Below are 144,179 nucleotides of genomic sequence, written 5' to 3' on the forward strand. Positions count from 1 at the left end.
TAGTACCGTGTCTTCCAGGAAGAAGAATCCTCAACCCCGACATGTTCCTGTTCCTCCTCGGTACCGGAATCACAGGAGAACTCCATCTCCTCCATACCGAAGAGGTGTCGGGTTCGCCATGTACGGAGCATTGAAGACTCCGTTCTCGGACGATATCACCCGAACTTCCTTGCCACAGAACTACCGAACTCCGTCAATGACTTATGACGGGTTGGTGGATCCTCATGACTTCCTGGGACGCTATCAGTATAATATGGCGAACCAGGGTCTCAATGAGGTCCATATGTGCAAGCTGTTCCCCGAGCTGCTCATCGGGAACGCCAGAAGGTGGTTCGACAGCCTTCCTCAAGGCAGCATTAGATCCTACCGAGATCTAATGGATGCTTTCCACAGGAGGTTCTTTCAGAAAGCGGAAGCCCGGATTACTTCGGCTCAGCTGCTTTCTATACGTCAAGGTCGCGACGAAAAGATCAGCGACTTCCTGACGAGATTCCATAAGGAATGCCTACAAGTAGATAATCTCAATGATCTACTTGTCATTTCGGCATTCCAAAATGGAATCCTGCCCGGGGCTCTCTACAGAAAGCTCGTGGAATGCAGTCCGCAAACAGCTCAAGAGATGTGGGACATTGCGGACCAGTTCTCCCGAGCCGATGAGGCAGACCGTCGAAAACGGTCTTTAGACAGCTCATCTAGAGGAGACGAAAAGAAGCCCGATCATAGCGATCAGAGGCATCCTCGCCGAACACCTTCCCCCCTAAAGGAGGGATAGCGGTCATCCGAGGTGATCAAAAAAGAGCAAGAGTTTGCAGATTGCGCTTAAAAGTGCCGAGCAATCAGCTCGGCACCATCAAGCATAGCAATCACAGCAGCCGGAGTCAGAGGCAGGCGAAATGACCGAAGTCACACCGGAGCCGAACTCGATGGTGTACGGCACTGAAGCCGTGATTCCGGTTTAGATCGGCATACCCAGTCCCCGAACTCAATTTCTCCTCAGAAATGAATGGTGACGGACTGAGAGCCGAACTAGATCTTGCCGAAGAAAGAAGAGAATTGGCCTGCATAAAAGCAGCCAAGTACAAGGAGCAAGTAGCCCGGTATTGTAACCAAAGGGTGAAAAAGCTGCAATTTCAAGTGGGAGATCTCGTCTTGAGAAACAACGAAGTAAGCCGAGCAGAAAAGCTGGGCGAACTCGAACCCACATGGGAAGGTCCATATCGGGTGTCAGAAGTCCTCGGCAAAGGGTCTTACAAATTGACTAACGTGTCAGGAGCACAAGTACCCCGAACATGGTACGTTTCCAACCTCAAAAAGTTTCATTTGTAAGAGACAGTCCGGTCAGTCAGTCTTGAGTTCTGTTCGGTCAATGTGTTTTCTTTGGTTTGCTTGGTCTTTGTTTGTCTCTGTGCGTTTTATCTGTGCGTTTTGTCTGTCTATGTGCGTGTCGTCTCTTACAAATGTTACTGAGGTATCTTGTTCTTCGAAGGCTGATCCCCTTCTTAGAACATATATAAGCCCACGATTGTGAGTCAAAGCTTCTAAAGAGGATACAAGACCACAATTCAGCTTAACAAGCAGTCCGTCTGAAACGGACTGCAACAAGCCAACGACTGTGGGTCCAAGCTTCCAAGGAGGATACAAGACCACAATTCAGCTTAATAAGCACTTCGTCTGAAACGAACTGCAATAAGGGAAAGTCCGATCCACGCGATAAACCTCGCCGAATTAGGACGACCAAGTTCGGTCAAAGAAGTTTACCTCATAAGACCGAGGACGACCATGTCTAGTCAAAGAGGCTTACTGCATAAGACCACTTCGGTTAACTGGGAAAGTCCGATCCATGCGATAAAACTCGCCGAATTAGGACAAGGGAAAGTTCGATCCCGGCGACAAAAATCGCCAAATTAGAACACAAAGACGAGTCCGGTCAAAGATGTTTATTTCATCAGACCAAAGACGAGTCCGGTCAAAGATGTTTATTTCATCAGACCAAAGACGAGTCCGGTCAAAGATGTTTATTTCATCAGACCAAAGACGAGTCCGGTCAAAGATGTTTATTTCATCAGACCAAAGACGAGTCCGGTCAAAGATGTTTATTTCATCAGACCAAAGACGAGTCCGGTCAAAGATGTTTATTTCATCAGACCAAAGACGAGTCCGGTCAAAGATGTTTATTTCATCAGACCAAAGACGAGTCCGGTCAAAGATATTTATTTCATCAGACCAAAGACGAGTCCGGTCAAAGATGTTTATTTCATCAGACCAAAGACGAGTCCGGTCAAAGATGTTTATTTCATCAGACCAAAGACAAGTCCGGTCAAAGAAGTTTACTTCATAAGACCGAGGACAAGTACGATGAAATTTTTTCGCTAAGCTGTAAATACACAGTGTCAGAAGCGAAAACAAAATTTCATTTTCAAATCTTGTTCAGCACACAACTCCGCTACCCTACAAGATGGCGTTACGCTATTACAAAGGACTATTCTACTGTCCAGGGTTGCTAAAGTTGAGCCATCTATTCACAAAATCCTCGTGAAGCTGAGTTCGGGCGTTCCAGGCAGCTGCAGAATAAGCAGGTCGACGAGATGCTCTAATCGACCTGCCACCTCTTCTCTGAACCCGGGAAGCCCTAGCACCTCGGCGGCGAAGAGTCTCTTCACGAAGCATTTGTTGATCTTGCTCACTCATAATCACAGCTCCTCTACGAACTTCAGCCTGTTCTCGTCTTGACGTTTCCGGCTGTTCCAGAGTTCGTTGCTGACTTGGAGTACGGTTTTGAGCAAGAGAATCAAGGGTTTGAGCTGGAGTATGAACATCTGTTGGCGGGAAATGCCTAAGGAATCTCTCGATTGGAGGACGCCGGGAAAGAACGATGTCGTACCGAGAAGCCCAGCGCCGCAATGATTTCACAACTTGTTGGCAAGCCGAGCTCTCCAGCGCATTGTTCCTCCGGAGTACATGATATTCCTCCCACAGTTCGTCAACTCGTTCCTGAACTTCTGAGATGGTCATTCCTCCACGCCTGCTGATGAAATCCTCATACGCAGTCCTCTCAGCCACGGCGGTATTCAGCTCGGCCTCCAGATCCTTCTTTTCGGACTCTAAGTCCCTATTATCGGCCTCCAGCTTCATTGAACGAGCCAAGAGTTCGTCATTCTTCATCTGGTCAGCTATAGCTCTTTTCTCAGCTTCGTCTAAAGCCGAAGAGTACAGCCGCTTCCAGTGAAGTACCTCCAGCTCCTTGAGAGTTAAGAATACAAAGCAGCTATGTCAGTTCGGCATTTCAGCTTACCGAGCAGGTAGTAAACCACAACAGGAGTAAGAGAGTACGAAAGGCTATACGAAGACACAAGAGCAGAAAGAAGAATTTTTTTCATTCATAAGAAAAAATTCTTTCTATACAAGGAGGGCTTCAAGGCCATTTTACATAAAGGAAGAAACTAAACTAAGAGAAGGGGGGCGAAATCATACTTCGCTAGCTTCGTCTCCGCCTTCTCGGTGAGGTTCAGCTTCCTTCTCCTTATCTGCTTCAGCTTCAGCCTCTGCCTCCTTGCTCTCCCCAGCCTGCTCGGCGCCACCGTAGCCGATCTGCTGCGTCTCCTGATCGGCCTGCTTATCGCCGACCTCCTGCTCCAGCGGCTCGGCCTCACCCTCTCCGTTGTAAGTCGAAGCGGGTGAAACGGGTCCCACGGAGGCAAAGATAGCCTCCAGGTTCTCGTCCCGATCAGCTCGACAACTCCGGACTCGGTCTGCAGAAAGCAGGACCGAGGATGAAGCGAGCTCCTCAAGGAGCGGCAGATTCTGAAGCCGAGCTGCTATCTCTCGGCTGTACAGAGGCAGCACGACGTCGGCCCCCTGCTCGCCCTTATCGGTAATTAGCCTTACCAGACTACCGACAAAGGCCGAGAATTGGTGGCTCAGAAAGAGTTTCTCCACGAAAGCACGGAGACCCTCTCCTTGGGCAACCACGGCGGCAGCATCACTCCGTTTCGTCTGCTCTCGCTGGATGACGAGCTGGTTTTTGGCAAACTGAGCTTCATCCTGGGCCGAAATCCTAGCAGCTCTGGCTTTCTCAAAGTTTGCCTCAGCCTGCTCGGCCCGGTGACAAGCAGCCGCCAATTTCCTCTGCATCTCAGCATAGTCGTTGGACGCTTTGGAGAGCTCGACGGCGACGAGCTTGGAGAGCATATCGTTCCTCTGAAAATGGATAAGGAAAAAAGTCAACAGAGGGCACCAAAAATACAGGACAGAAGCCAAGCCAAAGAATCAAGAAGACAATTCACCTCGGCAAAGTCCGTGGGCCATAAAAATGGCTCACAGATATGCTCCGAAGGAGGCGCCAAGACCACGTCTTTCTCTGGCGCTCTCGGGGGCTTCTGGGTCTTCCCCTTCCTACTTGCCGAAGTCGACTCCGGCTTCTTTGGACCCGAAGAGGTCTTTTGCCTCTTCGGGTTCTTCTCGGCATCAGGCGCCGAGCTGGTAGCCTTCTCTTTCTCCGGCTCCTTAAGCTCGGAGGATTTGCGGCTAACCTTATTCAGCATGAACACTGCCAAAAAGCAAGAAAACAAGGTTAGTTTTCTTCGTTAAAGCAGTAGAGCATAAAGATAAAGAGAAATCCTCACCCTCGGCCTCCTCGTCCGAAGACGAGATGTTGAACACGACGTCGCCCGTGACGAGCTCAGACTCCGTGTATTGTTTCCTAACTATGGGAATCTTGTTGAGCTCGCCATCGAGCTCGTCCAACGGTTCAGGCCGAGGATGACGGATAACGGACTTCGGCCCTCTCCAGGGAAAACTAGGAGCCGCGGTCCTATTATAAAAAAGAAGCGATTTTGCCATTTCGGCCATTTGGTTTTACAAAAGGCCCTAAAAGGCTGTAAAGGGACCAAGTAAAACCAAGATCCCTTCCTCTTAAACTGGAAAAAATTAAGGATTGCCCGCAGAGACAGATCCTTATCTAGCCTACGGAGTTCGGCAGCAAAAGCCGACAAGTGCCTCCAAGAATTCGGAGTCACCTGACCTAAAGGGAGTTGAAAAAAATCAAGAAGCTCTACAAAAGGTGGGGGAAGAGGGAAACGAAGCCCGCATTCTAAGCAGGCTTCGTAAACGGTGGCATAACCCTCCGGCGGGTCGTTAGCCCTATGATCATCGTCGGGAACCACCGCCTTCCCCCCGGGAAGAAGATATTTTTCGTGTAGAGATACCACGGTGTCCTTACTCAAGACGCTGTGAAAGTATTCTACAGTCTTCTCTCCGGACTCTTTCCGGCTAAAAGACCCCTTGCCCCCTTTCCTACCGCTACCTAACTCGGAAGAAGAAGAAGAAGACATGGTTCTTACTCTTTGCAAAATCTGAAGAAATTCTGAAGATATTCTGGAAAGCGGAAGGAAATTTTTACGCAAAGGAGATAGAGTGCAGAAGAAGCAGTCGCAAAAGTGCTTCAATGATGAAGAAGGGAGGTATTTATCAGATTCGGCGAAGATTTCAAAATCGTCGCACCGTTTCGAATCCCACCTTTTCGGGATTCAACGGCCGGATTTTACTGTCGCATTTAATGCAGTCACGTGCAAGGCACGTCCCCTGACGACAGCCTCCCCCGTACCTTTATCCAGAATGCCGAAGTGACTCGCTTCGCCGAAGTGATTCACTTCGTCTTTCGGGGGGGGTAGTGATGGGGAACGGACTAAACAAGCCCAACAGCACCAACGGCCCATCAGCCCAAAGCCCAAGGAAGAGTATGAGTTCGGCATTACCAAAGAGTTCGGCCTCAGCCTACAGCTCGGTAAAAGCCAACCAATCAAGCTCTGCTCTCTTTTCTTCCCGTGGACGTAGATTTACTTCAGTAAATCGAACCACGTAAATTCTTTGTGTCGTGATCTGTATTTTCCTGCATTCTTCAACATCAGAAATTCGCGGACTCATCACTGGCGCCTCAAGTCGGCATCAAGCTCCCAGATCGGCAACCAAAGCAGTTCGGTCTCAGTAAGAGTTCGGCCTCAGCCTACAGCTCGGCAAAAGCCAACCAATCAAGCTCTGCTCTCAGGTCGGCATCAAGCTCTACTCTCAGATCGGCAACCAAAGCAGTTCGGTCTCAGTATTCGACCGAACAAGGAGTTAGTGGACCCATGCAGGATTTCCACAACTTCCAACACACCCACTACCACGTGGTGTCAACTCAGGCCACGATCGTAGGCCGTCACCTACGCTACATCCACGATCTTAGGCCACGATCTCCACGACATCCACTACCTAATAAATGGTGCTGCATGCCACGATCTTGGTCTTATATATAAATAGAACTTAGATCTGGTAGAAGAGGGTTAAGCTCTCTAGAGATAAAACACCATATAGCAAGTTTGTATTTGTAAGCTGTAGAAAACAGATCAAGCAATACAACTCTGCCCTCTTTTCTTCCCGTGGACGTAGATTTACTTCAGTAAATCGAACCACGTAAATTCTTTGTGTCGTGATCTGTATTTTCCTGCATTCTTCAACATCAGAAATTCGCGGACTCATCACCAATATAATTATAAAAGACAACTGAATTTATTAAAATATTATAGAACGAGTAATATGCATTTAAATACTTTTGATATTGATATAGTCGTCGTTGTATTTGAAACACATTTTAAGATTTATGTATAAAAAATACTGAATATTATTGTGCTCCGGGTAGAGGTTACATAAATATTAATTGTACAAATAATGTCCTTTTTCGAGACTGTTTTACCGTATTCTAACAATGTTATGCAATTTTTAGTGTACAAATTTCTGTAAATGATATATTTAAAGCATAATATATTTTAATTGCAAAACATATACCCCATATGTTCCATTATAGTGGAGTCTTGTCATTTTGGTACGTTCAATACTAGTTGTATACTAGAAATCACTTTTCGAGTGATTGAATACTGTAAAACTCTAATTATTATTTTCCAAGTAAATGCAACAGATTATTTTTGTCATAATGTTGATATGTTTTACATTTAATGGATGTTTATTGCATATTTAAATGTATAAGCGAACGTAACAAAGTGTAAGTCTTTATTTTAGTAGACCGGTTGTGGACCGCGTCCAATTTAAGGTAACACGGTCAGTTCTGAACAAAGAAAAATAAGAATTTCACAACCTAGATAGGCCTAGACTACCTATCGTGAAAGGTGGCAATGTCAATCCGATTATTTCTAAGCCTTATTGAAATAAGATGACGTTGGTGTGGTATAGCACTGAATTGGATCTAAACGTCAAGACGAGTCTTTATGCTATCTACTGAAAGACGAGGTCTTGATAATTAATTTCTTAATCAATGTACGTTAGCATTGAGCATACGATATTGAGTATCTACTACTTTGACTTACCAAAGGTGCGAGTTTTTCGTCACCCAACGATCCAGGTATATTGGGTAGTGGTGATCATTATCTAGCGGTGCTAGGATTGCTATTATGTTGAATCGTGCGCGAGGAGAGTCTCGTTTGATAACATCCACAAGAGGAGTTCGAAATAGGGTTTTATTATTCGGAACCTAGCTAGTTGGAGTTTGATTACTCTATGAATAATAAATAAGAGTTTCTTGCTAAGTCCACTCTTGGAGATTAAAATATGTTAATTAATTAAGTCAATAGCAGACATTGATTAATTAATAGATGTTTCTATCTTAAGCGCGGGAAATGAATGTAACACACTAAAAGAAAACCCGGAATACTTGTAATTTCAGATTTGGAAAGGCAGTGCAATATTACTTCTGTAGTGGCTGCTTGTAATATTCCAATATAAGCTTGTATTAAATTGTGGGTTCAATTTAATTAGTGAAAAGCTAATTGGGTGAGGCCATGTCCAAATTCTTCCTTAGATCCCTGACTGGGCCCAATATGTGACTTAATATAAATAGGAGAATAAAGGAGACATAATTAACACTTTTTCCACATCATAATTTTCATCCCCCTCATCTTTGAGAAAGGATCGAAAATTGTTCTCCTTCCGTGAGCAGATTTCTGTCTTCATTATTTAAGTCCTAGTACACTGGTGAGATTTGCCCACACAAATACCAGTCTACAGTCCGGGATACCAGTCAGAAGATCTGAGGTCGAGTTCCCAAGATCTTCACGTGGAGAAGACGCAAGCCATCTTCGATTCTTAAGTGAATCAACGAGGTAAATTGGCTAACTCCGTAGTACCCATGTTTTAGGGATTATTTGTACTAAAACGTGTTTAGAATTCAAGTTATGAGCATGATACATGTAATAATTGCGTGAATAGAATTTATCTAAATAATCTGCTAAATAGATCAGAATTATGTGATCCGTTAGAATGCACGCTTTCGCTGCCAACCCCTTCATAAAGACTAGACGTCATAATAGCCTCAAATTATGGAAAAGATAGATTAAGATGAATTAACTTAATCAAATCAAACAAGTCTTATTAGTGCACTTTCATTACTAACTCGTGGAATATCTTGAAATCATGCACTCACATGTGGCAAACTTCCAAAGATGGGAAGTGATTTATCTCACTCTCAAAGTATATAAGGTTAATGTGTATAAGCACTCAAATCATGCGTCATGCAAAGTTTACCATTGGCTTGCTCAAAGTCTAATCCCTCCTCTACTAGATGTGATTAAGCATCAAAAGTTCGAAAGATGTTTATCTTTGGTTGTAATGTAGGCTCTTTGGTAGGTGGGGAATATTTGGCTAAAAAGTGACTCAGAATTATGTGATCCGTTAGAACGCACGCTTCCGCTGCCAATCCATTCTAGTAGATTCGTTTTCCTTTTTAGTAAAAGTCAACACATTTATGCTCACTTACTTTACTCGTTTTTAATTTATTATCTCTTTATCTCTCTACCTTTTTCATTTCCTATTTTATTCTTTCTTTACTTAACTTATTTAACTCATTTTATTTAAATCGTGCCAAAAAGAAACGTCTCTAGGAATGGAGGGAGTAGGAAATATTAAGTTATTGGATTTGAAGATTTAATGAATTCTATTTTTAAATGTAGCTATCTACTATTATTAAATTTAATAGATAATGGTAAAAACACCATTTTCCATAATTTGGAGTTATTAGTATATATGAAACTTGTCTATTACTCCTTCGTCCTAAAAAATAGACATTTTTTTTAATTGGGATCCGTCCTATAAAACTAGTTCACTTTTATTTTTGAGGTACTTTTTTATTCTAATGAGGAGTCTTCGTTCTTCACTAACAATATTTTAATCGCTTTTTCTTTCTATTTTTTTATCACTTTACCAACTATGCATTAAAACATGTGTTATCAAAAAAAGTGTCCATTTCGATGGGACGAATGGAGTATATTTGTTATTTTAATTCTTTGGTTTCCATAACTCATGCCAATTTTGTGGGTTGCTTGTATCAAAATAATGATAACATTGTCAATCTTTAACAAGAAAACTCTAATATTGTGAAGAGTAAGTTAGTAGCTTTAGACCAATCAATCTTATGCCTATAAGTATGTGTGTTCTTAAATGGTTGATCGTTTAATGGTTAACCTAGAATTGAACCGAATAAAATCAATTATGGGTTATCCGAAAATAGATTTTATCGGGTACTGATAAGGCTCATTTCATGCATCTGTTTTGGGGTTAAATTATGTGGTTTCCATGAACTAACACACGTTTTTAAGTTTAAGTGTGTAGAGAATCTGCCAGGCCAAGGAATCGGATGAAAAGTCTACCAGGCAGAGGAAACTGAAGGAATTGAAGTGAAGAATGCCAGTTCGCAACCTGACCTAGGAGATGACAGGAGCGATGGCAGAAGTGGCTACGAAGCAAAACTGTCTTTTAAAGGATTTTCTAGGAGGGCAAAATTGACAAATCAGCAAGGAAGAGTGCCCTAGAAATCCGAGCCTCAACTATAAATAGAGACACAATCGCAAGAAGAGGCGGTTCCATCCTAGCTCTATCTTAGTTTTTGCACTTAGCTCACTTCACACATATTTCTCTGCGCACTTGATATCAATGGGGTAATTTTGGGCGTTTGCGGTGGTTCAGTTTAGTTTCAGTGGTGTAACATCGTCGTTACGAAGGACGAAGATACAATTGCTTTATTTTTCGTTGTTTTGCTCGTCGTGAACTTCTCTGTTGGAAGCTCGGCGTCTGATATTTCTGTGTTGACTCTTAATCTAGTAGCTATGAAACTTTTTGTTTTCTGTTTAGCTGTTTCTGATGTTTGATTGTTGGTATTTACTGATTTGAATGCTTTTCGCAATTGACGTTTGATTTGGAGATGAGATCGGGTTGATCGGAGCTGATCTATTGTTAAATCAGTTGAATCTGAATTGAGGAGTTATGGATCTGAATGTAGCAGTGTTGATTTTGGTTGATCGGAGTTGAGTTGTAGTTTGGAGTTGTGGATCTGAGACGTGATGTTTTGATTCTGCATGGTTATGAATATTTACTGTTGCTTTCTTATTTTGCTCGGCCTAGTAGTTTAGATCTAGTAGTTTTATGAGTAATCGTAATGTTTGAGGTCAGATCTGAGATTATTCTGTTTTTCTATGTTTGATGCTCTGTTTCGTTTGAGTGTATTTAGCTTACTGAAGAAGATGAAGTCGGAAGTTAGTTAGCATCTGCTCTGTTTTTTGCCGTTGTTTACTTTTTGTAGCTTTTATGTCATTGTAGCTAAATCGGGAAAATGGTCCCCACTGGATGTTCGCATATTGTTTAGCTATTTTCGGAAAACCGTTTACCTGACCTAGTAGTTAGTTATTTTAATTTCTCTAGTTAAATTTTATTTCCAAGAGTCATGCATGCGTACGTACCTTTACATGTTTCCTAGGTCCAGTAGATAGATTAATTATCTTTCAATTCCTCTGAGTCTAGTATTTAAACAAACTTAACCCATGAGTTGTGTGGCAGCAGTCAATCCCTTCCAAATCCTCTGAACACTTGCTAGCACCTCCATCTCTGTGGGATTGATCCTTACTACACTATGCTAGCCAATAATAGAATGGGTTAAGGTTTTGATAGTGATTGAGAGTGTCCCAACGACACATTCAGGTAGTTTTAAGATTTGCTAGGCCTAGCGGTTGAGTGAATCCTCTGGACCTGTTTGATCTGCACCTGGACACACGCATCTCTCTTTCAGTCACTTCATGTACACTTCGATTATGATTGTTGAATTTTATCATTGATCAGCTTGGATTTTGTACGTGTTTAGAGAAAGGAACTGATTATTTTTGCACACATTTGGCCATTAAAAGGGCATTAATCTATATTGTTCTCTATAATTTGGTATTTTAACCACTTTGTGAAGTTGTGTAGAAAAAGAGTATACGTGAAAACGGAGTAAAAACGAGCTCACGGAACGAATCGGAGCCCAAATGAGTTTCGACAACTCGCTGGGACGACGCGAGATTCCGACTGGGCCAGTGACTCACCGAGTTGCAACCCAGCGATTCGCGGCGAACAAGTTTGAATCATTTTTGGATTTCTGCATATAAAAGGGCTTCAAATACGACTCAAAACACATCCATCCACACCCTAAGCTTCATATCTTCGTCCCAGAGTAAGGGGAAGGCATCCGAAAGGCTTTGATCACCAAGTTGAAGACTTCCATCCGCACAGCTCTTCTACGTGACATTCATTCTTCTCGTTGTTCATGTTTTTACTGTTTTCTACGAATGATTTTGCTTAAGTAAAGTTTATGTTTTGATTTATGCAATTGAACCTTTTTACGTAGCTCTTGTGGTTGTTTTGATTGTTTTTGTGCTTTTACTATTTTTTTACCTGATCAACATGAGAAATATGTTTGTTTAGCTAAATTTACCGAGATAGTTAGCTTTACATGGTAAAGGAAAAGATCATAACTTAAATTATCTGCGCATGAAAGAGAGGATCCTTTGTGAGGGCTTGGGTCTGAGGAGCTAAAGGAAAGTCTAAGTATTGGAAGGAGACTTCGATAGTTAGAATCTAATGTACTGGGTAAGTACACTAGAGAGATGGCTTATCCTAGGGTTGTGGCTTTCCTAACAATTTTGGAGACACAAAATAGGTAATAGGTTTAGTTAAAATTTAATCAAGGTTGAGAGTTTGTAGTTGGATCCGGAAGCTCTGGTTTTCTCCATATTTTATGATAAGGATCTACGTGATTTAGATCCATAATAATTATTTCTCCATATTTTATGATAAGGATCTATGTGATTTAGATCCATAATAATTCTCAAGATATGCTAATCGATGTTTGGTCTTGAATTAATCAACAAATAAACAAAGATGAGTTGGATCTAGCCACAAAAACTAAATCCAAAATAAATGGATGGGAGATTAGAGAAGGAAAGAAGTGCATGTGATGAAAAGGCTAAGTACCTCAAGATCTCAACCAAAAAGATAATGGCAATCTTAGGCAACTTTTACTAAGCTTAATCGCCCTAGTGCTCCATTACTTAATGGATACACTTATCATTGATGAATATACTTAATCTAATCAAAAGATGAGAAATAAGCAACCTACAACGTAGGATTTAGATAAACGTCACAAAGGAGGAACTCACAAGGGAGATACAATCAATATTCATGAACAAAGTTGAGTTTGAAAATGCATCAAAGTACTCCCTCCGTCCCCAAAGAATATGTACTTTGGGTTCGGCACGGGTTTTAATGTAAAATTGGTAAAGTAATAGAGAGGTAGAGAGAAAAAGTAATTAAAGTATTGTTAGTGTAGAATGGGTCCCACCTCATTAGAGACAAAAGACTTTCCATATTTAGAAAGTGCATATTCTTGTGGGACGGACTAAAAATGAAATAGTGCATATTCTTGTGGGACGGAGGGAGTAGTATTTATAGGTAGGCTTGATTCCCAAGAAAAGAGCCCCGTATTATCTCAATTCAAGTAAAACGTAAATAACTGTTAGGGTTAGTATACTGAAAAGCATGTTTCGAGCGACTTCGCACGAATAGAATCTTGCTTGTGTACGGAAAAACTCTACAATCCACTTTTGACCCGATTCAGCATCATTCGAGCATTTCGCACGAATAGAATCAGTATATTATTACATTGTGTTTGCTTGTGCGTTTATAAGATTTTTTATAAACATTTAAATGCATAAGAAGTAAACGAAGCCTAAGTCTTTTGCTTAGTAGACTGGTTGTGGGCATCGTCCACTTTAAGGTTACTACAGTCGGTTCTATGCAATGCTTTGCAAAAGAAAAAGAAGAATCTCACAACCTAGATAGGCTTTGGCTACCTATCGTGAAAGGTTGCAATGTCAGTCCGATTATTTCTAAGCCTTATTGAAATAAGATGACGTTCGTGTGGTATAGCACTGAATGGATCTAACAGCAAGACGTGTCTTTATGCTATCTACTGAAAGACGAGGTCTTGATAAATATCTATTTCTTAATCAATGTACGTTAGCATTGAGCATACGATATTGAGTATCTACTACTTTGACTTACCAAAGGTGCGGGTTTTTCTTCACCCAACGAACCATGTATATTGGGTAGTGGTGATCATTATCTAGCGGTGCTAGGATTGCTATTATGTTGAATCGTGTGCGAGGAGAGTCTCGTTTGATAATGTCCTCAAGAGGAGCTTGATCAAGGTTTTATTATTCGGAAAATGGCCAGTTGGAGTTTTATTACTCTATGAATAATAAATAAGTGTTTCTTGCTAAGTCTACTCTTGGAATTAATAAAATGTTAATTAATTAAGTCCATAGCAGACTTTAATTAATTAATGGACATTTATATCTTAAGCACGAAAAATAAATAATAAACAAAATGAAAACCCGGATTACTTGTAATTTCGGATTTGGATGGGGGGTTAAATATTACTTCTGTAGTGGCTGCTCGTAATATTCCAATATAAGCTTGTATTAAATTGTGGGTTCAATTTAATTAGTAAAAACCTAATTGGGGGAACCCATATCCAAAATCTTCCATAGATCCCTGACTAGGCCCAATATGAACTATTATAAATAGGAGAATAAAAGAGACAGAAAAGACAATTTTTGATATGATGAAAATTTCGTCCCTCACATATACAGTGTAGGGGACGAAAATTTCTCAGCTCTCCTCCGTGAGTTTTTCAGCTCCTCCTCCGTGAGAAAGTTCTGTCTTCTTTATTCGAGTCCTAGTGTTTCGATAAGATCAGCCCACCCTGATGTCAGAATACAGTTCGGGACACCAGTCAGAAGATCTGTGGTCTAGTATTGAAGATCATCGTGGAGAAGGCGCGAGCAATCGATGATTCTTTGGAGAATCAAATCGGTAAATTGGCTAACTCCGTAGCAAGCATGTTTTAGGGATTTTTTGTGCTAAAGTATGTTTGAAATTCAAGTTATGAGCATGATACATGTGATAATTACGCGAATAGAATTTGTCTAAATAATATGCAAAATAGATCCGTATATGTGATCCGTTAGAACGCATGCTTCCGCTGCCAACCCCTTCAATAACGTCGGTCAGGCGTTTCTAACGTGGTCAATCGCCCGACCCAGGCGGATGAAAATCAATTCATTGTCTTGTTGGTTATTTTGGAGAAGAAGAGGAGATAAAATAGGAGTTAATTTCTTGTAGTTGTTTTGTCAAATTTGAATATGCTTTTGTTTTTTCTTACCTGGATGCACTTTCGAGAAAAGCGGGTTTATAGGGTACTTTACGTTTATAATAACGTAAATGTACCCATTTTGTTATCTCTTCCATAAATGGGAAAAACGCCACCCACATTGGCATGTTTATTTAAGAAGACGCCACCCGCATTGGCGGCTTACAATTTAGAACCGCATGTCGTCGTATTGTATTGAAATACGGTGTTTGTTAAAACACGCCAAGTTGGTTGGCGTGTTTGTTTCTCGAAAGTACCCTATAGTTGTTCGTTGCCTTTGTCAGACTGTCCACTTTTGGGATAGTTGGTGTATAAACTCTTCGTTTTGATGATATATAGGGGACAAAGGACCTACTCAACCCTCCACCGTGAAAGTGTTTAAAAAAAAAAAAGTACCCTATAAACCGATTTTCTCTGCACTTTCTACCTTTTCAGCTTTAGTTTAGTTATTTAGGGAAAGTGGTCCAAGTTTCATTTTCGCCTTTTGCATCCCTTTCAAATGTTATTATTGTTGAATAAAGTCACAGTTATTTTCCTAGGTTTCCTTGTTTGTCTCGTGTTTTGTTAGTCTGCCTGTATTTGGCCAGTTTGGGTTGCAAAAATTAGTTTAGTTATTAAAGCACCGTTTTGAAACAGTCATTCTTTCTGGACTATAGTGGTATAAGCAGTGGCGGATGCATGATTTTTATGATGAGTTTCCAAATCAGTGTTCCTTACTATGATATTTTTTAGTGCCGATGAATAAGAGAATCAATTATAAAAGTTAGAGGTATGTGTAAGGTGATTGTTAATATATGCGACGTCGACGTAAAAAAGCCAACTTAATTTGTTGTAAAAAGAGTTTTAAAAAAATAAAATAAAATAAAACATAAATCATTGAAGAAAAGAAGAGTTAAACTGAATTCTTAATATTAACAATGTAACATGTAGAATAAAAAGTGATATAAATAGGAACACATAAAATATAAAACAAAAAAAATCAATGAAAAATGAAAGAAAATATTATAATTGTTCTTATAGTGAGCATCAAACTCTCAAATGTATATAATAAAAAATATAATTTTTGTGTAAGAATCAAACTCAAAGTCAAATGTAAATAAGAAAAATAATGACATTTATAGATGTAAGGAGAATCTTACATCACTCGGACCATTTGGGCCATACTCCACGCTGAAGGCAGAGAAAGATGACATCTGCGCTACTTACATATTTGTTATGAATGTCAATATACATATACTATACACAAAATGTATGGGGTTCCGTGGGATCCCATGGCTATGAGTAGGTCTGCCACCGGGTATAAGTTGTAAATAAACTAAAGTATAAGGATAATGAGTTGAGGATAATTTTCCATAATTGAAAATGTTCATATTTTTTTGGAACGGATGAAAATTAAAAATGCACATATTTTTTTGACACAAATGAATATAAAAATATGACTTTGAAATTAAAAAAATAAATCTATTAAATCCTAGACAGAAAAATGTCTAAATTAATGAGTTTGAGTTAAACATACGAGCCCATTATAGTTTCAAGATTAATTTTTTTATCTTTTTGGTATCCAATTTTAATTATGTGAATTAATTCGATGCAAAATTCAAAATAAAATACTATATGAATTAGTTAAATTTATTCGATGAATATATAAAATATTCAACCAAACTTTTTCAGAATTTATTTTAAACATTTAACTTTCGCTCTTTATTTAGTTATCATATCTTCTATCTGATTCAATGTACTACTAAACAGCTCCTAAAATTTGCGTCATCTATGAAATTGAAATATGTCATCGATACGGAGAGAATTTTAACATAACATTTTGATATGTTAAAAGAAAAGGGAAAGAGCAAAGAAAATTTTAAAAATCCAGATTCGTAGAACCAGAAAATTGAGCTTACCAACCCCAGAAATAAATAAAGTAATAAATCGATATTTAACCCACTTCATTTTCTGTTTTTTTTTCAATTTTTGGGTAAGCCAAACCACAGAGAAAAGGTCAAACTGTCGATGCGATGTACTCAAAGACTTCGCCATTTATTAATTTCAAAACCTAATTTAATGACAACATCTAATTATTAAGTTATTAAAAAAATAATATAGTGAGTGCTTTAGAAATCAGCAATAATATATGCTTAATATAAATATCTATCCATTGAAGTCTCCAAATGCTGCCATTGTTGTCCACTACTTTTATTCGTTGCAAAGGTTTGTGAGATATGTGTGTGAGAGAGAAAGGGGAGAAGGTAGAGATGGAGAACTGGAAGAACTTGATGCATGCATGTTGGAAAATGAGATACAAACTTGTTGGGCGAAAATTACACGGAAAATAAAACAACGAAGATTACACGGAAACAACTGAAAATTACACGAAAAAAAAACCGTGGAAAGCGGTAAGCCGAGTCGAGGAGTCCTCTTTCCGCAAGACGAGATACGCCCCGGAAGTGCTATCGGTTTGGCGTGTCGTCCCCAAAGATAAAACGGCTTCGTCTCTGAAGTAGCAGCACCGCTAGCAGCAGAGCTCCGGCGAACGGGAGTAAGGTGGGGGTAGAGCTTCGACGGGAAGATTATGCAGAGAGGGAGAGAGCGTGTATGCAAGAATGTTTGTGTATGTTTTGTATATAATGCAATGCATGCATGCCTATTTATAGGCCAAGTCCACCCGCAGGGGCATTGATGGAGTCAACAGCCATTATGTGTGTCATGATGGCTTGACTGTAACCGCCGGGGGTTATTGACTGGTGCACTAGCCATTGGGAGCTGAAGAGACACGACGCACCTGGACATGCTACACGGCAGGATACACCATGGACTGTCGGGGTCCATCGGGGACCTTTTGTGTCTCGTTATGCGTCGGGGTCCAGCGGGAACATGACGTGGACCAGACCCGTCGGGGATAGCGTGGAGTCGGGGGTGGTCTAAAAAGAATAAGCGGGTCTTGAACCACGCTCAACGACCAGCTCCAAAGAACAGCTCAAAGACCACCCAAAGACCAATTGCCAAGATCCAAGATCCAAGGCACCCGACACCCGGCGCACGGGTCACGGTGCGCAGTGCGCGGCTCGCGGGCAGGCGACGGCGGCACGCGCGTGTGGGCTCTGTCACCCGTCTTGTTCCACGATAATTATTATACATAATAATTTATCTTATTAAATACTTCATCAAAGAAGTTTATCATCTCCGATGTGGGATAACTAACACTTAGTTAATTAATTCCTTAGTTTTTCCCATAGCTCATTTTTAGCTTTAATGTGACCAACTTTAATATATTATTTCTCACTCACCGGGAATCGGCTTTGAGAAAATGAATATACTACGGTCATCTACTCGGAACGTAGATCGTCGCTATTGCATTTAATTTCACAAAATCAAATGCCTTGTAACATTTATTATTAGACAAAGTCGTTTGACCAAGCAAGATTCCAACAATGTATTTGTGACGATATTTCTGTCAAATTTCGCATCGTTGCTAGTAAATCCGACTATTGCAGACGTTACCATGGAAGTTGTGTGCCTTGGAAAAGATGAATGTTCACTCTCCATTTATCTCTCCGGCTTCCAACAGGCTGTATGTCTCTCTCTTTTTCTTTTTTTTTATTATCAAATGAATAGAAATTTAAAAGCTTACGATACGATAGATTCGAACCTGAAACCCATAGTTTTACATTAATCACTTTATCACTAGGTCAACACAAGCACACATGTATCTCTCTCTACGAATGTATGTGTCACGCCCGCATTTCCTATTATAGAATACACGGTTGATAGCGACTAGGGGAGGATTAAAGAAGCGGGGAAGAAAGGGGAAAACAGCACAACTCGACCATAGCTCGAAACAAATGGGAATAGCTCGAATAAAATCAGAGTATCTCAACAATCAACAACTCAAAAATGAACGATACAAGAACTCAAAAGAATGACAACTACTCAGTGGAAGCATTTGAGAGAAGGAATATGACACATGTGAAGGCATGGCACATTCTAGACACTTAAATTTATTCAACGGTCTTGCTCAACACCGATCGCGCCCGTCACGCTCAACCTGCACATTTTTAAAAAGAAATGCAGGGTTGAGTACTTGTTGTACTCAGTGAACACATGCCAAAATAATTTTCATAAAATATTGTGTCAGCATTTAAAAGTGAACTCGGGGTTTTATTAAAGGCCAAGTCACCAAAACATTTTTCTCGCTCAAAAGTATGGCTGCAGCCCATTTTTCTCTCTCCTCGTACCATATCTGAACCTCATATGTGAAACGAGAACATGGCCACATTCTCGATCACTGGACCGGCCAACTCGAAAGATAGCGCACGATCCCCTCTGTGTACACTAGCTTGAATAGGGACTCACTCCCTAGACAAACCCGGATTCGATTAAACTCATAACTTCTAGTAGGGACTCACTTCCCACTAGGGCGATCGGATAGGCATATCCTCAAAAACAAAATACGGCATGACACAATATATTTGGAATTTAAGCTCATAACTCATACTTGAAAGATATTGCGTAAATTTAAAAGTAAGCCTACACAATAATGTAGGATAGAAAGCCCACAAAATATTTAGTTAGAAAGCCCACCTCGTTCGTTTAATTTTCTGAATTTAAATTCCTTACTTCGACTTCAATTTTGTCAGTGGAGAAAATCCGTTCTTAAGTCCACGCTTCCCTACTTTCAATTATCCCCTTTGGCCCAACAAATATAATTACTCCAGGCCCAAAACATATCCGGCTTGACCCAAGACAACTAGCTCCCTTCTTCATTTTATTTTTCGTATCAGCCAACTAATCCTAATACTCCAACTGTAGGCTCTATCCAGCCCAATTATACTTTAGGCCCAAAACAACTCTCCTGCTCTTACGTCAACTCCATTCTTCCACAATTTCATATTCCTAAGTTGACTTCAATTTGAAGCTCTTGTACCACCGCATGTTGCTTCTTTTTCCTCCATATCGGCACTCCTTCCATCGCTCTCCTTCTCCACTCTAATTCACTCTCAAAAGCTCCTTCTCTCCGGCAAAACTCGGCACCGCCGCTGCCACCGTTCTTCGCCAACGCAAGCTGTTGTCCACCGACGCGAGGTGCTGCATCAAGCACCGCCGTCACCACCCTATCTTTCCCTCATCTCCTTCAACCTCACTGCAGCACCGCCCCTCCATCGCCGCCGCCTCTGCCTCCTCCGTCGCTCAGTCTGTCGAAACTGCATCGCCGTTAGTTTTTTGCGGTCTTACCCACAGCCGTTCAGATCTGAATCGTGGCGAGTCTCTGTCAATGCCTTCCTCGCGCTGCTGCTGTCCCTCCTTCGTGACGCCGCTGCTGTCTACTGCTCATGTAGTGGCATCCACCGCCGTCTCCTCTTCTCTCTCTTTCGTTGACTGTCGGCGGTGCCATCACCAACTTCAGAAACACCGTTGCTGCCATTCGAAGCCGCCCGGAACTACCGAACAGTTGCTGCTGCTCCCCGTCGGGTCGTCGTCGTTCGCCTTCTCCCTCCTACCTCAGCGGCAATCGGCGCCGCCGCTTCTCTCCTTTCTAACTCTCTCGGTTTTCTTCTCTAACTCTCTAACTCTTTGTTTAGTTGTTACTGAATTTATGTGTAGAAGATCGTGGGATTAATTGGATATATATATAGGCAAAACTGATAGATATTGATGGACTTGGTGGTTGGAGAGATTTGAGATAACTACCATAGATTTGATATTGAATAGTGATAGATATCCTTATATTAGAATTAAGAGTATTAATTTTGGGCTCAAAGAAGGAAGAATTAAAAAGTTCTGAGCTCATGATAATTGGATTTCAAATTGGGCTAGGAAAGAATAATTGTTTGGCTCAAAAAGTGAAATACTTCTCTCGACAAATAAATAAAGGCAAAAAAAAATTTCAGATGCGTAACGACGCCCTTTGGAGAATAAACAAAAAGTCGGGGTGTTACAATCTACCCAACTTAACAAAAATTTCATCCCGAAATTTGCTTTAGTCATTCGAATATAGAATTTCTCCATCATCATGTCTTTCACCCACTTTCGTGTTCAAAACTTCATTTCGTCTTCGTTATCTTCCTCTTCTTGAAATTTTCTTCGTATTCTTTCTGATCTTATCATTTAGGGAAAACTATAGGAAATAGTAACTATCATACTATAGATAAAATGGTTTGCACCAAGCTTGCTCCAAAGTTTCACGCAATTCCAAGAAAAAGTTTCATGGTCCACCGACCTCCATTCGCACTCTCGATCTCCTTGCCTCGTCGTGCCTTGACAAATTAGGGATTCACACCAAACTTTCAGATTCTCGTTCGTTTTCATCACTCGGGAAAGTGATAGATTATCTCAACTTAAAACTACGGTTCATGCGTATTCAATCTAGCCTATAACATAAGCACTCTATGTTCGCAACACTCTTCATCATCTCACATCTCAACATTCATCACATTTAAAGTCTTTCATACTTCAAATAACAAGTATAATACACAACACATCGCTTCCCAAAATACAACGCTATCACATTTCACATCTACTTTCAAAACAAACATTTTCTTCAAAACTCACACTTTTTCTTCAAAAGTCAAAAGTCTTTACTTTCAAACTTTAAAAGGTTTTAATGCTAAACAAAGCATCTTCATAAAACTCACTTATCTTAAAAAATTTGAACTATCTTTCTCACTTTAAAACTCAAACTCGAAATCAAACTCATAATTTCACTTCAAAACTTGTTCTTTTCTTAAACATCAGAAAATAATATTCTCAATTTGAAACCAATCCCTCGCGGAAAGATTTTACTCCCTCGTTCTTAAAAAAAATTTCTTCTCTTTCATTCTAAAAAATTCTCTCATTTTCCTTTCTCCAAAACTTTCTCATAAAAACATTCTAAAAAAACAAGTTACCTTTTTCTCGGTTGAGTGTGGCGAGTCGGGATGTTGAGCCTTCAATGCATAATTATTATCATTATTATTATTATCATTATTATTTTAGTCTAGCGAAACAAGTCTAGACTAAGTCAGAAAAAGACTCTCGGGTCTAGAGCGGAAAGAAAAATTGCTCTGATACCACTTTGTCACGCCCGCATTTCCTAAGGATAAAATACACGGTTGATCGCGACTAGGGAGGATTAAAGAAGCGGGGAAGAAAGGGGAAAACAGCACAACTCGACCATAGCTCGAAACAAATGGGAATAGCTTGAATAAAATCAGAGTATCTCAACAATCAACAACTAAAAAATGAACGTTATCTCAGCGATACAAGAACTCAAAAGAATGACAACTACTCAGCGGAAGCATTTGAGAGAAGGAATATGCCAAGACATGACACATTCTAGACACTTAAATTTCTTCAACGGTCTTGCTGAACACCGACCGCGCCCGTCACGCTTAACCTGCACATTTAAAGAGAAATGCAGGGCTGAGTACTTGATGTACTCAGTGAACAAATGACAAAATAATTTTCATAAAATATTGTGTCAGCATTTAAAAGTGACCTCGGAGTTTTATAAAAGGCCAAGTCACCAAAACATTTTTCTCGCTCAAAAGTATGGCTGCAGCCCATTTTTCTCTCTCCTCGTACCATATCTGAACCTCATATGTGAAACGAGAACATGGCCACATTCTCGATCACTGGACCGGCCAACTCGAAAGATAGCGCACGATCCCCTCTGTGTACACTAGCTTGAATAGGGACTCACTCCCTAGACAAACCAGATTCGATTAAACTCGTAACTTCTAGTAGGGACTCACTTCCCACTAGTGCGATCGGATAGGCAAATCCTCAAAAACAAAATACGGCATGACACAATATATTTGGAATTTAAGCTCATAACTCATACTTGAAAGATATTGCGTAAATTTAAAAGTAAGCCTACACAATAATGTAGGATAGAGAGCCCACAAAATACTTAGTTAGAAAGCCCACCTCGTTCGTTTAATTTTCTAAATTTGAATTCCTTACTTCGACTTCAATTTTGTCAGTGGAGAAAATCTGTTCTTAAGTCCACGCTTCCCTACTTTCAATTATCCCCTTTGGCCTAACAAATATAATTACTCCAGGCCCAAAACATATTCGGCTTGACCCAAGACAACTAGCTCCCTTATTCATTTTATTTTTCGTATCAGCCAACTAATCCTAATACTCCAACTGTAGGCTCAACCTAAATTAGAATTAACATATATATCCAGCCCAATTATACTTTAGGCCCAAAACAACTCTCCTACTCTTACGTCAACTCCATTCTTCCACAATTTCATATTCCTAAGTTGACTTCAATTTGAAGCTCCTATACCACCGCTTGCTGCTTCTTTTTCCTCCATCTCGGCACTCCTTCTATCGCTCTCCCTCTCCACTCTAATTCTCTCTCAAAAGCTCCTTCTCTCCGGCAAAACTCGGCACCGCTGCTGCCACCGTTCTTCGCCGACGCAAGCTGTTGTCCACCGACGCGAGGTGCTGCATCAAGCACCGCCGTCACCACCCTATCTTTCCCTCATCTCCTTCTACCTCACTGCAGCACCGCCCCTCCGTCGCCGCCGCCTCTGCTTCCTCCGTCGCTCAGTCTGCCGAAACTGCATCGCCGTTAGTTTATTGCGGTCTTACCCACAGCCGTTCAGATCTGAATCGTGGCGAGTCTCCGTCAATGCCTTCCTCGCGCTGCTGCTGTCCCTCCTTCGTGACGCCGCTGCTGTCTGCTGCTCGTGTAGTGGCATCCACCGCCGTCTCCTCTTCTCTCTCTTTCGTTGACTGCCGGTGGTGCCATCACCAACTTCAGAAAACATTATTGCTGCCATTCGAAGCCGCCCGGAACTAACGAACAGTTGTTGCTGCTCCCCGTCGGGTCGTCGTGGTTCGCCTTCTCCCTCCTACCTCAGCGGCAATCGGCGCCGCCGCTTCTCTCCTTTCTAACTCTCTCGGTTTTCTTCTCTAACTCTCTAACTCTTTGTTTTGTTGTTACTGAATTTATGTATAGAAAGATCGTGGGATTAATTGGATATATATATAGGCAAAACTGATAGATATTGATGGATTTGGTGGTTGGAGAGATTTGAGATAACTACCGTAGATTTGATATTGAATAGTGATAGATATCCTTATATTAGAATTAAGAGTATTAATTTTGGGCTCAAAGAAGGAAGAATTAAAAAGTTTTGAGCTCATGATAATTGGATTTCAAATTGGGCTAGGAAAGTATAATTGTTTGGCTCAAAAAGTGAAATACTTCTCTCGACAAATAAATAAAGGCAAAAAAAATTTTCAGATGCGTAACGACGTCCTTTGGAGAATAAACAAAAAGTCGGGGTGTTACAATCTACCCAACTTAACAAAAATTTCATCCCGAAATTTGCTTACGTCATTCGAATATAGAATTTCTCCATCATCATGTCTTTCACCCACTTTCGTGTTCAAAACTTCATTTCGTCTTCGTTATCTTCCTCTTCTTGAAATTTTCTTCGTATTCTTTCTGATCTTATCATTTAGGGAAAACTATAGGAAATAGTAACTATCATACTATAGATAAAATGGTTCGCACCTAGCTTGCTCCAAAGTTTCACGCAATTCCAAGAAAAAGTTTCATGGTCCACCGACCTCCATTCGCACTCTCGATCTCCTTGCCTCGTCGTGCCTTGACAAATTAGGGGTTCACACCAAACTTTCAGATTCTCGTTCGTTTTCATCACTCGGGAAAGTGATAGATTATCTTAACTTAAAACTACGGTTCACGCGTATTCAATCTAGCCTATAACATAAGCACTCTATGTTCGCAACACTCTTCATCATCTCACATCTCAACATTCATCACATTTAAAGTCTTTCATACTTCAAATAACAAGTATAATACACAACACATCGCTTTCCAAAATACAACGCTATCACATTTCACATCTACTTTCAAAACAAACATTTTCTTCAAAACTCACACTTTTTCTTCAAAAGTCAAAAGTCTATACTTTCAAACTTTAAAAGGTTTTGACGCTAAACAAAGCATCTTCATAAAACTCACTTATCTTAAAAAAAATTGAACTATCTTTCTCACTTTAAAACTCAAACTCGAAATCAAACTCATAATTTCTCTTCAAAACTTGCTCTTTTCTTAAACATCAGAAACTACTATTCTCAATTTGAAACCAATCCCTCGCGGAAAGATTTTACTTCCTCATTCTTAAAAAAAATTTCTTCTCTTTCATTCTAAAAAATTCTCTCATTTTACTTTCTCCAAAACTTTCTCATAAAAACATTCTAAAAAAAACATGTTACCTTTTTCTCGGTTGAGTGTGGCGAGTCGGGATGTTGAGCCTTCAATGCATAATTATTATCATTATTATTATTATCATTATTATTTTAGTCTAGCGAAAAAAATCTAGACTAAGTCAGAAAAAGACTCTCGGGTCTAGAGCAGAAAGGAAAATTGCTCTGATACCACTTTGTCACGCCCGCATTTCCTAATGATAGAATACACGGTTGATCGCGACTAGGGAGGATTAAAGAAGCGGGGAAGAAAGGGGAAAACAACACAACTCGACCATAGCTCGAAACAAATGGGAATAGCTTGAATAAAATCAGAGTATCTCAACAATCAACAACTCAAAAATGAACGATACAAGAACTCAAAAGAATGACAACTACTCAGCGGAAGCATTTGAGAGAAGGAATATGCCACGTGTGAAGACATGACACATTCTAGACACTTAAATTTCTTCAACGGTCTTGTTCAACACCGACCGCGCCCGTCACGCTCAACCTGCACATTTAAAAAGAAATGCAGGGCTGGGTACTTGATGTACTCAGTGAACACATGCCAAAATAATTTTCATAAAATATTGTGTCAGCATTTAAAAGTGACCTCGGAGTTTTATAAAAGGCCAAGTCACCAAAACATTTTTCTCGCTTAAAAGTATGGCTGCAGCCCATTTTTCTCTCTCCTCGTACCATATCTGAACCTCATATGTGTAACAAGAACATGGCCACATTCTCGATCACTGGACCGGCCAACTCGAAAGATAGCGCACGATCCCCTCTGTGTACACTAGCTTGAATAGGGACTCACTCCCTAGACAAACCTGGATTCGATTAAACTCATAACTTCTAGTAGGGACTCACTTCCCACTAGGGCGATCGGATAGGCATATCCTCAAAAACAAAATACGGCATGACACAATATATTTGGAATTTAAGCTCATAACTCATACTTGAAAGATATTGCGTAAATTTAAAAGTAAGCCTTCACAATAATGTAGGATAGAGAGCCCACAAAATACTTAGTTAGAAAGCCCACCTCGTTCGTTTAATTTTCTAAATTTGAATTCCTTACTTCGACTTCAATTTTGTCAGTGGAGAAAATCTGTTCTTAAGTCCACGCTTCCCTACTTTCAATTATCCCCTTTGGCCCAACAAATATAATTACTCCATGCCCAAAACATATTAGGCTTGACCCAAGACAACTAGCTCCCTTCTTCATTTTATTTTTCGTATCAGCCAACTAATCCTAATACTCCAACTGTAGGCTCAACCTAAATTAGAATTAACATATCTATCCAGCCCAATTATACTTTAGGCCCAAAACAACTCCCCTACTCTTACGTCAACTCCATTCTTCCACAATTTCATATTCCTAAGTTGACTTCAATTTGAAGCTCCTATACCACCGCTTGCTGCTTCTTTTTCCTCCATCTCGGCACTCCTTCCATCTCTCTCCCTCTCCACTCTAATTCTCTCTTAAAAGCTCCTTCTCTCCGGCAAAACTCGGCACCGCCGCTGCCACCGTTCTTCGCTGACGCAAGCTGTTGTCCACCGACGCGAGGTGCTGCATCAAGCACCGCCGTCACCACCCTATCTTTCCTTCATCTCCTTCTACCTCACTGCAGCACCGCCCCTCCGTCGCCGCCGCCTCTGCTTCCTCCGTCGCTCAGTCTGCCGAAACTGCATCGCCGTTAGTTTTTTGCGGTCTTACCCACAGCCGTTCAGATCTGAATCGTGGCGAGTCTCCGTCAATGCCTTCCTCGCGCTGCTGCTGTCCCTCCTTCGTGACGCCGCTGCTGTCTGCTGCTCGTGTAGTGGCATCCACCGCCGTCTCCTCTTCTCTCTCTTTCGTTGACTGCCTGCGGTGCCATCACCAAATTCAGAAACATCGTTGCTGCCATTCGAAGCCGCCCGGAACTACCGAACAGTTGCTGCTGCTCCCCGTCGGGTCGTCGTCGTTCGCCTTCTCCCTCCTACCTCAGCGGCAATCGGCGCCGCCGCTTCTCTCCTTTCTAACTCTCTCGGTTTTCTTCTCTAACTCTCTAACTCTTTGTTTTGTTGTTACTGAATTTATGTATAGAAAGATCGTGGGATTAATTGGATATATATATATATATATGCAAAACTGATAGATATTGATGGATTTGGTGGTTGGAGAGATTTGAGATAACTACCGTAGATTTGATATTGAATAGTGATAGATATCCTTATATTAGAATTAAGAGTATTAATTTTGGGCTCAAAGATGGAAGAATTAAAAAGTTTTGAGCTCATGATAATTGGATTTCAAATTGGGCTAGGAAAGAATATTTGTTTGGCTCAAAAAGTGAAATACTTCTCTCGACAAATAAATAAAGGCAAAAAAAAATTTCAGATGCGTAACGACATCCTTTGGAGAATAAACAAAAAGTCGGGGTGTTACAATCTACCCAACTTAACAAAAATTTCATCCCGAAATTTGCTTACGTCCTTCGAATATAGAATTTCTCCATCATCATGTCTTTCACCCACTTTCGTGTTCAAAACTTCATTTCGTCTTCGTTATCTTCCTCTTCTTAAAATTTTCTTCGTATTCTTTCTGATCTTATCGTTTAGGGAAAACTATAGGAAATAGTAACTATCATACTATAGATAAAATGGTTCGCACCTAGCTTGCTCCAAAGTTTCACGCAATTCCAAGAAAAAGTTTCATGGTCCACCGACCTCCATTCGCACTCTCGATCTCCTTGCCTCGTCGTGCCTTGACAAATTAGGGGTTCACACCAAACTTTCAGATTCTCATTCGTTTTCATCACTCGGGAAAGTGATAGATTATCTCAACTTAAAACTATGGTTCACGCGTATTCAATCTAGCCTATAACATAAGCACTCTATGTTCGCAACACTCTTCATCATCTCACATCTCAACATTCATCACATTTAAAGTCTTTCGTACTTCAAATAACAAGTATAATACACAACACATCGCTTTCCAAAATACAACGCTATCACATTTCACATCTACTTTCAAAACAAACATTTTCTTCAAAACTCACACTTTTTCTTATATTAGAATTAAGAGTATTAATTTTGGGCTCAAAGATGGAAGAATTAAAAAGTTTTGAGCTCATGATAATTGGATTTCAAATTGGGCTAGGAAAGAATATTTGTTTGGCTTAAAAAGTTAAATACTTCTCTCGACAAATAAATAAAGGCAAAAAAAAATTTCAGATGCGTAACGACATCCTTTGGAGAATAAACAAAAAGTCGGGGTGTTACAATCTACCCAACTTAACAAAAATTTCATCCCGAAATTTGCTTACGTCCTTCGAATATAGAATTTCTCCATCATCATGTCTTTCACCCACTTTCGTGTTCAAAACTTCATTTCGTCTTCGTTATCTTCCTCTTCTTAAAATTTTCTTCGTATTCTTTCTGATCTTATCGTTTAGGGAAAACTATAGGAAATAGTAACTATCATACTATAGATAAAATGGTTCGCACCTAGCTTGCTCCAAAGTTTCACGCAATTCCAAGAAAAAGTTTCATGGTCCACCGACCTGCATTCGCACTCTCGATCTCCTTGCCTCGTCGTGCCTTGACAAATTAGGGGTTCACACCAAACTTTCAGATTCTCATTCGTTTTCATCACTCGGGAAAGTGATAGATTATCTCAACTTAAAACTACGGTTCACGCGTATTCAATCTAGCCTATAACATAAGCACTCTATGTTCGCAACACTCTTCATCATCTCACATCTCAACATTCATCACATTTAAAGTCTTTCTTACTTCAAATAACAAGTATAATACACAACACATCGCTTTCCAAAATACAACGCTATCACATTTCACATCTACTTTCAAAACAAACATTTTCTTCAAAACTCACACTTTTTCTTCAAAAGTCAAAAGTCTATACTTTCAAACTTTAAAAGGTTTTGACACTAAACAAAGCATCTTCATAAAACTCACTTATCTTAAAAAAATTTGAACTATCTTTCTCACTTTAAAACTCAAACTCGAAATCAAACTCATAATTTCTCTTCAAAACTTGCTCTTTTCTTAAACATCAGAAAATACTATTCTCAATTTGAAACCAATCCCTCGCGGAAAGATTTTACTTCCTCGTTCTTAAAAAAAATTTCTTCTCTTTCATTCTAAAAAATTCTCTCATTTTCCTTTCTCCAAAACTTTCTCATAAAAACATTCTAAAAAAACATGTTACCTTTTTCTCGGTTGAGTGTGGCGAGTCGGGATGTTGAGCCTTCAATGCATAATTATTATCATTATTATTATTATCATTATTATTTTAGTCTAGCGAAAAAAGTCTAGACTAAGTCAGAAAAAGACTCTCGGGTCTAGAGCAGAAAGAAAAATTGCTCTGATACCACTTTGTCACGCCCGCATTTCCTAATGATAGAATACACGGTTGATCGCGACTAGGGAGGATTAAAGAAGCGGGGAAGAAAGGGGAAAACAGCACAACTCGACCATAGCTCGAAACAAATGGGAATAGCTTGAATAAAATCAGAGTATCTCAACAATCAACAACTCAAAAATGAACGATACAAGAACTCAAAAGAATGACAACTACTCAGCGGAAGCATTTGAGAGAAGGAATATGCCACGTGTGAAGACATGACACATTCTAGACACTTAAATTTCTTCAACGGTCTTGTTCAACACCGACCGCGCCCGTCACGCTCAACCTGCACATTTAAAAAGAAATGCAGGGCTGGGTACTTGATGTACTCAGTGAACACATGCCAAAATAATTTTCATAAAATATTGTGTCAGCATTTAAAAGTGACCTCGGAGTTTTATAAGAGGCAAAGTCACCAAAACATTTTTCTCGCTTAAAAGTATGGCTGCAGCCCATTTTTCTCTCTCCTCGTACCATATCTGAACCTCATATGTGAAACGAGAACATGGCCACATTCTCGATCACTGGACCGGCCAACTCGAAAGATAGCGCACGATCCCCTCTGTGTACACTAGCTTGAATAGGGACTCACTCCCTAGACAAACCTGGATTCGATTAAACTCATAACTTCTAGTAGGGACTCACTTCCCACTAGGGCGATCGGATAGGCATATCCTCAAAAACAAAATACGGCATGACACAATATATTTGGAATTTAAGCTCATAACTCATACTTGAAAGATATTGCGTAAATTTAAAGTAAGCCTTCACAATAATGTAGGATAGAGAGCCCACAAAATACTTAGTTAGAAAGCCCACCTCGTTCGTTTAATTTTCTAAATTTGAATTCCTTACTTCGACTTCAATTTTGTCAGTGGAGAAAATCTGTTCTTAAGTCCACGCTTCCCTACTTTCAATTATCCCCTTTGGCCCAACAAATATAATTACTCCATGCCCAAAACATATTAGGCTTGACCCAAGACAACTAGCTCCCTTCTTCATTTTATTTTTCGTATCAGCCAACTAATCCTAATACTCCAACTGTAGGCTCAACCTAAATTAGAATTAACATATCTATCCAACCCAATTATACTTTAGGCCCAAAACAACTCTCCTACTCTTACATCAACTCCATTCTTCCACAATTTCATATTCCTAAGTTGACTTCAATTTGAAGCTCCTATACCACCGCTTGCTGCTTCTTTTTCCTCCATCTCGGCACTCCTTCCATCTCTCTCCCTCTCCACTCTAATTCTCTCTTAAAAGCTCCTTCTCTCCGGCAAAACTCGGCACCGCCGCTGCCACCGTTCTTCGCTGACGCAAGCTGTTGTCCACCGACGCGAGGTGCTGCATCAAGCACCGCCGTCACCACCCTATCTTTCCTTCATCTCCTTCTACCTCACTGCAGCACCGCCCCTCCGTCGCCGCCGCCTCTGCTTCCTCCGTCGCTCAGTCTGCCGAAACTGCATCGCCGTTAGTTTTTTGCGGTCTTACCCACAGCCGTTCAGATCTGAATCGTGGCGAGTCTCCGTCAATGCCTTCCTCGCGCTGCTGCTGTCCCTCCTTCGTGACGCCGCTGCTGTCTGCTGCTCGTGTAGTGGCATCCACCGCCGTCTCCTCTTCTCTCTCTTTCGTTGACTGCCTGCGGTGCCATCACCAAATTCAGAAACATCGTTGCTGCCATTCGAAGCCGCCCGGAACTACCGAACAGTTGCTGCTGCTCCCCGTCGGGTCGTCGTCGTTCGCCTTCTCCCTCCTACCTCAGCGGCAATCGGCGCCGCCGCTTCTCTCCTTTCTAACTCTCTCGGTTTTCTTCTCTAACTCTCTAACTCTTTGTTTTGTTGTTACTGAATTTATGTATAGAAAGATCGTGGGATTAATTGGATATATATATATATATATGCAAAACTGATAGATATTGATGGATTTGGTGGTTGGAGAGATTTGAGATAACTACCGTAGATTTGATATTGAATAGTGATAGATATCCTTATATTAGAATTAAGAGTATTAATTTTGGGCTCAAAGATGGAAGAATTAAAAAGTTTTGAGCTCATGATAATTGGATTTCAAATTGGGCTAGGAAAGAATATTTGTTTGGCTCAAAAAGTGAAATACTTCTCTCGACAAATAAATAAAGGCAAAAAAAAATTTCAGATGCGTAACGACATCCTTTGGAGAATAAACAAAAAGTCGGGGTGTTACAATCTACCCAACTTAACAAAAATTTCATCCCGAAATTTGCTTACGTCCTTCGAATATAGAATTTCTCCATCATCATGTCTTTCACCCACTTTCGTGTTCAAAACTTCATTTCGTCTTCGTTATCTTCCTCTTCTTAAAATTTTCTTCGTATTCTTTCTGATCTTATCGTTTAGGGAAAACTATAGGAAATAGTAACTATCATACTATAGATAAAATGGTTCGCACCTAGCTTGCTCCAAAGTTTCACGCAATTCCAAGAAAAAGTTTCATGGTCCACCGACCTCCATTCGCACTCTCGATCTCCTTGCCTCGTCGTGCCTTGACAAATTAGGGGTTCACACCAAACTTTCAGATTCTCATTCGTTTTCATCACTCGGGAAAGTGATAGATTATCTCAACTTAAAACTATGGTTCACGCGTATTCAATCTAGCCTATAACATAAGCACTCTATGTTCGCAACACTCTTCATCATCTCACATCTCAACATTCATCACATTTAAAGTCTTTCGTACTTCAAATAACAAGTATAATACACAACACATCGCTTTCCAAAATACAACGCTATCACATTTCACATCTACTTTCAAAACAAACATTTTCTTCAAAACTCACACTTTTTCTTCAAAAGTCAAAAGTCTATACTTTCAAACTTTAAAAGGTTTTGACGCTAAACAAAGCATCTTCATAAAACTCACTTATCTTAAAAAAATTTGAACTATCTTTCTCACTTTAAAACTCAAACTCGAAATCAAACTCATAATTTCTCTTCAAAACTTGCTCTTTTCTTAAACATCAGAAAATACTATTCTCAATTTGAAACCAATCCCTCGCGGAAAGATTTTACTTCCTCGTTCTTAAAAAAAATTTCTTCTCTTTCATTCTAAAAAATTCTCTCATTTTCCTTTCTCCAAAACTTTCTCATAAAAACATTCTAAAAAACATGTTACCTTTTTCTCGGTTGAGTGTGGCGAGTCGGGATGTTGAGCCTTCAATGCATAATTATTATCATTATTATTATTATCATTATTATTTTAGTCTAGCGAAAAAAGTCTAGACTAAGTCAGAAAAAGACTCTCGGGTCTAGAGCAGAAAGAAAAATTGCTCTGATACCACTTTGTCACGCCCGCATTTCCTAATGATAGAATACACGGTTGATCGCGACTAGGGAGGATTAAAGAAGCGGGGAAGAAAGGGGAAAACAGCACAACTCGACCATAGCTCGAAACAAATGGGAATAGCTTGAATAAAATCAGAGTATCTCAACAATCAACAACTCAAAAATGAACGATACAAGAACTCAAAAGAATGACAACTACTCAGCGGAAGCATTTGAGAGAAGGAATATGCCACGTGTGAAGACATGACACATTCTAGACACTTAAATTTCTTCAACGGTCTTGTTCAACACCGACCGCGCCCGTCACGCTCAACCTGCACATTTAAAAAGAAATGCAGGGTTGGGTACTTGATGTACTCAGTGAACACATGCCAAAATAATTTTCATAAAATATTGTGTCAGCATTTAAAAGTGACCTCGGAGTTTTATAAAAGGCCAAGTCACCAAAACATTTTTCTCGCTTAAAAGTATGGCTGCAGCCCATTTTTCTCTCTCCTCGTACCATATCTGAACCTCATATGTGAAACGAGAACATGGCCACATTCTCGATCACTGGACCGGCCAACTCGAAAGATAGCGCACGATCCCCTCTGTGTACACTAGCTTGAATAGGGACTCACTCCCTAGACAAACCTGGATTCGATTAAACTCATAACTTCTAGTAGGGACTCACTTCCCACTAGGGCGATCGGATAGGCATATCCTCAAAAACAAAATACGGCATGACACAATATATATGGAATTTAAGCTCATAACTCATACTTGAAAGATATTGCGTAAATTTAAAAGTAAGCCTTCACAATAATGTAGGATAGAGAGCCCACAAAATACTTAGTTAGAAAGCCCACCTCGTTCGTTTAATTTTCTAAATTTGAATTCCTTACTTCGACTTCAATTTTGTCAGTGGAGAAAATCTGTTCTTAAGTCCACGCTTCCCTACTTTCAATTATCCCCTTTGGCCCAACAAATATAATTACTCCATGCCCAAAACATATTAGGCTTGACCCAAGACAACTAGCTCCCTTCTTCATTTTATTTTTCGTATCAACCAACTAATCCTAATACTCCAACTGTAGGCTCAACCTAAATTAGAATTAACATATCTATCCAGCCCAATTATACTTTAGGCCCAAAACAACTCTCCTACTCTTACGTCAACTCCATTCTTCCACAATTTCATATTCCTAAGTTGACTTCAATTTGAAGCTCCTATACCACCGCCTGCTGCTTCTTTTTCCTCCATCTCGGCACTCCTTCCATCGCTCTCCCTCTCCACTCTAATTCTCTCTCAAAAGCTCATTCTCTCCGGCAAAACTCGGCACCGCCGCTGCCACCGTTCTTCGCCGACGCAAGCTGCTGTCCGCCGATGCGAGGTCCTGCATCAAGCACCGCCGTCACCACCCTATCTTTCCCTCATCTCCTTCTACCTCTCGGCAGCACCTCCCCTCTGTCGCCGCCACCTCTGCCTCCGCCGTCACTCAGTCTACCGAAACTGCATTGCCGTTAGTTTTTTGCGGTCTTACCCACCGTAGTTCGGATATGAATCGCGGCGAGTCTCCGGCAATGCCTTCCTCGCGCTGCTGCTGTCCCTCCTTCGTGACGCCGCTGCAGTCTGCTGCTCGTGTAGTGGCATCCACCGCCGTCTCCTCTTCTCTCTCTTTCGTTGACTGCCGGCGGTGCTATCACCAACGTCAGAAACACCGTTGCTGCCATTTGAAGCCGCCCGGAACTACCGAACAGTTGCTGCTGCTCCCCGCCGGCTCGTCGTCGTTCGCCTTCTCCCTCCTACCTCAGCGGCAATCGGCGCCGCCGCTTCTCTCCTTTCTAACTCTCTCGGTTTTCTTCTCTAACTCTCTAACTCTTTGTTTTGTTGTTATTGAATTTATGTGTAGAAAGATCGCGGGATTAATTGGATATATATATATAGGCAAAACTGATAGATATTGATGGATTTGGTGGTTGGAGAGATTTGAGATAACTACCGTAGATTTGATATTGAATAGTGATAGATATCCTTATATTAGAATTAAGAGTATTAATTTTGGGCTCAAAGAATGAAGAATTAAAAAGTTTTGAGCTCATGACAATTGGATTTCAAATTGGGCTAGAAAATAATAATTGTTTGGCTCAAAAAGTGAAATACTTCTCTCGACAAATAAATAAAGGCAAAAAAATTTTCAGATGCATAACGACGTCCTTTGGAGAATAAACAAAAAGTCGGGGTATTACAGTATGTTTGTGTAAGTTAATAAGATAGGAAGATTATGAGAAAGAAAATATTATCACTTTATCGGTAATGTCCATTTATAGTTTGTTAAGAAAATTATGGCATGCATTGAAGAACACATACAAGGAATTGATTTATATAATTTTCAGTCATAAACATGTTTCATTGGGGTAATTTATCATGTTAAACGTAACCTGAATGTTTTTAATGGTAGAGCCCTTTTTTTCTTGTTAGTTCCTCTCCAAATAATTACTCCCCCGTATCGGAGAAGATGACTCTTTCCTAGGATATATGTAGAGATGTCAATCGGGCCAGCCCATTGGGTTTCGGTCCAACCCGCTCGGGTTGCGGGTCAATCGGGTGCGGGCTAATCGAATTGTGATTTCTTTCGAGTTATAAAAGTACAACCCTAACCCTAAAAGCTCGGTTTTCAGGCTAGCCCAACGGATTAATCGAGTTGCTACCGATAATATTAACATGCGATCAATCCAATAAATAATGATGAAAAATAGTTATATTTATAAAATGTAAAATATATAATTATGATAAATTTGAGATATATGCTTAAACACAATCATAAACATGGTCAAATACTATTTAAGATATTTTTTGAAATTTTAATGCATGTTTTTAGAAATTTAAATATTTTTTAGTGAATTTAAAGTTTTTAATTTATTTATCAATTTTTATATTAATAAAAATTTAATATAATATTTGTATATTTAATATAAAATTGAAAGTTATTTTTTTAGATATCTATATTATAAAATTAATCAACGAAGTGTTTAATTATGAGTAAAAATATTGAATAATATAAATTTTATCGGGTTTTCGGACCAGCCAAACGGATTTTGGGGTCTGGCCCTAACGGGTTGCGGGTTAATCGGGTGCGGGCTAATCGAGTTTTAATTTTTTCGAATTAGAAATTTCCGGCTCTAACCCTATGAATTTTGCGGGCTATTCGAGCCAGCCAACAAGTTGCGGGCTACACTGACATCCCTAGATATATGAGATGTTAGACAGTCTTATTTTAAAGAGTTTAAATAAAAAGAGAAACTGTTAATAATATTTTAATATAAAAACATAAATCAAAGTAAACTATAAAAAGGTTATTGGATATTTTAAATTAAAAAGATAAATCAAATAAACTATAAAAAGGTTATTGAATATTTAAAAGTAGAAGAGATAACTAAAATAATATAGATATAAAAGTGGTTGAATATTTTAACTATTTTAATTTCTAAATAAATAATGGATCTTTATTGGGACAAGAATAAAATAAATCGTGTTTAGTGGGAGGAAGGAATAATATTAAGATGTTTTAATAGAAAAAAAGTTAATGATTCCAGTATTTATATAGGATTATAATCAAAACTGAACGATATCTTAGTGCAAAACACATTTATGTCATTCTTAGAGTCCTCTTCTAATGCTTATAACACCATAATCCAAAAATAAGATTAAATCTACATCTTTAAATTTTAAAATGAGTGGATGAGATTAAAGCTCACAAATTTCAATAAATAGTAGACAAAATATCAACAAAAGAGTAATATCGTCATTATGTTTTCATATGATAATTTTTGTGAGTGTTTTTTTATATCAACATATTGTATTACAAATATCAACTATATGACATAAGAATATCAACACAAGTACAAGAAAATATTAACACAATTTTATTGATATTTTACCTACATTATATTGAGATTTTGCATACACTATATTGAGATTTTTTTTGCATTTGTTGATAAAATCTACTTATCAACATGTAAAAAATTGAAATATAGTTAATCAAATTTCATCACCCGAACATCGTCGGAACTTATGCAATTGAGATCTCGTTGGAATCCTTATAAAATTATCTTTAATTTGATATATTTTCTGCGAGAGAATTTTAAGATGATTTTGGTGAGAGAGAATTGACATTAATAATTTGGAATTGCTAATTAGTTAGCAATTGATAACTCCCCTAACAATGTTATATTTACTTTGACTTTAGTTTAATTTATAAATTTTGAATTGAAAATTTTACTTTGACTTTAGTTTATTTTATAAATTTTGAATTGAAAATTATGGAAGTCAATTTTAAATCATTTTAAATAATTCTTTCTTAAACGACATATAAACTAACTAACAATAACCTATGTGTTTTAAAAACTAACTAACAATAACCTCCGTGTTTTAAAAAAATCCTCCGTGTTTTGATTCTTTATTCGACAGATTGAGTTTTGTATTTATAATCACCCTATATACACCTATGTATATATTAATAAAATAAAATATTAGATTAGTTACATGATAATTGTTATGATATCTAAATAGAAATGATTGGCGTAATTAGTATAGTTTGCTTAATAATTAAAGTCCAATTGCCGACAAATATGTATCTTATATTCCACTAAGAGCATCCGCAATGGAGCGGACGATGACGCGCCCGAGCAATTGCGACTTATAATAATTTATTGGAGAAAAAAAAGAAGTTTTTTGTAAAACATTTTTTCCTTTTCCTTTTCCTCGGGCGCGCCATCGTCCGTCACTGTGGGTGTGCGGACGATGCCCGATGCATCGTCTGCGCCATATAGATCGTCTGCGGATGATGCACCGCGTTTTTCATTTTTTTCGAATTTTTTGTCTATCGTTTCTCATTCTATTTTTCATACGAACATTTCTCTCATCTCTCACTTTCCATACGAATATTTCGGTAATCTCTCACAAACAAAAATGAACCACGACGACGACTGGAGTACCTCGGAGGGCGTTAGTCGGACCTTGACGCGAACCTTATTTGATGCCGTTAATGACGCAATGACGGATTGCTTAGCCGAAATGCAGCGCGAGAAGGAGGAGGCGGCGGCGGAGCAGATCCCCAGGCCTATTCGACGTTGGACATTTGTCCGCCGTTACCACGTCGTAGCTCAGGAACGTCTATTTGCAGACTATTTTGCCTAGCAACCACGCTAGGGCCCGACTGTTTTTCACCGACGGTTTAGAATGCATCGTTATCTTTTTCTCAGCATTGTCCAGACGTTGGAGTCACGTGATGAATACTTCCAGTATCGGGAAGATGGCATCGGTAGACCCGGACTTACGTCATTGCAGAAGTGCACGGTTGCACTCCGGCAGTTGGCCTACGGCACCACGACAGACATGTTCGACTAGTACCTTCACGTTGGGGAGACAACTGGCCGCGAGTGCCTGAAGAGATTTTGTAGGGGAGTTGTGGAGGCTTACAGCGACACATATTTGCTAAAGCCGACTGCTGTGGATTGTCAGGGCATGATGAAGATGCACGAGACGGCGCACGGCTTTCCTGGGATGCTAGGGAGCATCGACTGTATGCACTGGGAGTGGAAGAATTGTCCGAGGGCGTGGAGAGGCCAATTTACTAGTGGATACAAGGGCAGTCACTCGACGATGATCCTCGAAGCCGTCGACTATCGGCTCTGGATCTGGCATGCTTACTTCGGTGTAGCGGGGTCGAACAACGACATCAACGTCCTCAACTCATTCACCCTCTTCACTGAGTAACGCAATGGCAACGGCCCGGCCATCGAGTTCACTGCCAACAGGCGCCAATATCACATGGGGTACTACTTGGCCGATGGCATATACCCAAGGTGGCCTGTTTTTCTGAAGACGATCAGTTGCCAAATGGGTGAGAAGAGAGTTTTATTTACGCTAAAGCAGGAGGCGGCGCGGAAGGATGTGGAGCGGGCATTTGGTGTGCTCCAATCACGATGGGCAATAGTGAAAGGGCCGGCGCGTCTCTGGTTCAAGGAAGTCCTCGCCAATGTCATGTATGCGTGCATAATCTTGCACAACATGATAGTCGAACACGAAGTTGGAAGCGTCACCGATTGGGCCGATGATGAAGGTGGATCTAGCTCCAGCAAGACGACCACGCCCCACGCTCGAGGATTACAAACGAACTTCAATGAGGTTCTGTCTAGACAGGCCTCAATACGCAACCAACAAGACCATGCTCAGCTCATGAACGACATGGTTGAAGAAGTTTGGGCTCGTAACCGCCATCATTGAGAATGCGTATTTTTTTAATTCGCATTGTAATGTATTAATTTTAAATGAAATGAAGGTTTTTTTTCTAATTTTTATAGTTATTTAAATATTCAAATAAAGAAAATGTTTGGGGCGGCCTTTAGAGCGGCTTATAGGGCGACTCACTGCAAGTGGAAGGGTAGGAGGATAAAATGATGATGTGGCGGTGCATAGGGCGCCCTATAGGGCGCCCCATTGCTAAGGGCATCCACAGTGGGGCGCCCTAAGGGGCGCCCTAAAGCCCGCCCTATGCACCGCCACTTCAACATTTTATCCTCATGCCTTTCCACCTGCAGTGGAACGCCCTAAGGGCCGCCCTATAGGTTTTACCCGGCCATACTGGGTACGAATCCGTACTGAAGTAGGGGTCGTACTGCTTGTTGTCGTCGAACGACCGATATTCGCCAGGTTGTGTACCCGGCCACCGTGCGCCATCTCTAAAAATCGGGCTACCAGGACTTGAGTATCCACCGGAATCCATTTTATAGCGTAATTTGAGAGTTGAAAAGTGAATCGTAAGTTACAAATGAAATCCGATGATGGGGTATTTATATAAACAAAATTTTCGAATTAAAAAAAAAACGCGTTGCATCGTCCGCACCATCGTCCGCGTCGCCCACTGTGGGCGGATGATGGCGCGGACGATGCCCTATTGTCCGCACTTCGTCCGTGGACTAAGCTTAGGGCACGGACGACGCATCGTCCGTCGTCCGCGCACCCGCAGTGGCGGACGATAGCGCGCCCGATGCATCGGGCGCGCTATCGTCCGCCCCATTGTGGATGCTGTAATGCTCTAAGTCTCGAACATGAATTTAAATTCAGGGTTGGCTGAAGTGGGAATCAAAATTTTGTAACCCCAAAGTGTATTTTATATTCCACTTACATCAAACTCGATTTATAACACCACAATTGGTTATTATAGATTTTAATTACACTGTACTATGGCTCCACTTGCTTGGTTTTCTATTTTGGATTTAGCTCCAAGCAAATTTGGTTTAAAGCTAGAACTTTTTATTCAATTTGCTAGTTAGCGTAACTCTGAAATGGACATGGTTTTCAAGTTGGGACGAAGTGGGATTCAAAATTTCGCAATTAATACCATAATTAATTACGAATTATATTTTACTAGGCTCGACTATTTCGGTTTTCTAGTTTGGATCAAGTTCCAAGTCAAAATTGATTATACATATGTTGTTTTCGTTCATTTAAGAAACTATGCAAAAAATTTAATTGATCTAAAGAAAATCCACTATGATGCTAAATATGGAGTAAAACACAAATAAATGCAGATTGCAGGATTGGCGTCTGTGTTTATGATGCCATTGATTGGGAATTTATCCGACACATATGATCGAAAACTGTTGCTCACAATCCCTTTAACCCTCGCAATCATCCCTTTTGGTACATATACTTTTCTATTCCGACCATTAAAATAAGAATTGAGAACCATATTAGTTCGTTGATTCATTAATATCAGTTTACTGATTGGTGATACTGAAAGCCGGCAGCTAATATGTTTTGTGATTTTAACTAATACTATTAGTGAATCAACGAACTTGATTGGTTCTCAACTTAATATGGTTCTTATTTGATCACAACTCGATGAACATATTTGTGCGTGTAGTAATATTGGGTACGAAGAGGACAACAGAGTTTTTCTACGTGTACTATGTTGTGAAGACTCTAACATCCACGCTAACGGATGGTGGCACCATCTGCCTCGCGCTTAGTTATATGGTACCTCCTCGTCCATTCTATGTCTAAACTCGTCAAATTTTTTCTTGTGTAATAAATCATGTATTTGGTTTTATTAGGCCGATAATGTATCCGAGGGGAAGCGTGTGTCCGCATTTGGGATATTCTCCAGTGTGGTCTCAGCAGCAATGGTTTGTGGAACATTAACTGCTCGAATTCTCCCCACAGATCGTATATATCAGGTAGCGGCCGTTGTAGCCATTGTGGCAGCAGTTTACATGAGAATCTTTCTTGAGGACGATCGAAGGATGGCCCACCTTCCCAACGACGGTGTTGAGCAGCCAATGTTGAAGTCCACAACTGAAGAAGAAAGAAACGAGTCGTTGAAGACCACAGATTTGATGAAGTTGCCAAAGGACATGTATCGTTTGTTCAAGACTAGGTGTGAAATTTGACGAATATTCGATAATTGATTGAGGGTGCTGAAGCCCCCCTTAACATCGTTTTTACGTATTTGCAGCAATACTGTCTCATTGGCCTCGTTCGTTGCCTTCTTTAACAGCCTTGCTGAGGCAGGGATTGCTGCTTTCTTGATGGTTCCCTCTCTTACCCTTTCTCTTTTTCGTTCTCTCTCTCCCTCTCGTGGTTAGTTCTAATTCACGAGCTCTTCGCTGCGCAGTATTTCTTAAAGGCGCGGTTCCATTTCCAGAAAGATCAATTCGCTGATATATGGCTTATCACATATGCTGCAGCGACCTTCTCAACCGTATGAGCTCTTCGTTTCTCCAAAAAAGCCTCGTTCCCGGCCTATCTAGTAGCAACATGCTACTGGAATTAGGTTGTTTGGATAACAAGATTCTCCCTTGTTTACAGCATATTTTAAAAGTTAACACCAAGTGTGGGCTCTTTATTACAGATGCTGCTTGACAGCATAGCTTGGGCACCTTGGGTAAGCTATTGATTACATTTGCTAATCTAGATAAAATTTTTATGGGATGAAATAAATAGAAAGGCTTCTTTTTAACTTGTATATGCAGGTCCCTTATGCTTCTGCCTTCTTTGGAATCTTCCTCTTCCTACCAAGTCCAAGTGTAAGTCAAGATTATAGTCCATCTGTCCCTAATAATTTGTCACCATTTGATCTGGTACTAGTTTTAAGAAATGTAATAGAAAATGGGTTGAAAAAGTTTGTGAAATGTGGATACTATTTTTATATAGTACTCCTTCCGTCCCACTTTAAGAGTCTCATTTGAGTTCGGCAAGGATTTTAAGAAATGTAAAGGAAAGTTGGTAAAAAAAGATAATGGAATGTGGTTCCTACTTTTATATTTTAATTTTTTATAATAAAATGTGAGTGAAATGTGGGGCCTATTATATTTATGAAATATTAATTTTTGGGGAGGGACAAATCTTGCACTTACTGAATTCATTCAAATCTTGCAGATAAGATGCATCATTTCAAGAAAAGTGAGGGCTCATGACCAGGTGAGCCTACATAGTAATGGAGTAGGGTTGCACTTATATTTTAGCTTACACATTTTCTAATTCACCAATGTGGGATGGTTCGAACACCAACAATAACCTTGCACATGCTATATCATTGATGAGAAATTGTTCATCAGGGATGTCTTCATTAGCTAATGTCGTCTCTCCATTAATCTTTAGCCCTCTCTCTGGTAATTACTTCAACTACTTTTCTTCCCCAAATAACTACTACATGTGTAACGTGTTTCAGCTTTGTTCCTTTCCGGCGACGCCCCATTCACTTTCCCCGGTTTTAGTATCTTGAGTGTTGGCCTCGCCTACGTAAGATTTCTCCGTTTTAGTTCATGAAATGCTATACTCATCGTATCTAATCGAATAATCTTTTCGTATGTGCAGCTTATTATCAGTATAGTCATCAAGATTCAACCGCATTGCTCAACAAACAACGCATGTAACCACCCATGTTCCTTGGCCTAGTCATTCAAATCAAACATACATACACTCAAGCTTTGTTTTCCTTAAACAATCTACTAAGGAAATACACGCCTTTGTTGTGTCCCTATACTTTTGTTATTTTGGTAAATGTAAATAGAATACGAGTTACACTTTACATTCATTACACTTGGTTTTATTATCAACAATCTCAATCTTTGTCAAATTCTAACATTTCTTTCGTAATTGGTACTATTACTATATAATACTATAAACTAGTAGTATAAGATTAATGTCTTCAGTCTTCACTACATAAATGTATATTCCGGGCCTTATATTCGCTATAAATTCAAATCTGAACTCGTGTAAATAAACATGCTACAATTACGAAATGATCCAAACCAATAAAGCGGAAAAAATGGAAAAGGGTTCACCCATAAAAAAGTGAAGCCCCCAAAGTTTAGATGGAGTTGAAGAAATGAAAGAAATAATTTATGGATAGAACACCACTTTGCATACCAAAGACCTCAACCCAAACTAGGGATGCAACCTTAGGTTACTTTTAGTCAAAGCAACCACCTCATGGTTTTACGTTCTAGCAGAGAGGAACTAGGACACATATATCAAAAATTGGAGAAAAAACTCTCAACGAGGCATCAAAATGAACAAAGCATACTCCATCCGTTCCATAAAACAGGTTATGTTTCCTTTTTCATTGATCCCGTATAAATAGTCCATATTTATTTATGAAAATAATTTTTTTTCTCTCTTACTTTATCAATTATGCATCACATCATCCATTAACACTAATTCAACTATTTTTTCCTCTTATATCTTACTTTATCATTTATGAGTTCCACCATCCATTAACATTATTTCAACAACCTTTTTATTGTCTCTTTTACTTTACCAATCACATTGAAATCCATGTCATCCCCAATTACACATCAAGAATTTTAAGTAAAAAACTAATCTAAGTAGAGTCAAAATCAAGCTTGTAAGAGATTTGTGCAATAATAAGCTGTCATAGTTTATAGACTTGATAATCGTGCAAAAAAACTCTAAAAAGGAAAAACTACAAAGCATTGCTGAGTAAAATCCGCAAAAGGCCTAACATGCTAAGGAGTAAGCCTTAATTTTCAAGATGAAAATGCAGTACAACCTTAAAATAAAGGGATACTGTACAATGCATATAGAATAATTGGACCTTTGGGGGGGGGGGGGGGCACAATCAACCCTAAAACTGGAGAAGATCCCTAACTTAAAAAGAAATTTTCCTTCTTTTATTGAATAATCTGTGGTTATTCACTGATGGCCGCGTTTCAATGCGGAAAAGAACCCTCCAGATTTCTCCTTCCGTTTGTCGTCCCCATCATCTCCAACCTATTTTCAACTTGCATCATATTAGCATTGAATTTTGAACGCGTTTGTTCTTCAAGAAAAAGATGCTAAGATTCTCACGGATAGTTAAATAACAGTATAGCTCGTAAAGCACACGTCATTATGATGTAAACGAGCTAAAAACCATATTCGGCTATACTGTCTCTACCACTGAGTAAGTGTCCTATCCGGAAATAAAACTTGTTGAGAATAAGTATTCATAGGTCAGTGAGTGAGAGATGATGCATACATGTGTAACTAGAAGGTATGAGGTGATCATTAAACAGAAAAGAACAATACCTCCTTAGCAATTTTCTGCGAGATCTCCATTACTTCAGAAAAGTCAGGTCTCGATGCTGGATCTTGCAGCCAGCATCTCTCAAGCAGCTCGGCAAGCTTTGGGTGAGTGTTTTTTGGAATAGTTGGTCTGAGACCCTAAAACGCCAAACAAATGGAACTGGTTTGAAGTTTATTGCAACATTTTCAGAGGGTATGTACAGAGATTACATCTCTGGTAAACCAAATGCGTATTAAACAGTCTTCACGAATAAAAGACCCAACTGCAAAACAGACTAGAAGCCTTACCTTTTGGACCACTCCAACAGCAGCTTGTAAAGGAGTTAAGTACTCATAGGGGATCTGACGAACCAAAAAAAACATAGAGCTAATTGTTGTCTACAAGAATCAGGAGTGAACAATTGAGAGAACAGAAGTACCTTTCCGGTCAGCAGCTCCCATAAAACCACCCCAAAGCTGAACACGTCTGCCTTATGATCATAGGGTTTATGTTCAATCACCTGTAAGAGAACAGCTTTTGTGAGCAAATTAAGATTAATCTCATACTGAGACAGGAACAGGAAAGAATATATAGCATTTTGAATATGGTGGACTGGACGAGGAAATGCAAGGAGTCTACTGATGCTTAATTTGAACTACTATATTCAGCTCCAGACGACCTCTTTTCAACCCCGAATAAAAGTGCATAAATTCTTTAGTTTAAAGTGACTTCAAATATAAGAAAACCAAGCATGGGAACCTTCAGAACTGGTAAGATAATGATAGTCATAGTTATAGCTCAAAGAACATAATTTGCATATGCCTCATTACATCTCCTAATTTCAGATTTGGTTCAAAGACAAAGACATACCTCAGGAGCCATCCACCTATATGTCCCAGTTTCAGCTGTCATAACCCCTGATTGTGATATCACCCTGGCTACCCCAAAATCAGCCACCTTAACAACCTGTAGATAAAGACATTTGAGATCTCTTCCAAACTAACAAATCTACAATAGTTGGTGGGGAAAGTTGGTAAAGGCAGATAAGTTGGCGTATAAGATAAAGTTATTGTACCTTCAGTCATACCCAGAATATCAAAAACCTTTATTCAAAAATTTATCAAACTTACATAGTACCGAAGTAAAAACCCAAATATTTTCTACACATGAATAATTCTATCATTTGACAGATTTTTTTATGTTTGGTATGTGAGGGGAGCGATTAAAGCAGACTCAATTTATAAGTGCTTACTTCATTTTCATCCATCAAAAGATTAGCAGCCTTCAAGTCCCTGTGAATGATATTGTTCTGATGCAAATAGCTCATGCCCTTTGATACATCAATAGCTACTTTGAGTAAAGCTGGGAGCTTAAAAGTACCCCTTTGCTTGTGTAAATAATCATAAACACTCCCTCCAGACATGTATTCTGCAATCAAACAAACAAACTTACCCTGATAGCCATTTTATATCATTAGGAAAAAGACAGAGTCCTCTTAGTAGCTCAAACAAGAACTTAACATTTTTTAGGCCACGGGTACTATGCCTAACATATACCTGTCACTATGCACAATTTAGGAGGTCTTGTGCATGCTCCTATGAACTGCACAACATTTTTGTGTCGTACTTTTCTGCGAGTAGCATAAAGTAATCAATAAAAAGAGAATAATAAGATAAATAGATAATAATTCGGTTAAGAAATCTACCCACAATAATAAGCTAACTTTAAGATGGATGCCGGTGTCAAGTTTAAAAGGTCAAAATAATAGCAATACTGATGAACTGAGCAAAATAGATTTGCATGGACATTAGATAACATAAGTGAGACAACTGTGTCACAAATGACCATTTAAAAACCAAAAATTACCGGCTGTCGATAAAAAATTGTTGTTTAAAGGATGTACAAGCATAGCTGGTCACCTGTGTATCCACAAATGTACAACAACGAACCTCATTATATATACTTCCTGGGCAAACTCCTTTTGTAGTTCCATATTCAATCGCTCTGTCTTGATAATTTTGATTGCTACTTCCTGACTGCAGAATGTACCTTTATATCTGAAAAAAGAAAAAGGTATTTTTTCATATTTACTAAATAGAACAACCCAACTGCATCCATATGTTAAATGTAACAGTCTGAAACTTACAGATCACCATAAGATCCTGATGCTATCTTGGACTCAAATTTCAAGAGTTGAGGATCAATTTCCCAGACATCAGTACCATCATTGGGAATTGTCAGATGATCAGCTTCACTTTTAATGCATAGTGGATCAATTTCACGGAGAGGATGCAGGTTCTGTGTATTTGGCCACGAATTTTTCTGCATCAAACATGAATCAATAATGGAAAAGCATATCTGTTTCCGTTGATTATAAGATTCTATCAGGTAGTGTCACTGTCATCACATAACAATAAACCAGGCATATATGAGACAAATACGAACTGACTCAAAGAAAAAGAGGAAGGATCCTGATACGGTTTGGAGGGTCTACAAATGGGGGAACCGCCAAGTCACATGGCCAGCGAATTCGGAGGAAACAGAGGAGGAGTAGGCGCGGTCAAAAGGGAAGCGCAGATATCTCGGCTAGTAGTTAGTTTGTTGCAGCTTCTTTAGTTATAATTTGAATTTGAATTTAGTTTGTTAGTTGTTGCTGAATTCTCTCATTGTAAGTCTATATATTGAATCTCCACAATGATGAAAATCATCTTGGGAAATCAGTATTTTGGGCGCTTAGTCGCAGGCCTCCTTGGTGAGGATTGTTCTCTCAATTCATCTCAATTCCAGTATTTAATCAATAAAGCCAAGTTCTTATTTCCCTTACTCATTAGTTCTATCTGTGTTCAACATTTAGTGTGTCTCTTAAACCGATAATCTTGAGCACTCCTTGTGCTCGCGTACTCTGGTTGCCTTAACTCTATCAATTGGTGCGGTGACGATGGTGAATACACGCAATACGGACACGCGGTTGGAAGGATTAGAGAAGGTGACTGGAGATCTGGAAAAACAGATGTCGGCAATTGATGCAAAACTTGGCGCCTTTATGCTTGAGGTCCGAGCGACCCTTGCAGCAGGGTTCGCGAACAGGTCCACCGACCCGGTGACTAACAACGATCCACAAACAACCGAAGCAGCTTCGGGGAGCAGTCCCCCACTCACAATTCCGACATTCGACGGAACTGATGCGATCGCATGGCTTGCGCGTGCGGAGCAGTATTTCTTGGTGTCAAATATTCCATTGGAGAAACGTTTGGGTGTAGCGATGGTGGCATTGGCAGGTCCAGCCTTGCCGTGGTACCAGCTTTTACAGCGCCGCCTTCCGGCCTTGACATGGGACCGTTTTCAGCAAGAACTCATGAAACGCTTCGGCGACAAAATGGCGTTGGATAGTTATGAAGCCTTTGCTTCCACGCGCCACGACGGTTCTCTCGTCGAATTTGTAGCGGCTTTCGAAGCTCGGCTCGCCCAAATAGGTGACCTCTCAGATCACCAATATCTGGGATTTTTCTTGGCAGCCTTACGCCCGGAGGTACGAATGCATATGAAGGCAGCAAATATTACCTCTTACTCCGATGCAGTGCAGATGGCTCTCCAGCTTGACCAGTTGGCCGGAACTCAACCAACCGGTGCTGCCACAGTCAGCCCTGCCCCACAGATGCACCAGTCGAGCCAGAGACCAACCTCGTACACCCCTACTTCCCTCTCGGCGACTGGCTCAAACCGCCCACCCTCTCGTCGTTTTCGGAACATGTCCTCCGAAGAATACAGGAAGCATATTGCGGCAGGCACGTGTTTTCGGTGTGGCCTGAAGTTTGGCCCTGCCCACCGCTGCCCGCCAAAAACGCTTAACGTATTCATCATCGACAAGGACGACCCACTGACTGACTCTAGTGAGGACGACACGCTCAACATGGAGGATGTAGGATTGGAGCTGAAACTATCGGAGTTATCATTCAACGGTCTTGATACTTCCCATACTATGAAGCTTTTCGGGAATATCGACCAAGAAAAAGTCCTCATTATGGTGGATAGCGGAGCTAGCCATTGTTTTATTTCAGATCAGCTGGCCACTCGTCTCCAACTGCCTATCACCCCGACCGCTTCTTATGCAGTCACGCTGGGGGACGGATCCAGGGTCCGCACCTCCGGAATCTGTCACGCGGTGCCCCTCCAGCTCGCTTCGGAGTTATTCTCCATATCTTGCTGTGTTTCCCCTACGAAACATAGACATCATTTTGGGAGTCACATGGCTAGCCTCCCTCGGCGATGTTACAGCCAACTGGCAGCGATCCTCCATGATATTTTCGGTCCAAGATCGCTTGGTGACTATTGAGGGCGATCCTACTCTTACTCGCAGGGCTTGTTCCTCCCACGACATCAACACACTTGACGACGGCGATTCTTGTTGGGTGCTGCATTTGATGATGGGTGGCGACACGCCCACGGAATTCGGGTTTGATCCCTCCTTGCCACCAGCCGCACGGTCCCAGCTACAGGCGTTGGTGGAGGGATTTCCCTCGGTCATCCAGCAGTCGACGACGCTGCCCCCTGCTCACCACACTGACCACCGGATCACACTTAAACCCAACTCCCAACCAGTATCGGTCCGGCCATACCGATGTAATCATATGCAGAAGGACGAGATGGAGCGTTTAGTGGAGGAAATGCTCGCTTCTGGGGTCATACAGCCAAGTACTAGTCCCTACTCCAGCCCGGAGCTCCTGGTCCGCAAGAAAGACGGCTCATGGCGATTTTGCGTGGATTATCGTGAGCTGAATAAGCGCACCGTGCCGGACAAATACCCAATTCCGGTAATTCAGGAGCTGCTCGATGAGCTCCATGGCTCTATTTGGTTCAGCAAGTTGGATCTCAAAGCCGGGTACCATCAGATCAGAGTGGCAGCCCCGGATGTGCACAAAACAACTTTTCGCACACATTCTGGCCATTACGAGTTCCTCGTTATGCCTTTCGGGTTGACCAATGCACCCGCCACATTTCAAAGCCTCATGAACGACATGCCGACCCTCCCTTCGCAAGTTTGTCCTGGTTTTCTTCAACGACATATTAGTCTACAGTGCCTCTTGGGATGCACATTTGGAGCATCTTCGGCAGGTTTTCAGGGCCCTAGAAGCTCACTCGCTCGTCGTGAACCCGAAGAAGTGTCTCCTTGCTCGTCGCCAGGTCGAGTACCTGGGGCACGTGGTGTCCAGCGCAGGAGTAAGCATGGACCCCTCCAAGGTCTCGGCCGTGCTGCGTTGGCCAACGCCGACGTCTCTCAAAACTGTCCGTGGTTTCCTTGGCTTAACGGGTTACTACCGTCGGTTCATTCGCGACTATGGCAAGATCGCGGCACCCCTCACTCAGTTGCTTAAAAAACCAGCAGACGACAGCAAGAAGCAGAGATGGGCGTGGCCGGCCGAAGCGGAGCAGGCATTCACGGCTTTGAAGGAGGCCCTCACTTCGGCTCCCTTGTTAAGGATGCCTGATTTCTCCAGGGAGTTTGTCATCGAATGCGATGCGTCAGGGCGCGGTCTGGGGGCTGTCCTCATGCAAGATAGGCAGCCTGTGGCCTATTTTAGCAAAACCTTGTCCTCCCGGTGGCTAGCCAAATCAGCATATGAGAAGGAGTTAATGGCGTTGGTTCTCGCCATCCACCAGTGGCGACCGTATCTGGTTGGGCGTCGGTTTGTGGTGCATACCGATCAGCGGAGCTTGAGGCAACTCTTGGCCCAACCTCTTTCCACGCCTGCACAGCAAAATTGGGCGGCAAAATTGCTCGGTTATGATTTCTCTATCATTTACAAAGATGGCAAGCTAAACAAAGCAGCCGATGCTTTATCCCGGAGGGACGAAGAGTGCGTCGAGTTGTCGGCTCTGTCCCGACCTACCTGGCCTGTCCAGGCTGCTCTGTCTGACGACCCCAACCTCGGCGCGATCAAGGCTGATCTGGAGGAAGGGCTGCAGTCCAAACCTCACTTTCAGTTAGTTCACGACATTCTTTTCTACAAAGGTCGCATTGTAATACCTGCAAATTCACCCTGGATTCAAAAGCTCATGGCGGAATATCACATTACCCCCTCGGGCGGTCACACTGGGGCATACCGCACTTATAGGCGATTGACGCCGAATGTCTATTGGCCCGGGATGATGAAACATGTCACCAAATTTGTTGCTGCCTGTGCAACATGTCAGAGAAGCAAAGCCGATACTAAGGCGCCGGCGGGTCTGCTTGTGCCGTTACCCATCCCGGAGCGGGTTTGGGAGGATCTAAGTATGGATTTTCTCTCGGGGTTGCCCAAATCCGGGGGCGTTGATTGTGTGCTTGTGGTGGTGGATCGACAATCAAAATATGCTCATTTCATTGCCCTCCGCCACCCCTTCTCCGTCAAGCAAGTCGCCGAACTTTTTAACAAGGAAGTGGTTCGGTTGCACGGAATTCCGAGCTCCATCGTTTCTGATCGGGACCCGATTTTCCTGAGCTCCTTTTGGCGAGAACTATTCCGTGCCACGGGCACAAAACTCCGCATGAGCTCCGCCTACCATCCGGAAACAGACGGCCAAACAGAGGTGCTCAACCGTTGCCTCCAAACATACTTGCGCTGCTTCTCTTCCGAGCGCCCCAAGCAATGGCACAAATGGCTCGCGTGGGCAGAACACTGTTACAATACGAGTACACATTCTGCCTCGGGGACCACCCCCTTCGAGATAGTGTATGGTCGCCCACCGCCAACAATTCACAGTTACTTGCCGGGTGAGGTTCGAGCCCAGGCTGTCGTAGAGTCCCTTCAGTCTCGCGATGCAACGCTGGGCCTCCTCCGCCAACATCTGCTTCGCGCCCAGCAAAGGATGGTTTGTGCGGCCAATAAGCATCGCAGGGATGTGGAATATGCCGTCGGCGACTTAGTTTATCTCAAGTTCCGGCCATACCGACAGTCGACGTTATTCACAGCAGCAAATAGGAAGCTTGCTCCCCGATTCTTTAGGCCGTTCCGGGTCGAGGAACGCATTGGTACAACGGCATACCGATTGAAGCTTCCAGTCGGCTCCCGTATTCACCCGGTATTCCACGTTTCTCTGCTGAAACGGGCAATTGGCGAAACCACCCCGGAGACAGATCTGCCTGAGGCTCTGTTCGGGGCAGTTGAGGACAAGGCTGTTTCGTCCGACGGGGCAGTTGATACGGTTTGGAGGGTCTACAAACGGGGGAACCGCCAAGTCACATGGCCAGCGAATTCGGAGGAAACAGAGGAGTAGGCACGGTCAAAAGGGAGGCGCAGATATCTCGGCTAGTAGTTAGTTTGTTGCAGCTTCTTTAGCTATAATCTGAATTTGAATTTAGTTTGTTAGTTGTTGCTGAATTCTCTCATTGTAAGTCTATATATTGAATCTCCACAATGATGAAAATCATCTTGGGAAATCAGTATTTTGGGCGCTTAGTCGCAGGCCTCCTTGGTGAGGATTGTTCTCTCAATTCATCTCAATTCCAGTATTTAATCAATAAAGCCGAGTTCTTATTTCCCTTACTCATTAGTTCTATCTGTGTTCAACATTTAGTGTGTCTCTTAAACCGATAATCTTGAGCACTCCTTGTGCTCGCGTACTCCGGTGGCCTTAACTCTATCAGATCCCAAGAAAACCATTGTAGACCTAGTACACAGGTGCTGTGATAGAGTAAACTAGTAAAGTACATAAGCATTAGCAACAGCAGCTTCACACTGGCTTCATAACAGCGAATATAATGTGAAGTACCTCAATCTTGAAAAGTTCTTTATCTATAGCAGTCCGGAGTTGCTCAATCTCCTGAAATATGAAGGAAGTCAGGGACGACCCAAAATGCATGGAAACAGTAAAATTACTACAAATGAAAAGCAATTTAAAGGACATTCTCAAGATGAAACATATCTGACATGAAAGAGGGAAGATAGCCTAAGAAAATGAAACAATCCATACAACAAAAATGACAAAATTACGCTGTAGATACCTCAAAGTGGCACCCATCAACAACAAACACATCCAATGAATAGCCATCCATTGTGGAAAAGGCATGAGCTTCTTGGATGTTCAGTCCAATTTCAGCTAATAAAGAAGTCAACTGTAAAAGCCATCATTAGAGAGTGTACTTGATGTTGAATATGTGTCAAGTGACCCCAAGTGAAATGGATAGGTGCACTAATTACCTGACTGAGAAGCTTTGGCTTGTCATCTGCTGAAAAGGTAATCTCATGCATGGCCCTGTATTAACGTTGAAGAATAAACTTAATGACATGCCTTTCTAGTATGAACTTATTTTCATCAACCATTACAACTTCTCAAACAAAACAGTTGAGTGGTAATGACACAGCGAAAATTCCAAAAAGAACATTTTCAACATTAAAGCTGTGTATAAATCAAGACTGGGATTGCAGAATATTAATCACAATGTGCATATAATATACCCATAATGGACATACATTATATAGTACTACTTTGGTTTATCGGCATGATGAGAGTGGGACATCCAATCTATCTTAATTAAATATGTTTGATTCAGTTGTGTCATCTCTTTACAACAAGCTTTGACACTTGTAACCCACTTCAAAAGCTTATTTTTAAAGTCAAATCCAACTTAATCAGTCATAGGTCGGCAATGCGTTTCACTAAAATTTTCCATTATAAAATTCCCTAAAGTCGCCCTTTTCTTGACCGGATAATCAAGAAAACTCCATCTATCCCAAGTACCGGTGGCTAAAAGCCTAAGAAAAGTGGAACGTCTAGCTTATTATTCTGGATTTGAACAAGAAGATTGTTCCCACAAGGAATAAAATTTAGCTCCAAAAAGAATGTAATGGAGCAAGACAAAGTAACAAAGGATCGAAAGTAAGAGAACCCCAACTAAAAAATGGGTGGGACATGGAACAAAATCAATTGGATCCAACCAATAACAGACTCAAGATTGAAAGCAAACAAGTCATGTGTGATGTCAACTAAGTATAAAAATAATGATAGAGATCAGATCAATTATATTGTATACCTGGGAAGCGTGGTGCCAGCCTCTATGACACTATCCCCATCTTGAACTTCAGATTTATTTGCTTCGAATGCAAGAGTTTCAAGATTAGGAGAAGAACCAAAGGCAGGTGGGGGATGGATGCTGAATGAAAAATGGGATAGTAAATACTAAATATTCACAGAGTCATTAAAGCCTCGCAAAAACTACATAGATCTGAACCAAGAGAGAGGTACTGAATAAAATATTATAATGATGAAAGATAATGACAAACTGAAACTGTTAATACAGGAGCAAACATGAGTACATGACAGCTAACTTTAATTTCAAAGAGTCGCTGGCTACACCTTCCCCTTCTTGGTGAATGTGAATGTACTGAATCCCCAGAATTCCCATCAAAGAGAGGTACAACCTGTGCAGGATTAAATTATTATACATATAGATGACATAAAGCAAGCATAACTATCATGCGAACAGTGATAAAAGACAGAGACATGGGTTGTTAGACTGTGACGCACATTGGCTGGCTGGTTTATTTGAACTTTAGCGAAGCAAAAAGTGGACAACCATTATAGAACACAAGAAGCATCTGCTTTTATCTAGAGGCAAAAAATGCGACATATTACCAGTGTTGTTAGGGTCGCGGGGCGCACCATGTCGATGAGGTGAAAATTTGGGTCGCGGGTCGACGAGTCGACGGGGTCGAGAGACCCACAAATCTAGGCTAATTTTTTTGCCTTTTAATATTAAATAAAATAAATATATTGCTCTAATGTTTATAATATATCAAATAATATAAATGTAGACGCAATTCATGTGAATAGAGATAAAGTGAAAAATAGAAATGATCAAAATATCAAAACAGTTCATAAGTCATAACACAATAAATAATTGAAACCATTGTCTGAAAATATCAAAACAAAGGAATATATGAAGGGTGGCAGCAAAAGATCTTTGAATTTTTTATTTATTTAGGAGTGAAGAGGCCGAATTCTAAAGTGTAGAAAGTAGGTTTGAAAAGTTTGATGTGGTGCATGCATATATATAGAGAATCATGATTGAGATAGTCAGAAAACATGTGAGAGATTTGAGAAAATCAGAGATAGCATGTGTTTAGGGCGACCCAGGCGTCCCACTCGACCCAGGCGACCCAACGGCGACCCTGTATCTCGATCAACCCACCCATGTTGGGGCGGTGATGGTCTCGACCCAGGCGACCCGGGCGACCCGAGCGACCCGAACGACATTTTGACAACACTGCATATTACATTACTATGCGGTCTAAGTAAGTAGCGACTCATTTGCTAAAATGTCAGATTCTACCTAGATAGTAGCTGGGATACATTCATGAAACAACCATCTTTCACTTTCCAAACCTCACAATATACCATTTGCTAAAATTAAAATTAAAGTCATTGAATAATAAATCTAGCTAGAACCTCTGGCACTTGAGATCATTATAAGGGTAAAACCTTAAGCGTTTTAGAAGTAGGATGTAAATTTTAAGGTATAAAGCATGGGGCTTCTGGTGAAATCAGTTAGCATTCACTATTTTAATTACTCTGTACATCCTATTTGTAGTCTTCACTCTCCACCAATCAGCCAAGTTGACTATTCTACCTTCTCAAAGAAACAGATCCTATCCTGCTTTCAAGCCTAACGATCACCAGAAGCCACATGAATGGGTACCAAACATTAAACAGTAAGATATCAGGATTCCAGAGGGGAGCAGAACAGTAATAGGTCACCTGTACAAGCCGAACTTCGAAAACTGGCCTGTTAGCAGGATCACGAGCTAGATGCAGTAAACGCTTGTGCGTGAGAAGATCTTCTGCCCTCTCAACGTTGACATCCATTGCATACCTTCGATGAAGAGACGTAAACCTCAGTTACAGACTAACTAACGAATCGATGCAGAACGATACAATTGTAGAGAAATAATAACAACAACAACAACAAAAATCATGACATCACAGCTTATTTTAATGGTAATCTAATTCGATTGCAGCAATATGCCTACAGTCGTAGTACACCGTAACAGCAAGTTCCGCCAATCAAAAACAGAAGACATGTTTGAAAATGGTAAATCAGCTGAAATTAGTGAATCCAAACAATAATGGAAATGATAGCGATAGAGAGTGAAGGCAACCTGGCGGGGAGGCGATTGAAATGCGCCCAAAGCTGGTCATCGAAAGCAGGCTCCTGCGCCTCGGGATGATGAGATTCCTTGAGCCGCCGCAAAACCTCATTGTAAACCTCCACTTTCTTTCGCTGGTGGTGGCTCTTGGCAGCCGAAGATTCGACCACCCAACTTCCACAACTCTCGTTATCTTCCATCACCATTTGAGATTGCGATTGATTTTGCAAAAATCACAACCACAAAGGCGTTGATTTCTCTTCAAATTTCGATGCAATGGGTTTTACGGTTCATGTAAAGTGAGATTTCCATCACGCACGTAGCTAGTGTGAATTTGAGATGGCGAAATCCCTGAGAAAATGAGAGAGGTGATGGGATGAATGTGGATTTTAGATTTTTATTTTGTGTTTCTGAATTGGAAACGCACTCCCATCAATATCCTCTGTTGATTATGAAATGAAACACAGTAAAAAAGAAGTCTGGTTAGTGGATTTGATTTGGGTTTCTTTGTTTTCAATTGTGTTGCGAAAATTATTTAGAACTATATGAAATTATGAATTGAATTAAAACGGTCTAGGTCTAGGTCTAGGTCTAGGTCTAGGTCTAATTCTTGGTTGGTGGCTGCAACTAGGGATGTCAATCGGGCCGGCCCACCGGGTTTCGGGCCAACCCTACTCAGGTTGCGGGCTAATCGGGTTGAGATTTTTTCGAGTTATAAAAGTTCAACCCTAACCCTAAACGCTCGGGTTTCGGGCTGTCCCAGCGGGTTAATCGGGTTGCTACCGATAAAATTAACATGCGATCAATCCAATAAATAATGACGAAAATTAGTTATATTTATAAAATATAAATATTTAATTATGATAAATTTGAGATATATACTTAAACTCAAACACAAACATGATCAAATACTAATATTTGAGATTTGTGTAAAATAAAACATAAATTTAAATATTTTAAAGCATGTTTTAAAACATGTTTTACAAATTTAAATATTTATTAATGAATTAGAAGTTTCTAATTTATTTATTTATTATTATATTAATAAAAATTTAATATATAATTTATATGTTTAATATAAAATTGAATGTTATTTTTTTAGTTATTTATATTATAAAAATAATCAATGAAATTGTCCAATTAGGAGTCAAACAAATAGAACAATAGAAATTTTATCGGGTTTTCGGGCCAGCCCATCGGGTTTTCGGGTCTGACCCTAACGGGTTGCGGGTTAATCGGGTGCGGGCTAATCGGGTTGTAATTTTATCGGGCTAGAAATTTTAAACCCTAACCCTATAAATTTGGCGGGTTATTCGGGTCAGCCCACGGGTTGCGGGCTGCATTGACATCCCTAGCTGCAACATTTATTTTCAATAAAACACTAAGGCCACCCGCAACGCTCACGCAGGTTGCCCGTATTCCGTCACGAAGGGACGAGAAGGGACGAGACGGCGGCGTGACGCGTTGCAGCGCCGCGTCTCGTCCCCGGCCCGTCCCCATCCCGTTCCGCGTTCCATTCCGCCTTGACGAATGGCGAGACGTCTCGCCTCGCGCCGAGGCGACGTGGCGCGCTCCGGCGCCATGCGTGACGCCCACTCGCCGGCCCGCGAGTGGACATCGTCACGCTGACGCAATAATTCATTTTTTTTTAAATTTGAATTAAATAAAAAAAATTAAAATGAAAAACGGTAATATTACCGTTATATTACCGTTTTTTCAAAAAAAAAAATTATTTTTATTTTTTTTACTCTCCAAATCATCTGAACTTTGGCGGTGGCGGCTCCGGCGAGTTCGACATCAACGCGTTCGGCGACTGGGGGCATGTACAATGTCCTCGGTGGTGGTTCCGGTTCGTCGACGCCGGGCACCCAGGGTTCGTCGACGCCGGGCACCCAGGGTTCGTCGACGCCGGGGGTACCAACCAACTCATTTTGATGTGGATGCATACGCCCGTCCCTCCGTCCCGAGGTATTCGCAGGGATTAATCCCATATTTGGGAGGATTATTCCGTTGATCCCACTCCGGAAGAAGGCCGAGGCGGTGGAAGCTCCAGGTCGGAGGCGGATGAGGAGGATCTAGGTCGGCATTCGTACGACCCCTAAGAAACACTGGCGGTGTACAACGCCTGGATTAGCGTCTCGTACGATCCCATCGTCGGGAATCAACAACCCCGGATGTGCTTCTGGGAAAAGATCACTAGGCCTACCACGAGATTAAGCCGAAGGGGTCCCGCCGCCGCACATATAAGATGCTCCGCGCTCACTTTGACCTAGTCGACAAAGAGATCAAAAGATTTTGCGCCATCCACAAGAATGAAGCGACTCATTACCAAAGCGGAGCCACGGGAGCCGACATTCTGAGGTCGGCTTTGCGAGTTTACTTCGACGACACCGGCAAACAATTCAAATATGTCGATGTTTGGGAGGTCGTCAAAGACGAGGAAAGGTGGGCCGGCGGTGTCCAGTCCAGCTCGGGCTCGACCTCGAAGCGCACGAAGCACACGGCGGATGGTCAATACTCGTCTAGTGAGGGAGGTTCGGGCAGCGCCCCACAAGAGTTTGCCTCGCAAGAGGTTGAGGCCCCGACAGACTATGCCAGGGGGTCCTCCCGTGGGCGCCGTGGGCCGCAAGGGAGAAATACGGCGAAGGTGGTTAGAGGGAGGAGTGGCCGAGCCGAATCAAGCCAAGCGGGCTCGGGCTCAGGGGGGCCCTCGAACTCCCTTATGTCTATGTACATGACCGCCACAATGGCGGACACTTCCCGCATGACACCTCCCCAATACCAAGCCTATCTTAACGGAATTGCGTTTATGGCAGCACAACTTGGCATTCCGCCTCCTCACGGCTTTAGTGCACCTCCACGGCCTTCGGGGGATGATTCGCCGGCGGAGTAGTTTTTTTTATTTTCTTTAAAATTGTATTTTAAATTATGTCATTTTTATTTTTTAGGATTTTAATTAAGTGTTTTTTTATTTTTTTGAATTTTAAGTTGTATTTTTATTTTATGTTGTAATTTTATTTTATTTTTAATGAAGTGTGTTTTTTTTAATTGAATTTTGGTTGGAAATAAAATTAAAAAATGAAATTGAATGAATAGTAATTTAAGGGACAGAGGGTTGCAGGTTCCGTCCCTTAGTTAAGAGATGGAGTAAAAAAGTACAGTGGGGCCTATAAATAGTAATTTAAGAGACGGTTAAGGGACGGATAAGTGACAGCGTTGCGGATGACCTAATTGTACTGGTAAAACACAAATTGTATCGAAGTGTGATTTATGTGAACTTACCATTTTTTGTCAAGGCACCTAGATTAATTTCGCATATTGATTTAGAGATACAACCGTTATAATTTGATTTTTAACAAACTATTAGTCTATTACTCCATCGGTCTCATTATATATGTCACGTTTATCTTCAACATAGCTTTTTAGATAGAGGTATTTAGTGATTAATAAAAAGAGAATAAAGTGAAAAAAAATAAGAGAGATAAAATATTGTCTTTTTACCATAAAAGGAATTGTGTCACTTATAATAGAACAGTCCAAAAAGATATACGTCTCACTTATAAATTATAATGAGACGGAGAGAGTACAAAGTACTAATAAAACAAGTAAAGTATAATCTGTACACATATCGTTCAGTGTACCTCTATCTAATTAAATTAATCTACAAACCAGAAAAATAAAATTAAAATTTTATTAAAATAACTAGAGAGTATTATTCCCTCCTCCGTCCACAAAAAATAGATCAGTTTTATCATTTTGGATAGTCCACTAAAATTAGACCAATTTATAGATATAGAAAATTTTAAATATTTAAATATTACTAATAATATAGATCCACAATCCACTAATACTACTTCTCTCTTACTTTTTTCTGTCTCGTATTTCATCAATTGCACATTAAAATTCGTATCATATTTATTTTTTTTAAGACAAAGATAGTAGTATAATTTTGTTTAAAGAGCTGTATCTAAAGAATCAATTATTTTGTGGCCGGCAAGTGCCATGAAGTTAGGACATTATTCTCCTTTTTTTCAGAGTCCATTCCTTTCAAATTCAGATTCTGTGTGTTATATTAAAAAAAATCAATATCCATGATTTAATATGTTTCATATGTATCTATATTATGAGTTGCAAACTAATTGGTTCTATGGATCCCTCTCTTTAATCTTCAAGGAGGTATTATAGAGAATTACAAAACTACTCAACATAAAATGAATATATATAAAAATCTACTAAAGAAAAACATAAAGGAAAAAAAGCTAAATATAAAAAACCTATCCTAAATATAAGAATGGAAAATTATCTTAGGAAAATAGCGGTAAACCTGAAATCGACTCCACTTCCACGACTGCCGGAATGGGGAAAAGCCCCATGTCTCGAACACGGCTTTAAAGCCAAAACTGAACTATGCGTACGCATTCGTGAAATTAGTGACTAAAGACACATTCTTGAATGTTGGGGCTAAAGCCACGCTCTTCAAACTCGGTTTTAAATTTGAGTTTCAGCTTCACAGGACTACCGAATCCAGAAATTTATAAAAGGCTCCCATTTTAGGAGCCTAAATCTATATTCTCCTAAAGGAAAGGAAAAATCTGTATATACACATTATCTTACAAATACGAAATCATCACCTAAATAAATACACTACACACATATCTTACAAATACTAAATGTCAACAAATCGACTCATGTGATGATTGTTGAAAGGAAAACTAAAATGTCAACAATCTTCACGTTATAATGCTAACTTTTTTTAAATTGCTAACTTCCTAACTCATCAACGTAGTAGTGTATTAAAAATGTCAACACGATCACATTAAAATGTCAACACATATTTGTGTTGACATTTTAACAAAGAGTGTTGACATACAACGTAAGTTTATGTTGACATTTCAATATCATCGTGTTGACATTTTTAATACACTACGTTGATGAGTTAGCAAGTTAGCAATTTAAGAAAAGTTAGCAACGGATCACAACCCTACATGCATATCTTACAAATACGAAATCAGTCTAAGTTGGAGTAGTTTATATGAGGAATAGATTTCTCACCAAATCATTTAAACAGATCCTTCACGACTCATGTCCAACAGCATCTTCCATCTCAGCATCACTCATATCTTCTTCTTCATCTTCGTAGTCATCATCATCTTCTTCTCCTCCCCCTCCTCCTAAAAGCCACTCCTCAAACTCGTCCACATCGTCGTAGTCTTGCAAATGAGCATCCTCCCACTGTTCTGTCCCTAGTTCCTCACCCTGCGTAGTAACGTGCATATACGGCCTGCTTCTTGCCAGAGCCTCAACTACATCCCTGTTCATGGATCCCGTCACCCCCAACCATCTCAATCTAGGGAAATACGGCTTCTTCAACCACCGGAATGCAAGTTGAGTGATGCCCCCACAGTTATAGATATCCAACAACCTCAAGCTACTTCCACACCAAGTGTTCTCATCAACCTGCATCGAGGCTAGTGCCATGATAGAAGTGTCACCAATGAGGGGGCATTGTCTCATCCGCAGCTCGGATATTAGGATGCGGCTTCTTGCTAGTAACAGGACAGCAGCGTCAGATATATTTGGAAGATTTGATAGATCCAATTCTCTTAATTCTGGGTTAGAATTCCCATCAAAAAGAGAAGAGATGCATCTGTCAGTGAGTCTCCTGCATCCTCTCACAGACAACGAAACCAGGTGATTCATCACACCTTTGCTTAAGTAGGATAAACCTGCATCAGTTAAATCACAGCCGTCAAGAAGTAGAGTCTTCAACTTGGGAAGCATACTAAGCAGTTCCGTCATCATTACTGAAGAAATATACTCGATCTCAAGAGAAATGAGTTTTGGTGAGGCCAGAGCCCACACACGAGCAAAACTATGGCGCAGAAATACGGAGACATCAAACATCAGGATCAATGTCTACAAAAGCAATATATCAGGGTCAGAATATCAGCATACCCAACGAACAGATATGTACAGAAACAACCACACAAAAAACAGCAAGCCAGTTGAGCCTGGATGCATAATTCACGTTAATGAGGGTTTCCAGTCACTTTATCATCATATTCGACAGCTGCTTCGGAAATCTAGAAGTTTACCAAGGGTAACTACGGATTACAAATAAATGAACCATAGATCACCTACAAGATTAGCTCTACATAACAGCTCGGGAAGCAATATAAGTTCCCCAGCCAAGGATAGAAAGAAACCATTAAGAGTGCATTAAACATCATGCTATGTTTTGCATATACACATCAAGGAGACAGAAGCTACTTCTGATGATTCACATAAACATCTAAAACATAATCTAATGAAGCTACAGTGAATCTATTTGCAGTAACAAAATAAAAAAATTAACTTAACCAACAACACCACAAATTTTATCAAAACCAAAACAATATATTGCCATGCCATTTTCCCACAATTATCACGATCAAATCAATAACAATATATACCCTTACTTCCAATTGAGTGCAACCACTAAGCATTTCCTCTAGATGCAATACATCAACTGATCTTCCCCTCTTCTCTGCCACTGAACTTAAATACAGAAACCTGAAATTTACATTAATTCAGACACAATGCAGCTTCCAATCCAACAAATATGAAAAAATCCCAAAAAAGAATTTCAAATAAATTTCAAAATGAAGCAAATTTCGTCCAAACTATGGTCGAAAATTACAAACCTAAGATCCTTGCAAGTGCGGGGTTTTTTCTATTTTTGTTATAAAATAGAACTTAGATTCCTCGTTTGTTCTAGCGTTTTTTTTGTTCCGGATTTGGGAGAGACGCATGACCCTCATGCGTCTCTTTTTAATGAGACGCATGACAATTATGCGTCTTTCATAGAGACGCATGATGGTCATGCGTCTCTATTTTTTTTTTTTTTTTAACGACGCATGAGGGTCATGCGTCCTAGGTATAGACGCATCTCCCTCATGCGTCTATTGTTTTTTTAAAATATAATAGACGACGCATGAGCGTCATGCGTCTTAAAAAGAGACGCATGAGCCTCATGCGTCTATAACTTGCTTAAATCAATACCCACAGCAGAATAGGCAGAATACGCGAGAGAAAGAGAGGAAGACAAAACGTGCGATTTCTTGGCGATTCCCTTCATATTTCAGTAAGTTTCCTTCAATCTTTCAACATTGCTCCCGTATTTGTTGTTTATTTGCATATTATTAGGGTTTTTGATAAATCTATTGTATACTTACTATATTAGGGTTTAATGAAAAAAATTGTCTTTAATTGTTGTTGGTTTGTATATATATTTTTGCAGAAATCATGCAAGTATACGTGAGTTTATATTGGGGTGGTAGAATATATCAACTTCCTCAAGTGGGTATTTGTTATGATCCTCCTCGTGCGAGAGCTTCCATCGTATTGGATTCATGTGTCTCATTATCTGAATTAGTTGCAATGATATGTGTTAAGATAAGAATAGATTCAAACCAACACTTCATCGAAATATCTTGGAGGCATTGTTTCTTGGGTACCGGTACGAGTTATGTATGTACTGCGGTTGACAGTGATCAAAGTGTGTTTTATATGTTCAATGCGGCTCTAAATTCTACTCGGCATATTGAATTATTTGTTGAGTATTCGTATGTTGGAAATGCCTTCATCCCACCAATTGTTGATCATGGTGTTGGATCATCTACGAGGTTTGAACCTTTGAGCATGGATTGCGGTATGAATGAGCAAACAGATGTTGCAGATGCTGTTGATGTTGGGTTGAATACTCAAGAGACTGTAGAAGAGCATGATGATGTTCATGTTGTACGAAGAGACCTTGATGATCCAGAATTATCGTCATCGTCGTCTGATGAGATTTTAAGTGATGATTCTGGTGCTGACTCTAGTGATGAGGAGGTACTGTATAAACCCGTCGTGCAAGGTGAACAACCACTTCCAGAATACGTTCACACCGGGTTGAAATATTTTTGCAGACTGCCTAGTGGTCCTTCTGAGGTACCTGAAGTTGGTAATGAACGCAGTACCATGTACTGGGATGAAGAACACCCATATCGGATTAATGCGGGAACAAAATTTGATAGCAAGCTGCATGTGAAGACTGCTATTACTATGTGGAGTCTGAGGCAACACCGGCAATTTAGGGTGGTTGAGAGCAAAGTAAGAAGGTGGCATGCCGTGTGCAAATATCTAGCAGGGAGGACAGAAGATGGGACATCTATTATCAGCGAGACCGACGCTGAAAAAGTGAATGAATGTCGGTGGAAAGTTTCTGTTACACACATGGCCCATGATGATATGTGGGAGATTAGGAAGTGGTGTGGACGACATAGTTGTGAAGGCCATCGTAATGATAGAGGACATGCTAACTTTTCATCACCAATGATTGCTTTGTGTATTCGACATCAGTTGCTTAAAAATGCCGAGTTCAGTGCCGCAGCCGTAAGAAATTTTGTTCATGACAAATTTCATGTGGTAATCAGTTATAAGAAGGCATGGTATGCACGGAGAAGGGCTTTAGAGATTGTATTTGGTGGATGGGAGGAGTCATTTAGGGATTTGTCAGGCTACATGCTTGAACTGCAGTATAGGAATCCAGGCACAATCGTTGAGTGGAGGCATAACGAGTTGTTGAGCCAGGGCCGTACTAAAGTCTTCTATTACGTGTTCTGGGCACTTGGGCCTGCTATACATGCTTTCCAGGAGTGCCAACCGGTTTTAACAATAGACGGGACTCACCTTCGAGGAAGATTTAAAGGTAAGCTGCTTGTTGCTTGTGGTGTTGATGCTAACAAGAAATGTCTGCCTGTTGCATATGCTGTTGTCGATGAAGAAACTGGCGACAGCTGGGAGTGGTTTTTGGATCATGTCAGAATCCATGTGGTGAAGTACGAAAGGGAGGTGTGCATCAATTCGGATAGGCATAAAGGAATCCTAAAGGCTATGCGTTCTGATGAATGGAAAAAGCCGCCGATATGTCACCACAAATTTTGTTTGATCCATGTGAGGAAAAATATCTTGACTAAACTTAAGGGTAAGGGAGGTAAAGCGAAAGGCATGATATGGGCATTGGGTGTCACAACTCAAGTACGCAAGTACATGCGACGGCGACGTGCACTACGGGAGGAAAGTCTTGTTGCGATACACGAGCTCAACAAAGCTAAACAAGATAACTGGTCTCTTTGTTACGATGATGAACTGAGATGGGGGGTGCCCTCAACAAACATGTCAGAGAGCTACAACAACGTGTTGAGAGGTATAAGAGAGCTGCCTATTAGAGCTTTGGTTGATCTGACATTTTGGAGAACAGTAGAATGGTGGGCAGAGAGAAAGACAGAAATACAACATACAGAAGGTCGGTTGACCCCTTGGGCGAGGGACAAACTTGCTGCGTATGATGCGAAGGGGCAAATGCATTACTGTTCAGTACTTGACCGAAAAAAAGGTCATTACCAAGTTCGAAGTCGTCCACGTGTTGAAAAGGGACAGGCAAAGGGCAATAACAGACAAGACGTCGAGTTTATGGATTCAAAGTGCAGTTGTGGGAAGTGGCAGATGTGGAGAGTTCCTTGTTCCCATGCGTGCACCGTTGCCAGAGATCGAGGTAACTCTATGTTTGAACTCATTGATAAACACAACCACAAAGCTACGCGGGAAGCACAGTACTATGGTGTCTCATTTCAAGCACCAAGACACGAAGACTATTGGGCAAATCCTGGATGGAAATTACGTATCACACCAGAGCAGTTGCTTCCTCGAAAGCGTGGACGAGGCAGAACAAGGAGGATTCCTAATCAAATGGATGTTCGCGAGGAAGATGAACCGAGAGCTCTCCGCAAGTGCAGGAATTGCGGCGTAGAGGGCCATGACCGTAGAAATTGCACAGTTGGTCATGTTATGTAGGATCCTCACCGACTAAATTGTTGACATCTGCAGTGCAGGTATTTTTCCTTCTCAATTATTGATTTTATATATTTAATTTACCTTTGTATGCATGGAGTAAGAAGATAACTTTCTTTGTTTTTATTTTGTTTAGGAGCTTGAGACAAAGAGGACTTAGCAGGAGAATAAATGTGTTATGATGAATTGTAGTTTGTTCTATATGTCACTAGCACTTTAGTTAATTTGTTTTGTCTAGTTTCTATGAAACGTTATTTCTGTGTATCTGCCAATTAAATCTAAACTTGTGTTTCGGACTATTGGAAAATGGAAATTATTTGTCTCAAATCCACTGAATAATTAAAGTATGTAAATATGAAAATACTCCGAAAACGCCCGATCGGGCGAAATTAGAACATGGAATCGCCCGAGCGGGCGAACTCTCTGTATTCTGCCTGCCTGCAAGTTAGAGACGCATGAGCATTATGCGTCTCTACCTAAGACGCATAAGGGTCATGCGTCTTACGTAGAGACGCATAATGCTCATGCGTCTCTAACTTGCAGGCAGGCAGAATACAGAGAGTTCGCCCGCTCGGGCGATTCCATGTTCTAATTTCGCCCGATCGGGCGTTTTCGGAGTATTTTCATATTTACATACTTTAATTATATTTATAACACATAATTAATACACTATTTAGTTATTCATTAATAGTAATCTATTAATATTCAATTAAGACTTTTCAATAGAATAGAAACATGATTAATTCACCAACATAGAAAAATTAACATGAATTTGAGCAATAACATAGATATCCAAATATCATATCATATGCAACAATGTTGCAATCAGTTCAATCAATTCGAGCAATTCTACCCTCATTCTTCATGCTACTTATACGACGACGGAGTGTACTTAGCCGGTTCAATCCCCTTGTTCTTCCTCGAAGATAGTCTCTTGTACACTTTGCTCACGAGCTTCCCAACCCCGCTGCGTGATGAACCCTCCGCAGCTGGACGAGGTTGGCCATGGATGCTATGAACAACGTCTTCTTCCTCATGTGCCTCGACAATGTTGTCATCTTCTTCTTCATCATCGTCCTCTTCTTCAGCTTGTACAGGAGGCATGACCTGATAATTCTGGAAGAATGAATCGACCGACGCTCGGGCCCCACTCCATTGCGGCATGTCTTGGCTTTGTGAATATGGGCGACGATTCCAATCGGGCTCAGGCTGGCTTGGAGAATGCAGTGGACGGTCCCACTGCGACTGAGACTCATGCGTCGGGTGTGAATACCACTGGGGTGGGTCATGCTCTTGATACTGCGCCTCTGGTGCTACATAATCGGGAGGCGCCTGAGACATCCTAAACTGCTTTGTGTAGCCGTGTCCCCCAGTCCGAACACCACGCGCTCCACGACGCCGTGGAACTACTTCTTCTTGGTACGGCATGACCACATCCTGATGTTGAGAAGCGGGGTACTCCATGACATCACCGTTGTTCGTATCTTCGAGGGTAGTCCTAACAATTTCTCGAATCTGGCGCACTCGGGGGTCCATTTCGTCTTCCGTAGTTAAATGGAAAACCCGCTGAAAAGCCTCAACCTAGACAAAAAATGATACCAATATCAATAAGAAACAATCTATATCACATGAAAGCATATAGTTTAATATAACAAACTTACAAATAGTCGCATCGAAGCAGCCGACTCATTCATCCCAGCAGTGGCCCGTGCCCCAGGCCGAGTCATGTACGTCACGGTAATTCTGTTATACCACGCCATATAACCCGGGCTCATGGGAATATCCAAGGACATCGGTGCGGCGTATTCAGCAGCTTGGAACCTTTCGTACCTCATGTCCCACTCCCCAATGTAGAACTGATGCGTGTTTGCCCAGTTGTTGCCCTTCTTACCACGCCGATCATTTTTGCCTAAATGATCGGCGTTCCTTAGCATCCTGTCTACATTCTGCGGTATATCCTGATACCTATTGAACTGTCGTCGCACTCGTCCAGGCTCATGGGCATCGACATAGGCCCAACATACCAAGTAGGTCTCGCACAGAGAGCATCCAGTCACATCATTGCAGTAGTCAGGCAGTATGCAATGTGCGTATGGCGTCCAGATAAACTACAAAACAGCAATGCAAATGCCACTGAATAATTCCGTAATAAGTTCTTAAATGAAGTCTAAACCGAAATAATACTCACCTGGCCAGGTCTAATCAGAGATATTTGGTCACGATAATGCTCAACCGAGTGTCTAGGAGCATTTCCTATCTGCGTTGTTCCTTTCCACCTGTACATAAAATTGATGTAAGCAAATAACCCAATATAAATTAATAAATAAATATTTAGATATATACCTGGCGCCACATGGTGTATATGGCTCGTGCACAACTGGTCCAATGAACGCAAGCCTCAATGTGGGCATTCTTTCCCACGCCCATAGCTGCAGAAGCATCATAGGCCCGCCCAACTCTTTTCTCTTATCCATGGAAGCCTCGCACAGATAATGATAAAGGTAGGCCAATGCCGCACTTCCCCAACTAATATTCTTCACCTCTTCTGGATCCCCAAGCCCATTCAACCACATAAATGGCACCTTACACCCCGTGGTGTCCGGTAGAATGAGACCTCCTAATAAAATTAGGGCATGGATACGTGCCCTTTGGATGTATACGTACATAGGTAGGTCATCACCCAGAGGCATCCTTGTCTGGTTGATCAGTGCGGTCATCAGCAAACCGCCTTGCTTTGTCTCTGTGGAAGTATCTGGTATCCATCCCAACAGATCGCGACACTTGCTGGTCCAGTCTGGAAAGTTGTCATGATAGTCACGCCCTGTGAAAACGCGACCATCCGCCCTCAAGCCCCAAATGGCTTGCACATCTTCCAAGGTGATCGTCGCCTCACCGATCGGTAGATGGAAAGTGTGCGTCTCCGGTCTCCAACGCTCAATCAACACCGTGATCAACTCGTTGTCCACCTTCATGGGCTTCCCACAATCGATCACGCCTTTGAAACCAAAGACGTCAAGCCAATATCTAACATTCTCGTGAATTTCGACGTCCCAAGTCTTGCTTTCTGTCCTTCGAACTTTAAATACTTGGGTTGTGCCCTCTTTCATGAGTTTATGTGAAATGTGATGTTTCTGCAAATTTAGCAAGGACGGGTCTTCGGGTCCATATAATAATTGCCCACTAGAACTTGAAGTCTCCATCTAATCTAAGTACATATTCACGAAACAACAATTACAAACTAACATTTACAACACAAATTACATATCCATTCAAATTCATCTTCAAAATAACAACACATCATAAACCAAATGATTGATTCACTCCAATTCAACACCATTCATGCTTTATAAGGCCTAATTTACATATAGCTACTAAATTAGAAGGTTAAATTAAAATATGCAATTCAACCTATACTTTATTCTTCAATAACAACCAAAATCACAACACCAAGCATCTCTAATATATGAATAACTATACAATAGAATGAATTTAGCCACTAAAATACATTACAATTAACTAAACACCAAAAAATCGGACAAAATTGAGCAATTTGTTATAAACCCTAATTTACAAAAATTAGGGGAAATCTAAACAAACTATGCAAATTAACAACAAATAAGGAAGGAATGTTGAAGGATTGAATGAAACTTACCGGAAAACGAGAGGAAATCGTCGGATTCGCCAAGAAATCGCCAAGGAATCGCCGGAAGTCGCCTATCAGAATTCTCTCTCGCGTGTATTCTGCCTGTATGCCTCTCGCGGAACTGATTTAATTCGAAATAGAGACGCATGAGCCTCATGCGTCTCTTCCAAAGACGCATGATACTCATGCGTCGTCTATTATATTTTAAAAAAACAATAGACGCATGAGGGAGATGCGTCTATACCTAAGACGCATGACCCTCATGCGTCGTTAAAAAAAACGAAAAAAAATAGAGATGCATGACCCTCATGCGTCTCTATGAAAGACGCATAATCGTCATGCGTCTCATTAAAAATAGACGCATGAGGGTCATGCGTCTCTCCCAAATCCGGAACAAAAAAAAACGCTAGAACAAACGAGGAAGCTAAGTTCTATTTTAGAACAAAAATAGAAAAAACCCTGCAAGTGCGGCCTAGCTCGGATAAAAGCCTGCCGCTGAACTCCGTGCAATTCCGGAGGTAGAGCTCCTGCAGCGAAGGGTGGAGGAGGGAATCCAACGACGAATCATCGAGGCGAGTGCAGTCCACCTTCAAGCTACGTAAGTAGGGGTTGCAGTGCGGAAGCAGCGGCCCCAATAAATCAATTGAAGGCGCAATATCCTGAAAAAAAATCCCTGAATTGGTTTAAGCAAAAGTCAATGCCCGAATTGAAAACAAATCTAGTCACAGCTCACAGGCAGATGGAAATTGGGGAGAAATGAGAGGATTTCGGCAGCGCAGGAGCGGCAGGCCGTACACGTGGAAGCCAGTGATAGGATGGAAGGGATGTCGAGCTTTGTCATGATCGTTGCCATTAGGGCTGAGGGGAGATGATCCAGGCCCAGAATTCCCGTGCGCGCCGAGCCGGACGGAGCTGCCATTTCTCTCTATCTCTCTCTCTGCACGAAATGGGAGGCGTTATTGACGGGGGCACGAATATTGGAATAAGAAATTAATTGATGGGAGAACAAGAAGGCAATGAATGAAATTATGGCAAGAATATTGAAGGAAATCAATGAAGATTATGGAAAATCAAATAAAAGGATATTAGTATAATTAGAATATATTTTCCATGTATAGCTAGAATTAGAGCCTATAAAAGGTTGTGTAATATTGAGAGAATTCAATTCAAGTCATTCACAATGTAGTCTTTGAAGTTCTCTTCGTCTTTTACTTTATGTAATAGTCTTTTATTTTCCGCATTGTATTTTCTAACATGGTATCAGAGCAGCTAACGATCCTCCGTTAGTTTGTTCTAAACCAAAAAAAAAACATATTTGTGTTCGTTTATGTTGGATCCGTCTTCTGTTGGTTGAGAAAAATCAAAACTAATAACTAGTCGAGATCTTGAATATCAGCTTGTTTTTTGGGCGGCTAAAAAAATGGTCAAATTTATCTCAAGTCTCTCGGATACAGCCTGTTGCCGGCTTCTAATTTGGAATCCGTCACAAGGGGAGAGGCTGTCACCGGGAAGAGGGGGTTGTGGAGGCAGTTGCCGAAAAGAGAAGCTCCGAGAAAGCAATCTTGGAGTCATGGTGGCCAAGCTGAAGACTAAGGGCTGGCCGAAGTTTACACACAACTATGAACCGGAGGAGGAGCCGCCATGGACGGAGAAGAAGGCTGCAGAGGAGCAGTCATGGAAGAGATCGAGTCTCCATCCCAAAAGAGAAGAAAATATAGAAGTAGTTATCCGGCAGAGGGGGAAAGGAAGTACCCTACCAGAAGAGAGATAACGAACGGTCATTGACAAAGCCTATGAAGAAGAGGGCAAAAGAAACCGTTGATAAAGCCACCAAAGCCGAGGTTGAGAAATAGGCTGTCGATGAATTGTCCGGCCAAGGAGGAGAGGAAGTATCTGACCGAACAACTCATCACCAAAATGAGTTGAGTCGAGAAAGGATACTAGTGTTGCCGTCGGGAAAAGAAGCAGATCGGACAGATCCAAAAAATGGACTTCTTCATCTGACAGAGAGAACATGGCAGCCTATGAGAGGTGGCGCCTGGAAGATTGCCTAGAAGAAAGAGTAATGGTCAGTATACTGTGGAGAAATTGAGGAAATCTCCGGCAAGAGGGGGAGAAGAATTACACCTCCCGGGCAATTCCAACATTGACGGGAAAGGCAGTAGCAGTACAGTGAACGCCGAGAAGAAGGCAGAGGATCCTCCCCTAACCGTGAAGATGGTGGAACAGATGCCGCTGGTAGTGAGGAGCCGGGAAGTTTGGAGAAGGCTGATAAGGCCAAGAAGAACGGAGAAGGCTTATATGGCCGAGAGAACGGCTGACGGTAGATGCAACAACAACACGCCGACATCGGATAAATGAGACGAAGAAATGTCGAGAAGATGGCCGGCCCCACCGAGGGAGGAGAAGCTACTGTCGAAGAGGGGGCAGCAGGGAGAGTCTGCGAAGAGGACTCTTTCATCCACTGCTCAAACCACCATTGAGATCGACTCTCTCTACGAGGGCATTGATTTCTATGCCCCTATCACACGTGATAGGTTTGAAGAACTCAACATGGATTTGTTCAGGAAGTGTATGGAGCCTGTTGAGAAGTGCCTGAGGGATGCTAAGATGGATAAGAGCTCCGTGCTTGATCTTGTCCTTGTCGGAGGATCCACTAGAATTCCCAAGGTTCAGCAATTGTTGCAGGACTTCTTCAATGGCAAGGAGCTTTGCAAGAGCATCAACCCTGATGAGGCAGTTGCCTATGGTGCTGCTGTCCAAGCTGCTATTCTGAGTGGTGAGGGTAACGAGAAGGTCCAAGACCTATTGCTTCTTGACGTCACTCCCCTCTCTCTTGGCTTTTTTTCCCGCTGTAGTTCCTTGGGATCAAAACAGTCAAGACACCTCCAGCGGTTTCCAAGCCAAGAGAAGATGATGACTTCTTGAATTAAATGGGAGAAGATCAAGAGAAGGGGACGCACAATGGCCGCGAAGCGTCGGCTATTGAAGAATCAGAATTCGGATTGAAGAAGTGACGGGAGAATTCTCATCATCAGGAAATGAGCTCCTCGACACGAGTAAAAACTGTCAGTCAGAAAAAAATGAAGTGGCTCCTAGATATGAGCAAAAACTGTCAGTCAGAAAAAAATGAAGTGGCTCCTAGATATGAGCAAAAACTGTCTAGATTAGCTCCTCGACAAGAGTCAAAATTGTCTAAATTAGCTCCTCGACAAGAGTCAAAACTGTCCGAATTAGCTCCTCGACAAGAGTCAAAACTGTCTAAGATGGCTCCTTGACATGAGTTAAAACTATCTAAGATGGCTCCTAGATACGAGCAAAAACTATCTAAGATAGCTCCTAAATATGAGAAAAAACTGTTTAGACAAGCTCCTTGACACGAGTTAAAACTGCCAATAGAAAATTGAAGAGCTCCTTGACACGGTTAAAACCGTCAACGAAAATTGAAGAGCTCCTTGAAACGAGTCTAAACTTTCAATAACTCTTTGATACGAGTATAAACTATCAATGATGAATTGAAGAAGCTCTATGATACGAGCATAAACTGTCAATGGAAATTGAAGAACTCTTAAATACGAGTATAAACTATTTATCAAACTAAAGATCGTGCAAGTTAAGTGTCGAAAAACTCGATACTCAACTTGAGGGGGAGTGTTGGAATGAGAAATTAATTTATTGGAGAACAAGAAGGCAAGGGATGAAATTATGGCAAGAATATTGAAGGAAATCAATGAAGATTATGGAAAATCAAATAAAAGGATATTAGTATAATTAGAATATATTTTCCATGTATAGCTAGAATTAGAGCCTATAAAAGGTTGTGTAATATTGAGAGAATTCAATTCAAGTCTTCACAATGTAGTCTTTGAAGTTCTCTCCGTCTTTTACTTTCTGTAATAGTCTTTTATTTTCCGCATTGTATTTTCTAACAACGAAATGGGAGGCGTGGGGTCATGTTTTGTGCAGTTCTTCACGGAATTTTTTGTATTGAAATCGCTTAAATATTGATTAGCGGCTTTTCAGTAAGATGTGTGTGGACGTTATAAATGTAGCCCGACCAACTAACCCATTTCCTTACTGAGAGATTTCGAAAAAAAGAGTTAAATTCGTAGAAATATGAGATCGTATGATTTATGCATTGGTTATGTGGTAAATTTCTGTGTTTTAGGGAGCTAACATGTGTTTCTAAGTTTAGGTGCATAGAAAATCTGTCGGATCTAGGAAACAGGTGCAAATTGACCAGGCAGATGCAATAAGGGAGAATTTGAAGTGGAGTACGCCAAGCCGCCAAACTGACCTAGGAGAATCATGGAAACGGTGGCAGGAGCAAATGAGGGGAGCAAAGAGCATATTTTAAAGGATTCATCTCAGGGGTACAAGCGTCAAATCAGCAAAAAGGCACCCTAGGGATCAAAGCCTCGCCTATATAAAGGGGTGAATACCCAAAGAAGAGGCAGCTTCACATAGTCCCGTTCTTAGCTCACTCTTCTCCAAAGCTCACTTCACTTTTACTTAAGTTTCTCTGCGCACTTGGAGATGGGGTGAAATTCTTGTTGTGGTGGTGGTTTTCTGTCTAGTTTAAGCTGTGTAACACCGTCCCAAGTGGGGCGAAGATACAATCTCTTTAATTTTTGTTTTGCTTTTAAGTATTTTCCGTCGTGAACTTCGTAGTTGTGAAGCTCGGCGCTGAATTTATGTGATTTGAACTTAATTCTGATGTTATGGATGTTTTAGTTGATGTTTCTTTGGATTTTGAAGCGTTGATGTTTGGTTTTTACTATTTTGGACGCGTTTAACAATTGATTGGAGGTTGGGTGTTTGAATTGGTCGTATTTGAGTTGGATTTTATGGATCTGAGTTGAGGAGGATGGATCTGACTGTGGTGATGTTGGGATCTGGTTGATTTGTGTTGGATTTGGATTCGAGTTGGTGGATCTGATCGTCTCTGTTTCAATTCTGCATGATTATGGCTCTTTACTGTTTGTTTTTTATTCTGCTCGGCCTAGTAGATTAGATCTGGTAGTTTCCTGTTTAATTTTCATGTTTAAGTCTTGATCCGAGGTTTACCCCGTTTTAATGGCGTTCAATGTTCTGTTCTGTTTCATTGTGTTGGTCTCATGAAGAAGATGAAGTAGTTAGTCGTTAGAGTATAGATCTGCAGCTTTATATTATCCTTTTCTGCTTTTCCGCAGTATGTCAGTCGCTTAGATAGTTAAGGAAATTGGTCCCCACTAGTTTTTGCATATTTTTTAGCCATTTCGGGAAATTCTCAGCACCATCCAGTAGTGCATGTGTTTTTTTAGCTTCTCTAGTTAAATTCAAATTTCGAGTCATGCATGCGTTCGTACGTGTCTCGTTCCCTAGGTCTAGTAGATAGAATAGTTTCTTACAATTCCATTGAACCCAGTAGATTAAAACTTAACCCATTAGTTGCGTGGCAGCAGCCAAACCTTTTCCAAATAATCCGAACGCATTCTCAACATCTTCATCTCTGTGGGATCGATCCTTACTTCCGTATACTAGCCAATAGTATTATGGGTTAAGGTTTTGATAGCGGTTCTATAAGTGCACCCAACGACACCCGAATAGGTTTTGGGATCTGCTAGACCCGTCGGTTTAGTAAATCCTCTAGACCTGTTTGCCTGCTACTTATTCTAGTGTGAGCACAAACGATAGTTACAAACATTTCACAGTATCATCGTGGCATGCGAATTTTTTAGAATATGGGATTTGTGAGTTTTCTTTCTTTTCTCTTCTTTTTTCTTAATATTTTTCTCTCCATATTTATGAATTCACCAAACTATCCATAAAATTTTCACTTTCACTAAAATTCTGATACCCATCCCCTCGTTTAAAGCATAAATCAATCGGGGCATCTATTTTAAGCATTTTTTCCCATCACAGAGATTAAGAAAAATGTGTGTAATGTATTAAATAAAAAGAGAGAGAAAAAAAGTAGAGAGAATAAAGTAAGAGAGAGGGAAAAGTAAGTGAGAAGAAATGTGTTGACTTTACTAAAAAAGGGAAATGACTTCATTACTCCACTACTATGGAACGTACTAAAACTTTTGAGGACCAAACTTTTGATTTTTGAATGTTTACTTCTTTTGTGATTTTTTAATGACAAAAAATCTTTGTGATATTATTAAATCTTTGTATATTATCTCAAAATAAATTATTTAAATCTTTGTAGTGTTATCTAAAAATAAATTCTTTAAAAATAAACCATTCATTATTTTTTAAATACTACTACAAATACATATTAATTTCCCGATTGTAATGCAATAAATATAATAATACTACAAATATTTAAATAATTCATTTCTAAATAACACTATAAAGATTTAAATAATTTGTTTCGAGATAATATACAAACATTTAATAATACCACAAAGATTTTTGGTCCTTAAAAAATCACAAAAGAAATACAGAAACATTCAAAAATCACAAGTTTAGTCCTCAAATCAAACTAAATGGACAAATATACCCCTCAAGAACTAAACGGTAGAATAATAAAAATCGAGATTGAATTTAGGATTTATAAAACCTTTTTACTGAAAATATGATTTTATAAATGTTGGATACTAAAAAAGTGCAAACCCCATTTCCTGGGTACAATTCATTGGAAATGAATGGCATTTGAATAAAAAAGTAATGACCACAAACAACAAAAAAGAAATGAGTAGTAGTAATAAATAGAATATTGATCAAACAAGATTAATAAAGCAAATCCTATTTAAGCAAAAAAACAAGATCAACTGACAAAATCCAGTTATTCTTGAGTAGAGATTCCATACGAACAATTCAAACCATCATTGCTTGTAAGTCCCAAAGCTCTTCTTACAAGGTCCGAACAAAGAACATGGGCATGTCAGACTAACCCATGGATCCTAGCAGTCTGCTCGTTCTGGATCCGAACCAAGAACATGGCCATGAACGATATTTTTTCACCCCAACTTTGAAAGTGAGACACGAGTGAATGTAAGAATATTTATATTCTTATGTGACCTATGTATCTATTGGTTAAAAATTAAAGTTCAAGTTCATAATATTAAAAGCTAAAAAAAAAGGATTCTAATATTAAGACGACACCGTGATGGATCGGTTTCAATTAAAGAATTAGAATCGGGTGTATTGATAACTAGGGGTGAGCAAAAAAACCGAAAACCGAATATCCGAACCGAACCAAACCGAATATCCGAACCGAACCAAACCGAAAAACCGAATTATATATATATTCTATTAATTTAATATATTATATTATATATAATATATATATTCTTTTAATATATTCTACTATATAATATATATTATATATATTATATATATATATTATTAATTTTATATTATATATAAATATTCTATTAGTATATATAAAATAAAATAAAATACACATATATAAATATATATTTATATTATATTTATTTTTTCAGATTTTTCGGGGTTTTTTTTCGGGTTTCGATTTTGTTCGGTTTTTTCGGTTTTTTAAGTTCGATTTTCGGTTTTTCGGTTTCGGTTTTTCGGTTTTTCGGGTTCGGTTCGGTTTGGATTTTGAACTAAATTCGATTTTTCGGTTTGGTTCAGTTTTGGCAAAAAAACGAACCGAAACCCGAATGCACACCCCTATTGATAACCCTCTTCTCCCACCTCTAATTATAATGTTATAATATAATATCTATATTATATACAAAAAGAATAAATATATATATGTATAATTGAATTGATTATATATGTGTGTGTTGTCGTACATGCATTAAGTTGACCATAAGTATGGCAGTTAATTATGAATTAACTGTAATACATGTATAAGTATTGCATGTATATGAATGTATATAGACGTGCATATGTGTAATGTGAGGAATCAGTTTCTAATCAGTTTCAAAACTGATTCTACCGAATCGATGTGTCGATTTCCATATTAGATCAGTATAGTTTCCAAATGGAAAGACACCTCCGTTGGTCCCTTCACGAAGAGTCACTTCTCGCCTATATAAAGAGATGGTCTGTGCATGAAATAAACACAACAAAAAATGCTTACAGTGTACAGTTAGCATTACACATATTTATACACATATATATACAAAGTGCTCTTGATTCCTTATCCATTAAAGGGATCAAATAGAAGGCTTGAGGTCAAGGAGAGGATAAACATCAAAGGTGGATTCAACTTCTTCTTCAACACAAGAAAAGCATGGATGGAGGTTGATGATCTATCTCCACTTCATAGTATAAATGTTGTGATTGAATTAATTCAAATCTAGAATTAGATTTCATTATTGAAATCATTAAAGTTGAGATATGGCTAACAGTTGGTATCAGAGCCAATCTAGATTTGGTTAATTAACCATTTATGTGTTTTCAAAATCGAAATTTAAATGGTCTTAATTTTTTCGATGTTGGTTAAATTTGCTTCCGCTTATGTGTTGGGTAATTGCTTTATGAAATGATAAAACAATATAAAGTTTTTTCTACCCATTAAAGATTTTCAATATTTAAATAATATATGACTTGTTAATCACCAAAGTGGTCTTGTTATATTACATTTAATTATTGAGCATGATGAATGTTAGTTAATTGGTCATGATTAAAGAGATGCTATAAATGACATTAAAGTTTGATTGATCAATTATATTATTATTTATATACTTGGAGATCACCCAAAGGTGGATCATTGTATATATTTAATAATACGAAAGGGATTAATCTTAAGGGGCTGGCAGCGGAAGCGTGCATTCTTAACGGATCACATGAATTTGATCTATTTAGCAGATTATTTAGACAAAATCTATTCGCGTAATTATCACATGTATCATGCTCATAACTTGAATTAAAACATGCTTTAGCACATAAAATCCCTAAAACATGCTTACTGTGGAATTAGCCAATTTACCTCGTTGATTCAATCAAGAATCGTTGATGGCTTGCTCCGTCTCCACGTGAAGATCTTCAATACAAGACCTCGGATCTTCTGACTGGTGTCCCGGACTATACGCTGATATTTGTGTGGGTAAATCTCACCAACGTACTAGGACTCGAATAATGGAAGACAGAAACTGCTCACGGAGGGAGCACAATTTTCGAAATCTCTCTTTAGAGGGGGGGACGAAAATTTTAACAAAATAATTGTTGTGTTTTCTGTCTCCTTTATTCTCCTATTTATATAAGTCACATATTGGGCCCAGTCAGGGATCTAAGGAAGAATTTGGAACAGGCCTCACCCAATTAGCTTTTTACTAATTAAATTGAACCCACAATTTAATATAAGCTTATATTGGAATATTACGAGCAGCCACTACAGAAGTAATATTGCACTGCCTTCCAAATCCGAAATTACAAGTATTCCGGGTTTCCTTTAATTGCATTTGATTTATTTCCCGCGCTTAAGATAGAAACATCCATTAATTAATTAATGTCTGCTATAGACTTAATTAATTAACATATTTCGAATTCCAAGAGTGGACTTAGCAAGAAACTCTTATTTATTATTCATAGAGTAATCAAACTCCAACTAGCTAGGTTCCGAATAATAAAACCTCGTTTCGAGCTCCTCTTGTGGATGTTATCAAACGAGACTCTCCTCGCGCACGTTTCAACATAATAGCAATCCTAGCACCTCTAGATAATGATCACCACTACCCAATATACCTGGATCGTTGGGTTACGAAAAACCCGCACCTTTGGTAAGTCAAAGTAGTGGATACTCAATATCGTATGCTCAATGCTAACGTACATTGATTAAGAAATTAATAATCAAGACCTCGTCTTTCAGTAGATAGCATAAAGACTCGTCTTGCTGTTAGATCCATTTAGTGCTATACCACACCAACGTCATCTTATTTCAATAAGGTTTAGAAATAATCGGACTGACATTGCAACCTTTCGCGATAGGTAGTCTAGGCCTATCTAGGTTGTGAAATTCTTATTTTTCTTTGTTTAGAACTGATCGTGTTACCTTAAATTGGACGACGCCCACAACCGGTCTACTAAAACAAAGACTTAGACTTTGTTACGTTTGCTCATACATTTAAATATGCAATAAACAACCATTAAATGTAAGACATAACAACATTATGACAAAAATAATCTGTTGCATTTATTAGAAAATAACCATTAGAGTTTTACAGTATCCAATCACTCGAAAGGTGATTTCTAGTATACAAAACCCTAACAATCTCCCACTTATACTCAAAACAGCTTTCGAGTATACTGAATAGTAGTGCACACGTCTAAATTTCTCCCACTTATACTGAAAGCGAGTTGAGGTCTTGAATGAGTCGAACTCCCATCCCTTCAACGTGGCACTCGAACGGTTTTACCGCCAAAGCCTTTGTAAAAGGATCTGCCAGGTTGTTCTCTGACGCAATCTTGACCACTTTTATGTCTCCTCTCTGCACTATATCTCTAATGATATGATACTTCCACTCTATGTGTTTGCTCGCTTTGTGAGCTCTTGGTTCTTTCGAGTTTGCCACAGCACCAGAATTGTCACAATAAATGGTGATGCTCTTGGGCAGATTCGAAACCACACCTAAATCCATAAGGAAGTTCTTGAACCATACAACCTCTTTTGCAGCCTCCGAAGCGGCCACATACTCGACTTCCATGGTCGAGTCCACGATGCATTTCTGCTTCACACTCTTTCAAATTACGGCTCCACCTCTTAAGGTGAACACATATCCTGAAGTAGATTTTCTCGAGTCCTGATCAGCTTGAAAGTCTGAGTCAGTATATCCCAAAGGACAGAGCTCGACTGCATTGTAAACTAGAGCATAGTCCTTAGTCCGTTTAAGGTACTTGAGTATGTTCTTTACGACAGTCCAATGTCCTTGGCCTGGATTCGACTGATATCTTGCCACCATGCCAACAACAAAGCAAATATCTGGTCTAGTACAAAGCATAGCATACATGAGACTTCCAACTGCCGAAGCATAAGGAATCCTTCTCATTGCTTGTATCTCAGACGGCGTTTTAGGGCACATCTCTTGAGATAAATGGATGCCATGTCTAAAAGGTAAGAAACCTTTCTTGGCGTCTTGCATGCTAAAACGACTAAGTACTGTTTCGATGTAAGATTCTTGAGATAAGCACAACATCTTCTTCTCTCGATTCCGAAGAACCTTGATCCCGAGGATGTGTCCCGCGTCTCCCATATCCTTCATCTCGAACTGGTTTGATAACCATGTTCGAACTGATGACAACATCTTTTTATTGTTTCCAATTAGAAGAATGTCATCTACATATAAAACTAAGAACACCACATTCCCCTTATCAACTTTCTTATACACGCAGCTTTCACTTGGGCACTTTTCGAATCCAAACTTGCAAACAGTTTGATCGAAACATTGGTTCCACGATCTGGATGCTTGCTTGAGGCCATAAATGGCCTTCTTAAGCTTCCAAACCATGTGTTCTTTGCCCTTTATGGCATATCCTTCGGGTTGTTCCATGTAGATGGTCTCCTCAAGACTGCCATTTAGAAATGCAGTCTTAACGTCCATCTGCCATACATCCCAATCCATATAAGCTGCAATAGACAACAGTATCCGGATCGATTTGAGCATGCCCACTGGGGAGAAGGTCTCATCATAATCGATGACTTCCTTTTGGGTATACCCCTTGGCCACTAGTCTTGCTTTGTAGACTTTAACTCGTCCATCGGGTCCACGTTTACGTTTATATATCCACTTGCTCCCAATGGCAGTACAACCTTCGGGTAGGACGGACAAATCGTAGACGTTTTTGTCTATGATAGATTGTAGTTCCGAATCCATTGCTTTTACCCATTCGCAATGATCGATATCTGCCTGCGCCTCCGCAAAGTTCCAGGGATCTAATACATTGCTGTCAGAGGAATGATGCATAGATTCTCCCAAACCAATGTATCTGTCGGGCTCATGTGAGACCCTCCCACTGCGGCGTGGCACTACAATATTTTGAGTAGAAGTTGAAGTTTCGGGAATTGTTTGTACACTTGGTACTTGTTCTTGGTTAATGGAACTTGTGACAGAAGTTAGCTCATCAAGAGCCACTTCACTGCTGGGTTTATGATTCATTACATAGTCTTCCTCTAAGAATGTCGCGTGAGTGCTCACAATGACTTTCTTATCTCGGAGACTAAAGAATTCATAACCTTTCGTTCCTTTGGGTATCCTATAAACAAACATACCTCCGTCCTAGATCCTAGCTTAGTTGGATCCTTTTCCAATACATGAGCCGGGCAACCCCAAACCTTGAGATGTGCTAGATTGGGCTTACGCCCAGTCCACAACTCATATGGAGTTTTAGGTACGGATTTTGATGGTAAATTGTCTAAAATGTGACTTGCGGAAAGCAAGGCATGTCCCCAAAACGAAATAGGTAGACGTGCATAACTCATCATCGATCGAACCATGTTTAATAAGGTCCTGTTCCTTCTTTCAGCCACGCCGTTCTGCTGGGGCGTGCCCGGCGCAGTCAGTTGGGATTGAATTCCCACTTCCGATAAGTAGTCCAAAAATTCGGCACTGAGGTTTTCGCCTCCACGATCAGATCGTAGGCATTTGATATTCTTCCCATGATACTTCTCCACAAGAGTTTTAAAGTCTTTAAACTTATCAAAAGACTCTGACTTGTGACGCATCAAGTAGACATATCCAATTTTCGAGAAGTCATCAATAAATGTGATGAAGTATCGAAAACCACCTCTTGCCTCAGTTGACATTGGTCCACATACATCGGAATGAACGAGCTCAAGTACTTCCTTGGACCTATTGCCCTTAGCCTTAAAAGGCCTCTTGGTCATCTTGCCTTCTAAGCATGACTCACACTTATGAAAAGGTTCCTCCTCTAGACCTTTGATAAGACCTTGTTGAACAAGAGAATGGATCCTCCTTTCATTGGCATGACCAAGTCTAAGGTGCCACAAGTACGTTTCGTTCATTGAACTTGAAGGTTCCTTTCGTTTCTTTGAAATTTTCGATGTTGTATTGAGTTCTGATTTGCGATTATTAAACTGTGTAGAAGTGATTGTGTACAGATTGTTTTCCATGATACCACGACAGATATAAGAACCATCTTTCTTAATAACGCAGTTGTCATTAAAAGAAATCGAATATCCATCATAAACCAATTTAGAAACTGAAATTAAATTTCTTCTAAAAGAAGGTATCAACAAAACATTCTTCAAAATAAAAAATCTATCACTACTAAAACGCAAATAAATGTCTCCCACTGCAACGGCCGCCACTTTGGTAGCGTCGCCCAGCTGGACTTCGATCTCACAATCATGTAGCCGTCTTGTCACCTGCATTAAGTCAGGATCAAAACAAATATGATCAGTGGCTCTTGTGTCAATAACCCAAGTGCAAATTGATGTCGAAGTCAAACAAGACTCGACAACTAGAGCCAGGTGCATACCTGTAGCCTTGCCTCGTTTAGGACAGTCTGGCTTCCAATGCCCCTTTTCTCCACACTTGAAACACTTCCCCGTGGGCTTCTTGTTAGCCCTCTTCTTCTTCTTTCCCTTAGCTATCCTGGCCGGTCCTGAGTTCGGTGCCTGCCTTTTTCTTTGCTAGGCTTTAAGCCAGAGGAACGAGGCACCGAAGTTATCATGGCCGCCTTAGCCTGGACCATAAGGTCCTCTGCCGACTGAAGTTCAGTCAACAACTCTGCCAATGTGTAATTCCTTTTGTTCATCTCGAAGTTGAGCTTGAACTGTTGGAAGCTAGGGGAAGACTTTGAAGGATGATAGTTACCTGGGACTCGGGATCGATTGTCCCTCCCAAGACCTCAATTTGGTTGAGGTGGCCCATCATCTCGAGGACGTGGTCCCTCACAGACGAGCCTTCCTTCATTGTCTTCGACATGATACTCCGAAAGGCTTGAGACTTCGCCGTTCGATTCTGAGTACCAAAAAGATTTTGAGATTCTGCATAATCTCGGCGGCTGTTTCCATGGCTGAATGCTGATGCTTGAGTACTGAAGACATAGAAGCCAACATGTAGCACTTAGTCATCTCATTCGCCTTATGCCACCGTCTGTGTGCATCTCTGACTCCTGCCGCAGCGGTAGCCGCCGGCACTGGAGGTCGCGGGGTGGTGAGCACAAAGATGTACTCATCTGCTGTGAGAACGATGTCCAAATTTTGTTTCCATTCTATGTAGTTTTGGCCCTCGAGTTTATTTTCTTTGAGAATTGTGGAAAGAGGATTAAACGACATAATGACGATTTGATTTGCACTGCAAAACAGAGTATTTTACTATTGTCATAAACTTATGTAAGAAGTTTGATTAGATTAACCATGAAACTTTTCAAAATCTTACAACTGTAAAATTAAAATTTTGTACCCTCCAGAGGAAGTCAATACGCATTAAAATCTTACAATTTTACTGATCACAACACCGACGAATACTCCAGAGACCACAGAGTGGCATGGCCGCCTAATGTTGCCTAAGCAAGACCATCTCTTTAGCATTACAGAGTCTCATTTCTACAACACACTCCCATAACAATGCTCATGTGCTGCTAACAAGATCAAGCTATCTCATAAATCCTGTGTGAACTTCTGAATCTCGCAGTTTCTTAGGATTATTGTCCCCACAGAGCAGGTGGCGATAATATTGGAAACTACATTCTAGTTCATACTATTTATATTTGAGAAGTCCGCCCTCATGAACTTGCTATTTTCTTAGGATTATTGTCCCCACAAAGCAGGTGGCGATAATATTGGAAAAAGGCTTCATAAATTGCAGACCAATTGATGAAGACCATATACAAACGTTGAGTTCGTAATTACAGCTTAGATATTTTGGGTTATGGTTTTACTTTAATTATCCTTAGCCTTGAGGCAGTTTAAGGCTTAATTAAATTCTGTTGGTATTTAATCTACTGGATAATTAAATCTTTTATTAATTGGTATCTTCCTTTAGGGAATAATTATTCTAGAATATAATTCTTATTCATGTCTACTATAAGATTTGACTAAAATAAATGAATTATTTAATTCTTAATAAGACATGAAAAATTAAATTCAAATTAATTCCATGTTCAAGATTAGGAAGAGATATTTCATTATTTAACGTATTCATACATATCTATCCTTTTTAGGATCTTAGATATATAAATATTAGGAAATTATTAAATTATTCTTATCCATATCATCTAGGAATCAAATTATTATTATTTATTTCCATAGATATAGAAAATAATAAAAATATTCCTTAAATCTAGATAAATATTAGGAAACTATTAAATTATTCTCATCTATATCATCTAGGAATAAAATAACATTATTTATTTCCATAGATATAGATAATAATAAAAATATTCCTAAAATCTAGATAAATATAGATGATGGCGCGCCAGCATCTCGGCCGCCTGGCTCGTCGGGTGTCGCTGCTTCTCGGCCAGGCGCGCACACGGCGGCACGCGCCTCTCGGCCAGCTGCTCGACGCCCGTCTCAGCCCGTCGTCTCGACGGGTGGCGTGAGCTCTTGGCCAGCGGCGCGCGCGGTGGCGCGGCTGATCTCAGCCAGCTCGAGCGCCCGTCTCGGTACGTCGGGTGACGCGGTCCTCGGCCAGGAGCTTGCGCGGTGGCGCGGCTCCTCTCGGCCAGTGTCTCGTCGCACGGCTCGACCCTCCCGAGCCTGGATTCTCCCCTCGTCTCGGCACGTCACGCCATATGGCGCACACGTCTCCGCCACGACTGGAGCTTCGTCTCGGGAAGCCTTCCGCCTAGGGTTGGCCTGGTGTCTCGTGGTGTCTCGGTGGTTCTCGGACGAACCACCACTCCGCGCCAGTCACCGCCGTGTCGGCCTCGACCCGGATGCCGTCTGGTGCGTGTGGTCTCGGCCGGCGGTGCGCACGAGTCCCCACTCGTCTGCGCGTCGCCCCGTGATCACGGCTCCCGGCTCCTACTGTCTCGACATCCCTACCTCGATCGCACGTGGTGCGTTCGAGCAATTCAAGTTCTTTGATTCGATAGTTCTTGAGTTCATCATGCATAATATTTAACAAAAACACCAAGAACATGCTTCGCAATCAAATAACACATGCATACATGAATTTCGCGAAATTTAAATCCAAATAATCAGAGCCAAAGACTGGCTCTGATACCAACTCTGATACCAACTTAAGTGGCTGGCAGCGGAAGCGTGCGTTCATAACGGATCACATGAATTTGATCTATTTAGCATATTATTTAGACAAAATCTATTCGCGTAATTATCACATGTATCATGCTCATAACTTGAATTAAAACATGCTTTAGCACATAAAATCCCTAAAACATGCTTACTGCGGAATTAGCCAATTTACCTCGTTGATTCAATCAAGAATCGTTGATGGCTTGCTCCGTCTCCACGTGAAGATCTTCAATACAAGACCTCGGATCTTCTGACTGGTGTCCCGGACTATACGCTGATATTTGTGTGGGTAAATCTCACCAACGTACTAGGACTCGAATAATGGAAGACAGAAACTGCTCACGGAGGGAGCACAATTTTCGAAATCTCTCTTTAGAGGGGGGGACGAAAATTTTAACAAAATAATTATTGTGTTTTCTGTCTCCTTTATTCTCCTATTTATATAAGTCACATATTGGGCCCAGTCAGGGATCTAAGGAAGAATTTGGAACAGGCCTCACCCAATTAGCTTTTTACTAATTAAATTGAACCCACAATTTAATATAAGCTTATATTGGAATATTACGAGCAGCCACTACAGAAGTAATATTGCACTGCCTTCCAAATCCGAAATTACAAGTATTCCGGGTTTCCTTTAATTGCATTTGATTTATTTCCCGCGCTTAAGATAGAAACATCCATTAATTAATTAATGTCTGCTATAGACTTAATTAATTAACATATTTCGAATTCCAAGAGTGGACTTAGCAAGAAACTCTTATTTATTATTCATAGAGTAATCAAACTCCAACTAGCTAGGTTCCGAATAATAAAACCTCGTTTCGAGCTCCTCTTGTGGATGTTATCAAACGAGACTCTCCTCGCGCACGTTTCAACATAATAGCAATCCTAGCACCTCTAGATAATGATCACCACTACCCAATATACCTGGATCGTTGGGTTACGAAAAACCCGCACCTTTGGTAAGTCAAAGTAGTGGATACTCAATATCGTATGCTCAATGCTAACGTACATTGATTAAGAAATTAATTATCAAGACCTCGTCTTTCAGTAGATAGCATAAAGACTCGTCTTGCTGTTAGATCCATTCAGTGCTATACCACACCAACGTCATCTTATTTCAATAAGGTTTAGAAATAATCGGACTGACATTGCAACCTTTCGCGATTGGTAGTCTAGGCCTATCTAGGTTGTGAAATTCTTATTTTTCTTTGTTTAGAACTGACCGTGTTACCTTAAATTGGACGACGCCCATAACCGGTCTACTAAAACAAAGACTTAGACTTTGTTACGTTTGCTCATACATTTAAATATGCAATAAACAACCATTAAATGTAAGACATAATAACATTATGACAAAAATAATCTGTTGCATTTATTGGAAAATAACCATTAGAGTTTTACAGTATCCAATCACTCGAAAGGTGATCTCTAGTATACAAAACCCTAACATTAATCATGTCTACTATGTGTCTTATGTAGTATGTATACCTAAAGGCAACATGCTTATTTGATATTTGTATGATTTGATTAATTATTAAAGTAAATTTTTTAGCATCGTTGAAAGTATGTGTATTTTAAGTATTGTCCAAAGGTTACTTGAATGCATGTTATTTAAGGTATTACTGTTTATGAATCTGTATTAAAGTCTCAAGCACTAATAGATAAGCATGTATAAACGTTGCAGCCTCAGCGAATTTGTATGCATCGGCAAACTCTGTCATTAAGTTCAATGGGCAAAATTATGGTGAATGGTCAGAACAGATCCGGTTTTCACTGGGTGTAATGGCGTTGGACCATGCCTATTAACAGAAGATGAACCCTCAGCCATAACGGATGAGAGCTCCAAAACTGAAAAGTCTCAATATGAGACTTGGGAACGATCTAACCGGTTGAGCCTGAATCTTATGAGGATGACGATGGCAGAAAATTTTAAGCCATCAATGCCCAAGACAGAAAGTGCAAGGGAATTCATTGAGAAAATTAAAGAGTGTTCACAATCTGAATTGGCTGATAAATCAATTGTTGGAAGTTTGATGAGTGAACTTACTACAAAGAAGTTTGACTGGTCTCGGCCAATTCACGATCATGTGACAAACATGTCTAACTTGGCGGCAAAGCTAACGACCTTGGGAATGGAGGTTCATGAGCAATTTGTGGTCCAGCTTATCATGAACTCCCTACCTATTGAATTTAGTCAGTTCCAGGTGAATTATAACACCATTAAAGAGAAATGGGACTTTAAAGAATTAAAGGCTATGCTGGTTCAAGAGGAAGGGAGATTAAAGAAGATGAATGGCCAAGTTGCGAATCTCATAGGTCATGGAGAAGCCAGCACTAGTAAAGGAAAATCAAGTAAGAAGGACAAAAAGAAGGATAAATCTTTTCTGAAAGGTCCGGAGAAGAAAATCCAAAAGGAAAGGAAGTGTTTCTTTTGCAAGGAAACGGGGCACTTCAAGAAAGATTGTCCTAAAAGGAAGGCCTGGTTTGATAAGAAAGGTAAACATAATAGTCTTGTTTGCTTTGAGTTAAATCTTATTGAAGTGCCTAATAATACTTGGTGGTTAGATTCTGGTGCTACTACTCACGTGTCTCATATTAAACAGGGATTCAGTTCGATCCAACCTATAAAAGGGGTTGAACAATATTTGTTCATGGGAAATAGGATGAAAGCACTGATTGAAGGCATTGGGACCTACAGATTGATCTTGAACACAGGATGTCATGTAGATCTTAAAGATTGTCTTTATGTACCTGAATGTGCTAGAAATCTTGTTTCTGTAAGTAGATTGGATGACTTAGGTTTTAAAGTTAAGATTGTAAATGGTGTATTCTCTTTGTACCGAAACGATTACTTTTATGGTAGTGGTACTTTGTTTGATTCACTTTATAGATTCAATCTTGATGCAAAGTTTAGTGAATCCTTATTTAATGTTGAAAGTCGAGGCATTAAGCGTAATGCGCCAAGTGAAAGTTCAGCTTTCTTGTGGCATCAAAGATTAGGACATATTTCCAAAGAAAGGATTATGAGGTTGGTAAAGAATAAAATTCTTCCTCAATTGGACTTTAGTGACCTAAATATGTGTATAGATTGCATTAAAGGAAAGCAAACTAAACACATTGTAAAGAAATCAGCCACGAGAAGCACTCAGCTTCTCGAGTTAATACATACTGATATATGTGGTCCTTTTGATGCTCCTTCGTGGGATGGTCGAAAATACTTTATCACATTTATTGACGATTACTCACGTTATGGATACATATATCTACTGCATGAAAAATCCGAGTCAGTGAATGTGTTAAATATATTCATTGACGAGGTGGAAAGGCAGTTAGATAGGAAAGTTAAAGTAGTGAGATCGGATAGAGGTGGTGAGTTCTATGGAAAGTATAATGAGACTCCAATGTCCGGGCCCATTTACAAAGTTACTCTAAAGTAGAGGCATTTGTGCACAGTACACAATGCCCGGTACTCCGCAACAGAATGGTATAGCAGAAAGGCGGAATCGTACATTAATGGAAATGGTTAGAAGCATGTTAAGTGGTTGTAATTTACCCCTTTCATTGTGGATTTATGCTTTAAAGACTGCGACATATATGCTTAATCGGGTTCCCAGTAAGGCAGTTCCTAAGACACCTTTTGAACTGTGGACGGGAAGGAAACCCAGCTTAAGGCATATTCGTATTTGGGGTTGCCCAGCAGAAGTAATGTTGTATAATCCACATGAAAAGAAACTTGATTCAAGGACCGTCAGTGGATTTTTCATTGGCTATCCGGATAAATCAAAAGGGTATACCTTCTATTGTCCTAACCATAGTACGAGAATAGTTGAGGCGGGAAATGCTAGGTTCATTGAAAACGGGGAAATTAGTGGGAGTGGTGAACCTAGAAAGGTGGATATTCAAGAAATCCACGATAAGGTTCATCCACATGTTGTTGAACCAAATGTTGTTGTTCCTATTGTCTCACAAACAAATGACACAATAGAACAACATGATAATGTGCAAAACTCACTAACCGAAAATGAAGTAGATGAACTTGTCACAATTCAAGAAGAGAATAGTGAACCACAAACTTTGAGACGATCAGTAAGGGAAAGAAGATCTGCCATTTCAAATGACTATGTGGTTTATGCCGTTGAAAGTGAATGTGACTTAAGCCTTGATGAAGACCCGATCTCATTCGGACAAGCCATGGAAAGTGAAAATTCTGAAAAGTGATTGATTGCCGCAAAAGATGAAATGAAATCTATGGGTGATAATAAAGTTTGGGACTTAGTTGAATTACCTAAAGGTTTTAAAACCATTGGTTCTAAATGGATTTTTAAAACAAAACGTGATTCGAAAGGTAACATCGAAATATACAAGGCTCGCCTTGTTGCCAAAGGTTTCACCCAAAAGGACGGCATTGACTATAAAGAAACCTTCTCTCCAGTTTCAAAGAAGGATTCTTTAAGAATTGTTTTGGCTATGGTGGCTCATTATGATCTCGAGCTACACCAAATGGATGTAAAAACCGCCTTTCTAAATGGAGAACTTGAAGAGGAAGTTTATATGAACCAACCAGAAGGATTCTTGGCAACAGGACAAGAACAATTAGTATGTAAGCTGAGGAAGTCAATATATGGACTAAAACAAGCTTCTAGACAATGATATATAAAGTTTAATGATACCATTTTATCATATGGTTTTGTAGAGATCATTGTGGATCGATGTATCTATGTAAAAATCAGTGGGAGTAAGTTTATAATTTTAGTCTTATATGTTGATGATATTTTGCTTGCTGCAAATGACATGGGTATGTTACATGATGTAAAGAAATATCTCTCTAAGAACTTTGAAATGAAAGATATGGGAGATGCATCTTATGTGATCGAAATAGAAATATTTCGAGATAGGTCACAATGATTATTAAGTTTATCTCAGAAAGGATATATAAATAAGGTCTTAGAGAGATATAGAATGGAAAAGTGCTCTGTAGGGATTGCTCCAATTCAGAAGGAAGACAAGTTTAGTAAAATGCAATGTCCTAAAAATGAATTGGAGCGTAAGGAAATGGAAAGAATTCCATATGCATCAGTGGTTGGGAGTTTGAACTATGTTCAAACATGTACGCGGCCGGATATCACCTTTGCGGTTGGTATGTTGGGTCGATATCAAAGTAATTCCGGAATGGATCACTGGAAGGCTCCAAAGAAAGTCCTCAGGTACTTGCAAGGCACCAAAGAGCACATGCTTACGTATAGAAAATTCGATCATCTAGAGGTCAATGGATATTCAGATTCAGCCTATGCCGGGTGCGTTGATAGTAGGAAATCAACGTTTGGCTATTTGTTCCTTTTAGCCAATGGAGCAGTATCATGGAAAAGTGGAAAGCAGTCTGTCATTGCTACTTCCACTATGGAGGCCGAATTTGTGGCATGCTTTGAGGCTACTGTTCACGGATTGTGGTTGCGGAACTTTATTTCAGAGCTTAGAATTGTCGACTCTATAGCTAGGCCGCTGAAAATTTATTGTGATAATTCCACAGCTGTCTTCTTTTCAAAGAACGATAAGTACTCGAAAGGGGCTAAGCACATGGAGTTAAAATACTTATCTGTTACAGAAGAAGTACAGAAACAAAGAGTGTTCTTTGAGCATATTAGGACGGATATGATGGTAGCGGATCCGTTAACTAAAGGACTACCACCCAAAATGTTTATTGGTCATGTAGAGCGTATGGGTATTATAGATAAAGCCTTGCTATTTTAGTTGTATTATGCTTGTAAAGTGTAAGACACTTTGAATTCAATAAAAGTTATGTTTCTGTTTATTGAATATGTTATCATTATAGTTTGTATACAATTATGGTTGTGGATAACATATGATAAATTGAGAATAAATGTTCATCTCAATGAAAGGACAATGTGAAGTTGGAATTGGTGTGTGATGCATGGAAGGGATCATGTCGCTTAATGATGTGTGACCGCCATGATTCGATTGATTCTAATTTATCATGGTATTTAAAGTATATTTTGAACTTGATATAAAGGTGCGCATTATGGTTATTAAATCATCAAGACAATACAAAGGTCAAGTGGGAGAATGTAAGAATATTTATATTCTTATGTGACCTATGTATCTATTGGTTAAAAATTAAAGTTCAAGTTCATAATATTAAAAGCTAAAAAAAGGGATTCTAATATTAAAGACGACACCGTGATGGATCGGTTTCAATTAAAAATTAGAATCGGATGTATTGATAACCCTCTTCTCCCACCTCTAATTATAATGTTATAATATAATATCTATATTATATACAAAAAGAATAAATATATGTATGTATAATTGAAATGATTATATATGTGTGTGTTGTCGTACATGCATTAAGTTGACCATAAGTATGGCAGTTAATTATGAATTAACTGTAATACATGTATAAGTATTGCATGTGTATGAATGTATATAGACGTGCATATGTGTAATGTGAGGAATCAGTTTCTAATCAGTTTCAAAACTGATTCTACCGAATCGATGTGTCGATTTACATATTAGATCAGTATAGTTTCCAAATGGAAAGACACCTCCGTTGGTCCCTTCACGAAGAGTCACTTCTCGCCTATATAAAGAGATGGTCTGTGCATGAAATAAACACATCAACAAATGCTTACAGTGTACAGTTAGCATTACACATAATTATACACATATATATACAAAGTGCTCTTGATTCCTTATCCATTAAAGGGATCAAATAGAAGGCTTGAGGTCAAGGAGAGGATAAACATCAAAGGTGGATTCAACTTCTTCTTCAATACAAGAAAAGCATGGATGGAGGTTGGTGATCTATCTCCACTTTATAGTATAAATGTTGTGGTTGAATTAATTCAAATCTAGAATTAGATTTCATTATCGAAATCATTAAAGTTGAGATATGGCTAACAGTGAAATCAGAATTGAGGGTAAAAAAATCAAAATTTAGTTGAAAATGTTAGGGTATTTTGGTCTATTCATAAATATTGTGAGAGAAATAATAAGAAAAATGAGAAAACTCAAAAATCCCTTATTCTGAGAAATTTGCATGCCTCGATCTTATATTCCAAAAGATCAACGAATTTAGTATCAAATTCTGAAAATTCGACGAATTTAATCCGTTTTTTCGAAATCTCTCTTTTTCTAAGGTCCAATTTCAACAAAAATTAATTTACAACAAATAAAATAATCACAAATTTGAAGTCTTGTTGAATTAGCATGCCTATTACAAGACTATCTCGACCACACATATAATGCATCCGATAATTTTATTTTGCATTACAATTTGTCACTGCACATGCATAAATGAAATTACAATATGGAGTAACATACAAAGAAATTAATCTCACACCTTGGTGGCATAATCAATAAAGTTATGTAACGGCAAAATTTTGACACCATATTTCTCAACACAGATACCAAAATCTTGTGACCATGTTTCTCAAAAATAGATACTTTTTTCATCACTTCAAATTTCTCGCTTATTTTCATTTTCGTTTGTCCCTAAAAATTTATCACCTTCCACCTTTACCATTTCTGGTAGTGGATCTCACATTCCATTTTTTGGTTGCCCTAAGATAGTTGAGTCATTTTTTTTTTTACAAAAATTTGATCTTTTTCATACTTTTGTCTCTCTTCATTTTTTTTTACTTTACTGCATTGACTTTAATCCGTAACATATCAATTTAATAAATCTCGTGCCCACAAGAAATGCCCCAACTATTTTGGAACGGAAGGAGTACATACTACCGTCCACCACAAGGTACAAAATGCCCACAATCCGACCGTATTCTCGCAGGCGCTCGATCTCATAATCAGAGGCACCGCCGAGCAACCCATATAGTTTTCATATCACCCTTGATTTCCAGAAACTGTGTGGCCGCGATCCTAGTTGAACCAACGACGAGAGCAATCTCTTGAATGACCCGAAGGAGGTCGATTTATGGGACGAGATGAGTTGGGAGTTGTTGAAAAGCAAGAGGAAGCAACGCATCTCCGACTAAAATTGTCATGTCTGTTGTGGTTGGCCTCACCTGGAGGGGGCATCATCTATGTAGGGCAACTCATCGTGAACTAATGCAACAACATGCACCTATCAAAATAGGATTAATTTGCAAGTTTATTAAATTCAACGCCACCTAATAGCATATTATTTGGAGCAAATTTTACTTTTTTTTTATTTCAGCGTCGAAAAAATGTGAAATAAAATTGTTTGACTAATAAAGTTAAAAATAAAAATGTAATTATAAATTAGTTTATAACTTTATTAGTTGGTATTTTGTGCCTATATATATGGCATTTCATTGTACAATTTTGCAATTAACTTTTCACAATGTAATCATTAATGGAAATCCCCAGTTTTCTCTCCTCTTTTGATTGACGGTTTCTCATCTTTGTTAATGGCAGTTTTCTCCAATCTTCTAAGATTTTATCTTCACTTTCACATTGACTGAACATGCATAAGCAAACTTCGTCTTCAAATATATGAAACCATTATGACTACGCGTGTTTAAAGACGCAAAACAATTTTGCGCTTCCAATCGCACACCACGATTTTACGTATTTTAAGGACGCAATTTGCTTACATGTGTTCAGTCAAGCTATTTTTTATACTCCCTCCGTCCCACCGAAGATGACTCACTTTCCTTTTTAGTTTGTTACATCTAAGATGACCCATTACTAAAAATGGAAACCCTTTTATCTCTACTTTATTTACTCTCTCCACCTAACACATAAAATATAAAACTACATAGAATCCCGTGTCGCCCAAGGAAGGGGTCATCAGCTATTTTTTATACTCCTTCCGTCCCACCGAAGTTGACTCACTTTCCTTTTTAGTTTGTTACATCCAAGATGACCCATTACTAAAAATGGAAACCCCTTTATCTCTACTTTATTTACTCTCTCCACCTAACACACAAAAATAAACTACATAAAATCCCGTGTCGCCCAAGGAAGGGGTCATCAGCTATTTTTTATACTCCTTCCGTCCCACCGAAGATGACTCACTTTCCTTTTTAGTTTGTTACATCTAAGATGACCTATTACTAAATATGGAAACTCATTTATCTCTACTTTATTTACTCTCTCCACCTAACACACAAAAATAAAACTACATAAAATCTCGTGTCCCCCAAGGAAGGGGTCATCTTACTTGGAATGGATGAGGTATTTTTTTTATTCACGTGCAATCATTACGCGCTTTTCAAAAACTGGAATATATAAAGTTTCCATTAGGAAATTTACCCAAATAAGAGAAAAAAACGTTGATCGGCCCAACCTAGCCAATGGATTTACGACTAGTCCAAGCCAACAATCAGTTTTGACATATCTATATGTTTGATTAAATAAATTTTGGAAAAAATTAGTAATAGTAACAAAAATTGCCTACTTCAACCGTCACCAAATATGAAATGCGTAGACTTGGTGTGACATTTATTGAAAATTTGAATTTTTCCTTTAACAATCTAATCTATAATAGAAAAAAAAAATTATTGGAAAAAAAAATACTCATATGCCATTGTAGTAAGAGGGTCAGCTGACTTATTACTACCTCCGTCGACGGTGTGATATTTATTGAAATTTTCCTTTAACAATCAATCTATAATATTGGAAAAAGAAAATAATCATGTGCCATTATAGTAAGAGGTTCAACTAGCTTATTATTACCTCTATCCATAAAAAATAGATCATTTTTACTATTTTGGCCTATCCACCAAAGTTAGTTTTAAAATTAGAAGTTTATAAACAAATACTAACCTTATACATCATTTTAAATGTGGTTTCCATAATCCACTAACATTACTTCCACCATATTTTTCATCTCTTTCTTACTTTACCAATTATGTATTAAGACCGTACCATTTACAATTTTATTTATTTTTTATGGACAGAAGTAGTATATAAACTTATATGGAAAATTGATCCATGCGGTAAATTCTATTAACTTCTTGTGTTTTAATAGGCAAATATAAGTGAAATGTGGCGCATGAAATCCAAAAATATAAGAAAAACTCTAAACTTTAGTACTTCTTCTGTCCCAGCTCATATGATTGACTTAATTTCGGCATGTATTTTGGGAAAGTAATACTCCATTCGTCCCATAAAAATAGAGATATTTGGGACGACACATGAATTAATGCATAATTGATAAAGTAAAAAAAAGGAGTAGAAGAGTAGTTAAAGTAGTGTTAGTGGTAGTGTTGGACCCTAGTGGTATAAGTTGTAAATAAATTTATTTATATGGATAATGGGTTTGGGAAAACTTTCCATAAATAAAAATTAGCTATATTTATGGAACGGACGGAAAAGAGAAATGTCCTCTTTTTATGGGACAGAGAGAGTAATAAATAGTTAATGTAGAGTAAAAGCAAAACAAATGAGAGAATAATGTAGAATATGACTTCTTCTACATTATTTTATCTCTTACTTTATTTATTTTCTCAAAAACACGTGCAAAAAATAAGTCTTATCACTTAAACTGGACGGAAAGAATACTTTTAATTAAAAACAATCCTTCGAGCCAACCCGAACCCGGTCGGTCCAACCCACAAAGAGAGATTTCGGAAAAAGGGGCTCAATTCGCAGGCCTTTCGAAATTAGGGATTAAATTAGTTGACCTTTTGAAATATGGGATCATGGCGTCCGAATTTTTCGGAATATGGGATTTTCGAATTTTCATGTATTTTCACTTATTATTTCTATTATAATATTTACAAATTAACCAAATTACCCCTAATATTTACAGTACAATTTAAAATTTTGAACTCCAATTTTCTAAATTACCACGACGGCCTTCACCCTCATTCTCCTCCTCCTCTTCGTTGCCGTCCACCATTTCTCTCCCATAATCCATCTAAACGAAATTCAATTAGAAAAACTCAAATTCCTCCTCCGTCTTAACACGATTGCGTCCTCTGTCCGGCACACTAGATTCTCGACCTCCCTCTCTTTTCCCTTTCGATCTCCTCTCTCAAAAGAAGATCTCGGCGCCTCTTCTTCTTCGTTAGGGGTTGCCTGCTGTCCTCCGAGGGCAGCCACTACTGCTGTCCGCAGTCAAACAGCCGTCATCGCATGTCGCCGCTGCCTCCAGCAGGCGTATATTACAGCTGCTGCCTGGTGCCATTCCAGCTCAGGCTGCCTCATTTTTCCCAGTTAAATTCTTAATTCAATTCCGTGTTCTTTAAGGTTTGATTTATTTTGCAGATTACATGAATGCAAATACATGAAAGAAAATTAGAATTGGATGGTGGGACCTTTATGCAATTGTGAAGAAATTTGGCCTGGTGGGCGGAGGAATTGAAATGGGCGTTTTCCGCCATGATAGCGTGGGTGGGTTTGGAGCGGGAGATGGTGGTCGATGGAATAAAATAAATAAAAAATTGTGTTAATAAATATTAGGGATAATTTGGCCAGTTGTTAAATATAGTGAAAGAAATAATATGAAAAAAGAAGTAAAAATACATGAAAATTCGAAAATCCCATGTTCCGAAAAATTCACTCGTCACGGTCCCATATTTCGAAAGGTCAATGAATTTAATCCCAAATTTTGAAAGGGCCTGCAAATTGAGCCCCTTTTTCCGAAATCTGTCACCAAAAGAAGGAAAATTGTAGCACCCCGGAAAATTTTTGACTTTTTTTTATTTGATGGCTTATTTTCGTTTTATTAATGAGGATGTTGATTTGGAAATGCATTTTTGGAAATTGATTTCTATGAGGTTGTGTTAACGATGTGAAATTAATGGTTGAGAGTTATGTGGAATAATATGATATGTTTTCCAATGGGGGGATTTAATTAAATAGGATCATGCATATTTGTGCCAGCCACTTTATTCGAATTCTTTTCGGTCTTTCTATTTATTGGAAGTAATATCTTCTTTCTTGGATTTAATTAATTGTTTTGGGATATTTATCCAAATTAAATCCAAAACCAAAATATTCCTAATTTATTCTCCATGATTTTCGACCCTTGCCCCGTTCCTTGGAATTTTCGAATTTCTCTTATACTTGGGAGAATAAATTACTTTGTAGACTTAATTGGTACTTTGATTCTTTCCATCTTTAAGACCCTTAAATTTTCATCCCTTATACCTTTCAATTACCTTGTGGGATTAATTTATTTGTTACCTATTTTGTAGGAGTCTTTTCCTACAAGAAATTACCAAATTTAAATCCTATTCCTATTTAATTAAGGATTTAAATATTAATTGTTTAAATACTCCCTTTAGTACACGCCCCTTTTTCCCTATTTCACTCCACAATTTCTTTTTATTTGTTTATTTAAGTGGGGGATTAATCCTAGAATATAAAAGGGAGAAACCAAACCCTAGCCCCATTATTTCAACGCCTTTTTCCTCCTCCCTCTCCCCCTCCCCCTCCCACACGTTTTCTCCCTCCATCTCTTCATCCTCTCCAAAAATCCTCCATTCATCTTTGTTCTTGCATCCGTTGGAGTTGATTTTCAAGAGTTTCCGACGAATCGCATCAATTCTTGTTTCTACCGATTCGTTTTTATCAAGAAAGGTATATTTGATTCACTTTCCCTCAATCTTTCCATTTAATCCTTGTTCTTGAATCCTACATGCATATAGTGAGTGTAGGAATCATAGATCGCAAAATTAATCGGTGGGGAATTTGTGTTTGCATTTATGTATGCGTTTTGAGCGCAATTTTATGAAGTTTGATTTGAATCTTTGGTGAATGATGTGAGTTTATGGGCAAACATGATTATGAGAACCTTTTAAGCATGATTATGTATTTTCCAGCATGAAAGGTTGGTGTTTGTTTGATGGAAGATGAAAACCCTATTTTCAAAACTATGAACCTGAAATCTGTGGTGCACGACCAGTAGCTTCTGATCTGTAATTGACTCATCAAACGAACTAATTTTGATATGAAATTTTAACTGAGTAAACTTCCAGGTGTTTTCCGTGTCTCGTGTGAATTTCAGCCCTTTTTATCGAAAAATGAATTTTTAATAAATTTTTGAAGTTAACTCCGCAAATCTGCCAGAAACTCGTGTTCTCGCCAATAATGTTTTGTTTTCTTTTTGACTGACCAAATGATCTCCGATTGATGTGATTCTTGAACTATATGAAAATTTGAAGTGTCTTCTAAGTCGTGTAAAATTTTCAGCCTTTTTAAGCATTGGATGAATTTATGGTAAAGTTTTCAAATGAACTGCGCAGTGCTGCCATAAATTTTATGTTCCGACCAGAGAGTTTAATTATTGTTTTGACTGACTAAAAGACGTAATTCAGTGTGAAAATTTTTCTGGATGAACTTGAATGTGTCTTCTGTGTTGTGACCAAAATTTAGCTTCATATGAGGTCGGGTGAATTTTTAGTGATTTTTACAACACGGTCGCGCAGTTCTGCGAGTTTTATGCCTTGATAAAATGATACTTATTTTCAAGATTAAAAGTATTATATGATGCATGTATGTCCAAGGAACGTGTTTAATGATGTGATCACGTGAGATACGTAGAAATATATTATGGTGTGTTTTTCCATCTTTGTGACGAACATTGGGTTGGGTAAATTGAGAAAAACGATGAGAGAGAAACGATAGGACATGCATGGTAATATGATTCTGTGGAAGGCTGACTTGTGTTGTCGTTGACAAGGGTGATTGTATTCGTGAACTCGAGGAACGAGAGTTGCCATAAGTTGAATTGTCAATTGTTAAGAGGACGAGGTGAGCTTTCTTTTCAAACCTCTTTATTTTTCCGAAAATATGATGTGGTGTTATAAGGGTGGTTTAAAGTGTTATGTCATGCCGTGATTGTTTTGATGTTGAGATTTTTGCCTGATGCCTAGTTCGTTTGAGCTTGCTCCGTTAAGCTATAGGGCTATGTTGAGATTGTGCTTGATGCCTAGTTTGTGAGTTCGCTCCATTAGGCTATAGGGCTATGATAAACGAATTCGGGTCTGAGTAGGGCCGCAAACCCTATCAGGCTGTGTACACAGAGGGGATCGTGAGCCGTCCTTGCTAGTCGGCCGGTCTCGTGGGCGAATAGTGTGGCCACACTTTCGTCGCACTATGGTAAGAGGATGTGATTGATTGATTGATGAGAAAGTGGGGAGATTGTTTTGACCGGCCGGTCTGTGAAAAGTGTTTTTGTGATACTCGTGATATTTCTTCAATAAACGTAAAAACTCGAGTTCACCGGTATGGATGACATAACTGTTATAAAATGTTTTCGGCATGAGCCCATTGAGTACAACAAGTACTCAGCCCTGCATATCCTTTTTCTTTATGTGCAGGTTGAGGGGTGATGTTGCGGCGGATGTTGAGTGAGCTTTAGGAATTCCCGGATGCGTCGTGTCTTCAAACATGGGCGTCATCCTATGACTCTCCTCTGATACTTGTTTTTCCGCTGCCGTGTTTCGAATCGTTCTTGTTAAAGTCTTTCGTTTTGCCCCACACTACTTTTTAACATTATTTACCTTGAGATATTAACCCGCTTCTTAATTGTTTAATCAATTAAAACTCTTCTTTTGAAGCTTTATTTAAGGTGTTGCCTTTCATTGTTTTCCCCTTTTTCTTCCCTGCTCCTTCGTCCCTTCCCTAGTCACGATTTCCCCGTCTTTACTATCCTTAGTGAGGACGGTCGTGACAAAAATGAAGAACTAAAAATTAAAGTTCTAAATTTATCTATTCGAAAAAAATTACTCCCTCGGTCTCATTCTAAGTGACACATTTGTTTTCGGATATCTCACTCTAAATGACACATTTATAAAATGCAAATATTATTCTCTCTATTTTTCGATTTCTCTTACTTTACTCTTGTAAATATTATTCTCTCTATTTTTCGATTTCTCTTACTTTACTCTCTTTAATTCACATAAAAACACAACATAAAATCACATAATCACGTGCTTAAAATGAAATGCTCCACTTAGAATGAGACCGAGAGAATAATACAAAGGTTACTTTATGAGCAACCAAATTGAGGTGTACATTGTTTTATTCTTATAAGGGCATCCGCAGTGGTGCGAATGTCCCGGTGCCCTTCCCCGCAGAATTCCCACTGCCAAGGGCATCTCCAGTGGCTTTCGCACAACAATAGTACAGCAATAGCCCAGTCACAAACTCCTCCTGCCACATCATCAACACTAAAATTCCTCCTGCCACATCATCAAGACAAGCAAATAGCCCAACAATAGCCTAGACACATTACCCCTAATTAGGCATGCACAACAGTTCCGAACCGCCGGTTCCGGTTCATGAACCGGCGGTTCACGGTTCATCATATGCATGAACCGAAACCGGCCCGCCAATGGTCCCGGCAGTTCCGGTTCCGGTTCAAAAAACCGCCGGTTCACGAAGCGGTTCAAAACCGCCGGTTTTTGGCATGAACCGGCGGTTCAACCGAAAATTTATAAAAAAATACTTTTTATTTATAAAATTTGATTTTTATACTTAAAAACAATTTTTACAAATAAATGAATACAAGAAATTCATAATAGCCCATAGATATTTGATGGGCTTGTGAATTTATGAAACCATTCTTGGTTGTTTCTCTTTTATAGAGACATCCTTGAATGTTTTATGTTTCACTTTCGATGTGGGACAAAATCATTCTTGGCTGTTTCTCTTTTATAGAGATGTCCTTGAATGTTTTATGTTTCACTTTCGATGTGGGACAAAATCATTCTTGGTTGTTTCTTTTTTATAGAGACATCCTTGAATGTTTTATGTTTCACTTTCGATGTGGGACAAAATATGTTGAAGTATTTTCTTTTATAACTATTCATTCATCTTTTTCCAATGTGGGATACAAAACTTTCTTTTATCTTCTACTTTTCTTCATGTTTTGTATAATATATATAAACAAAATTATTATTCAAATATATTTTTGATTGATAAAAATAAAGAATTATTGAGAAATATGATTTGTATATAGAAAATATTTATTTGTATAATAATTATTGTTAGGTTTATACAATTTGTATAATAATTATTCTTTCAATGTGTATAATATTATTTATTAGTTAACATATACATAAATTTATAAACCTAAGCAAATCATTAATGATAAAGAACTAATGAATAATAGTTTATATAATAATATTTGTTGTTAAATTATAATAATAGAAGATAGAGTATTAATATAGACGAAGAATGATGGACGATCTATAATATACTTATAAATAAAGACTTTTATCCCACATTGAAATAAAGAGTAACACATCCAAAATGTGTAACTATAAAAGAGAATAATTCAATATACTAAATTAAATAAAATCCAATATACTCTCATCCAAGTATTGGCATTTTAAAAATCAAATCCAACTTTAAGTATGGAGTAATTTTTTTTGACTTTTTAGTCTTTATTATGTATAAAATGTGCTTAAACAAATTTCAAACAATAAGGTGAAAATTACAATTTTATTGATAATAAATTTGAATAAGACTAAAAATTACAACTTATAATGAATATATTTTATTTACAAAAATTAATAAACACTACTTAAAGTTAAACCTTTTGATTTTTAAAATATCAATAGTTAATATTGGACTTGAGCATTTAAATTGGAAGAGAGTGTATTGAATTATAGGGAAAACACTACTTGAATTATAGTGTATTGAATTATAGAGAGTGTATTTCAACTTATAATGAATATATTTTATTTACAAAAATTAATAAACCCTACTTAATATTTTATTTATCATTAATGATTTGCTTATGTTTATAAATTTTTGTATATGTTAACTAATAAATAATATTATTCACATTGAAAGAATAATTCTTATACAAATTGTATAAACCTAACAATAATTATTATACAAATAAATATTTTCTATATACAAATCATATTTCTCAATAATTCTTTATTTTTATCAATCAAGAATATATTTGAATAATAATTTTGTTTATATATATCATGCAAAACATGAAGAAAAGTAGAAGACAAAAGAAAGTTTTGTATCCCACATTGGAAAAAGATGAATGAATACTCTAAACATGTAGTTATAAAAGAAAGTACTTCAACATATTTTGTCCCACATCGAAAGTGGAACATAAAACATTCAAGAATGTCTCTATAAAAGAGAAACAACCAAGAATGATTTTGTCTCACATCGAAAGTGGAACATAAAACATTCAAGGATATCTCTATAAAAGAGAAACAATCAAGAATGATTTTGTCCCACATCGAAAGTGGAACATAAAACATTCAAGGATGTCCCTATAAAAGAGAAACATCCAAGAATGAGTTTGTCCCACATCGAAAGTGGAACATAAAACAATCAAGGATGTTTCATAAATTCGCAAGCCAATCAAATATATATGGGCTATTACGAATTTCTTGTATTCATTTGTTTGTAAAAATTAATTTTAAATATAAAAATCAATTTTTATAAATAATTTTTTAAAAAAAAATTCGGTTGAACCGGCGGTTCAAACCGCCGAACCGCCGGTTCATGGTTCACGATTTAGCCGACCTTGAACCGGCGGGTTGAACCGTTGAACCGCCGGTTCAAACTGGTAAACCGCGGTTCACGGTTCACGCATCCTTCGACCCTGAACCGGCCCGTGGGAACCGAAAACCTGCCAGATGGTTCAAACTGCCGGTTCCAGTTCATGAACCGACGGGCCCGAACCGGCGGTTAACCGCCGGGCAGGTTCGGTTTGTGCACGCCTACCCCTAATTATATAAAACAAATAATTGACAATCACACAAAATACGGAATTAAATGTACGACACAGATACGGGAAAATTCAATAATATTATTTAAATTAAAAAAGTACAACAAAAAAATACATTAATTTAAAAAAATTTCATTAAAAAAATACATTAATTTAAAAAAATTACATTATTTTAAAAAAAACACGACCTCCGCCTTACTCCTCGTCTCCGTCGCCCCCCTCGCTACCGTCACCGTCGCCGCCGCCATATCCGCCGGAACCCCCCGGTCTTCAAATCGTCACGCATGCTCACGAGTATTGCGTGAAGAAAACTCTTCTCCTCGGGGTCCGTCGCCGTCCGCCATTCGGCTAACGTCTTGGCCATCTGAGCGCGCGTTTGTTGACGCGCGGAGAATTTGAGATCCTCTGTCGACTGGCCAAGGGGGGATGCCGACTGTACCTCCTGGGACCCCCCGGCGCCCCCTCGCCTCCCGTTGCGCCCGCCTTTAACCAACCGGGCGAGTTCGGCTAGCGAACGATGGCGGGGACGGGAGCTCCTCCGCATCCTCGGGGAGGTCGTGGGAACCGCCACTGCTGCCGCTGTAATCACCGGTATAGTTCAGTCGTTGCTTCTTCGGCCAGCTAGCGTCGACACCTGCCCGGAACTTCTCAGAGTCGTTCAGCACCTTGTAGCAGTTCCAGTAGGTGAACTCCTTATACAACCCGGGCTGGGGGAAGGCTTTCTCTGCTATCCTCCTGCAGTCATCCTCCGTTTGGCCACTGCTCTGCATGCGGAGGGCGTTGGCGTACAAGCCCTAAAATCAGGAGACCCCAGCCCTGATTCGGTCCCACCCCTTCCGGCACTCCTCCCATGCGCGGCCTCCCCTCCGGGCAAAATCTCATGTAGGCTGCAGCAATTTTGGCCCACATGTTGACGATCCTCTGATTATTCGAAGTCAGAGGATCATCACAGACACTCACCCACGCCTTGGAAAGCGCGACGTTCTTCGCGTCCGTCCACTTCCTCCGCACCGAGGGGTCGTCCTCAACTGGCTGCGACGACTGACCGACCCTCTTGTCCTTCCCCTTGCCCTTCTTCTTTGCGGGGCCCCGACCCCGCCCTACTCCCCCGTTTGAACGGGAGATCCGGAACACCGAGAAAGTCTCATATTGCGTGAACTGCGCATCCGTTGGGGTCGATGTGTGCGAAGAATCAGTCGAAAAATCAAAACTGGGGCGATAGACGTTTCTCCCCCCTCCCCCGGCGTCCCCTGCGTCGCCGGTACCCCTCCCGGCATCATCTGCATCCCGGGACCCCACCCCGGCATCATCTGCATCCCGAGTGTCCACCCTGGCATAGCCGGTAAACCCCCGACATACTCCCCCTGGGTGCCATCCCGGGCATCATCTGCTGCCACGGGTACATGTTGTAGTACCCGGGCATCGGACCCCATCCACCTCCCACGGGTACCGGGGGAGTTTGAGACCCGCTCGTCACTGGAGTACCTTCGTTGTTGTTCTCCATTTCGCGTTATTGATCTTGTACAGAAATTAAGATAGAGAGAGCACTCGTTAAAACAAGTGGTGTGAATGAAAATGACGTGCAAATCGCGTATATATAGTGTTTTGAATTTTTTTAAAAAAAAAAATTAAATTCGCTCGCCGCTCCTGCGCCTGCAATGGTGGCGAGCGGACCGGCGACCGCATCGGCGAGCGCTAGCCGATTTTTTCACCGAAATGGCGCTCACCGGTTCCAATGGTTTGGCGAGCGGACAGGTGAGCGCCGAAAATTGGCTAACCGGCCCGCTCGCCGCCATTGGAGATGCTCTAAAGACTTCGCACTGCTCTGTCCCGTTATAAGGACTTCGCACTGCTCTGCCCCGTCATAAAGACGTACTCCAGCTTATTGGAAATACAAACTCCGTCTCACAAGCGGCATTAAAATCTAAATCCAAATCCAAAAGTTTCATTCATTTTTTCTTCGATGGCGGATTGGTCTACGCTTCCCGCCGAACTCCTCCACCTAATTTCCCAGCACCTCCCCTCCTCAACCGACGTCCTCCGCTTCCGCTCCATCTGCGCCACCTGGCGCACCGCCGTCCCCCCGCCTCCCTCATCCGCCTCTCGCTTCCCCGTCCTCCCCAATTCCGGGATCTCCGACACCAGCTGGGGTTTCCACCTCTCCAAACGGACAATCTATTCCCTCCAACCTCCGCTCCCCCATCAATCCTCATGGATCATCAAATTGGATCGGGACAAACATCCGCCTCTGCATCTCCTCAACCCTCTCGACGGATCGCAAGTCAATTCCTCCCCCAACGCATTTCCGAAGCTCTTCAGTTTCCTCGACATTAGGGTTAGAGAATTGGGCGATGAGTACGCGCTGCAGTATATCAATTTCAGGCCGACGGCTACCTCGATTGGGGAGGCTGGGAATCTCTACATGGAGAAAGTCGCCGTGTTGAACAACGGTAGCGGCGGCGGGTTCGTGCTCCTGACGATTCACGTTTCCGGTAAGTTGGTGGTGTATAAGTCTGGCGACGAGAAATGGAGGCTAATTGACGATTTTCCTTCTCCGTACGATGATGTGATCCTTTGGAAGGGGAAATTCTACGCTGTCGATAACACTGGCCGACTTGTTATGGTAAGCACTGTTGATTTGAATGTGAGTGTTGCTGCGAATTCGATTTTTGGCGGTGATAAGAAATTGCTTGTGGATTGTGATGGGGAATTGTTGGCGGTGGATATGTATCTGAGTGTTGAGCCAGCTGATGGCCTAGGTTTCAATGAGGGGCTCGAGTTTTATGAGGAGTTCGATTCATTTATGAGCGAGAGAACTGTGAAATTTAAGGTGTTTAGATTGGATCAAGAAGGTGAGAAATGGATAGAGATTACTGATTTAGGGGATGTAATGTTGTTCTTGGGTGATAATTGTGCGTTTTCAGCTTCGGCTGTAGAGATTTTTAATGATGACAAATGTAGGGGAAACTGCATATTCTTTACTGACCAGTATTGCAATAGAGAGGACGAGGGGGGGCTTAAGTCTCGAAGTGTGGGACTGTTTGATTTGGAGAGTGGCAGTATTGGGCCAGTTGATAGTCACATTGGTTATTCGAAGCTGTTTTGTCCTCCTCCCGATTGGGTTTGCTCAACTGCGTCCATCGAAGTGAGTTCTTGTTTAGTCAGTTCATCATTCTACCTTTGCAACTTTGAGCCTTGTGCGTTGCATTTTCTGTTATTTCTTGGTTTCTTATGTGCATTGTCGGTTGCCTATTGATCAGCATTGTCTATTGTAGTTGCTCTTGTTAGTGCTTGAAATATTATTTCATGAAATACTTGTAATTGGTAAAGTTAGTTTTGGGGAAAACAATGTGTTGGTGCTTAAAATAGATTTGCAGGCTCGTCGTGGCTTATTTCTTGTGCCTAGGTGTACTTATGTTAAGTATGGCTTTAAACACCTCTAAGATTAGAATTTATGCGATTTTGTGAGATGAGAAAAAAGGAATTCGAGATCATAGCCTAATGCTACTACGATCAAATATTAGATGTAAATTTCATCTTGGCTTTGTGAGATTGTTACTAGCGAGTGAATTATAATATGGTGTAAGTCTTTCCTTTGTTAAATCTAGTAGCGTGAATTTGGTTGCCCCCTTGTTTTGTGCAGGCCGGGATGAATCAAATGAATATTTGATGCTGGAAAGGATATTAACAAACGGCCTACAAAGAACATGGACATATGCCATGCCTGTCACTAGCAGCTTCCACGTTTTTAACTCACCATCTCTGATGTTTTCTTGGCTCTTGATATATCCGTCATGCTGGTCGACCTATTAGGTGCTTCTATTTGATTCTGCATTACGTGTTTCAGTTTCCTACTTTTAGCTTTGTTAGAATAATAGAAATGCTTAAAAGTTGTTTGCTGTATTCAAAATTTGAAGTATCACTTAACTACAGCATTATTTTTGAGCTGTTGATGAATGATCTTCTCTTTGAATGGTTTGAAGTATTATTATCAATGTTAACTTTAGTTCATTTCTCTTTTTTTTTTGTCTTCTATTTTATTATCAATGTATCCATTTCTCTAGTTTCTTAATTTTGGTAATATTGAAATCATGCCAACAGTAGTCATCACATCTGTTGCTGTGAAGGTAGGGTAGAATAGTGCTGAACCCTCAAATTTGAGAGGATGAATGAAATTATATTCTACATTAAATTGCTGGATATTAGTAATCGACAGGTTGTAGACGACCCAAATTCAGTGTTAAAACTGCGGTAAATAAACAAACCTAATTTATTTTATCTAGTGCTAAGAAGAAAGATCAAAACTTCGACAGGTACTAGGAAAATATACAGGATATATAAAGATGATTTTGCTCTATTTAACACCCCCGGATTGGTTCCCACCAGATGTATAGATCAACAGTCACGTTCTGGGGGCATTCCACCAGACTCGAGTGGACCCGAGATTTTCAGTGTAGGACCAGAGTTTATCAAGATCTGCAGTCAGAACTTTGTAGAACTTATGATTTTGCATGTTGGGCAGTCTTGTTTAGGGGAGTAATGGTCCTTCCGGAGCCGTTGGGCATGAGCTGGGACAAGCAGAAGGTTGAGTTTTGTTTTGGATGGGAAGGCTGTCGAAACCGCCTCTGCTGCCGAAGATGGGCATGACTCTGCAGCAGCGCAGCGCAGCGCAGCGCAGGGCATCATCCACATACTCAAACATCATCTATCCTAGCAATTATATAGTACGCTAAACTCTCCATCACTCGCAAATAGCTTACAAGAATCGAGTGCCCTACCCTACATCATGCATGAGAGAAAAATGGTGACAAATAGTTCTACAGGCTGTAAAATGTTGATATTTTAGTCGGGATAGTTATTGTGCAACATGTCAGTGTTCTTGATCAAATGATAGGTTAAAAATGGTAGAAGAAAACAAGAATTGGTTAACTACCACCTTATTGAACAGAAATTTGCTCATATCTAAGGCAGTTTGTGGAAGGCTGGGAAACGAAGCCTAAGACTGTGCCACAATGTCTTCAGAAACATATTCCTTTCCCTATTAGCTACGAAACCCTTCACCTTACCACCCCATGACTTCCGTTTAGATTTTGGGTCATTAAGGTGCTGCTTCATCTTCTAAACGTTCAAGGCTGCCTAAACTCTATTTGCCACATCTAGAGTGTGATGCTTGTTGACAAGTCGATGAAATTAAGAAGGCATTTGGGTGCAAATTGATAAGATGTTATACGCCTATAGATGATTTCGCACAAGCAATCACAAATACAGTTAGTTAAGAGAGTATAATCACCTTTGGCAATGTTTTGATGTAGGCTGCTAGAATGTCCATCTCAGCTACCACGTTGCCATTTATAGCCAATGCTGCTTTCAGTTTTTGTTTGTGCAATCCATGCATTCTTGTAACCTCTTCCTCGAGTCTTCCCCTTTGCCACAACCTTAGGGCATGGAACCCACCACTTCTATTCACGTCGAACTGATGGCCTTTCGGATAATGCAACAGATAAGTATGAATAAAGAGTAAACTGAACTGATGGCCTTTCGGACAATGCAACAGATAAGTCTTATCATGTGAAACTTGAATAAAGAGTAAACTTTGGACGAAGAACAAGATGATGGTAAAAGCAACTTCTCTAATCGAACTTAAAACTATAATTTAAACAAGATCAACAGCAAGAACATAAGAATTGCGTGGTTTAATTCAAAGACCTATATCCATGGGAAACAGAAGACCCGAACTTTATTAATCTCAGCTACAAATGGTTACAAACAATCGAGCTCAACCTCGAGCACTACACAGTGGAAATCTGATTCTTCTCGACACTTGAAAACTCGATCAAAGTAAGAAGAAAACCCTCACTAATCACAATGTGCTTACACTCCAACTCACAAAAAGAAAACTAACTTCTAATTTTGGATTGTATTATTATTACTCGAGCTTCAAGCAGATTTATTATATAGTAACTCCAATCCGCATCACAACTGTGCCGTCATCATCAACCATAAGCTGAATTTCCCCAACAAATCTCCACCTTGGTTGTAACATGACCAATCTTCATCTCCATCTATCTACCTTTCTTTACCTTAGACTGACATTCAAGAAATGTAAATACTTGGAGACTGGATGAACTTTTGTGAGCATATCTGCAGGTTTATGGTGTGTCCTAATCTTTTGTATCTTACATGCAACCTTACTCCTCTCATGAAAGATATGATGTTTTGTCAAGCTTATTGAACTGCTGAAGTCAGAGAGTTAGGAGGGAAAGACCGCCGAACCTGCTGGAGCACGAGGAGTGCCACCACAACTTACATACCAATTGTTTGTTGAATTGCCGCAATGAATCACAATAACTTTTGGGAATGAAAAACTCTCGGCTTTATTAATTCTGGAATTGAGAAGAACAAAAGTAAACAAGAAAGTGAAATCCTCCGCAGAGGCCTAATCCTCACAAGGAGGCCTACGATATGAAATCGTCCTAAATATGATCTCTCCAAGATAATTCAATATCTCTACAAGAGCTCCTAATTATAGACTATGCGAAAATTGAAATAAACAAATGAAAGCAAATCTTCCTAACAAAGCTGCCGAGATATTGAAAGCAAATCTTCCTAACAAAAGCTGCCGCCCAGCCACAACTTCCAAATCTTCCTTGCTATTCTTCCGGATTCGGCGGCCAAACGACCTCCCGATCTCCCCTCTTGTAGACCTGCCACTTCGTATCACAGAGTGAATGGAAATTGCCTTTTGCTACACTCCAAAATCATTGAATATCCCTTTTAACCATAAACTCTCTTTTATTTCTTCCGCAAGTGCCATATATTCAGCCACCACAAATTGCAAACCAGATATTCAAGATATTGCTGATCCTTAAAGAGTAAATATATAGATTTTTTGTTGTCATAGTTTGTAGCAGAATCTGAATCACAATACCCCAATGCAACGTCCTTGCTCACACCATAATGTCCCTTGTACAAAATTCCACAGCTTCTAGATCCTCTTAAGTGTCTCAATATACAGTTAAGAGCCTACCAATGGATCTTTCCTTTAAATGCCATATATCTACTGACAATGCTTATAGCATGAGCTATGTTAGGTTTAGTGCACAAAACTGTGTACATAACACTCCCCACAATGTTTGCATAAGGGATGTCTTTCATTTACCTTATAACACTCTCTCATCAGTTTGATGCTTTTGTTAAGCAGATAGCTTAAACTGTAGCCCCATATGTGTTGTCACTGATCTGATGTAATCTTGTTGAGTATTTTTCTCCTATCACTTATAATATGCACTCCCAAAATCCTCTTAGTACCACCTAAGTCTTTCATCTCAAATCGAGGATATAGGTTTTCTTTGATTTAATTTATCTCTTTAATGCTTAAGCAAGCAATCAGCATGTCATCTACATAAAGAAGAAGATAAGCAATTTTCTTCCCATCTTTCTTCTTCAGATTTACTAAGCTATGGAATCTGGACCTCTCAAAGCCAATCTTCATCATATGATCATCAAATTGCTTATCTTTGTTTCAACCCATATAGATAGACAAACTTTTTTTTATCTCTTGGTTTTATTAAACCAGCAGCCTATTCTATATATTATTTCTCCAAGCTCACCATGGAGAAAAACATTCTTGATATTCGTTTGCTGCAGTCCAGTCATTATGAGTGACTAATGTCATCAAGATTCCTATTAAACTATGATTCACAGCCGAAAAAAAAAAACTTTATTGTAGTCTATCCATTCCTTTTGTGTGTATCCCTTAGCAATAAGTCTTGCTTTGAATATGATCATGTTGTTATCAGATGCTTCTACTTCCTTCTTGAAGATCCACTTGCATCCAACTTGTTTCTGCAGATTTGATCTTGAACCTAAAATCCAAGCCTTGTTTCTGATTAGGGATTCAATCTCTTCTTTCATAACTTTTATGTCTCTTCTATGTATCTTATACTCTCTCTGTGCTTCTGTAGCTGAGTCGTATTTTTTTTTAGGTTGTATCACGGTAGTTTAGTCATTTATTTCTTTTGGCAAAAAGCAAAATATTTCATCTCTCTTACTTTACTCTATTTTTCTTTATTCTCTCTTCATCTCTGTACCTTTTTCTTTTCTACTTTGTTCTCCTTTTACTTAACTAACTTAAAATAGTTTTTTTAAATTTTGTGCCGAAAAGAAACTCCATGGACGAAGGAAGTAGTTTCTTTGTTGGCTCTCTTATTGCTTCTTTGTAGTATGTTGGCATTGAGCAATCTATGCCTTTAGCTACGAATAAAGCATAAAAGACTAAACTAGAATTTTTACTACTTCATATAGCTACTTATGGTACTCCCTCCGTCCCAAGATATTAGACCTATTTCTTTTGGCACAAGAAATTAGGAGGTGTTGTTTAGTGGTGTAAGTGGAGTTGGTAATAAAGTAGATTTTTATCATAAATAGAAATGACTCAAGTATGTTGGGACACCCCAAAGTGGTATACGAGTCTAATATCTTGGGACGGAGAGAGTATTAAATTATGAAATTACTTAACTAAAATTTGTAAAGACTAATTTGATAAGAAATCCATCATTATTGCAGCAAAAAAAGGCGATTCCGTCGCCTTGGCGCCCCCCCCACACTCCGGCCTGACATCATGTGAGGGGGTTAAATCAGGGTACGTAGTAGCCCGTTAAGGGGGAGACCTTAACCCACTGACTGCCAGAAGCCCATCTCCCAAGGCCTCACACTTGTGCCTGAGAGATGGAAGCAACTACACGACAGCAGTGGAATTTGAACCCAGGCTCATTGCAGCAAATCTGCCCCTCCGTTGCCTACTGCGCGCTATGCCCCTGCGGGCAAGAAATCCATCATTATCTGCGCCACGCCCCTGCGGGCAAGAAATCCATCATTATTCATTTGGTAACAGGTATTACATCATTATTTTATTCGTTAGACAAAATTACACTAAATAAATAAAGCCAATGAAATTATAATATGATTAGTATGTTGTAGTTCTTCCCTTCCATCTATCAATACCAGTCCTATCCTTTACAAAACTTTCTATCAATCTAGTATAGTTGATTCTAGTTTCAGTTGCATCAATGGTGTGTAGTGTATACGAACGGCTTATTGATCTCAGACTAAACGACGACTACGACGATGATGATATGAAACTGAAAGCCATGATGACCTGCATTCGTCTACTACAAGGCCAGCAATAAAGACGGTACACAGCATCTGCTGCAACGCCCTCACGGAAGCTTGGAAATGATATTAGCGACATCGAACAAGCTACATGCAAATCACATGTTAGATATCCTTAAAATGAATACCACTGTCATCAGTGTGGTGATGCTGCTTATAGTTGATGATCTTTAGTTTTTTCTTTTCAATTTGAAGTGTATACTATACTATCTTCAATCTTCTGCTTCTTCATTAAATATGGTGTTATTGTTAACACGGGCAAATTAAATTCGGACAGTATAAAAACCAGCCTTCAGCTTAGTGCGAGCCAGGTTCGTTTCAGTTCATCCGTTTGAAGAAATTCTTAAAACATCGATGATAACTGGTAAATTTATCAATACTCTAATGCCTCTCACGATACATTCTGCGATGCTGTGTTACAAAATGAACTCTGCTAGCTATTAAGTCGAAGAAATGTTGTTATTCTGTCATTTAAGAAAAGTGTAAGAAAAAAATAAAGTTTGTTGATACTAATAGTCCTTAGCCAGCTGAGAAAAGTTAATTGGTGATACATAATTTGGAGGGCCACTGTAGAGTGTCTGTGCAGCAAGAAAGGCTGCTTTCTTGGTAGGATGGAACATATCCCAAAACAAAAACTTGCGTCGGTCTGTGCAGACTATTGCTGTAGAGTTACACGGTGCTTGCGCGTTCAGGAGCCCGTTTCCACAGCATGCTGCATCCACATTCTCAAATCCTGGAAAACAAGGCAATACAAGAATGTAAGCAAATTTTTTGGGCTGATTATGATAAGCTGCATTACCCGAGGCTTGTGGATTGTTTATGACATCAATCGACATTTTGTAGCCGTTTCCAAGCGAATACTTGAATCCCGGTAGCTCTGAGCTGAGGTGGTTCAGAAGCTCCTCCAGCGCTGAGTGAAATGTCAAAGCGAAGTCATTCTGCATCTCAAAGCAGCCATCGGTTCCATAGAGTAGTTTCTGCACTAGTCTCTGAGACGGGCAGCACCCCACGGGTGGCACGCTTATAATCCCAAACTTTCTTGCTCCGAGCTTGTACAGTTTCTAGCAGAGGAAAAACAACAGAATCAGTATACTAATGAAGAGAGGAACATGAGAATGTCAAGAAAGTTCACCATGATTTGGTCTAAATATGTTGTGATCACAATGGCAATGAAGTTGTCTTTACTCATTGTGTTGTTGGTGTTGAAATAGCCAAATATGTCATTGCTCCCTACACTGATGAAGAACATAGATTTCGAGAGCATCGAGTCTACTGCAGCAGATCCCAGCTGAAGTGTGAGATTGCTCCTCACTTCAGAGAACTGACTAACCTGCTGTGACAATGGCACGACGCTCTGCACATTGTGGAACGAGATAAGAAAACCAGACGCATTAGTCCGTTTAATGTCAAATTCAGTTGAAACAAACTACTGCAACGAAGCTCGAAGAAAGCAAGAAATCTCACCCCGGTTGGACCTGTTATATCAAGAACTCCTGCACCGGCTGATGCAAAGTTGGCGCCTTTCAGAAGATGCTTTCGGAAACGATGAGGATTCAGTGTAAGAAGAAACATGTAGGAAGGTGGGCTCCTCTTTAGGCCAAAGAATTTAGCTGTGAAACAGAATATTGCAAAAAAAGATGAATCTGTTTTTTCTACAAAATTTAAGCCAACTAAAAGTGCCTATGTTGTTATGAGTTTTGTCACAAACCTACAAAATCTGCACTGTTGAAGCCATTGCTGAACCTTCCCGTAGGGCGCGATTTGGGGAAGTCAATGCCATAGGGAGGGAAATCAGCTCGGAAAATTGCGTGGGGCAGATACTGGTTCGTCCCAACATCTGCAGTTGAGTCGCCTAGAATGAAAATGGCAGGCGACGCTTCATCAGCGGAGTGAGAGACAACGTTGAGCAAGACGAAACAAGCACAAAGGAGTAGAGAAAGGTGTGCTTTAGCCATCATGGGTAAAAAATGGTCTAATGTTTTTAGTTTATATAAGAGTGTATGTATGCATCAGATTCAGAATCTCATTTCCAGCACAAGAGACAATTGAGGAAAATCAAGAGTTGGCTGGGCGGCTTGTCCAAATAAGGATGATTACTGCCGATCAGTATATATTTGAATACTAATATCACAAAAACAAAAAAATATTAATAGTTTACATTTGAATGAAGTTTATTATATTACATGACTTGGTCTGCTAAACAAAGTCCTCATGCACGGCGAAAACAGAGAATTCTTGTCTCAAAAAATTGCTACTCATTTGCAAATTCAAGAAGGAATGAAAGATTTCAAATTTATGTAGAATTTTCTAACCTTGCATTACTTATTTTTTGAAGAGATACAAAGAATGAGCCAGTGTTTTAGGCTTCTTTTTCAAGTTGTACAATCAAGAATTGATTTAGTACTAAACAACATGAAACATTATTAGAATGAATGAAATATCTCACTTATGTAGCATTTTTTTACATTACTTATGTGCTCCCTTCGTCTGACATTAGGAGTCCAATTTGAGTTCGATACGAGTTTTAAGAAATACTACATTCATCCCATAATAAGAGTCACATTATTCCATTTCGGTCCGTCCTACAATAAGAGTTACATTTCATTTTCATTTTTACCATAAATGGTAAGTAGGTCACACATTCCACTAACTCATTTCACTCACATTCTATTATAAAACTGATATAAAAAAGTGGCCCTCATATTCTACTAACTTTTCTAACTCACTATTCTTTACATTTATTAAAATCCGAGCACACACCAAATGTGACTCCTATAGTAGGACGGAGAGAGTATAAAGCAACGTAGGTGAAAAAAGATAGTGGAATGTGAGTCTCATTTTTATATATATTTTATATAAAACGTGAGGGGAATGTGTTAGCAGAATGTGAGATTCACCTACCATTTCTAGTAAAAGCGAACGGGGACTCCTAATGGCGGACGAACTACAATGGTAAATCGGTACTCCTGATGGCGGACGGAGGGAGTAGCATTTTTTAGCCTGTTTTATGAGGTTATACAAATGGCATTATAATGTACTCCCTCCATTCTATAGTAGTGGATGCGCTTCTTTTTGGCACGCGATTTAAGAAAAATTGTGTTAAGTGAGTTAAGTAAAGAAATAATAGAGTAGAAAGTGAAAAAAGGTAGAGAAATAAAGAAAGAATAAAGTAAGAGATAACAAAGTAAGTGAGAAGAAATGTGTTAACTTTTACTAAAAAAAGAAATGACTCAACTACTATGGAACGTACAAAAATGACAAAATGACTCCACTACTATGGAACGGAGGGAGTACTAGCTTCAGCCGGCGGCTCGCCCTTACGGAAGGGCGTTCGAGGGAATGGTATACTCATCTCAGGTAGACTTGATCGGTGCATAGACAGATAAAATTGCTATCCGTGGTACTGTCGAGCCCAAAACTCGAACCTAAGGTTCCATAATCCTACTTGTTTAGTGCAACATAGATTGATGTCCAGGACTTGGGATAAACTTGGTGTTTAAACATTTCCAAATATATAAATCCCATATGCTAATATGCAATGCAATAGTTTCAAATACATAAGTCTGATAGGATAAAACACACTGAAGCAGTTCAAACATAGTACAAATAGTGGACGGAATAAAATAAATCATCCAATGAGATAGTTCAAGTAAAGACTATGAATTCAATAATGTTAATGATTGGTTATATAGGTAATTGTACATTATGATTATTGTTTATAGAATATTCTAAATCATGTTGTAGGGCGGAAAACAGTATCTTGAAGATTATACCGTTTCTTGCAATCATCCTCTAAGAGAGAGACATAGTCTCAAATATTTTGTATGAATAATTGAAAATGAATGAAAGAGATGAAATCATGAAAATTGTATGCCCTATCGAATAACACTTTGCAGTCCCATTAGAAATGTCCTGTTTCCAAATAAAGTGAAATTTTGGGATAATTACTTCATATATACTATATTTCACCAATGTTTCAATTATTGCAAAATGTTTTAATTTCAATTATACAAAAAATTTTCTATAGTATTTTAAATTAATACATTTTGTTTAAATAATATTTTAAACATAGATAGTTTTGTGAACTATCTATCTTATCACCATAAGAGCACCCGCAACGCGTCGCGCGGGTGTCTCGTATCTCGTCCTTCCGAGACGAGAAGGCAGCGAGACGCGTTGCAGTGTCCCGTCTCGTCCCGGTCTCGCCGAGACGCCCGTCCCACCGAGACGGCTGGCGCGCCAGCTCGCTCGCGCTGGCGCTAGGCGTGACACCCACTCGCCGGCCCGCGAGTGGGCTTCGTCACGCTGACACAATAAATTATTTTTTTAAAAAATTTGAATTTATTAAAAAAAAATTTAAAAATTCAAACGGTAATGTTACGGTTTTCGACCGTTTTTTTTTATTTATTTTTTCTTTTTTTACTCTATAAATACTCCTATTTCATCCTCATTATACATACAAACACACATCTATTCTTCCCAAATCATCTTCATTTCCTCTCCAATTTTCGTCTAACCTCTCCAATTTTCATCACAAAATGTCCGGCGACGGAAACTCTGGCGGCTCCGGCGGGTTTGACATCAACGCGTTTGACGACTGGGGGGCATGCACAATGTCTTAGGTGGTTCCGGTTCCGGTTCATCGACGTCGGGCACCCAAGGCTCGTCGACGCCGACGGGGTACCAACAACCCCATTTTGATGTGGATGCATACGCTCGTCCCTCCGCCCCGAGGTATTCGCATGGATTATCCCAAATTAGGGAGGATTATCCGGATGAACCCAATCCGGAAGGAGGACGAGGCGGTGGAAGCTCCAGGACATTCGACGTCGTGGAGGAAGAGGAGGAGGCGACCGAGGAGGAGGAGGATGTAGGCCGTCATCCGTACAGCCGCAAGGACACGATGGCTCTGTACAATGCCGAGATCAGCGTCTTGTACGATCCCATCATCGAGAATCAACAATCCCGGAAGTGCTTTTGGGAAAAGGTCACTAAGGCCTACAATGAGATTAAGCCGAAGGGGTCCCGCCACCGCACATTGAAGATGCTCCGAAGTCATTTTGACCGAGTCGACAGAGAGTTCAAAAAATTCTGCGACATCTACAAGAATGAAGCGGCTCATTACCAAAGCAGAGCCACTGGAGCTGACATTCTGAGATCGGCTTTGTGAGTCTATTTCGACGACAACGACAAATAATTCAAACATGTCGATGTTTGGGAGGCCGTCAAAGACGTCGAAAGGTCGGCCGACGGTGTCCAGTCCAGCCCGGGCTCGACCTTGAAACGCACGAAGCACACGGCGGGTGGCCAATACTCGTCTAGTGGGGGCGGTTCAGGCAGCGCCACACAAGAGGTTGCCTCGCAGGAGGTTGAGGGCATGGAAGACGATGCAGGGGGGTCCTCCAGTGTCCATGTACTTCACCGCCGCGATGCAGGAGGTTGAGGGCATGGAAGACGATGCAAGGGACCAAGGCGGCGAAGACGGCTAGAGGGAGGAGGGGTGGAGACGAATCAAGCCAGACGGGTTCCCAAGGGCCGCCCTCCTCCCTAATGTCCATGTACTTCACCGCCACGATGGCGGACACTTCCCGGATGACGCCCGCCCAATATCAAGCCCATCATGCCGACACGACATTGTGTATCTGGCGGGACAACTTGGTATTCCGCCTCCATTCGGTGCACCGCCACCGCCTTCGGGGATGATTCGCCGGCGGAGTAGTTTTTATAATTTCTATAAATTTATATTTTAAATTATGTCTTTTTTATTTATTTTTTCACGAATTTAGTTATGTATTTTTTTAGGATTTTAAGTTGTAATTTTATTTTATTTAATGAAGTGTGTTTTTATTAATTGAATTTGTTGGAAATAAAAATAAAAAATGAAATTGAATGAATAGTTAAGGGATGAGATAGTTAAGAGACGGATAAGAGATGAAGGGTTGCAAGTGTTGTCTCTTAGTTAAGAGATGGAGTGAAAAGTACAGTGCGGCGCATGAATAGTTAAGAGATAAGAAAATTAAGAAACATATAAGAGACAATATTGCGGATGGCCTAACAATCTAATATAATTAGAGAGTTAATTCATTTAATCAGTCTGAAGGAAGAGATGAACAATCAGTGAGCAATTCTTTCCAGCAATTGATCTGCCCGTGCCCCAAAAAATCTGTGTCTATAAACATATACTTTTGGTTGTATTCTATATACTTATATAGTGAGCAATTCTTTCCAGCAATTGATCTGCCCGTGCTCCAAAAAATCTGTGTCTATAAACATATACTTTTGGTTGTATTCTATATACTTATATAGAGCATATGGAATAAGTTAAAATTTATATCTTAAAAATATGGTTAAACTTGTGCAATTACATTTGTTTTTCAAAATTTTATACATGTACTCATTATTCCATTGTCAAATGCAGGAACATTTTACAATGAAACGTTTGTGCTAATTTAAATACGAAGATGTGTTAAAAAAATTTCTCAGAATATTTTTCGTCCTAGTGGTTAACAAAACTCTGTAAAGAAAACATTTAAACGAAATATATTAACTTAAAACACTAATATACGAAACTTTTTTTTAGGGCTGACAATTTTTAGCACGACACGATAACACAACACATGTATACGTCAAAGCTTATTGGGTTCGTGTCCTTATCGTGTCGACACGATAACGACACGAAATTTTCATGTCGTGTTGGTGTTACACGTTAAGAAATAATAATAATATTATTATTTTATTTATTTTAATATTTAAATTAGGTTTAGTCTAATGGAGCACTTAGTATTAGTACAATGTCGTGTTCGTGTTACACATTAAGAAATAATATTAATATAGTGCCGTTATTGTGTCGTGTCATAAATGTGTTGTTATCGTGTCGTGTTGACCCGAAGTGGTTCGTTTCGTTAATGGGTTCGTGTCGTGTTCGTGTCTGAGGGTAGCGGGTTGTGTTCGTGTTCGTATTTGGAGTTTTCTTAACGGGTCGTGTTCGTGTTTGTTGTTATCGTGTCGTGTCGTTATCGTGTCGAACGATAACGACACAAGACGCACGATTTGCCACCCCTATTTTTTTGTATAACCTATGTAATTTAAAACTTTTTTGGAACATTAATAAAATATTATATATATATATATAATGTAATTACCCCGATTTTTCCAGATATCATATCTAGTTTTTTATAATCTAATTAATATATAATTATTCCTAAAAAAATGGGAGAATGGAAGTATTATACTACTGAGTTTTATTGGGGGCTCACCTTTGCCCTTCCAACAAAGAGTATCATCAAGATGCCAAGCTTAAGATGGCGTTCTTTTAGGCTTTGTTCGGTATAATCGATTAGGTATGAGGAATTAGAATCTTCAATTCTAAATTCAATGTTTGATGCCATAAAATATTAGAATTTGGAATTGAGTTACAATTCCAATTTCTCCCAGTTCTATAATTTGAATTCAATATCAAAAGTAGATAATTAAAATTCCAAATAATTATAAAATTGACCATCTTCACTCTTCGGACACTACACTAAAAAAGACACACTACACACACAATGCACAAACTACACACCGTATACACACACTGCGCACACACTGCACAAACTACACACACTCACTTCATAGCAATTCCTTCTAATTCAATTCCGTATATCATTTTTACCGAACAAATGATTTCAAATTCTAATTCCAGTTCAATTCCAATTCCAATTCCGGTTCAACAAAAGTTACGTAGTTAGCACCCATCACCGACTTGTCGGGGCGGATATCTACAACTATGGTAGGAGTGTCGGTGAAAGGATCTCTCTAAGACTGTAGTTCGCATGCAGATTTAAAACATATAGGGTTCACTCACTTGATCAAGATAAATGGTCAATGGATCAAGCAAGCTACTAACTGATCGTTGGGTAGGCAAACAGAGAGACTTAGGGCTTTTAAGACCTTAACCCACAATACTATAAACTAGTAAAGGGAAGTAAGGATCGAATCCCTCAGGGATAGAGGCATGTCGAGTTGTGTTTGGGACATTGGGGGGTTTTGGCTGCTGCCACGCTTTCCAGTGGGTTAAGTTTGAGACTCATAACTAAACGGACCAACTAGACTAGACAGACTCAAAACTAAGGAACATGCTGAACTGATCAACTAAACTATAAACGAGATGGTACTTCTGTAAAACGTGACTTGGGACAACTAACAAAATCAAACGCACTATTATAAAGCTGAAAATAATGTAAAGGTGATAGAGACTGCTACTCTAACGAACTACGGCCTTCTTCTTCGCTAAGCAACTTAATGGAAACAATTACGGCAGATCTAAACAAAGCATCTAACACAGAATAGGAAACAAACAAATTAAACACAGATGCATGCAAATCGAACGTAAAGAAAGCAGATCTATAACATCTACCCTAATTTCATGCAAGCTGACGAACTAAACTCAGATCTAACTACTAGAAATCAGAAACAGAACGACGAACAACTTTCAGATCAGAATCTAACTCAGAGATCACCAATTCTAAACCAACATGCATCGCAAACTTCATCTTAGACTCAAATCTAAACTTAAACAACTAAATTATGCACATCTAACTTCAACTCAGAACAGAACTAAATCTAAACAAGAAACCAAAATCAGAGAACATCAGATCCAAAACAGATTGCACTAAAACCTCGATTTCATAAATGATATTCAATAACCACAACTAAAAAACCAGAATTCCAAAACTCAGATGCAAAGATCGATCAACAAACGGAAGATAACTAGAGTTAACTAAGAGAAAAACATAAAAAACAACTAAGATTCGGAAAAGATGAACTAAAAACAAAGTTACAATGTTTTGATCCCTTGGGGTGTAAGGAAAACACAGACGATGAAGGTTTCTTGGCAGATCTATCTCCATCCTTCCTTGTTGAGGAAGAAGAGAGGAATGTAGTGGTAGAACATCGACTCCAGTGGCTCCTAACTTCCTTGCTCCATGCTACGAACTTAAGTGTAAAGTATAGTGACTGAGGATGATGATCTTTGATAAGTCGTATTCTAGGCCTAGGTTACTGGTCAGTATGATGTGCGTAATTGAATTATATCTGTAAAAACTAGTTGCTTAAGCGTGCAGGGTAAGCATTCTAGCCAGTAGGCAGAGTTTCAGACACTTCAAGTGAAAAGGGCGTCAGGACGATTACGTACTGACCAGTATACATGCAAATATGGCTCGAGATGGAGAAGGAGGATAGCTGGGACTGCTCAATCACAATTAAGGGCAAAGAAGTCATCTCACCGCAAGGTCTTACCCTAAAAATCAAGGGTAAGCCTCCCTATAAAAGGAAGCCACTTGGAGAGAGAAGGGAATCATCATCATCACTCTTAGGTAGAATTCTCTCGGAGTTCAGTCCTTCAGCCCAGTCCAGAATCTCGTTTCTCGCCACTGCCATGGTCACTTGAAGATTTAGATGTTCCCGGAATTCCAGATCGTTCGTTCCAGCCAGCAGAACCGTAGTTAGAGATATCATCGCCTGGAGTGGCAAAACACTTTTACTCGCTTTCGTAGTTTAATTCGCTTGCTTTCTTTACGTTGGATCTTTTGTTGCTTTTGGATATTTTCTGTTTTGAAGTACTTGTGGAAGATCCGAACGTGTTTATGCTATGAAGTTGATTTCCGTTTCGTATATTGTGTCATTTTCTTTTCCTTTCTATTCCGCCTAGTTAGCTCAGATCTAAGATTCCTTTGTGTTTTTAAGTGCTGAACTTTCCTTTCTTTGTTTCCATCAAAATTCCTTTAGTTAAGTGTGGAACTGTTGATCGTGAGTGAATCGCTGCATGTGAAGTCTTGTTTGAGTTCGTTTTCGTTTTCATGCTGATCAGTATGCGGAGTTGCATTTTCTGTGCTTGATTTAAGATTTGGTGTTCGTATTTGTGGATCTGTGTTCGCGAATTGATAAACTGTGTTTCCGTGTTGAATCTGGAATTGTTTTCTGATTTCAGTTTGTGTTGCTGAAGAAGATGATGTCCTGTCAAATGTTGGGGACCACTTGCTTTTTAGATGCTTTTTGCTTTTTTTTTTTTACTTTTTGTCCTTTGCTTTTCGTTATAACCTGCAGATCTGTCAGCCCAGTCACCTTGACTACCACTACCCTCTGAATATTCTGTCTAGCCCAAAATAGAATCCCGTACCTTCCAAATATTTCCTGTTACAAAAATGTCTCCCTATTTCCACGTACACACCTGCACCCCTACACTCCTTTCCCCATTCTAGTCTGTAGGAAATTACCTTTAAGTTCTTGCCTAGGTAGAGACTCAACCCGAGCGTGGTAGCTAACCAAACCATCCAGAATATCACCACAATAGTTTTAACGCACCATCTCTGTGGGATTCGACCCTTACCACCACTATATTGATCAGTAGAAGTGGGTTGAGGAATTTTTGAAACCAGGGTCTAGGCTTAGTTAGGATCTCTATCCTGACCAGTAGGATATATCCTTGCTTGAACGACACCTAAGCACCCTGAGAAATACTATCGTTTCAAATGGCGCCGTTGCCGGGGATGGATGGCGTTACTAGTTACTTTTGTGTGTGATACTTTGGCGTATATATTGTGCATAATCTTCTTTTCCTTTTCTTTCCATTTCAGTTTATGAGAAGCAGCTCGGCTCCTGACCAGGGGAGACCGAAGATACTTCAGCGAGGGTCTATACTCGTAACCACTCGTTCTGGCTTGTCGACCACCTTGTCTGACCTAGGGACGAGTAGTGACGAGGAGAAGGGCACCATAGAGGGACCGATACCAGAAGAGATACCACTGTTGGAAGGCAACCCAAGGGAAATGGCCAACCAGGGAGATGAGGACCCGGAGATCGGGACGCTGAACGCGCATACTGAAGGAGAGCCCCCGCAAGCCATAGTCGTTACTCCAGGCCAAACCGCCTGCGATGTGAAGCCTCATGTGATCGCAATCCTGCCTACATACTGTGGGAAGAGCTATGAAGGGCCGTATGAGTTTCTTCATGAGTTTTGCAAAATTTGTAGGGCGCAGAGGAGACCGGCAGGAGCGACGGAGGATGATTATAGGTTGAAGGCTTTGCCATTTGTGCTAAAAGGGGAAGCTAACACCTGGTTCATGCGCCTGCCCCCCAACTCCATCGAGACTTGGGCCGATTTCAAGTCAGCATTTCTGGGCGAGTTTTTTCCGTCATCTAAGACAAGCGCGCTGAAGAGGGAAATAACTAATGTGAAGCAAGGGTATGATGAGCCCTTGAGTGATTATTGGGCAAGATACATGGGTCTTTTGGAATCGTGTCCCAACCATCGCATGGAGGACATTGAAGTACATCATACTTTCTACGAAGGCATGAACGCGGTAACCAAGGACCTGGCAAATTCATCGTCGGGAGGAAGCTTCACGCAACTGCGGGTTAGCGAAGCAAAGAGAGTCCTAAGGAAGCTACTGAATGCAAAGAAAGAGTATGACCATTCAAGGGAAGGATATAACCGAGAGCGGGCTGTTGTTGCCTCGGTTACTGATCAGGAAAATACACTGGAGCAGAAAATGGATTTGAAAATGGATGAGCTGAAGAAGTCACTTCTGAGTGCGATCGAGAAGAGCACTCCACCACCTCCCCCAGCTGGGAATTACAAGGGTGCAGAGCAGGGAAATCAAGGACCGAACTATGATCAGCCTAATGACTTCGGGAATATGGAGCAAGTTAATGCTGCGGGGTACTTCAACTCTAGTGGGCATTGGATTCAAGGTAGGCAACGGGATGCACCATGGAGGGATCATCCAAACTTCCGATGGGGTGACGGGAGCTAAAATCAGAACCAAGGTCAGAGCCAGTATAACCCCCATCCGAACCAAAACCCTAACCGTGGACCAGCGAACCCAGACTACCAGCCCAACTGGTCAGGAAGAAACCAACATTCCCAAAACCAAAACCCACAGAACCCGAACCCTGTCTATGTGCCACCCCACCAGAGAAACTTCCAAAACTTCCAAAATCAGCCAAACCCAGGACCCCAAAACCATCAGAACCAAAATCAATTCCAAGGCCAGCACCAGAATCAATATCCTCAAGATCAGTACACCCCTCCTGCCCAGTATAACCAATACCCGCCTAATCAAGGCCAGCAAACCTCCCAGAACTATCAACACCAAGGGCCAAGTCACTTCCAAAACTCGAGCAGGTCAAGGAGATCCGTTGAAGACATGATGGGTGAAATGCTAGCATCACAACAGAGCATCAAAGGAGAATTGCAATCCCATAATGAGGTCGTGCAGGGGATGCAAAATGCCCAGAAGGAACATAAGGCGAACATGGATATGATGAATAGGCAGTTAGCTCAACTAGCCAGTTCGGTGGGTGATTTGAAAGGAAATGCAGGGAAACTCCCATCTACAGTCCAAATGCCCGAAAAGGCAAATGTGAGTAAGGTTACGTTGAGGTCGGGAACCACTTATGACGCGCCTCAACCGAAACAACCTGGTGGAGGATCTAATGGAACGAAGATAGGAGGTGATACTATTTCAGTGGATGAATTAGGGAGAACTATGCCTCGGATGAAGGATCCATTCTTCTTGGATGATACACCAAGTTTACGAGGTGAACCTAAGCACCCCGACACCCTACTGACCAGGATGAAACCCCCTCAAGAGGTAGAACCCAGAATGGAGGCCCAGACCCAGGAACTACCCAAGAAAAACTCCAAGAAGGTTGCTGAAGAACCAGTAGAGGAAAAAAAAGGGGAGAAACCGTTCCCATTCCGATTTGTTACAAAGAGGAAGAAAGAGAACCCGGTTGACTACTTGTCGATTTTTGGGAAGTTGGATGTCACCATACCATTCCTCCAAGCCGTGAAGCTACCCCCTCTCGGGAAATTCATTAAGGACTTCATAGTCGGGAGAGCCCAGAAGGATGGCAAGATTATGGTGGAAGGAATAGCGTCAGCAATAGTGCAAGAGAAGTTACCACCCAAGAGAGCCGATCCAGGTATGTTCACTTTGCCTATAACTATAGGAGATGTGAAGGTCAAACATGCAATGTGTGATTTGGGGGCGTCCATAAATGTTATGCCATTGTCTATCTATAACCGATTGAAGGGAGTTAGATTGTCTAATACTAGGGTGTTGATCCAACTGGCTGATAGGTCGTGCATAAGTCCTGAGGGAGTTTTAGAAAACGTGTTAGTAAGAGTGCATGATTTTACCTATCCTGCTGATTTTTATGTGATCAAAATGAGTGAGCATGAAGCTAGGGAATCTAGTGGAGTGTTGTTAGGAAGGCCATTTTTGAGAACGGCTAAGACAATAGTAGACATGGCCGAGGGGACAATTTGCATTGATTTCCATGGAGAGAAATTTACTTTTGATATCAATGAAGCCATGAAGAAACCGATTGATTCTGAAAATTTGTGTTATGTTGACGTGATTGACCCCCTTGTCCAAGATTTTCTTGAGACCGAACTATTGCAGGAGAAACTCCAAGCATTAGATGCTTATGAGCAGGCTGACGTCGAAGCCGCTGCATGGTGTGAAATGATCAGTAGCCAAGGGTTGACTGATGAAGAAATAGAAGTAGCAATCAAGGGATTCTGTCAGAAATCGGAGTTCACTGGAGCCGCAGGGGTTCAGCTACCAGCCAGTATAGAAGAACCATCGAAGGGAGGTTTAGAAAAAGAAGGAGAGATTGAGAAAAACCCTCTACCCGAAGACACACTTCCACCTCAAGTTGAGCTGAAGAAGTTGCCACCAAATTTGAAGTATGCCTTCCTTGGAGAGGAGAACTCTTATCCAGTGATCATCAGTAGCAGCCTCACGAAAGAACAAGAGGCTAGGCTACTGACCGTGCTGAGCAAGAACAAGAAGGCAATTGGATGGAGTCTTACAGATTTAGTGGGGATTAGCCCCGACGTCTGCATGCACCACATTAGGTTGGAGGAAGGAGCGAAGGCACATCGAGATGCTCAAAGGAAGGTAAACCCTAACATGCGAGAAGAGATATTGAAGGAGATCTTGAAGTTGTTGTCGCTAGGGATTATCTATTCAGTACCGGATAGTGAGAGGAATGAACTGATCCCAACGAGGCTAGTCACGGGTTGGCGAATGTGCATCGATTACCGTAAGCTGAACAATGCGACCAGGAAGGACCATTTTCCCCTGCCGTTCATCGACCAAATGTTGGAGAGATTAGCTGGGAAGAAGTTTTTCTGCTTTCTAGATGGGTACAGCGGGTATTTCCAAATTTACGTAGATCCTGAGGACCAGGACAAGACCACTTTCACTTGCCCGTTTGGAACCTATGCATACCGTCGCATGCCCTTCGGCCTGTGCAACGCTCCAGGTACGTTTCAACGATGTATGATGAGCATATTTTCTAATTTGATTGAGGATTGCATAGAGATATTCATGGACGATTTTACGGTTTACGGAGACTCGTTCGACTCTTGCCTTCACCATTTAGATATAGTTTTGGAGAGATGTCAAGCAAAGAGTTTGGTTTTGAACTTCGAAAAGTGCCATTTTATGGTCGCCGTAGGGATAGTTTTAGGACACGTGGTCTCAGAGAGAGGTATCCAAGTGGATCGAGCCAAGGTAGATGCTATATCCAAATTACCATTCCCTACTGATCAGAAGGGAATAAGGGGTTTTCTGGGGCACGCTGGATTTTATCGAAGATTTATCAAGGATTTCTCCAAGATCGCCCAGCCCCTTACTAGATTACTTCAGAATGACGTGGAATTCATCTTTGATGAGCAATGCAAGGCTGCTTTCAACCTTCTCAAGGAAAAGTTGATATCCGCACCTATCATAAGGGCTCCTGACTGGAACCATCCGTTCGAAGTAATGTGCGACGCCAGTGATTTTGCGGTAGGAGCCGTGCTGGGTCAGAAGATCGACGGGAAGAGGTACGTAATTTTTTATGCGTCCAAGACTTTAAATCAAGCCCAGCGGAATTACGATACCACTGAAAAGGAGATGCTGGCAGTGGTGTATTCTTTCGAGAAGTTCAGGCCATATTTGTTGGGATCTAAGGTCATAGTGTATACTGACCATGCGGCGATTAAGTATCTGATTGCCAAGAAGGAATCCAAACCACGCTTGATCCGATGGGTACTCTTGCTACAAGAATTTGACTGGGAGGTAGAAGATAAGCGAGGAGTCGAGAACAAAGTGGCGGACCATTTGAGCAGAATAGTGCAAGATGGAAACGATGACGAAGTGCATGATAAATTTCCAGAGGAACATTTGTGTGAGGTGATTTTTGTGCCCAGAAAAATTGATTGGGAAGAAGTGTTCAAGCTTACTGGTCAGAATGATACAACAAAAGGAAAAGAGAAGGTAGGGCAAGAGCCTTGGTACGCGGACCTGGCCAACTACCTGGTAACTGGAGAGCTTCCAGAAGTGCCAAGTGTTACCAAAGCCCAAAGAATGAAGATCAAGAGTGAAGCGAAATACTACTTTTGGGACGACCCCTATTTGTGGAGGATAGGGTCCGATCAAGTGATAAGGAGGTGGATTCCTGACTGGGATCAGCGGGATGTTTTGACCCACTGCCATTCGTTAGCATGCAGAGGACATTTCGGGTCCAAGAAGACGGCTAGGAAGATTTTGGATAGCGGCTTTTATTGGCCAACCCTCAACGAAGATGCGTACGAGTTTTGCAGAAGTTGTGAGCGTTGCCAACTGACCGGTGGAATATCTGCCCGGGATGAAATGCCACAGGTACCCGTAATAGTTTGCGAGTTATTCGACATATGGGGAATGGATTTCATGGGGCCTTTCCCTTCATCCTATGGAAATCTGTATATCCTAGTTGCTGTAGACTACGTCTCCAAATGGGTGGAAGCCAAGGCCACAGGCACGTGTGAAGCCAAGGAAGTGGCCAAATTCTTAAAGAGTCATATCTTCAGCCGATTCGGTGTGCCCAGGGCGATCATATCCGATCAAGGTACACACTTCTGTAATCGCACAATTGAAACTTTAATGAAGAAATACGGTGTGCACCATAGACTATCCAGCCCTTACCATCCGCAAGCAAATGGTCAAGCAGAAATCTCTAACCGCGAAATAAAGAAAATTTTGGAGAAGACGGTGAACACTTCTAGGAAGGATTGGAGTGTAAGGATAGAGGATGCTCTCTGGGCGTATCGAACAGCCTACAAGACTCCCATAGGCATGTCCCCTTACCGGATTGTCTTTGGAAAGATGTGCCATTTACCAGTTGGAATCGAGCATCGAGCATACTGGGCAGTACAGAAAGTGAATATAGATGCTACAGCCTGTGAAGAGGAAAGGAAGCTGCAACTGCAGGAGCTTGAGGAACTTAGATTGGAGTCATTCGATTCCGCCATGTGGTACAAAGAACGAACTAAATTATGGCATGATCGAAATCTGAGGACTAAGGAGCTCCATGTTGGCCAGAAAGTACTACTCTTCCAGTCAAGATTGAAGCTTATGCCAGGGAAACTCAAGTCCAAATGGACAGGACCTTACATCATAACTGCACTCCGGTCCAACGGGGCAGTAGAAATTTCAGGGAGTTTTTCTAACTCTGAACCTTTCATAGTAAATGGGCATAGGTTGAAAATATTCAGGGATAATAGCGAGGTGGGTGTAGTGGATGAAATTCCACTACAGCCACTTACATCGGTTTCATACTGATCAGTAAGATAGGAATTTGGAATTCCGCGCGGCCAGTTTCCCTTTGAGAATAGTATGCATATACTGGCCAAGTTGAATTCCAAATTACCTAAAGTTGTAAATATTGTAAATACGTAATTAATATTTGCACACTAGATAATTCCTAAAAATCCAAAAAAATATTTTCGGGCCTTAATTTTAATTTGAAGTGCGCATTGACCAAAGGATTGCTTATCTGGTGCTATTTCAAAATGTTATTTAAGTGCCCATTTAAATTAGTCTCCTTTTTTAGGAAAGTAGAGGAGGAATTATGGAAAGGACGAAAATTTGAATTAAAGATTGTGCAGCTTTTGCAGGGTGACAGCAAGAGAAATGGCGCGTGAGCAGAGGGAAAAGACGCGCGGACCAATCAGAGGCCAGCAACCTCAACCGCCCTTCCCGTCTGAAATGTCGCGACCGGCTACCCCTGATAACCGGTTACAACCACCTGCAACTGCTCTCTCTCACCCGAATTAAACTTACCGTCCCAACACTTTTCCCTCACAAACCCTCATTTTCAATTCGCTTTCAAGAAATCCTTGTCCATCTCTCTCGCGGAAACATCATTCTCAACCCTCAACCCTACCTTTTCACCACTAAATCGCAGATTTCCACTCATGGGGAAGAAAGCTTTCACCCGGAAAATCAAACCGCGCCGCCAAGAAACCCAGGAGGCACAACCACAGCAAAATCCACCGCCACCAGCACCGACCGCTCAGCCACCACCTATGATTTCCATGGATGCCATGATGGCATTTCTTCGTCAACAGGACCCTACTCGGGACTGGACAGCGGCATTGACTGGTTTTGATCAAATGGGGGGCGTAGGAACCACACCCAGTGAACTCCCGCCTGCGCCGGACAGTCCTGCAGCAGATTCAGTGCCGAATTCGGCAGAGCTCGATGCTATCACCGCACATTACGACTCCGACTCTGAGGAGCGTACGAAAAAGTCGAGTCAAGGCAAGACAACTCCGGAGGGGAGCGAAGGAACAGAGAAAACGCCCGAAGCGGAGCCGGTAGTTCAAGAAGTGAGAAGGCCGGAAATAGATTTGAATGAATCGGCCAGAAAACAAGGCCTAATGACAGACGAAGAATTTGACTCGATTCTGAACAGGGTCAACCAGAGAGAAGAGGACACTGCACCAATGGCTGAGGGTCTAGACCTCGCATTGAGGGCAGTAGGAAACAGGGAGAAAGCCACATCAGGAAACATACCGGAAGGCCGACCTTTCCAGTTGGTAGGAGGGGAAGGAGAAGCACCGAGTAAAGAAAAAGAGCCAGTAGATCCCCGAGTAGAAGTAGGGGATGGTAGAATGCAGGTAGGAGAGGAGGAAACAGCTGCAGAAACCAATGAACCAGAACCGGTGGCACCTCCGGTAGTGAAGCCCAAGCCCATAAAGCGGGAACTGGTGGTGAAAGCAGACCCCAAGGCAGACTCGCCCAAACCGCGGAGAATTTCGCAGAGATGCTTGGGAAAGTGGGCAGCTAGTAGGGCGAAGCCGAACACAGAGGCAGATCCCATGGAAATCTTGAGTGAGCTGAGGAGGAAGCCAGGTACCAGATAGAAAGAAAAAGGAAAGGAAAAGCCGTTGTGAAGAACAAGCCGAGTACCAAAAAACCGCGTACCGTGAACACATGCATCGTGATCACTGAGGCTGACCAGAGGACCCCATCAAACCGGCAAACACAGAGTGACAGTGAATATGAGATCAGTGAAGAATCTGAATCCGATAGCGATACGACCATGGAAGATGAGGAGTACAAGGAGCAGCAACTCCCTAACGATCATCGGGAACTATTGCATCCACCTGCAGAACCACTCCGATATAAGCGTTGGACGGAGGAGCTCACAGATGACGTGGTGGAGGGGATGCAATTTTTTGACTCCAAGGAGCTCCAATCCATCTATCGCACCAAGAACGCAAAAGGCAAGAAGGTTAAGTGTGGAAAGGTAATTCATCTCCCCTCGTTAGATGAATTGAAGGTTCGGGAATCGTTTCTCGCCCTTTTCCACGAATTGGGTTTTGAATGGCTGTTAAGGAATGAGAATTTGAATGTTCCGGTCGATTTGGCCAAAGAATTTTTCGCGACCTTTCGATTCAAGGTCACAACGGATTTGGATGTAGAGTGCATCAGTTTCAGAGTATTTGGAGGAGAGATTAGGATGAATTTGATTGAATGGACTGTTCGGCTAGGGATATGCAGTTTGGAGGAGGCCATAGGGCCCGAGTGGAGAGATAGGGAGCGGGGGATTCCCCGCAGGCATGTGGACTTTGAGCCCCAGGTAGCTTGGGAAGAGCTTACTCACCCCGGGGCAGGACAGTTTCAGTCCACTATCTCCCGATCTATCCATCTCAACGATCCTAATCTACGCCTGGTTCAACTCTTCTTGGGTTACAACCTTTTAGGACAGTCGAATTCGGCAGTCCGGACATCGATGACAGAATTGTATCTTATGTGGTGTGCCAAGAGAGGCAAGAAGTTGCACTTAGGGTTCTGGACTGCATACACATGTCACCTCATCGCTACCCACCCAGCACGAAATATTTCCCTCTGCCATATATTGGGAATCTTTGTGAGAAACAACGTCACCGTTTCAGAGGACAAAGACTTAACCCCCTTGACGATGGTGGACGCCCCAGGATTGTTTGATACCCCCCTATTCGTCCGGACGAATGCGGTATACATGAGGCAAGACGTGCCACACTTCTACGCGATGGGAGAGGAAGCTACACCCACTGCTCGGTTGGCAGCAGCTCATGAAACACCGGCACACGACCAGAGACAAGAGGGGATGGAAAAAGCTGTGGAGAAGATAGCGGAGGGAAGCAGACAGATAAGGGCAGAAATGATCGGATTGGCATCGGACCAGGAACAGCGTCAAGCCAGAATGGAGAAGGAAATGGATGAAGTTAGATAGGAGAATAAGCAATTGAAAGCATAGATGGTCAAGCTAGCGGCAGTGATGGAAAGGATGTTGGAGAGATCTGCAGAGCAGAAGACATTGGCTCAAAAGCAAGATGCTATGGAGACGTTAGTGACTACTTTGGGAGAGGAAAACCATCGATTGATCACGGAGATGGGCCGGATGGCATCCGTGATAGATGTGTTGTTGGAAGAAGTGACCAGCCGGAAGAAAGAACAAGCTACAAGAACAAGCGGCCATAGAGGCCAGGACGATGAGACCCACCCACCAGAGACAATGATAGACGAGCCCGAGGAAGAGAACGCCGAGGTGCCGGCAGCAGCCGAGGAACCGGCGAAGGAGAGTGAGGATCACACTGGAACGGAAGAGGAACCCCTGGAAAAGCAGCCTACACCACCTGCCCCACGGAGGAGCAGGAGACTTCGCTAAGACCACCCCCATCTGACCAGTTAGTTTTTTTTTCTTTTTATTTTCTCGTTTTTAGCTCTTCGTTTGTTTTAATTGTGTTTTGTGTGTCTAGGCAGTATAATTTCTGTTGTGCTCAAACCCCGTTCATAACACTTAGCCTATTCTATAGTCTAAGTGTGAGAAGTTAAGGGTTTGTCTTTTGACGCATGTGTTGTGTTTTCTGTTTTTCGTAAGCATGATTGACGCACACTTAGTCCGTTGCACGGCCTAAGTGTGAGGAGTTTTGTATATATATGTGTTTTGTTGGTTGCTGTTTAGGTTTTCAAAATCTCACACTTAGCCTATTCCATAGTCTAAGTGTGAGAAGTTTTAGTTTTAATTTGTTGTTTTTGTCTGTTTGTCTGTGTCCATCATACTGGCCATTACCTTTTCCACTTCACAGCCCTATCTGAGGGCAGACACTTGTGAAGTGGGAGGGGGGACGCAATGACCAGTATGATGAGTATGTGTATATGTGTAGTTTTTGTGTTCGTGCTTGTGTTAGTGTCCTGTTAGGTTTAGTTTTTTTATTTTATTTTGTGTGTTGATTGGGCTTAAAACTTAACCGTCTTGAGCTGACGGTGAAGGGAACTGAGGGAGATAAGACGTGCTGGAAAACCGAAACCACCCTCCCTAGTACCTCCTAGTCAGGATAGATGATGTGAGTATGAGAGAAAAGCCCATACTTAGAGCCAAGCGCGAAAGCCCTTTTAAAATGTGAGTTATAAGCTTTAAGTGGAACCACTTTCCACATATATGGAAAAGAAAGAGAGGCTGCCACAAATTGCCTAGGATGAAGTGACCACGGGTAGCAAAGACTGAAGGCAGTAGGGAACCCCCCATCTGAAAAAAAAAAACCACCCTTAGAACCTTTTTTTCCTAACTCTTTTACCCAGATAAATACCCCTAGCCACTGGAACTGTGTGTGTGCAAAGCGTGAGGCGAATGAAGCCTACTGGCCAGAAAGATGTACAAGAAAGCAGACTCCAGCTGGGCAAGAAGGTTTGGAAGAAAATCGACCAGGGAGTTATCCCGGGTCCACAAAAAGAAAAAAAAAGGGAGAAGAAGAAGGAATAAGGGTGGCGAAGCCGCAAAAAAAAAAAAAAAAAAAAATTGTGGAGAAAAAATGGTCAGAAACTTGACCACAAAAAAAAAGAGAAGGAATAAGGGTGGCAAAAGCCACAAGATGATACTGAACAGTTGGAGACCCAAGCCAGAAGCGCCAGCTAAAAAGCAACTGATCAAAAGCCTACAGCACACAGTTCTCCCGCATTAATAAAATAGAAATTTTGAAAACTTAGAGCCTTAGGAACATCTACCCCAAAACGCTGCAACCCAATAGCCCCATTACAAGCCTTTAAGTCCTTCAGTAGCTGCACGTGAGATCTAAGTCCGAAGCAAGTGTGGTTGAGCATATTGAGAGAATGCGGTCCTAACATTCCTGGTGAGGTATGAGAGACCGAGTGAATCTAGTGTTTGGCCGAGAGTTTGGGCGATCTTGACAAACAGATGTACTGACCAGGAAGGAATGGGGGGGTGGCAGGAGTTCAAGGCTGTCTAAGGCCGGATTGCACCAGACCCCGAGGTAAGGGATGGTTGAAAATATAGCCCAAATCTTTGTGTTTTTGTTTTATTTGTGTTTGTGTGTTTGTGTGTTTTTTTTTCTGTGTTTGACCAAGTGTTTTTCTTTGCGTCGAGTCTAGTTTAGGTAGAGTCGGTCAGGGGAGTAACCAGGCTAGAATTCGACTTATTCGTTTTTGTTTGTTCTTCATGCTTGAGGACAAGCATGTGGTAAGTGTGAGCAGTTTGATAAGTCGTATTCTAGGCCTAGGTTACTGGTCAGTATGATGTGCGTAATTGAATTATATCTGCAAAAACTAGTTGCTTAAGCGTGCAGGGTAAGCATTCTAGCCAGTAGGCAGAGTTTCAGACACTTCAAGTGAAAAGGGCGTCAGGACGATTACGTACTGACCAGTATACATGCAAATATGGCTCGAGATGGAGAAGGAGGATAGCTGGGACTGCTCAATCACAATTAAGGGCAAAGAAGTCATCTCACCGCAAGGTCTTACCCTAAAAATCAAGGGTAAGCCTCCCTATAAAAGGAAGCCACTTGGAGAGAGAAGGGAATCATCATCATCACTCTTAGGTAGAATTCGCTCGGAGTTCAGTCCTTCAGCCCAATCCAGAATCTCGTTTCTCGCCACTGCCATGGTCACTTGAAGATTTAGATGTTCCTGGAATTCCAGATCGTTCGTTCCAGCCAGCAGAACCGTAGTTAGAGATATCATCGCCCGGAGTGGCAAAACACTTTTACTCGCTTTCGTAGTTTAATTCGGTTGCTTTCTTTACGTTGGATCTTTTGTTGCTTTTGGATATTTTCTGTTTTGAAGTACTTGTGGAAGATCCGAACGTGTTTATGCTATGAAGTTGATTTCCGTTTCGTATATTGTGTCATTTTCTTTTCCTTTCTATTCCGCCTAGTTAGCTCAGATCTAAGATTCCTTTGTGTTTTTAAGTGCTGAACTTTCCTTTCTTTGTTTCCATCAAAATTCCTTTAGTTAAGTGTGGAACTGTTGATCGTGAGTGAATCGCTGCATGTGAAGTCTTGTTTGAGTTCGTTTTCGTTTTCATGCTGATCAGTATGCGGAGTTGCATTTTCTGTGCTTGATTTAAGATTTGGTGTTCGTATTTGTGGATCTGTGTTCGCGAATTGATAAACTGTGTTTCCGTGTTGAATCTGGAATTGTTTTCTGATTTCAGTTTGTGTTGCTGAAGAAGATGATGTCCTGTCAAATGTTGGGGACCACTTGCTTTTTAGATGCTTTTTGCTTTTTTTTTTACTTTTTGTCCTTTGCTTTTCGTTATAACCTGCAGATCTGTCAGCCCAGTCACCTTGACTACCACTACCCTCTGAATATTCTGTCTAGCCCAAAATAGAATCCCGTACCTTCCAAATATTTCCTGTTACAAAAATGTCTCCCTATTTCCACGTACACAGCTGCACCCCTACACTCATTTCCCCATTCTAGTCAGTAGGAAATTACCTTTAAGTTCTTGCCTAGGTAGAGACTCAACCCGAGCGTGGTAGCTAACCAAACCATCCAGAATATCACCACAATAGTTTTAACGCACCATCTCTGTGGGATTCGACCCTTACCACCACTATACTGATCAGTAGAAGTGGGTTGAGGAATTTTTGAAACCAGGGTCTAGGCTTAGTTAGGATCTCTATCCTGACCAGTAGGATATATCCTTGCTTGAACGACACCTAAGCACCCTGAGAAATACCATCGTTTCAATCCTCTATGTGCATTCTCTCCACTATTTATAGGATGACGTTGGGCACAGATCCCTAGGGTAAGCTCATCCTGACTTGACATTATTGCCCTTGAGATGTCATATTCCTTTCTCTCTTCTATGACTCATCATCTCATGTTTTCATTTGGTGAACTCCTCTTGATCAACTTGCTGGCTAGCCAGGCTCTATTGCTTGTCCCCAACTGATTAATTTGTTTTCGGCTCTGGCCATTTTTCGCTTCTTTTTCGAGTTGATCAAGTTGTTCCTGCACTCTGCCGCTTCAACACTTTTTAGCTCTTGCACACTTAAATTCACCATTTTTTCACAGATTATTAACCCGATTAGTGTAATAAACCCCTATAAAACCATGCTTGTAATGAGCCCTATCAAACTGCTCACACTCAAACCATGCTTGTCCTCAAGTATGAAAGAACAACAAGAAAATGATAAGTTATATGCATGGGTCCCTGACCGAATCCAAGAAAATTAAAAACTAACTAAACTGAGTCAACAGATATCAATACAGACAGATACACTTAAGCAATACTTAAGCAAATATTTACATCTCCATGTATGAAACTGACTCATCTTCTGGCAATATTCTCCACAAGCTTAAGGTTATTCGAATTATTTTGCAGTCTCAAATTCCTCCCTCCTCTTCGTTAAGTCCGATCAGCTTACCAATTTGTCAAGATAGCCCCTACTTTAGCCAACTGTCGGATTCACTCGGTCATTCATTCCTCACCAGGGATGTTAGGACCATTCACTCATTCATTTTGCCATACCACTGATGCTTAAGTTCCATTGACATGGACTTGTTCCTTAAGGTCTTTCTTAGTGTTGTAATGGGGCCAGGGATTATAATGTAGATAGGTAAGGGTCATATGGGTTCTAAGTTCAGAAAAAAATTGAAAGCAACGAAGGACATGTGAACTTGGGAACAAATTTGGAGCAACCTCCCTATTACATCTTCAAAAATTTCCCACATATAAACAATATCCCTTGGCCATTTTGGCCTTATTCATCTAACCTTTCTCACAGGGTCAGGTTACATCATTTTTCTGCCCTGCCTATATAATTGTTTTTTTACCAGCTCCGCTTTAACTCTTTCTTTCTATCCCTTCTACCCCTAATTGGTTAGCTGCTCCATTCTATCCCCTTACTCAGATGGCATGGAGGCTCATGGTTTCAAAAGAAGGATGGATTCAAATGTAGGCTCAAAATTGGGTCACTAGGGGGTGCCCTTATAGTGAGGCAGGTTTATATGGTTTGAGCGAAAAAGATCCAACTGGTTATTTCGTATTGCCTTTAGTCCTCACTAGCCTATGTCATTTCCCTCTCAACATCAAGTGACAACCACTCTCTTTTTTTCTTCTGAATAGCAGAAAGTGTTCTACTCTGGCTTCTATCTCACATTTAGAGGGCTTCACAGTTGGCTAAAAGTCTGGGCTCTTCCATCGTTCTTACTTCATTTAGACTGATTTCAACTTACTATTAGAAAGAGGGGTCTCACAATTCAACATGCATTTTCTTATTCATTCACTCTTAGTAAGGGTTTTATACCTTCTGTTATTGCCAGCTCATTCATGTTTTCCTAACACAACTTGGACAATCACATAGACTGATTCGACATGCTTCGTTCAAATGACTCACTATCCTACCAACTGACCTATCAACTGATCAAGTTATGGTTCGACATGCTTCGTTCAAATGACTCAGATGATTTACAGGTTCAACAGACAAACATAATTAAGTCAAGTCATGCTTCTGTCCAAATACTCCACACTACTCCCCCCTCTCACTTTATCTTAGCTTGCCCTCAAGCTAGCACGATAAAGTGGAAAAGAGTAGTAAGTGCTGAAACATCAAACACTCCAAAAACATGAAAACCATATTATCAGATAAAAACTTCTCACACTTAGACCGAGTATCAGGCTAAGAGGGAGAAGATATCACACAAAACAGAGAAAACATATAAACAAGACACAAACTTCTTACACTCAGACTGGGCACTAGGCTAAGTGTTATGAAGATAAATCAGACACATATATACAGAAACTAAAAACAAAAACTAAAATTACTTGGCCATGGGGGGTGGTCATTTCCTTGGCTGATCCCTCCTGGAGTCAGCTGCTCAGGGGTCTGATTCATCTATTCCAACCGATCGTCTGCTACATGCGCCTTGAGCTGTAGATGGAGAACACCTTGCCGTTGCAGGACTATGTGTCTAGCCATCAGGGACACCATCTCCCGCACCGAATAGACCGTCGTTCTAAGATCCTCATGATGCTTCATCTATATCTCTGTTTGGGTTGTTTGCAACTGCGTCTGGGTGGCTAGAAATTTTGTCTGTTCATCGGTATTCAGGGCTATTCTCTCAATCATCCCTTCCATCCTAGCTCGCCAATCGTCCAGGTGGCCCATGAGCTCCACGAGGTCAGCATGTCCAGCAGACGCCTGATGCACTATTTATTAGCACTATAAATACCTGCAAGTATACAGAGCAGGAATAGTATAGCTAATGGTCAGTACCAGATATCGATCACGGGGAAAAAACAATCACAGACTGGCTACCCTCTACCAAGCTTCTTTCACTAATTGGAAAACAAAAAAGTTTTGGAATTTTAAAAACTAGAAACAGTTTGAAAGCAATTAAACAACTAATTACAAATAATTAAAGAGATAAAATATGAGAGATAAGAGAATTCCAGGGATGTGCGTTCACAGTTATGGTTATACAAATTCCAACTACAATACGCTAGCATAGTTTATACTTCGATAGAACGAGTCACATAAGTTTTGCCTATGCGGCACAAGCGTAGATTACTAACACTAGGGTTGTCAATCCTAGATCCGTAACTCCCAAAAGCTCCTAAGACCCTTGAAAAGTCCTCACTCTCAATTAACAGTGTCGTTTTAAGGGAAGCTAATTGTAGTGTCTACTAAATGGACCTAACTCGCCAACCTCCTCTCACGATTATGTAGCAAGTTATATTAATTCATCACCGAATGTGTCACTCAAACGTGAAGCATTATCCAACAACTTAGGGAAGAAACAAAGTAAAAACAAAATGGATATTAAATAGAAAATGGAATTGTATAACCAAAGTCGTTACTAACACATCCCTAGAATCCTATGAATTTAGTTACACATTATTGAATAAGCTAAAAACATAGATTGTAAGGAAAACAAAGTGAACATAAGAACCAAAGCAATAAAACCCTAAGGTTGAATCCTTATAGCTCTTTGATGAACTCTTGCTTCCTTCTTCAACCCCTAGCACAATGAAGAACTCTCAAATTTATGCTCTAGAATTAGATGACAAAAAGAGGATCCTTAATGAAGAGGTTTGAGGAGGTATTTATAGAGGAAATTTTGAGTTCCAGCAAATAAGGTAAAAAGTGGCTAAGTTTGGTAAATATTGGGGAGAAAGTAGGTCAATTCTATGAGCCTCATTTTCCCAGCGGGCCACTGCACCTTGGCCAGCGGTCGCTGCATGTTGATCAGTAGCCTCTGCCTCTTGGGTAGCGGTCGCTACATTTCTTTCCAGCGGTCGATGGAAATTGTCCCGTAGCTTCTGGATCATTCGGAGCGTTCGCTGCGCACACCCCAGCGGTCGCTGGGCGTGTTCTTCATTTCTGCACAACTTTCTCCTGAGCGGACCACTACTGCCGCATCGGTCGTTATGCCCCAGCGGTCTCTGGCTATCTCGCAGCGGACAGCTGGCCATCTCGAAACTCCAGATTTTCAACTTCGACTTTTTGTTGTCTTTTTAGGCTCGAATATGCACATTTTCACAAAACACGTCAAAATACCAAAATAGATAAACTATGCAAAATATGGACATGAATTGTGATTTTGACATTAAAACGGACCAAATACAGGCCTTAAAACAGTGTAAAATCCGAGGGTATCAACGCCGCAGACGTAGCCGACGTAGCAGGTACAACAGTTTCGTTTCGTGTCTCTGTCTCCTTTTCCATCTCAACTTTAACCACCTCCATCTGTTTCTTCTTAGTTCTCTTTTCAACCTCAACAACCCCTTCCAACTGCGACTTTGGCTTAGTTACCTGATAGAACCGAGTCCTGCCACCTTTCTGTACCAGGATGCCCACATTCTTGAAGAATTTTATACCAAACTACTCTGGGGCAGGGACGTAGGTCATCTTGGGTATCCTTTTATCCATAGTCATTTCCACACAATTCCTGAAAATGGCTCCCAAGACATGACAGTAGTTAAGATTTCGGGAAGCGCGGCTGGAGATAGATTGACAGGTCCGAGCAATCTAATATCCCAAATGCACTTTCCTCTTTTTCAGCATACACCACATAAAATATAATTCTGCTTCTGTAACGGAGGATGGGATATTCGATGCAATCAGCTCTGGATGCTGTTGGTTGAAAAGCTTCAGTGCCCCTTGGAACCATCTCTTCCCAGACGGCTTGCTAATTGAAGGATGGGATATCTCTGGGAAGACCGATGTCTCTGCCAAACCATTCATCTTCTTGGTCCGTAGTGTACATGCCAAGTCTTACTGACCACTCTCTGATGCTCATCCTCATTTCCCTCGTAAACAACCTGAAACTGATAGATTCCCCCTACATCAGTTGTGTACTTGAACCGGAAAGAGGTGAAAAACTCTTGGGCTAATTCTAATGGTATTTTTGGCATGCTCAGATCCAAAAGCCTATCAAACCCTATTCCCGTTATGTACTACAAGAATTCTTATGTTCCTTGTAGCTTCTCCAGGGAGAGTTGGTGCAGTTTCTTTCCAGACCTTGCTTTGTAGCTCGACTCTATCCTTGCTGCACATTCCTTCATTGTTTGGGGGTCATCGAATGTGATCATCCGGCCTAACAAATCGTTGTCCAGATGGACATGCATCTTCCCAAACTGTACTCAGGCCATCTCACTCCTCGCCCCATCATTCCTTCGCTTAGAACGACCCTCCAACCTTAGAGCCTCATCTTCCTCACAATCGCTTTCTTCAGACCTATGTCTTCCTTCTTGAATCACCAAGGTTGTTGAGGCCTGCCTTGGTTTCTTTTTCACCGGGGTAGCGATGGCTTTCCCCTTTCTCTTCTGTTCTCTCTTTTCTCTTTCACTATCTTCTACCTCAGCAGGCTAGTCTGGCTGCCCAGAACTAAGATGTGCATCCATCGGTGTGAAGAAAACATCCTCCTCTTCTTCAGGTTCCTCATCAATGAGGAGTCTCCTTCTCCGATGTGGGACTCCAACTGCACTCCTCGCTGGGCTATCCACATTCTCCCATTCTCTCTGTCTAGGGGCTTCCCTCGGTTGTTCCTCTTCAGACCTTTTTCCCGAGGTCTCTTCTAGGGCTGGCCTCCGCTGATAAGTGCGGACGGCTGCAGCTTTTGCTTCAGTAGCCTCATCACTAAGAGGCACCTTTTCAGTCTCATCCTTCTCATCAGTCACAATCACCACCTCCCTATGATCCGGTGCAGTTGTGCTTGTTGCAACGCCCTTAACGAGGCTTGTTTCCACCCTCTTAGTAGGTTTATCCTCTTCATTCATCGTCTTACCCCTCTCAAACTCATGTGCAGCAACATCCAACTCCATTCGTTCGGCTTCAGACATAGTTGCAGCTAGATTTCTTTCTACCTCATCCGCGGTAAGTAATGGTTGTTCTGCTTCCATAGTAACAACCCCCTTAACCCCCCTATTCCTCAGTGTTCACAATAGCGTCCTCCACCTCTCCACCAATAGGACTCGCCATTTTTTCAGGCATGTCTTCTACACCGCCTTCTTCAATTGGGCGAGTATTATGTAACTGCTGTTCGACCTCTTCTCCTTGCTCTACTACTTCAACCATTCTCATCTCTCCCTGTCTCTCAGCCTCGTTTAACTCCATTGTTCCCTCGCTACGAGTTTCCAGGATATCGGCGTCGCCAGTCGGTAGTAGAGAAGGTATGACCCCAATTTGCGCCAGGAGCAGAGTAGGATCAACATCGGGTTTCAGCGACAGGACCATCCCTCCAAAATCTCCACGGAAAGTGTGACGGTGGATTGCCGGCTACTTCCGGCCACTTGGGGTGATGTATTGGTCGGAACCGCTCCCAACCTTTCAACTACCTAGTGAGTAGGTCTCGAACTACCGGTGGATTTGGGTGTGGAGGCATTTCCTGAAGCATTTTGTGAATTTCCTTCCATTTTCCTCGTTGGATTTCAGAGCTAGGGTTTGCTTTCACCGGAATCTGCAGAGAAAAATAGTGGTGAGAATTTTGGGGAGTAGTCGGGGGAGTGGAGTAGGGGAGGTTCAAATAATACTATTCTATTCGCAACCTTTCGATTTCCCTCCAAAAATCTTCGTTTTCCCCCCTTTTCTCTCGACACGTGCCGGTCACCTCCCTTTTGACATTTAGCGAAAAAAAACTTTATCTAAAACTTGGGAATGCAGACCAACTAGATCAAGTAAGAATTGGAATTTTACAAAGAGCCACATTGTGTAGCTTGATCCACTCAATCTGAATTCCCGAAAATATTTTTTTCTGGTTTTAGAAACATTCTACTTTGTTTGGATTTTCATTCTAAAATTGAAGAAGACACTATTTACAACTATTTACAAGTATGTAAACATCCTAGAGATTCACTTGATAGATTCATGATTTGACATGCTTTTTTCAACTGATCAAGTGGATCACCTTGAACATTTACCAACTGATCAATTTAGGAACGAACATCGGTTGTGCGCAGTGGAATTTCTTCCACTGTGCGCACCTCTGAGTTTTCCCTAAAATGTTTATGTAACACCCCTTACCCGGTAGGTAAACCTAAGGCAGCTGCATCAAGTCACTGGTACTAACAGACATTTACTCCTACGTGGCATGTTTCTACACACTTTATTGACTCACTTTTATCCAGAACCGCCTAAACCTAGGCTCTGATACCAAAACTTGTAACACCCCTTACCCGGTAGGTAAACCCACCGAATAAGTGATGTCACGTTTCAGTATCGAAAACCCGTGCTGAAATTTTCCTTTTTCTTTTTAGCTTAAAAGCACAATTAAAATCTATTACATTTAAAAACTAAACATTTATCCAGCGGAAGATTAAAGATTAAACTATTATACAACATGCCACGACTACTAAACTAAGTTGACCACCAGTAACTCGCAAAAGATGCAAAGCTGCGCAACACCACTGACATAATATCAACTCTAACCTGCAGGGGAAAAGAGGGGGAGTGAGCTCGAAAGCCCAGTAGCAATATCCAAACAATAGAATCCAACCCTCTGAGTTAAGACAATAGTAACTATAATAACTACATTATTTCCTTTTTAAACTTTTGCTTATTTTCATTTCAATTTCACAGAATCCCAAAATTACTTACAATCTCATAATCTTCACACCAAAGCATACTTGTTCAGATAACCATACATATTTATCATATATTATTATTTCGTATCACATTTTTCTCCTTTTACCATTTATTTTCATATACCATTTTTTTGTTCGTGTTAATTACCCCGAGCGGGGACCATTCAACATAATATGTATCATTTCCTCCGCGTGAGGACCGATCAACAATCATATCATAAATCATATTTTACAAATCACATATCACAGATCCTTATTCACAAGTCCTCAGATACTATTTTATATATCACAGATCACAGATTCTTATTCAGAAGTCATTAGATATTATTTTATACATCACGGATCATAGATTCTGATTCACAAATCATCAGATATTATTTTATACATCACAGATTACAGAATTTTATTCAGAAGTCACCAGATATTATTTTATATATCATAGATTCTTATTCACAAATCATCAGATATTATTTTATACATCACAGATCACAAATTCTTATTCAGAAATCATCATATATTATTTTACATATCACATATCACAGATTCTTATTCAGAAGTTATCAGATATTATTTTATCTTATCATATAGCCCCAATATCTACTTGGTTTCAGGCAGGGTAAACGGACCAGATCAGAAACTGAATCAGATGCAGACGCGGATTTTGTCCTCGAGAGGACTCCGCTCAGACCACCCATAGGGTGCATATCAGAAAATCAGACCACCCATGAGGGTGCAGACAGATAATCAGACCACCCATTAGGGTGCAGATCAGACAGATCAGATAGGGGCCCATCAGATAACAGACGATCCTCGCTTCGGTTATCCAGAAGACGAGTGATCACAGATAATGCAGCGCTGCTGTCCTATGGCATGCCAATTGTACCAACACATATGACCAAGCAAATGAGACGTTTTATTTCATATTATTCTTTCAAATATCTTTTTCACATTTATTCCATTTCCAAATATCACTTCAGATAATCATTCTTATCGAATTCACAGACATTCTAAACTTTTAGTATATGCTTTTATAACCTTTACATAATATTCTCTTGTTTTATTTTATCCAGGCTCTACTTATCAGATAACTTCTTTTTCATATACATTCAGATATCTTTTCATAATCTATTCAGATATATTTCACATCATTCAGATCTTCATAATTTATTACATTTCATTTCATATCATATTCAATGTCTTTTATTCATATTTGTACCATTTTTCCACAGATCATTCATATTAAAATGAATAAGTATCATAATAATCTACATATTAAATCATAAGCATATTTAAGCACATTATTTAATTAACATCTTACATATAATCACATTATAGCACACATCATCTCAACCAAAGGAATCGAAAACCATAGAGACGATAAGCTACCTCGCGAACATAAGCCTATTTCACCTTCCTACCCTTCGCTATCTTCTAGGTCCATTCCTTTCTGCACGACCCGCGTTACAGGCTTCTACGCTTGATTTCTTAACGTTTACGCGATTGGATCGATATTTCAATGAAAAATCGAACTTAGAAATTCCATGAGAACTCACGGTTCTCTCTTCTCCCATGGCTGCTGTTTCTTTTCCTCTTTTCCCAACGAGGAAGAAGTCAAGCTTTATTTGATAATAATAATAGGTGGCAATTTTCTAGAACTTTCTTTTAATTTCTAGATATTTAATTAGTTAAATTAATTTCATCTCTTGTGCTAATTTGTTTCCATATCATAAGATCTCATATTTATGATTTATATATACCATCATTTAGCATTTAAATTCTAGTTTAATGTAAAATTATCTCCGTCTGTAACTCCAAATGTTTCACCGATCGTTTTCCCTAAAAACTGAAATAATC

At 40.4% G+C, this 144,179-nt stretch overlaps 6 protein-coding genes and 2 long non-coding RNA genes across 9 annotated transcripts; 5 read left to right on the plus strand and 3 right to left on the minus strand.

The window, feature by feature from the left end:
• Positions 1-16,812: 16,812 nt before the first annotated feature.
• Positions 16,813-42,317, plus strand: LOC121804050 (tetracycline resistance protein, class G-like). Its single transcript, XM_042203601.1, has 12 exons — positions 16,813-16,843; positions 17,980-18,128; positions 40,079-40,190; positions 40,414-40,526; positions 40,604-40,926; positions 41,005-41,080; positions 41,164-41,250; positions 41,371-41,433; positions 41,522-41,575; positions 41,928-41,968; positions 42,081-42,160; positions 42,220-42,317. The coding sequence occupies exons 1-12, from the start codon at positions 16,813-16,815 to the stop codon at positions 42,315-42,317; spliced, it is 1,227 nt and encodes a 408-aa protein (XP_042059535.1).
• Positions 42,318-43,406: 1,089 nt separating this feature from the next.
• Positions 43,407-55,692, minus strand: LOC121805412 (serine/threonine-protein kinase STY46-like). The gene is made up of 16 exons (XM_042205254.1): positions 55,194-55,692; positions 54,793-54,907; positions 53,392-53,456; positions 53,069-53,188; positions 52,236-52,290; positions 52,040-52,150; positions 51,808-51,858; positions 46,205-46,380; positions 46,008-46,115; positions 45,615-45,688; positions 45,311-45,486; positions 44,929-45,024; positions 44,498-44,578; positions 44,367-44,420; positions 44,082-44,216; positions 43,407-43,784 (listed from the first exon to the last, which is right to left on the minus strand). Exons 1-16 carry the CDS (start codon positions 55,385-55,387, stop codon positions 43,707-43,709), a joined length of 1,689 nt encoding a protein of 562 aa, XP_042061188.1. The 5' UTR covers positions 55,388-55,692; the 3' UTR covers positions 43,407-43,706.
• A 4,655-nt stretch (positions 55,693-60,347) lies between these two features.
• On the minus strand, positions 60,348-69,616 carry LOC121804051 (F-box/LRR-repeat protein 10-like; the record flags this gene model as incomplete). Its single annotated transcript, XM_042203602.1, has 5 exons — positions 69,431-69,616; positions 69,156-69,356; positions 61,865-61,872; positions 61,640-61,733; positions 60,348-61,097 (listed from the first exon to the last, which is right to left on the minus strand). Coding segments are annotated over exons 1-5 (1,239 nt in total), but the record flags the coding sequence as incomplete, so codon positions are not given.
• On the plus strand, positions 64,140-66,629 carry LOC121802602. Its single transcript, XR_006050819.1, has 3 exons — positions 64,140-64,157; positions 65,981-66,052; positions 66,143-66,629. It is a non-coding gene; the product is annotated as an uncharacterized LOC121802602 (long non-coding RNA).
• A 1,451-nt stretch (positions 69,617-71,067) lies between the features above and the next one.
• On the plus strand, positions 71,068-71,625 carry LOC121804052 (heat shock cognate 70 kDa protein-like). The gene has a single exon (XM_042203603.1). The coding sequence runs from the start codon at positions 71,068-71,070 to the stop codon at positions 71,623-71,625; it is 558 nt and encodes a 185-aa protein (XP_042059537.1).
• Positions 71,626-104,414: 32,789 nt separating this feature from the next.
• LOC121805258 (F-box protein SKIP23-like) lies at positions 104,415-106,500 on the plus strand. Its single transcript, XM_042205055.1, has 2 exons — positions 104,415-105,624; positions 106,123-106,500. Exons 1-2 carry the CDS (start codon positions 104,443-104,445, stop codon positions 106,147-106,149), a joined length of 1,209 nt encoding a protein of 402 aa, XP_042060989.1. The 5' UTR covers positions 104,415-104,442; the 3' UTR covers positions 106,150-106,500.
• Positions 106,501-111,162: 4,662 nt separating this feature from the next.
• Positions 111,163-111,903, plus strand: LOC121802528. Of its 2 annotated transcripts, none has more exons than XR_006050793.1 (2): positions 111,163-111,372; positions 111,534-111,903. It is a non-coding gene; the product is annotated as an uncharacterized LOC121802528 (long non-coding RNA). The 2 variants fall into 2 exon arrangements; XR_006050794.1 differs by having other exon boundaries at positions 111,559-111,903.
• Positions 111,904-112,144: 241 nt separating this feature from the next.
• On the minus strand, positions 112,145-113,605 carry LOC121803562 (GDSL esterase/lipase At5g55050-like). The gene is made up of 5 exons (XM_042203186.1): positions 113,359-113,605; positions 113,115-113,260; positions 112,783-113,004; positions 112,450-112,711; positions 112,145-112,383 (listed from the first exon to the last, which is right to left on the minus strand). The coding sequence occupies exons 1-5, from the start codon at positions 113,603-113,605 to the stop codon at positions 112,160-112,162; spliced, it is 1,101 nt and encodes a 366-aa protein (XP_042059120.1). The 3' UTR covers positions 112,145-112,159.
• Positions 113,606-144,179: the final 30,574 nt, after the last annotated feature.

The sequence above is a fragment of the Salvia splendens genome, chromosome 5 (assembly GCF_004379255.2).
Source record: "Salvia splendens isolate huo1 chromosome 5, SspV2, whole genome shotgun sequence".
NCBI classification, from domain to species: domain Eukaryota; kingdom Viridiplantae; phylum Streptophyta; class Magnoliopsida; order Lamiales; family Lamiaceae; genus Salvia; species Salvia splendens.

Coding starts and splice junctions, on each gene's coding strand:
- LOC121804050 (XM_042203601.1), top strand. CDS start 16,813: ATGGAGAACTGGAAGAACTTGATGCATGCAT. Junction 40,191..40,413: donor CCTCGCAATCATCCCTTTTG/GTACATATACTT, acceptor TTGTGCGTGTAG/TAATATTGGGTACGAAGAGG. Junction 40,527..40,603: donor GCCTCGCGCTTAGTTATATG/GTACCTCCTCGT, acceptor TGGTTTTATTAG/GCCGATAATGTATCCGAGGG.
- LOC121805412 (XM_042205254.1), bottom strand. CDS start 55,387: ATGGTGATGGAAGATAACGAGAGTTGTGGAAGTTGGGTGGTCGAATCT. Junction 46,381..51,807: donor AAGAACTTTTCAAGATTGAG/GTACTTCACATT, acceptor TGTTTGATGCAG/AAAAATTCGTGGCCAAATAC. Junction 45,025..45,310: donor TTTTGATGGATGAAAATGAA/GTAAGCACTTAT, acceptor CTTTATCTACAG/GTTGTTAAGGTGGCTGATTT.
- LOC121804052 (XM_042203603.1), top strand. CDS start 71,068: ATGTCGAGAAGATGGCCGGCCCCACCGAGGGAGGAGAAGCTACTGTCG.
- LOC121805258 (XM_042205055.1), top strand. CDS start 104,443: ATGGCGGATTGGTCTACGCTTCCCGCCGAACTCCTCCACCTAATTTCC. Junction 105,625..106,122: donor GCTCAACTGCGTCCATCGAA/GTGAGTTCTTGT, acceptor TGTTTTGTGCAG/GCCGGGATGAATCAAATGAA.
- LOC121803562 (XM_042203186.1), bottom strand. CDS start 113,605: ATGGCTAAAGCACACCTTTCTCTACTCCTTTGTGCTTGTTTCGTCTTG. Junction 113,261..113,358: donor CAACAGTGCAGATTTTGTAG/GTTTGTGACAAA, acceptor TCTGTTTCACAG/CTAAATTCTTTGGCCTAAAG. Junction 113,005..113,114: donor ATATAACAGGTCCAACCGGG/GTGAGATTTCTT, acceptor CACAATGTGCAG/AGCGTCGTGCCATTGTCACA.